The sequence below is a fragment of the Rhamphochromis sp. 'chilingali' genome, assembly GCF_963969265.1.
Source record: "Rhamphochromis sp. 'chilingali' genome assembly, chromosome: 17".
In the NCBI taxonomy this organism is placed as follows: Eukaryota; Metazoa; Chordata; class Actinopteri; order Cichliformes; family Cichlidae; genus Rhamphochromis; species Rhamphochromis sp. 'chilingali'.
This window is the reverse complement of record NC_137944.1, coordinates 27,605,826-27,750,004: the sequence shown is the minus strand read 5'-3', so window position 1 is coordinate 27,750,004 and position 144,179 is coordinate 27,605,826. Positions and strand designations below refer to the sequence as shown.

General features: G+C 41.5%; 3 protein-coding genes and 1 long non-coding RNA gene across 9 annotated transcripts; 3 read left to right on the top strand and 1 right to left on the bottom strand.

Moving 5' to 3' along the window:
- Window positions 1-34,457: 34,457 nt before the first annotated feature.
- LOC308384906 lies at window positions 34,458-37,351 on the top strand. Of its 4 annotated transcripts, none has more exons than XR_013969424.1 (6): window positions 34,458-34,587; window positions 34,992-35,550; window positions 36,055-36,154; window positions 36,439-36,488; window positions 36,854-36,940; window positions 37,051-37,351. It is a non-coding gene; the product is annotated as an uncharacterized lncRNA (long non-coding RNA). The 4 variants fall into 4 exon arrangements; XR_013969425.1 differs by having other exon boundaries at window positions 34,468-35,375; window positions 35,462-35,550; XR_013969427.1 differs by having other exon boundaries at window positions 34,496-34,587; window positions 35,466-35,550.
- Window positions 37,352-39,440: 2,089 nt separating this feature from the next.
- rbm43 (RNA binding motif protein 43) lies at window positions 39,441-45,077 on the top strand. 3 transcript variants are annotated; one of them, XM_080863347.1, is made up of 4 exons: window positions 39,457-39,499; window positions 39,955-40,044; window positions 40,535-40,610; window positions 40,710-45,077. In XM_080863347.1, exons 3-4 carry the CDS (start codon window positions 40,602-40,604, stop codon window positions 41,886-41,888), a joined length of 1,188 nt encoding a protein of 395 aa, XP_080719473.1. In that variant the 5' UTR covers window positions 39,457-39,499; window positions 39,955-40,044; window positions 40,535-40,601; the 3' UTR covers window positions 41,889-45,077. The 3 variants fall into 3 exon arrangements, with proteins under 3 accessions (XP_080719474.1, XP_080719473.1, XP_080719472.1); XM_080863348.1 differs by lacking the exon at window positions 39,955-40,044 and having other exon boundaries at window positions 39,441-39,499; XM_080863346.1 differs by having other exon boundaries at window positions 39,460-40,044.
- Window positions 45,078-47,917: 2,840 nt separating this feature from the next.
- Window positions 47,918-113,341, top strand: myo1g (myosin IG). The gene is made up of 22 exons (XM_080864008.1): window positions 47,918-48,271; window positions 52,582-52,790; window positions 55,308-55,401; window positions 55,557-55,722; window positions 58,197-58,250; window positions 58,438-58,533; window positions 58,717-58,833; window positions 58,938-59,144; window positions 59,301-59,446; window positions 59,549-59,663; window positions 61,250-61,420; window positions 63,444-63,514; window positions 68,857-68,931; window positions 69,101-69,233; window positions 73,023-73,189; window positions 74,591-74,798; window positions 75,309-75,532; window positions 78,318-78,462; window positions 81,971-82,075; window positions 82,724-82,837; window positions 88,758-88,915; window positions 112,113-113,341. The coding sequence occupies exons 1-22, from the start codon at window positions 48,177-48,179 to the stop codon at window positions 112,273-112,275; spliced, it is 3,033 nt and encodes a 1,010-aa protein (XP_080720134.1). The 5' UTR covers window positions 47,918-48,176; the 3' UTR covers window positions 112,276-113,341.
- Window positions 113,342-128,693: 15,352 nt separating this feature from the next.
- LOC308385095 (cyclin-dependent kinase 5 activator 1) lies at window positions 128,694-131,086 on the bottom strand. Its single transcript, XM_080863843.1, has 3 exons — window positions 130,825-131,086; window positions 130,562-130,726; window positions 128,694-129,892 (listed from the first exon to the last, which is right to left on the bottom strand). The coding sequence occupies exon 3, from the start codon at window positions 129,754-129,756 to the stop codon at window positions 128,764-128,766; it is 993 nt and encodes a 330-aa protein (XP_080719969.1). The 5' UTR covers window positions 129,757-129,892; window positions 130,562-130,726; window positions 130,825-131,086; the 3' UTR covers window positions 128,694-128,763.
- Between the last annotated feature and the right edge of the window lie 13,093 nt (window positions 131,087-144,179).

Genomic DNA, 144,179 nt, shown 5'->3' with positions numbered 1-144,179 from the left:
TGCCATTGTTCTGAGTACAACTCGGTGATCTTACCTTTGCCTATAAAACATGAGTGGTCAAAGTAGAAAGATATTTAAATGGATTATGGTTTGTTTGCGAAGCACTTTATTGTTTAACCTTCATGAACTGGGCTGTGATTTTCCTTACGTGTGGAGGTTGGATGTCTGGAAATGGATATTTCCTTCAGATTGTTTAGAGATTCACTTGCAAGTTCAAGGATGAAGGGGAATAAAAATAGCAACAGCTATGTGCGTGAAGACAAGAGGTTAAGGGGTTAGTCATGGTGCTGTCATGCAAAACATTGTTATGCAACTGCTTCACATTTAACCTTCAGTCTTTGTTAAACACTGACAGAGGGCACTGGGTCATACAGGGGTGAAAGAAAGACTTACAGCAAGAATTTATGGATTATTCAGAAAGCTTTATCTTTGTTCCAGAAGGTTGTTATAGCTTATCCACATTTCTCTTTCAGGAGTGTCTGATGCTGAGAAATGCTTTTGTTTCCAAGGGACTCTTCAGATAAGGCAGTTATTTTTCTCATCATTGCCAAGTTGGTCCAGGCATCTTCAGGGACCCATGCTGTTTCTTTGGCCACTAAAGGAGGAATTTTCCATAGCTCCCCTGCAGAGAACAGCTTTTTTCTCATCTTGTTTTATAGACACATGTGGAAGTGGGTCACTGCAGTGCATGTGACAGTGTTTTTATCACGAAAATACTGATGCATCTGTGTAAGAATATTAACCTGCACCTTTTCCCCTTCACACAGGGTCGGATTGCAGAATGACTAAACCCTTTTAAGCTTTTTGTAGGCCAAGATGGTGCACCGGTTCAGCTGTGTGCATCTAATTTGTGTCATTGCCTCCCCGTTCTGACACAAAAGCATAGTATTACATAAACATAGGGACAATGCTGCTGTCATGACTCCCAAAGGAAACTTTTTTTTTCTTGTTGACGTCAAAACTGTAGGCCGATACCCTGTTAGGATGTTTAGAAACACGGTGCCTAATTTAACCCTACATTCCTCCACCCTTTCATTTACAGTGATAATGGCTTGTCAATGCCGTTTAAAAATAGCACTCTGTCATCGCTTTGATGCACTACTCGACAGCCGGGTCGATCGTCTGCCTCGCCCAGCTGGGTTTTATGCAGCTCTGTAGGCAAAGAAAAGCATGTGGGAGAAAGTCCTTAGCGTGCCGTGACTGCATGAATGAACAATACTTACTTAGAAATAAATGTGGAATGTTTCACAAGTGGAAGAAAATCACGTCACGTCACGTCACAGGCCCAATCCTCTTGAACATATACTCAGCCAGTCTAAGTTTAATGCAGGCTTGGCCTGAGCTGAGTGAATGATCGAAGGATATTCTTTCTCATATTGGAATACGGCCCATGTTGGCACCTCCTCTGGAGACGAGGACAATAACGCCAATATCAGATGTTGTGTTTGCAGACATGTAGAACAAAGTGTTCAGAACAAGCTGCTCTGAGGAAGACATTATTATTTATGGATCTGAAAAAAGTTCACCTAAAATGTAGCAAAGACACAAGAGTGAAGTGAAGAATAAGAAGGTTTTAATAAGCAACTTACATCTACTTATACCCAGTGACAGAGAAACTGAATCACATGCATGCGATTAGAGACAAACATTAATCCCGTGTGTCAAATTAACACAAATCTGGTGTTTTTAAGTAAAATAAAAGGCAGGAAATGCTTGAATTGACACAAAACAAACAGTTGCAGGAAAAACTGCTGGTAGACTGTGGAGTGTAAACAAGGTAAAGTGCAGATAGGTTTTATTTCTGTGTTGTTTCAGGTGAGGGTGCACAGTGGTGCAGTGGTTACCATCACCCTCATCTGAAACCTTCTTGCTGTGGTTTGCATGCTCCCCCTGAGTCTCTGTGGGATCTCTCTGGGTACTCTGACTGCTTCTAAAAAATCCAAAGACATGCATGGAGTTAATTGGTGAGTCTAAATTGATTGTAGGTGTGATTGGTTGCCTGTGTCTGTCTACACAACCTCTTGCCCTAAATCAGCTACAACCCTGAAACAGACAGGAGAAGAAGGTAATGTGTAACTCATCATGACTGGTCACAGTCCCTTTTGGATCTACTTTTAATCTGCTTCACAGATCTCTGGACCTCTAATTCTTTTTGAAGGTGCACTGCACTGCTTATTGCTAATTAGTTTTACTGACTGAAGCCTTTTTCTGGTGCATTTATAGAAAACGAACAGCCCTCTATCTCATGTTATAAAACGTTCTTTAAGTTTTATGGATATAGCCCCACTTCTCAACAAGGCACTTTATATTGCAAAGCTAAGGCCCTAAAATGTTATAGAGAAACCAAATGACCAGGACTTGGCAAATGCAGGAAGGAAGCAGTCCCTTTTAAAAGGAAGAAACCTCCAGCAGAGGCAGGATCAGAGAGCAGCAGCCACCATGAAGGTTGAGGAGGAAAAAGAAGAGAAAATAGGGAGACAACACAAAACTCAAACTTTAATAAGAGTTACAGATTTACAGATGTGGTTTGTCAAAATAGTGTAAAGAAGGACAAAGAAGTTTCTGAATGCATTGTGGGAAGTTCACAGAGAGTCATCTAATCCAGCCTCAACTAAAAGGACGTTTTAAGCCTAATCTTAGGAGCAGAAGGACACAAGGATAATAGATCAAAGGCTTTTTTGTGACATGCAAATTAGAAGTTATCAATGCAAGATATACAAACCCTGATTATAATAAATCAATTAAAACACTGGCCATTTTTAGAAGAAACTCTGCTAAGTCTAGATTTAAAGAAGGAGCATTTTTTCATTATGAAATCCTGAAGACTGATGCGTGTTGTGGTGCTGGTTTAAATATCGCTTCATTGCCACTGACTGAGAGTATTTTTCTGTAACATTAATTGACCGTTTTATTTAATCTGATCTCAGGAAGAATGGTTGTTGCTGTGGTAACATCTAATGGGGCTCTAAATAAAGAACAAGGAGTTTTAAATTGAGCTGATGCCGTGATGCATCCCGTAATATCATGCATAATAGCATCCAACATATTAAAGCCTCCTAAATTAGAAAAGCTACTTCCATCTGGGTCAGTAAGCAAGGAAGATGCTCACTTTGGAAAATATACAGATACGTTTCGGCACAGATTGTTTTTCCAGTCACGCTCAGTTGAGTGCGTTGTAATCTCTGGCAGAGTTAACTTAAATTGCTGCCTACTGATGGGGTGCAATCAAAACCACAAACTTTTCCTTACTTAAAACAAAGCCTGGCTCTAAATTTCTGGTCAGACTTAAATGTTTTGCAGCAGGTGCAGAGTGGATGGTGGGCATACAGACTCCATACATGAATATGATGCTTCATTCATTTAAACTTAACTGTACACTGAACATAGCCCTGCCAGGATGACATTAAACTTTACTATGCATGGAGAAAACAATTTAGTTGTGCAGAAACTGTCACTCTACATTTTCCGAACTGAGCTGGTTCCTTCCTTCCTTGCTGACCCAGATGAAAGTAGCCTTTGTAATTCGTCCAGGGAAGGAAGTGGCTTCTACTTGTGGCTCCTCAGAAAGCAGATGGTTCGTTTAACCAGATATCAGATCAAAGACTGCAGCTCAGGCCTCTGCTTTCTCTGCCTGATGCTCTTCACCCTTTGAAGTTTGCTGTGTGCAAGCTCAGTTTGGAATAAGAGGACATCGTTTACCTTTGAAATCTCTCTCTGCATAGCAGCATCTCATATCCTCCTGATTTATCAGTCTGAACCTGCTGCACAGCTTAGCCTGATGCAGCAGGAAGCAGCAGGTTGGAGTGTGTTTATATAAAAGAAAAAGATGAGTTGATAGGCTTGTGTAACCGTTCTACGTCCAAGGAGACTCCAAACATAGCTCAGCTTGTACACGGGCTGCAAATTGACCAGCGATGTGCACAGTGTGAAATGCCACAGTCTGGACGCAGCATGCTACGGGCACCTGTGATACCCCTCTTCAAAGCGTGAGCATATTAAATTATTGCTGCGTCTGTGAGTGCATGTGTTTGCTGGGACAGACGGAGCAGGCAGAGCAGGTCCATGTCAGTGTGAAGAATCTAAATAAAACAAGAGGTGCCAAGAGTTTAAGTTCATGTCCCAGTACTTTATGTTCCAGTTATGAATACACAAACAGGACTATGAAGTTTAGCACCTGTTGTGAGGCATGGTTTTCCCACTGGACACTGGCAGAAAGAGTGAAACTCAAGGTGGCAGTAACATGAAAGGAGAATTACAGTGAAACCTACAGTATAAAGTACACTTACAAAATGATTTGGTGGCTTTAAACTACCACAAAAACTGTGCTGTTAAATATTAAATCCCAGAAACATGGCATGTTTTTGCAGTAATTCCCAGTCAGCCTCACATCACAGTAAGGAAAAAACAGACTTTGCTTCATTTTAAGGGTCCAAAAGCACAAAAGGAGGAATCCAACAGCTTTATAGCAAACAAATTTGAATGTCACTAAGAAGATATTTTTAATAAAAAATGTTCTATTTCAACTGTTTAGGACACTTTACCTCGACCCCATGCCCTGGTAAATCTGGGATCACAACATTCCCATGTCAGTCACTCCTGTCTGCTCCAAATAAAACATGCAAACATGTTTTCCCCCCCATTAGCTTCTGTCTGAATATGCACAGAAGAGCACAGAAATGTATCATATTCTTCATAAGCCACACAGCTTGTGGGATGCTGCTTTCTTTAACATTAACACACATGAACACTGATCGGCCTCTCTAATCACCCTGGTAACCTCAGTCATGGTGGATCATTGGTAGCTAACACTGTTTTCCTGCCATAAAACCACAACGAGCTCACACAGCAGTAAAAGATCAAACACAGCACAACTACTAATGAAATAACAACTTGAAGAAGAGCATTAACCATTCCAGGACTTTGGGGCATTAAAAGGGATCATCAGAAACTCTTTCCTCCTTTTTTATGAGAGCTGAAGTGCTGCTGCAGTTTTAAGAGGTTTCTGGACCATAAACAACACTAAATCACACTTGAGTGTTGCTTTAAGCTTTTTTCGTGTGATGTCTCCTTTTTTCTGCATAGACCTTGAATCAATTTGGTCATCCTTGTCATTCCCATACCCTGGACATGGAGTTTGTGATTCTGATCATCAGAAACTGGAACATCATCCTGATGGTTTGTTCTTACATAACTCTCATGAGCAGGTGACTGTTAATGAGCCTCGTGTGCCCTAAAACGCCCTTTCGCCCATTTTATCACGAGAGCTGGGGTTACTGAGCTAAATCATGGGAACCAGAATCAGATCGCTGCAGCAGACTGCAGGCGTGAACTGTCAGACCCAGCTCTTTGTGTTACAGAGTCATATGACACAAGCCGGGAATGCATTTTTACAACCATCAGCATTCCTGACCTTCATCCCACTTTTTCCCCCTTCATCTGTATTTCCAGACACATTTTATCTGCTTATGATTCTGCTCATGAGGGAAGGCAGCCACATGAGTGGATTTAGGCTAATATGCGATGACAGTTATATAATGCTGCCTTTCTTCTACAGTCACCAGGTTTTAACCTTTATTGGCTTTATTAGCTCTAATGTGTCCCTATCATGGCAACTAATGTGACTGAAAGGAGACTTGCATTAAAGAGTGCATCTCTTGTACATACATGCACGTTGTTGTGTGGAGACCATTCATTTGAAAGGGGAGCTCACATACTTTCACAGACATACAGTTTAAACTATGCTGCGTGCTGTTATTTAAAGATCTGTGAGGTGACTTTTAGACATTGGGTGGAACATTGCTTGGCAAGACCTGCTTTGAGTTGAAGAGAAAACATTCAGACGGTTGACCTTTGAGAGAAGACTTGTGTAACATCATATTATTGTGATGTTCAACAGAATATGACAAGCTCGGGGAACACTACGGCTATTGTGAAGTGTTTAAAGGTTCAGATTTAAATAAAAAGAATTAGAGAAGGACCTCAGAGGGAGAAGCACTGTAGAGAGGGCAGGCAGGTATCAAAATCTGGAGTAGTGGGAGAAAATAGCTGAGACTCGGAGAGAGCACTATTTTACAGCATCAGAGGTTTAGTGCAGCAGATAAAACTACATGGAAATTGCTCACTGGCGGCACGGTGGCCTCACACCAAGAACGTCCTCAGTTCAATTCCACCATCAGGCCAGAACCTTTCAGAAGGCTTCAGAAGAATTTTTTGCTAATGAGGGTGTGGTGTGTAATAATACTGTTTTCAGTCACATGTCCTGGATTATTGTTATTAAGGTTGTTATTTATGTTAGCTCAGGATTTAGAGTGGGTTATCTGCTGTTCAGGAGGCCGGTGGTTGAAAGAGTGCTTTGAGTGTTAGGTGAGAAAAACATTAAATAAATTACAATCTGTTAATCATGGACTAAACTAGAAGAAGGTAAAACACTAACCTAACTAACTTCATAATGTAGATGGATTAGTAACGTGAGTTGACCAGTGTGCACAGTGGTGCATCAATCACCTCACTGGTCCAAAGTCATGCTGGTCAGGTTAACTGGTGTTTTTAGAGTGTCTGTTGGTGTGACAGTAAATAGTTATCTGTCTGTCCTTGTTGCATGTTAATAATTAAATGATGCCAGGGTGTGCCAGCATGAGAGAGCTGAACCAAGAGTAAAGGAGCATTCGTGCACTGATTACATGAAATTTACTGTCAAAGTCACTCGATGAATTTTAAATGTTCAAATCAAATCTGATTTTATGCATCATAGCGAGATAAAAGAAGTAAACCTCCAGAGCACTGTGGAGCTGCAGCTTTTATAACACATATTGCAGGCTGGAATTGTGTCACTGAAATTATTTTTGTTTTATTGGAAACAAAGAAATTCTGGAGATGGAATCAAAACAATAGAAAGTAAGAGAAAAACTGCTGCCATATATTTAGTTGGTGAAATTTAGTCAAAGAAATAAAAAAGAATCCCAAAATGAAAATTCAAGTGGAAAATAACATTTCTGAAATTAATTGCTCCAGAGGAACTTGTATATGTTTGAAAGCTTCATTTACCTGCTGCAATAACTGCCACTAAAGCACGCAGACAATCTAGTGGGGGAGTGCGTGGGAAAACTTTCTTTCGGTTGCATTCCTATTTTCTCAGAAGTCGGATGTTGGAACCCAGCGTGACTCTATTCCAGTAGAAGCAGTCAGAGAAACAGGCTTTGTTTGCTCGATAGCAAGGTAAAACCATTCAGCTACTGCTAGAAATACCTGGAATGCAACCTGATGCATGTTGGATTTTTTTTTTCAATGCTGCCGCAAATTCACAGATACAGCTTGGTCAGTAATCCGTGTATGTTTTTTTTTAAGTGAGTCACAGTTAAACAAGAATGGTATACAATGCATCTTAGTCTTAATCCTTTTTCTTCTTCTCTGGGGTTAATGGCAGTTTGGATCCAGTCAGGTTGAATTTCCATCTCTTGCTGCACTAGCCATTCAGAACCTCATCACTGGTGCAAAAGAATTCCTCAGCAGACAAGAGGTCCTGCAGTTTTCAGAAAAACTAAATCTTATTTTTCTCCCCCCTGCTAAGTCCCCACACCTAAGTGCATTACCTATGCCTATCCTCATCTCTCTTCTTGCCTCATTGTGTTGCCTGCAAGAAAACTAATATGACTCTCTTACATTACACAGATTACAACAGCCATTTTTAACCAAACAAAAAGAAAAGAGGGAGCACAAGAGTCCAAATATAAGTAGCTCTGGATGTCTGCTCGGCCGTAGGGCAAGACCTGGAGCAGCAGAGGCAAAGCAACTCAGGAGGTCGACGGCACAGGAGACAGCTGAGGAGATGGGACCCCTCTGGAGGCTGGCGATGAAGGAGGCACTTTGGCAGCTGGTGTTGGGGAAGCCTCTGGAGGCTTGAGAGGAGGCCGACATAGGCGGCGCATAATATACCTTAGTCTACCTTTTACATCATCGTCCTAAAACTTGTGCCATTCCTTCATTAGTTAACGTTCCACTTCAAATGAAACGCAACATAGTGATTGGTTGATTGTGTACAGACATGCCAACCAGGGAGCTAGTGGAAGCTACACATCTGGGAAGGATGCACAGACATACAAACAGGACAGACATCAGGAAAGGCAGAGAGGTGAAACAGACTGAGAGAAGAACCATAAAACTCGTCTGTTGTCATTACAAAGAAATGCAACTCAAAGAAAAGCACAGCACAGTTTTCCGTGGCTCATCTTACTTTGGTGTGGTTTGGGAGGCAGTGTGTAATGTAAGAAGGCTGTGCAGCTGACAGTGACTCACACCTCCCAATCTGATTAAATTAATACTTTAATGATGTGATCTTTTAACAACTTGCAGCACAGAAATCTGAAAATGTTGCCCTCATTCTCTTCTGTGTTTATGTTCTATAAAACCGTCCACTGGACCAGACTGGACCATGTGGTCATATGTGTGATGCTCCAGCTGTGGATTTCTAATTGTGCTTGTGAGAAATAAATACTGAATAAAGAGATTTATTCATGTGGAGTGTTCTTTGATGTCATTCAGTTTGCTGCCGTATGGTTATTGGAAATGTTATAGCCTGAGATTGCCTTAATGACCTTTACATAAGATGCTTATTCAGCCATGAGACCAAGGTTTAAAACTGCTGTCACATTTAAAAAATGGAGGTGAAAGGAAAGTGGTTTAAAGAAGTAATAATATCTGAATTTGTACATAGTAAGCAGATAAATGTAAGTCAGATATTTTAGGCCTTTTAATTTCAATAATCCAATAAATGTAATCCTGTGTGTGCAGAAGTCTCAGAGAATGAATGTGGACATGCTGTGACATTTAAAGCCACAAACAATAAAAGCAGAGGCATTTATGTGGGAATAGCAGCTTTGTTGGAGATAATTAAAGCAGTAAATCAAATGGGCAACAAATTAAATCTGTCTGCACTTGTTATTTTATGGCTGCTTTCATGTTTCTGTGGTGAGCTTGGAACATCAAGTACGTCTGGCCGATATTCATCTCAACAGCTGGGAGTGGATTATACGTCTTCTGTGTGCGTAATTTGGATTATCTGGCCTCCAGTGCATGATTCTGTGCAATAATCCGGGGAAAAAAATCATTCAAAAATAAAAGCATCTGCGTCTCCTTCCCCCACCACTCTGACCACCACCTCCCACCCTCAGGTTTATAATGTAGTCTGGGTACATGAAGGGGATTGGAGAGAATAGTGTACGAGGAATTTAATACCTTAATCTGTCTTCATGAATGAATGAGTGGATGAATGGGATGAATGGATGAAGTGGGAGGATGGACCCGGAGGTTTATCCTCAGGTCATGTGTGTGTGTGTGTGTCTGTGTGTTCATTTGTCATCATAATAGCATTTAATGTCCTGGGCAGGTACAAGAAAATGGAAAATAGTTTATTAGGTTAGTAATCAGAACCAGATAGATTCAGTAAACTGCATTATGTGATAAAATAAGAGTCTTTATTAATCATGGATGGCAGGGAATTATTGTTGTATGTTTCAAAGTGGCAAGAGCTGGAGTTTAATAGCAAAACATGATAGATCCTAAATGTAGACATCTCTTCTTGAGGTTTTAGAGCAATGTTTTAACATTTGGAAACGTTTGTGTACTAGCTCTGTCAGAATACAACAAACATATACCTGCAGGTAAGTTGGCTGCTGTGAAATGAGGGAATCACATATCTGTGAATAAATAAGTATACCACATGATTCAGCAGCTCGTAGAGCCACCTTTAGTAACAAAAACATGCAGCAATGGTTTTCTATATGACTTTTATCCATGTCTTGCATTGTTGCGGAGGATTTTGGCAAATTCGTCTTTATAACATTGACTTATTTTACTGAAGTTTGCAGGCTTTTGCTTATGCGCAGCTCTGTCACCACAACATTTTAGTCAGGTTGAGGTCTGGACTTTGCCTGGGCCTTAGTAGCACCTTGATTCTTTTCTTTTTCAGTCATACTTCTGTAGTAGTTTTGCTGTTGTGCTTTTCCAATTTTAATGTCATAAACTTTCACATTTAACATGCTAAATGAGGCCTCTAGAGTTTGGGACGTAGCTATTGGTTTGTTTGGTTTTTACTGCCTGATCTTGTAGTGAATTCCCACTCCTGGGAAGACTGTGTTAACATACTCCTGAGTGGACAGACCAGCAAACTTCCCAAACCTCTACTTTTATAAATGTGTCTACATGAGTAGCAGCAGCAGGCTGTTACTTACCTTCTTCATTTCTATGGAAGCAGTAAGCGTCTATTCACACAGCATCCTGTGAAAACTCTTTGTCAGATAAGTATTGACTCTTTATTTAAGTTCCAAACACCTGGACTAAAATTTCAACCCAATCTCACCTACTACCAGCTACAAGTAGTATTTTTGCAACACATAATGCATGTATCATATGAAACTATGATTTCATCTCCTTTTTTCCAGGCATGATCTAAAAGTGCCAAGCTCATCCTTTGAGACGCAGAGGCACCCAGGTACTTAGGAAATGAGTCCCAGGGCTGATAGGATGAAAAAGGGTTTATCCTTTAATGCTGCAGAAAAGGTTTCAAAAGGAATGATACTTCGCACAGCTTGCAGCCACAGATTATGAGTAGGAGCTCCACGATTGATCCACAAGCCTAAAAGCACAGTGCAGCAGAACTTGTAAAAGGTCTCAAAAATAAACCAGTAACTCATCATTTAGTCCCAGCATAAGATGTAGATGGGTCTGTGGTTACAAGTATTATTCAGATGGTCTATGTGCGGCACACATGAGAAGTGAAAACAGTAATCTGATTACTTTTGTCAAGCAACAAGTAAAATAAGGGATTACTATTGCAAAAAAAGTAATTAAATTACTGTTACTTTCCCATAAGCACATGGCATTACTGCGTTTGTAGGAGTGTCTCATGACAATGACGTAAGGGCATGTGACGTTCGTGGAAACAGACGTGTGCAGATTAACAATGGATAATATATATATATATATAATATATATATATAAAACATTATAATATATATATATATATATATATATATATATATATATATATATATATATATATATATATATATTAGGGGTGCAACGATACACAAAATTCATGGTTCGGTTCGGTTCGATACTTTGGTGTCACGATTCGATATTTTTTCGATACAAAAAATGTTCATGCATTTTTAATTTGTCATTTATTAAAATTATAAATATATATTTTAACTCAAAAGTACAGTTTTTGAATTTAACCCTAACCCTTGTGCGTGTTTTTTATTTTGACAGCGAATGCGCACCTGCGGACCACTTATGTGCAGCCCTGGTTATTTAGCTCATCATATTGCAGCCACAGAAATTCTTTTGTCCATGAAACCATAAAGCTGCACTTTCTTTTTGCCTCATAGTCTGATTTGTCATAACTTCTCCGTTTTGTGGTAAGCTTTTCTTTGGCTGTCACTTCTTCACCCTGACCTGTCTTATTTGGCTCAGCAGAACTGAAATGCTTTTACACACTCACTCACATAAGCTCAGCGATTCTCTGCACGATCAACCTCTCACATGTTTAAGCTTGCTGCGGGAGATTTCACTTGTCATGTTTGCATAGTAAGCTAACGATTAATAAGACGATGTCAGAGGAATTGGTGCACAAATTATCATCACTCACAGATCAGTGCTGTCGCTCTCTATACACAGTTCGCACGATTGCAAAGTGAAAGCAAAAAAACAAGCGCAAATTCAAACGCGACTTCAATATGTCACATATTGACAGTGGCTCACCGATGCCAATGACATAATTACCCAGCTACATTTCCGAAAGAATGCAAAAGCATTGACATATATTTTTCCTACAATAGCCCGACGGGCAGGGAAGAGATAGATTTTGGTAGCCCGACTGAAAAAATCGCTAGCTCCGGGACGTCGGCTTGCGATATTGCAAGCCCTGTATCTGATTGAGGAATCACTCATCTTTGGAAAAGAGAGTTTATTACAGAGAAATGTCTCTTTCCAAAATAAAAGCTATACTATCCGCTTCTTCTGGGCTATATTCTCAGCAGCATAAGGAGAATCATGTGCTAACAGCTGTCTAAATGACTCGGCTAAAGTTAGTAGCATGCTTGCTTTTTTTTGTCTGCTTCCACTTGTCTTTGCACTAGGATGATGTCGGTGTAAATGTGCAGTCATATTCGTTGTGTTCCCACTAGTGCTTTCAGGTTAATCTCGTTGAAATTACCTTAACGCCACAACACGGCAAATCTCCGTTAACGAGCTACCGCCGATCACTCCGTGCATGGGGCTAGACGGCCAACACGTTAACGAGCTAACTGCGCTAACACACTAGTTCACACCAATGTAATTGAGCATTGCATGGCACATCCAACATACTGTTTTACTTTAGTCCATGACTCGCTTACCTTCAGGGTCATACGTCACATGAAAACCAAAATAATTCCAAACGCCAGATCTGAATGACGTTCAATTTGCCTGTTGCAAGAAGAGCTTAACTTCTGTCTCGCTAGCTTGCCCTGCGCTCTTCCTTCTGACTATGCTGTCTGTGTTGAGCGCTCAGTGGATCTGCGCTCGACAGTGCAGCCTAGGCGGAGTAGTCGAACACAGATTCACTGAGCGCTCAACACAGACAGCATCGTCAGAAGGAAAATTGATAAAATAAATTACAAATGTTGTATTGTTCGATACATATGCGTACCGAACCGAAAGCACTGTATCGAACGGTTCAATATCGATACGAATATCGTTGCACCCCTAATATATATATATATATATATATATATATATAAAACATTATAATATATATATATATATATATATATATATATATATATATTATAATGTTTTATATATATATATAAAACATTATAATATATATACATATATATATATATATATATAAAACATTATTATATATATATATATATATATATATATATATATATATATATATATATATATATATATATATATATATATATATAAATTATAATGTTTTATATATATAATATATATATAAAAAACATTAGCGTACACTGTGTGGGGAAAAAATGTATTTTTAGAGCAAAAAACCCCCCCAAAACTTCTGAGCAAGCACTTAGCACGCTACCACGGGGATGTGAAATTCACAGATAAACCCCCGGATCCTCCCACTGACGTGACCGCTGCAGCACCCAGTAAACCTCCACCTGCTCCACTCCTGCTTAACAGGTAACAATAGATTTAAGAGTGACAGGACTCTGAGTCTTTTTATTTATTTTCTGCTGTGTTTTACTTGCATCTATTTGAAAGAGTGAGTATAAACACAAAATATGCTGGAAGATGCAGAAAATAGGTTTAAATGTTAAACAAATTTCTTCCAGTCAAAGACTGTTTAAATTTAATTTTTGCTTGATGCAATGCGCAAAAAATTTAAAAGATTAAAGCTCATAAAACAATTTTTAAAAAGAGACTTTTTCATTTGATTACATTTTATCTGATGGGTTATGCATAAAAAGTAGAATTGGCCTGAAAGGTCTATTACCTTATTACCTATTCAGGTTGTGTTTCATGTTTATAAAAAGTAACTAAGTAACTAATAACTATTGAAAATTTGCAAAACTAATTAGTAACTAATTACTGATTACTTATTTTCAAAAGTAATTTTATACTTAGTTACTCCATTATTATGTAATCCAAATGAAACCAAAGTAGTAAAGTATACTTTATGCAACATAAAAACATTTAAAAACAAACAGGACATTAAGAGATGTCTAAGATGCAACACTATGAAGTATAAAATGAGCCACAGTCACATCCAATATTCATTTTAGTTCTAATGCCATTGTATTTTATGTCCACCGATTATTGTGCTCATTATTGTGATGCTTAAGTCTGAAATTAAGCTCAGAAATGAATGCCAAAGTATAAAAACATCACACTGGGGTTTTAGAGAAAATTATAGGCTTTTGATAATGAGACTTTTACTGCAGCTGACCAATAACCAGCCCAGAAGTCACTAAACATTCCTCAGAATTTAACATGTTTTTCTCAGTTAACACATAAAACACAAAACCACAATGCTTCAGAGATGGTGGTGTTTTTAACATAGTTATGGTCTCTTCCAGCACGACAACTTGCACGGTGGTCCTTTAGTTGTTTTCTCCTTTGGGTCCAGCAACACTATGTTTGGGACTCACATTTAGGGTCGTGTTAGGTTTATGTTAGTGAACATCTGAATGAACTCGAAATCTGTCCTGAAATGTCGCTCACTGGCCCATCACCAGATCTCAGAAACAGCTGGAGCAGCAGAGGCACAAACAAGCCGAGGCACAGAGCAAACTTCAGGAGATTAACGCTGCGATTTGTACCAGATGTACTGAGAATTGATGCCGCTGACTTTTAAGCGGATCTTTGTAGCACAAAAACAAGTCGCCGTGCAGAAAAAGAGCTCTCCTGTATGTAGGTTATCTTCAGAGATAGCGCTGTGTTATGTGGAGACTTCGGATCCTGTGAGTGTTTTCCACACATGCGTGACTGTCCCTCGCAGCCCAGACCGTATTTTTATGTCATGAGTGTTTCCCGCAGAGACATCAAAAGTGAGCCGAGTAGTTCCCGGCAGCACTGGGGATGGTTTGGACTTGCCCCCTGCAGATATGTTCTTTCCTTGGCTGCGAATCAAATGTGTCTGGCTAATTATAGCAGCTCACCGCCCAGGATGACTGCAAACATCTGGTGTTGTGTGCATTTTTTTGCCCTGCCATTTTTGACGACTCCTGCTGAATAAAGTTCACTAAGAGGCAACATTTTGTTTTTGTTATTTAATCTGTGCTCTCTGCTGTTTTCTGTTCGTAGCTCCACCATCAGGTCACGCAGCTTATTCTGATGAGAGGAGAAAACACTGCAAGCTGTCAACATTTTAGGGACTGAGGCTTTACTTGATACTGAACAGCTGTAAACAAGCAATTTAAAACTTATTTTTGACCATAATGATGCACTTTTACTGGTTTTAACTTCACATGTGAAAATTTTAAGCTTTTTTCCATTTTAATTTAATTACATAAGCAATTTAACAACATCACTTTGTGCTCCAGGAGATTGTGTCACGTTGTAATGGGAGAGGGAGAATAACATAACAAAATGTGAGCTCTAGCAGATGAAGAAAAAGTACACAAACATCCATCCATTTCAGGGGGGACTGAAAAAACTAAATGACAAGAGAAACACAGCTACCAAAGAAAAACATGAAAAGTAATACAGTAATAATAGTAAACATGAAAGAACAATGATAATTAATAATAATCTTTGTTTTAATAAATTTAGTTATACGGTACAATTCTTAACAAAGTTACAAAGTGCTCCACTCAAATTTCTATTACCTTGGTACAACTGAGTTGTACAGCGCAGTACAGAATGGAGTCATGCCACCAGCTGATTATGAACTATCAAAGATTTATTTAACTTAATGTTAATCATCGTGTGTGTGTAACTCCATATCAGTGGACAAATGTAATAGATATAATGTGCATGCAACAAACAAATTAAGACAGCCCAAATAAAAAGAAAAAAACAGTCAGAATCATGTGTTCTGCATTTCCCTGCAACACAATGAAAACACACACACAGCAAACCAGCATAAAAATCCAAGAAATTAATAGCCTGAAAAACACAAGGTAAATAATAAAAAATAAATATTTTAGGCACTAATCCTCAACAATACAAAGGTTTTAATCTTTCATAACAGAAAAAAATTTAAGGTTTTTAAATTAGATGATTTTCTATCTTTCACTCTTTTTTTTACGTAAACACGTCAAGCTTGTACGTTTTATTATTCTAATGTGAGCATATTGTTCATGGCAGGGGATGTTTTGAACTTTTGGTTCAATAAGCTAACAGTTGACAGTAAAACTGTACTTCAGCAAATCTAAAATCTAAATCTGTGTTTAAGGCTAACTTAAGAACACTAATGTGCCCGTGCTAACATTGCTAACACTAACACAATGTTTGGTTTGTTTGCAGTAAGCTATGTTAGCTTAGCTTGCTATCATGCTAACATTTCCTATTTGGCTGTAAACACAACATGGTCAATGGTAAACAGATTAGTCCTTTTATAGCACTTTTGTTCTCTACACGAGCGCTCAAAGCACTTTACAAAACTTGCCTCATTCACTCATTCACACAAGCACTTTTCTATTCTTTCTATCATACATTCATGTTTCAGTGGATGCATCGGAGAGCACCTTAGGGTTAATGTGGAAACTTAAGCAACTTAAGCAAAGGCTGGACCACTACATGTACTTTAAAGTTTGCCGAGATATTTAAGTCTGATCCAAAGTGACTAATCACCAGCGATTAGTCCAGTGATCTTCAAATTATTTTCCCGGGTCACAAAACTTGAAAATGAAGGACTAATCATGCACATTTGGGGCAATTATCTTGTGCCCACTAATGACCTGAGCCAAATTACAATGAGTCAAACAGCAGATTAAGCCTAAACCTCACAATCAAACACAGCAGTGTATGCAGGCATCATAAGGAGAGAGTTCACTTAGAGTCTCCTGGGAAAATGTGGACAACATAAAGCTTCTTGCTAAAAGATGAAAAGTGCCACAAGTGAAGTAATCAGAGTTTTTCTTTCTTTCTTTCTTTTTCCAGTTCATTTGGGACTAGCAGGGTATCCTGTGGTATCTGGGCTGCAGATACTACACTTAAGAGACAGATGTCTGCTGCCCAGTCTCAATGAGAGAGCCCTAATCACTGAGCCCACTGACATGGAAAACTGCCAACAGATCACAGTGTCTCTGAACCTGCTGGCCTGGGATGGCAGCATTGATCAACAGCAGCCAGCTGATTATATCATGGTGGAAAATTTCAACAGGGTGTACCGAAAGCAGGGGCATCATGGAAATTATTTTGGAAGGGTAAGGGGGTCTGGATATTTCTGGAAAAACAGTCTCTTACTTCACAGTGCATTACTGTAAATATACTGTACGATATAATATCAAATAAACTCTGTACTAATTAGATGTAGCAGGTGCAGGAAGCAGCCCAGCTGGATGCAAGAATTTTTCTTCCTGACCTAAGAACAAAAAGTTACTTTTAGAACTTAAGACCATCGTGACCTGGCTGAGTGGGAACCTATACAGACATACTCCCTTGCAGTTTGGGACGAACACCCTTCAGTTAGTGCAGCAGTATGAAAGGGCTACAACAGCAGAAGACCATACCAGGTGCCACCCTGGTCAGCTAAGAACACAAGCTCACCAAAACTGTACATCATAAGGCTGGAAAAGTGTTGCCTGGTCTGACGATGCTCGCTGTCTGCTGCTATATTCAGATGGTAAGGTCAGAATTTGGCATAGGCAACATGAAAGCATGGATCCATCCTGTCTTGTGTCAGGGTTCCTGGGTCGTTGACCCAGTGATTTCAGTTTGTTCATGTTCAGTTTGGTTCGCCACATTAATGTTCTCACTTCCTGTCTTTTCCCGTGTCAGCTTGTCTCCCGCGTCATTAGTCAGATTATGTTCAGCCCTGTACTCACCTGTTTCCAATCATTGTCATCATTCAACCTGTGTATTTAAGTTCCTCGGTTTCACCAGTTCTCTGTCGTGTCATTGATGTTAATGATGTATGTCTGATGTCGTCGGTATGTCCAGTCAGTCAGTCAGTCCTTTGTTCATTCATTCAGTCAGCCAGCCATTTCCCCCCTCTGTACTGTTTGCTCACTCCTTCGGCAATAAACATCCACCTTCACCTACCTGCCTGTGAGTCCAGCGTTTGGGTCCTCCTTCTCTCATCCACGACACTACCCTTGACAGAATGACACGACCACGCGTTGTGGACCCAGCGGACCCTGAACTTTTCGAGCGGCAGGAGGCAGCGCTCCTTCGCTGGACGGAGGGGCTTCGGGGAAAACAGCGGCTCTTCGCGGAGAGAGAGCACGTCTTCGAGGGGACTCGCCTGGCTCTGGGCGGGCCTCGGAGACGCCACGTTCCCCCACCTGCTGCCTCAGCTGCACCGGAGCATTCGCCGCGGAGAGTGGGCGTCACAGCCCAAGCTTCGGCCGCTCGCTCTCCCGCCGCTTCGCTCCTCGCTCGCCCGCCAGCCTATTCACTCTCCAGCCTTTCCGCCTCGCCACGGCACAGCGGCTACACCTCCCATCTCGGCTCAGCGGAGGCTACCGCGCCAGAGGCTCAGCCGTTTACCCGGCCCGCTTCCTCTTCCCGGGGAAAGCGGCGCACACGCCGCCATAAAACGGACTCTGTTCAGCAACTCCCGGTGGTGAGTTCCAGTGACTGTTTTCCACACCCCTCATCTGATTATCCACTTAAAACACACAACAGACTCTTTTCTGATTCATGGGGAGTTTCCCTCCTTGAGGATGATGTGGACTGGGAAGATCTTTTCTGCTCTGGCTCCCCAAAGACTGTTCAGTCAAAAACTGTAAATAGTGATGGCAGAAAGACCAGAATACAACCCGATAGACCTGTCAGTGTCACTCACCCGGTCGTTATTTCCACTCCTATCAGTCAGCCTACACCCACTCCAGTGCCAGCTCCCAGGAGGAGGGCAGCTGCGACCCAGTCCACCTCCACACCCGCTCCTGTTTCTCGGGTGGGGGTGACTGGTGTCCAGCCACCTTCTGTGCCTGTCCCAGCGCCCAGGCTGAGGGCAGCCAGAACCCAGCCTGACCTCCCTGGAGGCTTGGAAGAGCTAACCGGTCCACCTACTACTTCACCCTTTCATCCACCTCCTGATCCAGCTTTTCACGCCCTCGCAGTATCACTGGTTAGACTAGCTGAACTGTCCCCTGCCCAGGCACCAGCCTTACGAGCCCAAGCCGTAATTTTATCTCCGTCACTAGCTCACTCTTTAGCTCAGCCATTAGCCTCACCGGCCTCTGTTTATCCGTCAGTCTCCTTAGTCCAATCAGTTCCCTCACCTGCTGTCCAGTCTCCTGCTGCCCTCCAGTCAGTTCAGCCACCTGTAGCTCAGTCTCCACCTGTCCTCCAGCCACCTGTAGCTCAGTCTCCACCTGTCCCCCAGTCACCTGTAGCCCAGTCTCCACCTGTCCCCCAGTCACCTGTAGCCCAGTCTCCACCTGTCCCCCAGTCACCTGTAGCCCAGTCTCCACCTGTCCCCCAGTCACCTGTAGCCCAGTCTCCACCTGTCCCCCAGTCACCTGTAGCCCAGCCTCCACCTGTCCCCCAGTCACCTGTAGTCCAGCCTCCACCTGTCCTCCACTCTTCTGTAGTCCAGTCTGCCGCCCAGTGCCCTGTAGTCCAGTCGCCTCCTGTTCCCCAGTCACCTGTCCACCATCCCGTCCAGTCCCCGGACCTGCAGCCACAGCACCCAGAGCCAGCTGTGAGCCTTCCTGCTTCTCAGCCAGGGGTTTCCGCACCCGCTGGCCCGGCCGCTCCTCAGCCAGGGGTTTCCGCACCCGCTGGCCCGGCCGCTCCTCAGCCAGGGGTTTCCGCACCCGCTGGCCCGGCCGCTCCTCAGCCAGGGGTTTCCGCACCCGCTGGCCCGGCCGCTCCTCAGCCAGGGGCCTCCGCGCCTACTGGCCCTGCCTGTCTCCGGCCAGAGGCCTCCGCGCCTGCATCGCCTGGTCAGGCCTCTGCCTCAGCTGCACCCACGCCCGGCCCGGCCTCTGCCTCAGCTGCACCCACGCCCGGCCCGGCCTCTGCCTCAGCTGCACCCACGCCCGGCCCGGCCTCTGCCTCAGCTGCACCCACGCCCGGCCCGGCCTCTGCCTCAGCTGCACCCACGCCCGGCCCGGCCTCTGCCTCAGCTGCACCCACGCCCGGCCCGGCCTCTGCCTCAGCTGCACCCACGCCCGGCCCGGCCTCTGCCTCAGCTGCACCCACGCCCGGCCCGGCCTCTGCCTCAGCTGCACCCACGCCCGGCCCGGCCTCTGCCTCAGCTGCACCCACGCCCGGCCCGGCCTCTGCCTCAGCTGCACCCACGCCCGGCCCGGCCTCTGCCTCAGCTGCACCCACGCCCGGCCCGGCCTCTGCCTCAGCTGCACCCACGCCCGGCCCGGCCTCTGCCTCAGCTGCACCCACGCCCGGCCCGGCCTCAGCCTCAGAGCCTTCGTCCGCTGCAGCCTCAGAGCCTTCGTCCGCTGCAGCCTCAGAGCCTTCGTCCGCTGCAGCCTCAGAGCCTTCGTCCGCTGCAGCCTCAGAGCCTTCGTCCGCTGCAGCCTCAGAGCCTTCGTCCGCTGCAGCCTCAGAGCCTTCGTCCGCTGCAGCCTCAGAGCCTTCGTCCGCTGCAGCCTCAGAGCCTTCGTCCGCTGCAGCCTCAGAGCCTTCGTCCGCTGCAGCCTCAGAGCCTTCGTCCGCTGCAGCCTCAGAGCCTTCGTCCGCTGCAGCCTCAGAGCCTTCGTCCGCTGCAGCCTCAGAGCCTTCGTCCGCTGCAGCCTCAGAGCCTTCGTCCGCTGCAGCCTCAGAGCCTTCGTCCGCTGCAGCCTCAGAGCCTTCGTCCGCTGCAGCCTCAGAGCCTTCGTCCGCTGCAGCCTCAGAGCCTTCGTCCGCTGCAGCCTCAGAGCCTTCGTCCGCTGCAGCCTCAGAGCCTTCGTCCGCTGCAGCCTCAGAGCCTTCGTCCGCTGCAGCCTCAGAGCCTTCGTCCGCTGCAGCCTCAGAGCCTTCGTCCGCTGCAGCCTCAGAGCCTTCGTCCGCTGCAGCCTCAGAGCCTTCGTCCGCTGCAGCCTCAGAGCCTTCGTCCGCTGCAGCCTCAGAGCCTTCGTCCGCTGCAGCCTCAGAGCCTTCGTCCGCTGCAGCCTCAGAGCCTTCGTCCGCTGCAGCCTCAGAGCCTTCGTCCGCTGCAGCCTCAGAGCCTTCGTCCGCTGCAGCCTCAGAGCCTTCGTCCGCTGCAGCCTCAGAGCCTTCGTCCGCTGCAGCCTCAGAGCCTTCGTCCGCTGCAGCCTCAGAGCCTTCGTCCGCTGCAGCCTCAGAGCCTTCGTCCGCTGCAGCCTCAGAGCCTTCGTCCGCTGCAGCCTCAGAGCCTTCAGCCTCAGAGCCTTCAGCCTCAGAGCCTTCAGCCTCAGAGCCTTCAGCCTCAGAGCCTTCAGCCTCAGAGCCTTCAGCCTCAGAGCCTTCAGCCTCAGAGCCTTCAGCCTCAGAGCCTTCAGCCTCAGAGCCTTCAGCCTCAGAGCCTTCAGCCTCAGAGCCTTCAGCCTCAGAGCCTTCAGCCTCGCCTGGCCCAGGAGCTAAACGGCCATTTTCTAGACCGCTGGCTAGGCCTCTGGCCGGGCGCCATCGCCGTCGTGGGCGGCCCACAGACCCTCTTCGCCTGAGTGGCCGCCGTCGCCTTCCGCACGGCCGGCCCCCCGACCGCCTTCGCCTGAGTGGCCGCCGTCGCCTTCCGCACGGCCGGCCCCCCGACCGCCTTCGCCTGAGTGGCCGCCGTCGCCTTCCGCACGGCCGGCCCCCCGAACTGTGCCCACGTCGCCGCCGTTGCTTTCCACGCGGTCGGCCCCCGGACCAGTGCTGTCGCCGTTGCCGTCCGCACGGTCGGCCCCCTGAACTGTCTCGTCTCGGCCACGGGCCGCGTGGACGCCCACCTGAACTGTCTCGTCTCGGCCACGGGCCACGGGGGCGCCCACCTGAACTGTCTCGTCTCGGCCACGGGCCACGGGGGCGCCCACCTGAACTGTCTTGGTGTGGACTCCGTCCCTCCGTCCTGGGCCCCCTCCGCCCGCCCTGTTCTGGTTTTTTTTTTTTTCTTTCTCTTTTGGCCGTCGGGTGCCGGCCTTTGAAGGGGGGGGTACTGTCAGGGTTCCTGGGTCGTTGACCCAGTGATTTCAGTTTGTTCATGTTCAGTTTGGTTCGCCACATTAATGTTCTCACTTCCTGTCTTTTCCCGTGTCAGCTTGTCTCCCGCGTCATTAGTCAGATTATGTTCAGCCCTGTACTCACCTGTTTCCAATCATTGTCATCATTCAACCTGTGTATTTAAGTTCCTCGGTTTCACCAGTTCTCTGTCGTGTCATTGATGTTAATGATGTATGTCTGATGTCGTCGGTATGTCCAGTCAGTCAGTCAGTCCTTTGTTCATTCATTCAGTCAGCCAGCCATTTCCCCCCTCTGTACTGTTTGCTCACTCCTTCGGCAATAAACATCCACCTTCACCTACCTGCCTGTGAGTCCAGCGTTTGGGTCCTCCTTCTCTCATCCACGACACTACCCTTGACATCTTGTATGCACAGTTCAGGCTGCTGCTGGTCTAATGGTCTGAAGGATATTTTCTTGCACACTTTGGGCCCCTCAGTACCAAGTGATGTACCTAAAGAAGTGGCCAGCTAGTGTTTCTGTCTGTGTTACCAAAGACATATTTGTTTTTATGAGCTCCAACCAAACCACAGTTTATGGCCGCAAACAGACTGCTTTTTGTTTGACATGTCGTTACGTGTCAGCCACATCTCCTGATGTATGTTTAAAGGGACATGAGGTCTGTTCATGATTAAAAACGTTAAACCTTTTCATTTTTAAATGGTTTTGTTTTTGTTCCTGGTAAAGTTCTCAGATTCTTGTCGCCAACAGCCCCCCCCCCCTCCCCCACCTCAACCAGTTTTACGTAAAACCAGAGATTTAACCTTATGATGGTGGTTTGAGCTCAAATACAGTAACCCCTAGTTAGTACCGCATCATGATTTTACTGGGTTAAATTGTTTCATAAAGAACACATTGCATAACTGTAAATTAGTTAGGCATGACTCAGATGATTCAGGTGGGTATAGTGAAGTTTATTTCAAGTGTTCTCTGCATGAATGACGCAACAGTTTGCCTTAATTTAGCTAAACCTTGCTCTGTTTTCAGTGTAAAGTGAGGCTCTTGTGTGTAGGTGGTGGGCTCTGTATGAAAACAGGTATCAGTGGGATGGAGGCTGCAAAAGGTCAGGTCCTGAGTACGTGTTGCCATGGCTGCGACTGCCTTAGTTGGCCTTGGTCTCAGAGAGCTTTTGCCCTTTAGTTAAAAGTCAAGAATAACCTCCACGTAAGCTGACAAGGGAGATGAGGGTGATGTTGGGTTTTTACCGGAGGACTGAAGTGATTCATCGTTTAACTGTTAAACTTTAAATTCTGCAGTGAAAGGAACTGTGATAATGAAGGCCGAGATAAGATGATATCCCTCAAGAGCAAATTTACATAAAAGACGTGCCACACAGTAACCTCAGCCTTCAGCATTTCAGTATTAGTTGTTCACAGAGACAAAACTGGTGAATAATCAGATTAAAGATCATGTCGAGGAAAGCTGAATGAACGTGTTTTTATGAACTACAGTAGAAAGATGCTTTACTGTACTGTCAAAGTATTGTACATCAGTGTTGAGCAGTTAGTTTCGTATAGCTTCTTAGGAAGAATTCAAGTTTTAACTATTAGGGGTTATGTCTTCCTTTTATATTTTATTTTCCATTGCTGTAAGAGCTCTGTAACAACGAAATTTCTCATCCGTGGGATAATAAAGGTTTATTCTATTCTATTCTATTCTATTCTATTGAATAAAAACTCAAATTAAACTACTGTAAAAGCTACTTTATTCCTACTTTTTAGAGTCTTGCCATAAACTATCTACACAGCAAAAAAAGTCTAAAACACAGATTAACAACCACCATAAAACACATTAATAAAGCTTGACTGTTTCTATGCCATGGCAATGCCGGCATGATTTAGGCTTAAATTTCAAGTGTTACTCCTGTTTAGCACTGCGCTAGTTTTTTAACATCAGACTAAAAGCCCACAGAAATACAAATTTTTCTGCCATGACCAGTGATACAAGTGCTGGGTCACTGACCATCGTTGCTGGTGTTTGTGGCCTGTGTGACTGTGGCTTTAACACAGTCACACAGGCCACAAACACCAGCAACCACTTGCCAACTGGTTGGGGAGAACAATTTTCCCACATGGTTGTGGATTTAGTCTCTTGGCCTGTGTGAGTGAGGCCATTTTCACGTAATCCTATAGCATTACACATTTATTTATCCAACACTTAAACTTGTGATTATACTTTCCACATCCACTAGGGTTTGCTAGGGACTCCATTGTGCCTGGGTGAAATTTCAGGTGCTGGACAAGTTAACATTGTAACGTAAATTTCTCATTATCAGTTGGTGAATATGGGGTCTGTGTGGCACAGTGGTCAGTTTTCAAAATAAAAGACCCCTTGCAGACTAATTGCCTTCTTGCTCCCTCTGCATGTACTCTGAAGTCGTGCTAAAGATAGAAACAAATGTCAAAGGCATGGACCTGTTTCAGTGGTTAGGTCTGTGCAAGCTGCAAAATTAAGGGACAAATTTAGCCAGCACATGATGCCTGAAATATACTTCAGCTGAATATCGATGTCGTAACTTACAGTCTAACAGAAAACCCTTTTAACCCTACACCAACGTAACCTGAGAAATGTAAATACACATTAGGTCGACAAGACCTAAGCGAGTGATTGGCGTGAAAGGTTGCGTGTGGGGTTAAGAGGAGCTTCTGGTTTTGTTGTAAGTTACGACATTGATTTCCCGTAAGAGTCTAAATCATGCATAAGGCAGGGATTATACATTCCATGCCTGCTAGTCCATTGGGGTCATACGATGAGTGTGACGGGCTACCTCTTTTCTCTGACTATGTCTGTAGTCCTTGATGTTCGCAACAGAGTATAATCAACCCTTACGGCTGCTTGCAGTTTTGGTAATATTGTCTCTAGGAAAACTTTGTCTGAAACTAGGTTCTTTTCGCTTAGTGGTATTTATATCTAAGTTAACAGTAGCCAACGCCTCCTTTTTTATTGTTCTGCTGAATGAGGCAGAAACACAATGTTTCAGTGACTTTGTTGTGGTTTTTACCTCTTTCATTCACGCAAAGCGAGCAGTATCTTGCACCTCATTTACAGTAAAAAGTGGACACATAAGCTTCTGTGAAGTACTCTGGATTTGTTTTTCTTTAGGCAGAGAGGGGAAAACCAAGTACTATAATCTGATAAAGTCACTGAAGCACACAGACATGTGGAGCACTGCTTAAAAACATCCACCCTCCCAAAAATCTAAGTGGATTAAAGCCATCAGAGGGGGAAAAAACCCAAAAACGTGTTTCCATTAGCCTTTGTTAATTGCTTTTCCCAGTAGAACTGCTGTGCAGATAAAAAAAAGGTTCCCACATGTGCACCATTAAAGCCCAAATACGTGGACTCCTGGCAGGAGGCGCAGTGACACTGTGGCTTCTTTTTGAAAACACCCACAGGTAAGCAGAGAAACAGACGACCAATTATGAGCGGCAGCAGAAGATCAGCATGTTCCGGACTTCCTCCCTCTAACCTGGCCTGCTGTCAAGCTGCTTGTGCTTTGCCCCCCGCCTCTGTCTGCCTCCTCACATCTACTTCACAATTACTGCCTGTCTGATGGAGTGCTAGTCACTGCAGCAATCAAATCAGTCTTCAGGTCCGCTCATGAGTCTCTGCTGTGGATCTGCGATGTGTGCCAAGCTGCTGCCGCGTGGGTCAGGGAGGCTTCAAGTACAACCAGCAGTCACTTCCTCTGGCCAGATCATCACAAACAGCACAGTGAAACACAGTGAAAAGAACAACAGACATAGTGAATCCAGTGTCTTTGACCTGCACTCCTTCATATGGCGAACAGGGGGCAGATCCTCTGACAGATGAAAAAGTCCTACAGTGCTCTGCAGTTCACATGATTTATTATTGAAACAATGCATTTCTCTAATACTTTTCAGTGTAAGTTCCCAGTTTAAAGTTTTCTTTAACAGAGCATGATATTCATTTTTAAATTTATGGTCCCATTTACAGCAAAACAGACAATAAAGTAGAAGCTGAAGGTTATGAGTTAGTACCATATGAGCATCCATTTGCCTCTGGAAGATTACTGTGGCTATGTCCACCTTTTACCTCCAGTCTGTGAGTTTGACTCAAGACTAGGAATAGTTTCCTTTTCAGATCTGGCTCCAGATAAGGAAAATACTGAGATTTATTAGGCACCAGTGCTGACAAGGCTCCTATTGAACCCCTCACTGGTTTTATTTGCAAAGGCCAGTGAATGAGAAGAGAAGAAGAAGTGTATTTATTACACAAACGTAGCCAAAGTCCTTCATTACAGCAGCCAAAAGTGACTCAGAATCTATAGCAAAATAGCTTAAATAAATTATCAAATTAAATTACATTTAATTCATTACATTTTATTTAATATGAAAAAACAAGACAGATTCAGTTACTTTCATTTCCCAAAGATTTAAACAGCGAATTGTTCTGCATGTCGGATTTCACATACAGTAGACTTTGTGTCGGATGGTCTTCCTGATACAAAATCTTCCATTTTCCCAGGTTTGAGACCACCACAACATCACGAGGCTGTTGTTTGTGACAAAACAAATCATATAAAAATTATTATATCAGCTGTACTTAATCAAGATGTCACAAAAAGTAATACTTTGGTACCAGATTGATTCCAAAATTGATTCTGAAGGCACTGAAGACACGACACTATAACAATTTGTTGCTTTTAATTATATAATTAAAAAGTTGCTGGTGCTTTTTTTGTGCCAAATTTGGTCATTGTATATTTCAAAAGTAGAGTTACTGACAGTTTTTTGGAAATGTCTCATATAATCACATCACAGAGAGATTCCAATTACATTTTAATGTTGGTTACGGGCTTAAAGAGCCCCAGAACTAAGACTGATGATTTAGTAGAATAATAAAGAAATGCAAACATGACATCTAACAATAGTCAAAAATGTGGGACTAAAGCACTGAAAAAGCAGTAAAAACAAACGGAAAACACTTAAAAACTCCAAAGTTACTCAATCAGGGGCAACGAACATTTTGATCAGCTCCAATTTACAAAAGTGTGCAAAAGAATTTCTCAAGAAGCATGTGGCTGAAATCGAGATGTGGTAATCTGCGAGTGTATCCCCCACTGAAACCCAAAGATGATCAACAGAGTGACAGAAGAGCAGCTCCCTAACAGTTACTGTTAAGACCATAAAAGTAGAAAAGAAAAAAAATTTCCATTTGTGCTTTTCTACTTAGTGAGGCATTTTGGGAAGCAGGTACAATTTGTCCTTCACCAACCCCGTAGCCTGCATTGTTCATTCAGTCTGTGGCCAAACTCAGGCTGCACATAAGCAATGACCATAAATTAAAGTGTTATTAAAGTTGTATAAATAATTTCTCTTTAATAAATAACCAGGGTTTAAGCTTTCCGTGGTAATATTATTGTGTTCTTTTTCTGTTTTAGAGCTCCTTCTGAAAGGAAATTGGATCTGCTTGTTTGCTGTGCAATGTTGATTATTTATGTTTAAACAGAAACACTGGGTTTTTTTTTCAGGTTTGATTGTGTGTTTTTCCATCATCCAGGCCCGAGTGTGAGAACTCAGGATGGATCAGATTAAGTGTGTCGACCGCGTGTGGCTAAAGCCCTGCTGTGACCTGAGGATTTTTCCACACGCTCAGACATATCAGTCACTCTTCTGTCAGCATTGCCCTGCATGTTCACCGCATGTGACAGCACAAGAAACCATAAATGCAGAAACGTGGAAGAAAACAACCGTGGCACTCATTCTAATACCTGATGTGACTCTGGTATTTTTATTGGCTTGTAGTTGCACGGGGCCGTACAGGATTGCTATAAACAGTGACAACAAAACAATCGTCACCTCCCATTGTGAAACATTTCTGAGCAGGCAGTGTTGCTTATCATAAAAATGCTCTTATCACTAATCCTATTGCTTTACCTTGGGGAAATCCTTTTTCATGTGCAATGCGTTCTTGTTTTGAAGTCTTAAGAACAAAACATTTTGATCCACTTGGACTGGAAACACTAATGAGTAACATTTTTTTTCTTTCTCAACACTGCAGGTTGTGAAATGCACCAAAGGCAGCGTGCATAAGCTGAATAATGTTGCTCCAGACTGAATACAATCTCAACACTTTTTTAGATTAAAATAAGAATCATTTAAGCATCCTTCTTGACTTCTAGAAAAGGATACTGACTGCACTTCACTAACTCATGATGCACATTTTCCCAAACCCATGCTGGCAACGAGTATCTGCATAGTCATGAAGTCAGGAGTGTATGTGATGTGATAAGGCTATTAGCGGAGGATCTGGCCTCTTTAAATAACCGGGGTTTAAGCTTTCCATGGTAGTGCCATTGATAGAAAGAGAACCGGGGAAAAAGCTGGCTAGGTGTTGGGAGAGGGCATGGATTAGTGGTGCAGAGGTGGAGATATGGTGCCACACAGGAGGCGGGTGGGTGATGAGAAAAAGCTGACTCAGTGGGACAGCGAGGGAACATCCTGCCTTGAGCACTGTGTGGTGTTAAGAGCCTGACTCACATGCACAGTGAGAATATCGTGCACTGGAAAACTTCTTAGTGTGTGTGATCCAGCTCCTGAATTATAACCACGGGCGTAAATGGACCGGATGCACTCTTCCTTATCCTCCTGGGGTTCATATGTGATGTTTGTCAAATTTCAGTCGAGTTAGACAGAAAATCAGGTGCCGACTTAAACCATTTAACTCTGCTGGGTTTCCATGTTTCTCAACCTAGCGTCTTGGAGGCTTTCACCTCTTTTCAGAGGGGAGGGATCAGGTGGAAAGGATTATGTGTTCACTAAAAAAAAACTCTGCGTCAAACCTCAATTATTCCCAAACCGCAGTCCTGCAAATTACAGCGCTGTTTCATAAGAGTAGCTGGGAGCTCCTGTACAGGGGGAGGAACCAGCTGGAGCCTCAGCTGCACCTCAGCTCTCCTTGTTTTCCATCATTGATGTAGCATGCAGATCAGGCCGAACTGAGAAGGGCCACAAGAATGTGCCCCAACACGAAAACAGAAGCCAGTAAAGATTAAAGTCCGCGGGGTAAAAATGGAGACAGACATTGCAGATTGTTAGATTGGTAAACTTGTTGTAATAGGATTTAAAATGTGCATCAATAACTTATGAGGCTTTTTAGATTTATATGTAAACTTAACATGGTTTTAACATCTGATCAGTTCTGTCACAGCTCTCTCAAATTTATAGCTCTTGTGGTTAAACAATAATCAAAATAGTAGTTATGGGTCAGTTAATCGTTAGCTTCAGCAGTCCCTTCATTGGTCAGCTGACTTACACAAAGGCGTTATTCACATCCCGACCCAATATGGTCTAATGCACATTACATAAGTCTCACTTAAGTCAAACAAATCCTGCAGCTCCCTTTTTGCATACTGCATTTATATAAATATACATAAATGGGTGATGTGAATGCACTTGGCAGCTGGATTTAAAGTAAATTATGTGACCTCAAAGTGATTCTGAGAAAAGGCTCTTAGGGTGGAGTTGTTACGTGTTACTCTCTCAGTTAGTGCTGAGCCTCAGAGCGTCACCTTGAAACAAATCATAGGCGGTGACATCATGTGGAGCAGTATTCGCTGCTGTGCCTGCCAAAAGGCCTTTAGCGGGATTACACTTCAGGTTTGGCAATGAAGTGGTTTCTGTGACGCCAGAAATTTAATTTTGCTATCTAACCTCTCTCCAGCCATTTAACTTGATTAAGACTCACATGGTTCCTGTTTCTTTCTATTCAGTATAATAAAGCTTTTTATTACCCACGACAATTAACTTTGCAAACTTACAGGACATTTTTTGTGGGTGGGTACGCTAAACTCAATTATGCTCAGTATTAATTTTATCTCTTTGTAAGTTTATTGGTGCGGTCCTCCAGAACAGTCCCAGTTTCTCATGTGGCCCCCTGGGAAAATTAATTACCCACCTCTGGTCTAAAGCAACCCACAGTGCTGTAGTGGAAATCTTTTGAGACTGGGTTCACTCATGCAGTAAGGACCAAGGGGCGCCTTTAAGAGTTCACATAACAAAGAAGCCTCAATTGTATGAATGTAATGACTCAGCTTCTGTGTGGAGGCATCGAGGACTATCGGAGCTCCTCTTTTAAGTGAACTGTGCTTGGTCCCTCTGGGAAGTGGCCTCTGTAACCCCTCCAATGAAACAAAATGTTCTACAGCTGCCATAAATAACAATTTAGTGGCGTCATTATAAGATGATAAAGGTATTAATGTCATGCTTTTAAATTGGGGAATACAATACTGCCTGTGTTTTGGAAGTTTTTCTTGTTTATAAGCCTTCTTCACACATGATCTCAGATCATTTTGAGAGAATAAGTTTTTTGTATAGTTGCAACACACAAAGCAGGAAATAATCTGATGCAGATGGCTTCACAATGCTGGGTGTGGTTTAGATACAGGTGCTCCCTGGGTAGAGTGTGTATCCAACCACTGGCGGGTAACACACTATGCTGTTACATGTGCTATCCAACATTACAAAGACTTTGTGTTCAGGATCTAGCAGTGTAAAGACCAGCTAACGTCCACTATGACTTTTTTTGTGCGTTTGCATCCTCACACTCAGCTGAAAAAAACGTTCTTGTAAAGAGCTGCAGTGGAAGTGAAGCGCAGCTGTAGATGTGGTTAAGAGCTCAAAATTTGTTTAATAAAATTATTTTTGACACTTACGTTGAAAACTTTGAAAAACTGAAAAATATGAAAATAAGTCCTTCTTAATTTTTATTCAGTGTACGTTTCCTGGGGGCAGAATTGGAAGTAACACACAAACTTCAAACGGGACATTAGAATAATTTCATGTTAGTATCTTTTTTTTTTTTGCCTGTCCTGTTTGGATCTTTAGCCATCAGAACTGTTGTCTGAAGGCCCAGAAAGATGCCAAGTGGATTTACTTTACCAACTGGATCATCATGGCCTTGCCATATTGGTCCATTTGATTGACCTTTATTATAATTATGTATTTATTTGATTTGATTTTCCAGTTGTTACAGACGGGACAGACATGACTGGGGGATAGGACAGGGAGAAAGAATGAAAGAAAGAGAGGGAGAGAAAGAAAAATAGAGGGGAGACGAGATGGTGAGAAAGGGGGGAAGAGAGAGAAAAAAAGAAAGAAACACAAACAAAACACCTGGATCACCTGTATGGGGATAAGAAAAAACAGATGAGAAAACAAACAAAACAGAGCAACATAATAAATACAACATCATCACAATAAACTAGTTAACAGTAGATACTAAATATTACATGTTATTGTGCAGCACGCAAGATCGACAGCACAAAGTGTGCTCCGAGGTAGCAGCCAAGAAAGGTATAGTTTGTGTCTGTGAAAACCTGTGTGTACACCTGTGTGGATCGGCACGCTTGTATTCAAAAGGTTTCTCCATGTAATGATCTGCTAGGGAGTGTGGGGAGCCATAGCCCCATCCCCCAGGGTATGAAGCAGGTATGGAGGAGATCCAGGCCCCAGACATCCAGAGGCCCCAGAATACGAGGACCCGAGGAGAACCACCAGGAGGACAACCGTGCCACCCTCCTGGGAAGAGCTGAGGAGAGCCCCAAATGTCTTTTCTGTGATTACTTTAAATCATTGGTGAGATGATAATTTGTTTTATCAAACTCAAATCAACTCACTCGCACAAAATTAGTTTAATTTACTGCAATCTCAAGTCGGGTGTCTCAGTACACACACATCCAAAGAACAAACAAAACAACACAGTGTTTGAACAGCGGTGCCATTAGTGGCACCATACTCACTGACTGATACAGACACTAGCTGAAGCCGACTGAAGCTGGGTTTGTGCAGCTGAGCTGTTGCTGCAGCTTTCCTGACTCACATTCAGTGCCAGTATGTCTCCTATTGAACATGTCTGGGATACACTGGGTCAGCATGTTCATCAGACGCAGCCACAACCAATCAACACAGCACAGCTGCCGCCTGCACTCACCCAGAAATTAGTTTTCTTCTGAAGATCTGGGACACTATTGTGTCCTTCTTCCTGGATAAATAAAGCTAAATCATTTTTAATACATTGTTTATATAAAACAGCTAAGACATAATTTAGTTGATTTTCTTTTTCATTTAAATGTTGAAAAAAAAAACTTGGTGGCAACACGCAAGTTTTCGATATTGTTTTGTAAAATCCCAAAGTTCCATGTAAAAGACCTGAGCACATGACACCAGCATGGACTACTTTCCTCTTTTTTATGATCTAATAACTGATATGAAAGGAAAGCTAACATTAGAATATAGAATTTTCTTATTTTTGGTCATTTTTGACTAGAGGCTGAAATAAAATCATCTCAATTTCAACGTCTCTCTGATCGAAACTGTTTAAAGCTGTTTCGGGTAGATCTCCTCATGAAACAAAACACTTTTGGAATTAAAGGCTGAAATAGGATTATTATATATTTGGTTTATTGTTTACAGTTTATGTAGGTTTTAAAAATCTATCAGTTTTTCTTTAAGTCTCAGCATCTTGCCAAAAATATTAACCTGTGTTTTGTCCCTTTTAGGCCTTCATCTGTATGTAGGCCGTGTCAGCTGAGCGAGCGTCACTGCAGGCAAACAAAGCTGAAATTCTTTTCGGACGTCTGCTGATGGTGCAGGCCCGGGCAGACGGTTGCTCGTCTGTAGCTCACATTGTTGTACCGCCATGCAATATGAGTCATCGACCACAAGAGATCTCCTCATGGACGCTCCAGAGCTGCCAACACCCACCACCAACGGCTGTCCACTGGGTTATAAAAGCCCTCCTACGTAGAAATAGTCCATGCTGGTAGATAAAAAGCACTTTTCAAAATGTTTTTCTCTGTGTGTGTGTTATTGTGTCTGTTCATGTAAGAAAAACTAAAAAATATGTGAGGGGAACAGATTGTGTTGTCATTGTAAACTACTGTACACTTGTCTCTCAATAAAAATATTAAAAAAAAAAAAATGTTTTTCTTTTATGGGTAAGATTCTATTCAGTAAAGTATTATGTAACATCCATTAGAGAAACTACTGCTAATTAAAATTTTTATTAGAAGAGCACAACAGCTCAGTCCAAGGAAAATGAAATATTTTTAAAGCACTTTCCTTAAACCTGCATGTATTTGCTTTGGTGTGATCCCACAATGTGGTGATTCTAAAAATAATTAACAGTAGTTTAGTGTTTCTGGCTTGTGAAAAACAGATTTATTAAGCCCAAGATTTTAATATATTATGATTTGCTTAATATGTATTGGTTTTGGTAAATTCTTCTTAAGAATTTTTTTTTTCTCTATTTAACTTCAGTGTTGGTGATGTTTTCCCACAGACTGTACACTAAAATTCCTTTGCGCACTTACCAACCAACAGGAACCTCAGAGATCCAGGCCAACCCAAGCCAATATGCCCCCTTAGGTGAATTCTACTGATATACTTTAATTTACAAACATTCTTACAATTTGGTAATGTAAATCTTAACCACCCATATTGCCATTAAGCTATTGCAGTATAACATCAGTCTAATTATTCCTGTCACAGTACTTTAGTGTTCTGCAGAAATTGTGGTGCCCAGCATTACTAAGGACACTGAAACCATGAAGAGCTTTTGCATCTAGTTTTTAAACATAACCTTATTTGAAAACTGCAAAACAAATGGATATGTGTTAAGGATATTATCTGCTCAAAGTCAACTGTCCCAATGATGATCAGTTCATTGATCCATTTCTGAACAGCAAAGTGACCTGAGCCAAAGGCCATCGTCAAATGACTCTGTGGCGGGGGCGTGGTTTGCTGGCCTGCTGCAGAGGAAGGGTGACACAGTGAGCTCTCTGGGCGGCACAGAGGCGGGGAGGCAACAGGTGTATGGGACTGTGTTTATGAGGGAGATGTCTTTTTGTGTGCCCACAGTGAGCTGGAGCAAATGATGCTGGCAGAGAGACGGAGTGGCTGCGTCCGAGGCGGGTGCCAAAAAAACGCAGATTATTTTCAAAATAAAAAGACACTAAGCATAACCCGTGTGTGTGTGTGTGGGTCCTGTGTCACAGACTACCATCAAAATTACAGTAGTTGCCTATCTGTCTTCAGTGGTCTGCTGCCAACCCTGCCAACCAACTACAGCTTCTTTCCTCACCACCACCACGCTTTTTTCTCTGCTTTAAGAACTGGAATGTATCTTTTGTTTGAGAATGTGATAACTGTAACCCACATAATATCCCTTAGGGATTAATAAAGCATGCTGATTCTGATTCTGATAAGATTGCTTAAAAATTCCTTTTTTCACCTAACAAGTGCAACAATCTGTGTGGAAAGTGTTGTCAATCCTTTATTGTTATTAGGGAGGCTTGCTTACACATAAAGTAAGTACTTCAAAACTGATCATGTATAAATCAGTGGATGAACAAGTTTAACATCCTGAGTAAGTCACTGAAACTGGTAACCAATAGAAAACCCCTATCCTTTAAACAGATTTTAACTTATTTTCATTTATTGTGTCTATTATTATTTTGTCACAGTTTTACATTCTTAACCGTTTAGCTTTATTTATCTATGCGTGTATGTATTTTTCTATGTATTTATGTTTAAAAAATTTACAAAGGGAAAAAAAAATCAAACCAACATTCGGTAGCCATCTTTGGTGTTTTACTGCCCCCTGCTGGGAAACCCCGTGCACATGCTAAACCTACGTCACATCCGCACAGTCTCCAGTTGAATTCAGTGGACGAACATGGCGGTGCGTTTGATTAATCTGCTACCATCCAACCTGAAATATGAAGTGTTTCAGCTTTCGCACACCAAGTTATGACTTTGAAACGGGTAGGTTACGTTACAATTTACTTATTTTTACATTAGTCGCGTTTTAAAGTTTTACACGCCGCGTTTCTTTTTCGTTTCTTCAAACTGGCTGCTTCACACACATGGCAGACTGAGTTTAACAACAGCCGGTGTTTCTTACTTCGGGCCCACAGGCTGAAAACATTTTACGGTGTTGTGAAAATCCTGCAGACCTTTCCAGCGAGGCTCAGCCTGCGGTGGCTCTGTCCTTTCCTGTTGTGTCTGCTAGAGAAATGTGAGGCTGTTTGAGGCCCTGCTGTGACCCATCATGGCAGGGTTATAGGTAAACCTCAGACAAAGTAAAACAGATTTTAAAGTGAGTGATTTTAGTCATTTTGGTTTTCAGTGTATCAAATAGTTGTCTCTGTACATTTGTGTTTATTCAGGTAGCTGGATTCTGCATTAATCCACAGGGGCAGTGCACGAAGGCTGGCCGCTGCCGTTGATGGCATATGGGTAGTGTTGGGAAGGTTACTTTTAAAATGTATTCCATTGCAGAATACAGAATGCATGCCCCAACGTTTCTTGCCAGAGACAGAGAGAGGCGTTGAAAGGCTGCCCCAACGGAACTTATTGTTTTCGGAGGAAAACACGAACACGGAGTACAGTCGAGTCTTAATAGCTTACTTACAACTGGGCTCGTCAGGCTCTCTTCTTGGCTGCAGTGGTTATTATTATATTTACATGCTTCCAGCTCCCGTTTTTCCTTGATGACAACTCGTACCTTTCCACTCGCCTTTTTCTCCCTCCTCGCGCTCACAGACCCATTACAAAGTAAAACAATTTTAAAGTGAGTGATTTTAGTCATTTTGGTTTTCAGTGTATCAAATAGTTGTCTCTGTACATTTGTGTTTATTCAGGTAGCTGGATTCTGCATTAATCCACAGGGGCAGTGCACGAAGGCTGGCCGCTGCCGTCGATGGCATATGGGTCACGAGATGTGACCATGGTAATTTCTTCATCATAATCTTCCCTCTTGTAGTTGGTTTGCAGACCTTTCCAGCGAGGCTCAGCCTGCGGTGGCTCTGTCCTTTCCTGTTGTGTCTGCTAGAGAAATGTGAGGCTGTTTGAGGCCCTGCTGTGACCACTCGCTGCAGGGTTGTAGGTAAACCTCTGACAAAGTGGACAGGTTGTTTTGTTTTGTTTTAAGTGATTTATCAGTTACAAAGCAGGCATTCCTTATTTCTGTGCATTACTAATGTTCACACACAGACGGCGTAAAAGACAAGCAGCTTCAAGGTGTGAAAAGATGTGTTAAACCTTCTGCAAAGAGACTTTTGGTCCTGATGAATCTGAAACCTTCAGTATTTCTAAAAAGTTCAAAAATACTGTCAGAAGTAAAGTTAGGTAACATTTCAGGCAAAATTCCTTGCTGAAGTTTACAGATGCTAATATTTGAAATGGATCTCAAACCACGTAAACCTCACATTTATCTTTCTCTGTGTTTACACAGGCGGCTGGCTTCTTCAGGAATGACTCATAAAGAGTAGCACATGAAGATGGGCAGCTGCCATCTTCAGTTGTAACCGCGTGGACCACGAGTTGCAAATAAGGTAATCTCTCCATCGCCATCTTCCGTCACACATGACGTGAATGTGTAGGTGGTGTGCAGACTTTCCAGCGAGGCTCAGCCTGCAGTGGCTCTGTCCTTTCCTCTTGTGTCTGCTAGAGTAATGTGAGGCTGTTTGAGGCCCTGCTTTGACCGTTCGCTGCAGGGTTGTAGGTAAACCTCCAACATTATTTTACTCTGTTTAAATTGAAGCTGAAGGCTTGTTGTAACACTCGAGCGTTGTATTTTAGCTTCTTTACTGAACCTGTTTTTCTATTTTCTGCACAGGAGAAACCACAGCATGTGTCTGCTGTTGATGTCTCAATAGACGCCAAGTGGTACGTTCACCTGGACATCTCTTAACTGTAATAAGCAGCAGCAGTTCTGGACTAACACAAAGGCTCTTTCATTAAATCCAGAAGTGCGAATTGTTTTAAGGTCCTCTCACAGAGGCCTCACTCATTACCTACCACTAAATCCTGTGTTTACAAAAAGAATTACGTGTTTAACATCAGTAAGATATTTCTGTTAAATGCGCCATGTTTCAGCATTTAGACGTCAGGTGCAAATAAATAAACAAATGTTTATTTAGTGAACTTTTGTGTGTGTACGTTTAGTCCGGCTCAGTCAGGTTGTTGGGTGATGTCTCTGTTTGCACATAAACAGTTCTGTAAATGAAACCTGTGCTTCTCGTCTTTTCTAGCATGGCAGTGCTTCCAGAGAAAAGCTCTCCAGTGCAGATGGTTGTTGTTGCTCAAAGCGCCAGAGATTTAAGAGTCTGGCCTCACAGGTGAGAAAATGAATCCATGAATATCTGACATCTTTTTATTTTTATTTTTTAAAACCATTTTACTAAACTGTCTTTTTTTTTTTTCTTCTTCTTAAATTTGTTCTCTGCAGATTTCATCCAGAGAGCCGGAGAACCAGTTGATCAAGCAAAATAAATAAATATTAAAATATTTTTTATTGCACTGCTTTAGTAATGTACAGGTTGACTGTCATTTGAAGCACTTGTTGGTTAAGTTGACTTGCAGATTTTGTGGTTAAATGTTGAAAGAATCTGTGACACTAAAGAAACTAGAAAAATGTATTTGCACAGAGATAAATCGATTATAATCTGTTCTACGTTTAAACACATGAAAGTGTTCAACCAATTGAAATGAATACTAGAGAAACATTAAAATAAAATCATGAAAATGGATTTTGTTTTATTTATCTTATTCCTTCGAGGAGCCGGAGCAGGTGACGTTGGGAAAAAGTTAAAACTGCTGGCTAAGGCTAAATGTAAATTCAGTAAAATTGTAATTCACATCGTCAGTAATGACACATTAGACCTGGAGTGACATGTTTAGCTGCTTGTTCTCCATAAATTGCTGGCTGTCTGAGTGGTGTCCAAAAAACCGATGTGGGCTTTATAGATAATTGGGAAACTTTCTGGAGGAAACCTGGTCTTGTTAGGAGAGACGGCATCCATCCTACTTTGGATTTTGCTCTGCTCTCATTTCTAGAAATCTGGCCAAATTTATTAACCCTCCAAAACGTGACTATCTAGAGTTGGGACCCGGAAGCAGAGTTGCAGTCTCACACGCCTCTGCAGCTTCTCTGCTCCTGTTATCCCGCCCAAAACCCCATCCCCTTAGAGCTGGGTGGAGAACTCCAGGCCTGAAGGTCCTGTGTCCTGCAGGTTTTAGATCTCACCCTGGGTCAACACACCTGATTCAAATGGTTAGTTCATTACCAGGCCTCGGGAGCACTTCAAGACAGGTTGAGGAGGTAACTTAACTATTTAAATGATCTGTGTTGAATTAAGGACACATTTGAAACCTGTAGGACACCTTGAGACCTGGAGTTCCCCGCTCCTGCTTTGGACAGAAAACCCAAACAGACTAAAAACCAGCAAAAAAAAAAAGGATTTAAACACAAAATATTACAGAGACAGAACAATACAGTAACCAAAACGGCACTAAGATGTAAAACAGTGAAATACGGATTATTAAACAGAGGTCTCTCTTCTCTGCAGAATTTGTTAAATGCACATTTATCTGTCTACTGATTGAATCTGTGATGGGTAACCAGCTTGTCTTCTTCTGGCTGCTCCCTTTAGAGGTGGCCACAGCAGATCTATCATACTGGTGGTGGCCAGAGGGCCCGGTGGCGCCAGTGTCCGGCAGCCTCACCTCTGTCAGTGCGCCCCAGGGCAGCTGTGGCTACAATCTAGCTGCCATCATCAGTGTGTGAATGGGTGAATCACTGAATGTAGTGTGAAGCGCTTTGGGGTCCTTAGGGACTAGAAAAGCGCTATACAAATGCAGGCCAGGCAGGCCAGATCTTTCCTCTGTCACACCAACATGTCCTCCTTCAATACATCTATTAAATCTTCTCTGTGGTCTTCCCTTTCCTCGCCTGCCTGGCAGTTTCATATTCAGCCTCTTTTTGATACCCTCCAGCCATAAATGGCTTGTGGGGTATTGTCAACACCGTGCTGGCCTGGGTGAAGGGACAGTTTGTGAATGCGATAACTGGAGAACGATTGGAGTTGATTTGATACCGTAGGTACATCTATTGAAAATCTTGTAGACTTCAAATCTCAGTTTTCTGATAAAGTCGTGACTGTGTTAACAAGGTGACAGGATTTTGAAACTAATACCAGAGGTGTATCTAGTAGGATGCTGAGGGGTATGATGGAGTATTAGGGACACATTAAGAAAAAAAATATTGAAAAAAGTACTATTTCAAGATAAAAAGTTAAAACGTGGGGATTACAGTTGTTATTTGAAGACAAACTGTCATGGCTGCTGATGCCCTCTGCAAAATGTTTTGTGTAGATGCTTTGTGTAGTGGGATTAGCAGCTGTGGAGGTTTGTCCCAAAACAACTAATTCTGCCTAAATGTTTAATTCTGCATTACATCCACGTGAGGGCGCCATTGCACTACATGTAGGCACTAAAGGTTAAAGACCTGTTTGACTTTAAAGCGTGACCGTGATCTAATTGGGTTTCTCTGTTTATCTAACACTAATAAATTGATATGACAAGTTTAATGGCTTTTAACGGCCTTTACACAGCAGTGAGACATTTTTAGTCTGTGAACGAGGCGGAAATGAACCAACACCTTTTTAAAGTGTAAATAAACCTATTTTAATGTATCCCAAGAGATTTCCATTTAAAACTGGTTTATTTTTAAGCTATAATTTAATTATTGGTGGTAATAAATTATATGTTTTGCATGGTTTTCTGTGTAAAAAGTGTGTGACGGACGTGACGTGTGAGTTTCGATTTCGTCCTGACTTCCACGGGGCTGTGGAGTAAACAAAGCCGGTGTCATGAAGACAGAGAAGTGAGAAGTAACAGTAAGTTGTGGGTCGTCAGATCCTCGGTGTCTGTCTGTTTCTGGTATCTTTACTGAAACTATGATGGAGTAATCTCAAGAATCAGCAGGAGCAGTGTTCGTAAAAAAAAAAAGTTTAGAGGGGTTTAAAAAATGAAGTTTTTGCTTTGCAGTGGCTGCACATCATACCTGCACATCTTTTATTCAGTTTTGCGGGTCAGTAATGCTAATCTGCACATGTTTTGTGTCTATGACTGACCTCAAAGCGCTACTTTCACTTTCGATTAAACTAAGTAAACGCGACAGATCCCGTGCTTTGTCTCTCTGGCACCAGAAAGTAGAAAACAAGTGAGTCTCAAGGGGTTTCCAGCTCCTTCCTGGAGATGCATAAGCAGGGGGGCCTGGTTAGGCGGTTGGGGGTTCCAGGTGTTTCACCAGGTGACAGGACAGCTGAAAAACATCGGTTCATTTCCTCAGACCTAAGCACGGAGGAGGGGAGGTGCTGTAGGTGTGGTGTGCCCCTCTCACCAGCCCGGACAGGCCGTCATCATAGTCCAGGACCAGAGGGTGAGTCCACCTGGAGCTCAGCTGGCCTTAAACAGGGGGTCAGGTGGAGGTGAAGGTGTTTGCTGTGGGTTGGACGTTTCTGTGTGGATAATAATAATTTCAGCCATTCAGGGTGCATTAATCTGTGGTACTTTAGCGCCCTCTGTAGGCATTAGAATGAAATGCAACAACAGTAAAATTGCCTCCGCGCTCCCGTTTTTGTCTTGGACTATGATAGAGTAGCTTTGCATGATTCACAGGTCAAAATAGTCTTTCTTTATCTGATCCTGGGTCCTCATGCAGACCCTCAGTTCATCCTCTGAAACAAGCTGTGCAGTGAATATTGTTGTTTTTACTTCAGTTTTATTTAATTTAGTTTGCAGAGTGGGTTTATTTACCAGCACTAGGTGAGAGGAATAAGGGATTTGATTATATGTTATTACAGTGAATCAGGACACTTTAACGCCCAAGTTGAGGCTATAAAATAATTTTAACATCTTTTTTTTAACAGTTCCTGCTGAGTTTAGCAGACTGATGTGCTGCAGATCGATGATCAACAGTGTCATTTAACCGTGAAAATGTCTGAGGTAACTTGAACATTTACTGTTATTTATGTTCTATTAGGTCAGATTTATCCTTTATGTATTCATGCTGTTGGTCCTTCTCTCCCTCTCCCTTGTCCTCAGATGGATTTCCCAGTGGAGGCAACACTACATTTGAAAGAGTTTCAAGATGAGAGAGAAGTGAAGAATATCCTCAGGTTGCATGGCTTTGAGATGCATGATCTAGGAGAAGGTCAGGTGCGTGTAAAGGGTCATTTTTCTAAGCTCAAAGAGGTAAAGGCTAAATTAGAACAGCTTCCCTTATCACAAACCAAGATGTCGCCATCCTCTTCATCCTCACCAACCCCAGTTGCATCTTCTGGAGCCATTCCCAAAAACTACAGTCACAGAGACAAGCCCCCACACGCTGCTCTATCTTCCCCCACCTCCTCCTCATCATCAGCGCCAGGCCCTTCTCGTAGCCATCCAGCCTCTCATGGGTACGCTGCAGGCTCGTCCCCAGACCAGCGTGGTTCCCTCAGGCACGGAGAGAAGACTTTTGTCATTGATGCAGATGTGTTCAAGTATGCTGACCGGTTCAGGAAAAAAGAAATGGACAGCATCCTGATCAGCCATGATGTGAAAATGAAAGCACAGGATTGTGGTGATATGGTCAACATCACTTTAACGGGGGGGAACTCAAAGATAGCACTGAGTAAAGTGCAGAGCCTTATGGTTTCTCTTAGCAATACACTACGCACACAGGAAGTTCCTCTGCAGGACATGTCTGATGATGGCAAAATGCTTTTAACGAAAATTAAGAAAAAAGGAAACGTCGACGGTTCGGTGCTGGTGTGCGAGATGGGCGACAGGCTTCATCTTATTGGCTCATCTCGCGAGAGCTTCTTGTTAAAGCAGAGGTTGCTGGATGGGCGTGACCAGCACGGACGCACGGGGAGAGCCTCAGCTAAAGGCTCCAGAGGAAGGAGCAGCTCCGCTCCACCGACTAATCGCAAGAGCACAGAAACAGCTGCCAACCCTGATACATCGCCCGGTGGAGCCACAGGTTACTCCCCATCGAAGCACCAGGATGATGAACAGAAAGATGCCACAACTGGGCGGGAAGTTGATGCTTTCCACAGTCGGCCAAGAGTGTGGTCTCTGTCCCGTGAAAATAAAGATGCAAAGAGGGTCAATGGTAACCCGAAAGAGAGAGAAAGTAAACCTCCACCTCAGAAGTCATCCAGGTTAAATAACCTTTTAACATTGAATGAGATAAAGAACAAATTAAAAAAGATAAATAGAAATTTTAAAAAGAAGTGAGAGAGAATCTCTCTTGACACAAAACAGAGCACCGCTGCTCTTCTTGTGTGTGAGTATTTAAAAGGGTCTAAATGCATTTTTTTTTTCTTACTGAGTACCTGTGTGGTGTTACACCACTAATCCTGAAACCAGGGCTCAAGCTTGAAAGGAATATGCGTTTGCCTTTTAAGGAAATGCAACCTGGATCAGTGGTTAGCTTAGCCTAGCATAACGACTGGAGAATGACAATAAACCTGTTTGTTGTTTATTTAATCCAGACAAAACACGTGTTTTGTGGGTAGAATATGTCCTAGCCTGGTGCTGTTTCTGCAAAGAATAATTTGACATTTAAAAAAAACAAAAGATTTAAAATTAATCTACATATTCTGAAAAGAGACAGAAGGTTTTATTTTATTTTTGCAGATGCCACCAGTGTGTCTGACTTGGCTCTGTTAAACTAACAATACTGAAACAGAGCTCATCATTCAAACGTCTAAAAGCATCTGAAACCAGAAGTAATAAAATGTCTGCATAAAGCACGAGACTGTGGACCTCCCCACCACTAAAAAAACACACATCAGTTTCCTGTTTAATAATTACATACAACAACAGAGGAGGTAGAGGTGAGCCCTTCCTTCTTCCCCTTTTCTGAGACTGCTGGTCAATATGTAGTGGATGGAGCCACCCAGTGATTAGTCATTTTAACGAAACAGCTCCATCCTAACTTTTTTGTTATTATCTGAGGAGTTTCAAACCTCACTGTTACTTAAAATTAACTAAATGAATAAATAGTTTGTGTAGTGTTGTGAGCAAACTTTCAAAATGCAAAGAAATGTGAATCAATGTTCTGTTCAAACAAGAAAACAAAAGCTGTTTTCATGTTTAAGGAGCTTAAACCAAAGGACTGTTTCTGTTCATTTTCTGTTGATGATTGAACTGTTTTATTGCTGCTTTTTTTACACTCAGACTTGTTAGATGATGGTGTAATCTGTCAGTCGAAGGTCAGGCCGATGGCCGGGTCAGATCTAGTTATCCTCTGGTGACCCTTGAATGAAGGCGGTCATTTATGCTGTTCAGACTTTGGGAGATTTTCCAGAGGTTCATTTGGATAAAGTCCAGACTGCTTGAATAATGAAGGTTTGTGCCTTAAACCTATCAATGCTGGCAGATACACCACTACCAGTACGCCTATCTTTATAATATCAGCTGTGTAGATGTACCAGTTTATCTCCGTTGTTTACCTTTAACTTTTTTTAATACTTTAAGTGTAAACATTGATTTATTTCTGTTTTGTGGTGCAATTTTCTGATTTTGATTCTGACACAACACTCTTCAAAAGTAGATTTTTTAAACATTTTAAACACTAAAAATAAGCTTTACATAAAAAGGATTACACACTGACATGTGCAGAGGAGGGATAATGGATATACTGGACATGCTTAATATGAAGGGGTAAAAGAGGAAGACCAGGATGTCGTGACGGAGGACATGCAGAGGGTCGGTGTGACAGAGGGGGATGATAAGGACAGGGAGGACAATGAGACTAACTGAAAATACCATGACTCTGTATTTAATAGTTAATGAAACGTTTTTATTGTCAACTCAGTTGACTGACATCTCTTAATCGTTATTTTTGATGGTCGCACCACCATTGTTTAATATTTTCACACATCAGTATTTGCTCTGGATCATAATGGCTCACTGAAATGCAAAGTATGTGAATGTATAAACCAGTGAATAAAAAACAAGCACTGTGCACATTTTAAGGTTACGCGATGTTTATGAAATGTGATGCATCTGTGTTTTTCTTCTGGATCTTTTAGTGACTGTGTGCTCTGTGCTATCACATTTTCCCTGTAACACCAATGGAGTCAGAAAAAGATGAGGGGAAGCCAGAGCAGGAAGTGAAAAAGTCTCTGACGTTGATCTGACCTGAGAGAGGAAGTATTGATGAGGATCTAACAGGCTCACTGTAATAACTGAAAGACCAGCTGAGTGTTTGAGTGGATTTTGCTGCCATTTTGTGGTAATAAATTTAGGATTGGACACTTAAAGGAGACTAGAGGATGTCAAGAGGTAGATGAACGCCCTGCAGTAGGTAGGCGTTTTGTTTTTCGGTCAAAAAGTCCCTTTACACGTCTATTTTCCAGTAAGTGTATGTATCAAGTGTAAATCATAAAGACCACACACTGATGACTATGATTATGATTCAAAGGCTGTTTTTTTTACGTAATAATGAAAACACATTAGTATGGTGAGAAATGTCTCCACGCAGCCTCATGTTGTGGTTTCCCTGTTTTGTTATCGGTCTGTTGCTAGGTTCAGTCACACACTGAACATGAAATCAAATACTGACATATTTTTTATTCATCAAGACAGAAAACTTAAAGATAACCACTTTTACTTCAAGGATTAGAGTAGCCACATTACACCAATCCCATCTCAACCTCGAGTTAGTGCTTTACTGAAGCTTTCAGCTGTTTCATAGACTTCATCAAATGACTTTTGTGGGCATTTTTTATCATAAAGACTCCCCCATTCATGCTGACTTAAAGGTTAAGCAAGTTGATTCTTAGCATTAAATCTGAAAACCACAGACAACAGCTTCAGTGTCTGAAAAGTATAGGAGAACGTGAAAAATGCATTCTTTTTATTGACCACCAGGGGGCGACACTTCTAGATGCAAAAAGATTTCCAGTTGCATAGTCTATGGGAAAACAACCCTCAACTTCCTTAATCTGTGACCACAGTACACTTTTTGGATGAATTTTCTGCTGAATTAATTAGGGAAATTAAGTGAATTATGGTCACTAGTGCTTAAAGAGCTACAGTGTTTTTGGCCTGTTTGTGATGCTGGAAAGCTTACATACAAAGTCACAGGGGCTGTAGATGTTGTTTAAATGCTAAAAATAGTCAGTGCTAGTGTTTTGCTAGGTGGTTGCTATACAGTTATGATTAAAATTTTGTGGATATAAATTACATAGTTATTGCTGAGCTACTGACAAGAAATGAAAAAAAAAAAAAAAAAACAGGTATTTTTTAGCCTGTTGCTAGGTGGTTGCCAGGAAGTGTAATGGTGTCATAATATACAATGCATAATTCAGCACTTGTGGATATAAATTAGATGTTACTGTCATCAAATAAAAATGATATAATGTATTAATTTGTTTCCGGTGCATTAAGACTTTTTAGGTTGTTGCTAAGTGTTCATAGCATGATGTCATCATTATATCTGAAATAGATAAGAACCTTAAGAGGCTAAGATGTACCTGCGCACTGAGTTTGTTAAAGTGCTGAAGGCATAGGAGGAGTTTTTTAAATCCAGTTTGGTGAATTGACTGACTCTTAGTGCTTTTCTACTCTACTTGAGCACTTTATAGAAAGTAAAAGTACTTTATAGACAGAAACAAAGACACAGGTTAGAGATTTTGTGTCATAGCCAGAGTATTAGAGTAAAAAAGAACAATTATCCAGGGCATGGTGACCAATCACAAGTCATTAGCCAGTGAGTGTGTGGATTTACCAACTTGATTCATGGTGTGACTGACTGTGGTCTGACTTCAGGATATGGCATAAAGCTCGCACCCTAAAAACATTTTTCCCAAATATGGTTTCTATCATTTAGAAGTACAAGTAGTTGTTAACACACTGATCAGGGTTCAAAAGTTCCCTTTTCTTGTAAATAGACAGGAAAGTTTAGTTAACCCAGATCATGTGTATAATTCTTCTTGGATAATTGGTTGGGTAAGTGGGGATTGCCAAAATATGTCCATTTCCTAGTGTGCACGTTCTTACTTCCTCTCCTCACATTTTAATCTCTTCCACAAGAGATACAAGCGGAGGAGGCAAGGGAGGACAGGAAATTGAAGTAACAGGCATTTAACAAAATGAGACATCCTTTCCATGATTGTCCTTAAGCACATTTAAAGGACAATATAAAACCAGGCTTCTTCGCCCAGAGGAGTCGCCGCTTGTTGGTCACTGGAAAAAAAATGCAGGTTTAAAAAGCACTTCCACACTATATTAGAGCAAAACGTTTATGGTTTTTCATAAAGAGCAGCTTCTTATCCTTATCACAGACTCCATTTATCAAAGAGACAGTACAGGCATGGATTTGGCTCATCATGGCAAAAACAGTCCAACTGAGTCATGCAGTCACTTGTCTGTGCTTGGAAAGATAAGTGAGAACTGCAGGAGCATGTTGGAAATGCAGATTGAGTTTAGACTCACTGACTCGGTGCTGAGAGGAATCCAGATATAATCATCTGAATGTATAAGTTCATCCAAATGGGCTAAATGGGCTTCAAGGTTTGAGAATAAATACATTTTTAGACATCTGTTCATCAAGTCTTTGGTCTTACTCTATACTTAGACACATTTAGAGGAAGTGATGTTTTTTCGTCATTTTCTACACATCACCATTTTTATCTGAACATGCTCCTAATAAAGGCTGAAGATATAATTAATCAAAGTCAACTGAAAGCCAAATTCATCATTAACCACTGAGAAAAGGTTGAATATACATATATATATAAATGAGACTGCCACGTTTATAAAGCGAAGCTAATGTGGAAGCGTCTGAAATACCTGCATTATTTCTGATCACCAGCAGGGGGCAATGTTTTAGTTTCAAAAGGGAACTCCACTGTATTGATTTCTGTGGAAAATTGACCTAACTGCTCACTTGATTTCAGACCCCAATAAACACTTTCCTGATTAGTTACTGTCCTCAATCTCTACTTTCAAGTCCTATTTAAGAAGAACTGATGCTCTTTTTGTGAATTACAGCCCCATTTAGAGACAAACAGACAATAAAACAGGGAAACGCTTATATGCTGGGAAAGATCTGCCTTTCTAGGCTTCTCAGCCAGATTAACCATTCAACTGAGAAATCTACTTTAAGAAACAAAATTAACTTTGATTTATGTCCCTTGTTTGTTCAGTTTAATTTGTGTGTTTTTGCTACATTTTTTGATGTTTTCTTGTCAGATTGTCAGATAACGGATAAAACACCCAGTGCAGTTGCTCCATGGTGCCAAAGAAGCAGCTTAAAGTATCTTAAATAAAAGATCCAGAATACTAATGCTTGTTTTTGTTATTAGATTTGAAACTGGTGCAGTAATAAGCCCCATGACACTAATGCTTAAAGTTGAGTGAGTGTCAAAGTTATTTTAGCTTGAGGTTCTGACTCTTGAAAAGGCTGTAAAATTAATTAGGTTGCAGTTTTTCACAGAGATTTAACACCTTTTGCAGTTGAGAGAATGAAACGGATCAGGCAATGCAAAGAGTGCCAACCCCACCCCAGTGTACGCACTACAAGAGCCTGAAATTTTCACAGTATGAAGATGAAATTTTGCGTGGCTTAAGTTATTGTAGAAAAAAATTGATGATTCTGAGGGTGTGAGGTGGGAACGTTTCCTAGATTTGAGATCTTGAGTGATCTTGAAGTTAATAGCTGCTTACCGTATGTTGATAGTGGATAAGTCTCGATAATTCTTTTTTTGATTGTCAACCTTTTATCTAAATTTAGCTCTTACTTCATGATCTTTGACTAAAAGCCAAAAATGAGGCAATGTTTAGTCAAAATGGGTTTGGAAATCTGTCTTTGTCAACATTCCTGTAGCTCTGAACTAAATCACCCATACGTACATACTAACATGCTGCTGGAAAACCTTATCTTCACCATCTACAAACTGGAAACTGGTTTGAGAGAAATCTCTGAGGAACATGATGCATTGCTGATGCGGAACTAAGAAAGGAAATGCCACGAGATTAAGACCATTTCTCTACCCCCAAATTAGTAAGGTTAACTGCTCTTGTCTGGCAGCTTCTCAAATGTGAGTTTCTGTTCCTGGAAAGTAAAGATATAAGTAAAAAAAAGCGCACATCTACACACATACACACACAGACACACAAAAAGACAAGGCTGAAAGGCAAGCGCGTTAAGCACTGTTTAGTGACAGCTAAGAAATTTGGACGACTTGTGGCAGGAAGACAGAGCCGGAGGAGGATGCAGAAGCGGTTTGAGCTTTTAAAGATAGCCTCCTCCTATTTATATAGGTCCGTGTGAGGGCACAGGCGAGTGACTGACAGCATGACGTGCTGTAGCATGTTACCACAGCAGTGACTTGACTGAACACAGCCTCAAGACCCAACCAAAGATCACGCCACGCCTACAGCGCACTCTCTACACACTACCGGGTCCCAGAAGTCGAGCATACTTCTCTTTCTTCTTCCTTGAGGTGCTTTCTGTTCCCCCGGGTTTGGTCTGTCTTTTATTTTTTTTGTGTCTAGCGAGTTCAAACAGGGATGGCGGAGCTGGAAGGCCTGGAGTTTGGGAAGTCAGACTTTGTGCTCCTGGACGAGGTCACGATGGAGCAGTTTATGGAAAATCTGAAGCTGAGGTAAGGCCTGAGATACAGTTAGAGAGGAGGAAGGGAGGGGAGGAGGAGGGTGGAAGCAGCTGGATGGTAGAGATGCAGAGGGTTATACTTCACGTGTACCGGATGGTATGTGAAGGAAAACAGCTGGGTTTTACTTTGTTTAGCCAGCTATGAAGGGATAAAAAAAATAAAAGATACATTAAGGTGAATACTGACAGGATTTAACATGTGCAAGTTAAAAAAAAACAAACGGTATAAATTTCATACAACAATACTGATACTAACAGTTTGGCGTGTTGAATTTATAAGCTTGTGGCTAAGAGAGGATGTTACAATAAAACATAAAAGGGGAAAAAAAGACCATGACTCACTTCTACCTCCACGTTCCCGCTCAGCTTCAGTGTAAATGCTTGTGGTTGATCTGTTCACCACCACACCTCGTTCACTGTCAGGGGAAACAAATTACACACATGGCAACAGACCAAACCTAAACAGTTTAATATCCTGATATAACTTTTTTCTGGTTTTGTTTTTATGACCTTTAGCGTGTAAATGCTTTCGGTCCAGACTTTTCTCGCTTCCTCAGAGACCTCTTAGAGGGGCACCGTGTCCTCATTTCAAATTGTGAGAAGTCACACAGCACTTTTTATCCAGGCCGTCGTCATCCTGAAGGATGAGCAGAGGGAGCCAAAACACCAGAATGTCAGACACTGTTAAATGAGACTTAGAGAGAATAATCACACTATATCAGCTGACGTGTGCACAGCTGATGGCTCTAGATGAACATTTTTCACATCACTCTGGCCTAGAGTGTCACCAGAAGCTTGATTAGACTTGTCTGGGGCCAAAGAACAGCTACCAAACTCATAGACAGGTGACAAATTAAAGGAAAAACCTTTAATGGTTATATCTGGTGCCCAAACACCTTATCAGATTCTTCTTCTTTTTTTTTTTCTTTTGATTTTTCAGTGATCTGCAATTTGGGAATGCTACTAAGTACCATCCAGTCAGTCAGAACACTTTTACTGTATGAGCTGACATGAATAACTTGAACGGGGCATGAATTTTAGACACTGAGGTCTGCAATGGTTGCACTCTCTCGGGGGAAAGAAAGTTTGCATTTCTTGGCTGCATTTGGGAGACACTTTATAAATACTTACAGAAACTACACGATTACTGACACCTCTAAATAAAATGTAATATTAATGTAGTTTACTCAATTAATTTGAACTGCTCATTAGTACATAGATTGATGTATTTGACTGCATTCAAATTTTAAAAATAATTAAGGACTAACCCTCATTTACTAATATGTAAAGTAGTTTAACCTATGCTACAGCCATACTAAGGAACATCATGGCTGGGGACTGTGGCACAACCAAAAATAGTGCAATGGTGTGCAGTGAACTTGCAGCCTCGTTGCTTTTTAAATGGTTCTTTGGAAATGAGGACCGGTTTGTGACCACTCGCTGCCAGTTGTTTGAAAGGGACGATCAATTTTAACATAGTTTCAATCCGTCTGTTCCAACACAGATGTGCTACACATAGCTTTTACAGCTACTGCTAATTTCTAACTCTTGTTTGTTGTAGGCAATTCACAAAAAAAAACCCAAACAAAATTTACAACATTCAGTTGCATACATTTCGATACAGTCTGCTATCCGCTTGCAGTTTAATGGGGTCAAGTTCCCAATTACATGCAATCCGTTTGTGATAATACAACAACTGCAACAAATAGTCAAACACTGCAAATATTTTGCTGTCTTTTACAGCTGCTGTCTTCATGCACAGACACAGGATTTAGATCACAATGTCATATGTGCTGGGCAACCTTGTTTTAAAGTAGGTTTACCACTATATAATATATTGTAGGATTATAACCTGAATACAAACACTTTGTAACCAGTTCAGTCAGTCTGAGCTTGTGTGGAGACTTGCTCCCAGCAGGCAATCCAGCCATCACCTTGCAGTTAGAAGTGACCAATCTGGTCACCCAGAGGTTAAGTGTGCAACACCCTGTGCTTGACCCTCTGAGTTGACTTAGGTCTAAGCCACTGGTGAGTTAGACATAACCCCAACCCTGGCCCTAACCAAGAATATCTAATTTTTGCTCTCATTACACTGTTCTGCCAAAGCTTAGCTATCAAGAAACAAATAAAAACTCATTCTAACTGACACAGATTATTATTTTTTTAAACGGTTTAGGGTGGTTTTAGTGTTGGAGTTACCACCCATGATGACTTAAACCTCAAAAGGTAAACCTAATTTTTAGCAGCTGTAACAAACAAATTCTCCAAATTATGAAGAAATCACGTTTTTATCTTATTTTCTTAAATAATTTTAAGAAATTTAAAAGATGCTTGTAGTAGTAGAAACAGGTTTCAGCACTTGTCTTGGAAATGCTTTTGGCCACTTTTGTCAGTTGTTTAAAAACACTATTCTAATTTCCAATGACTGTGATGACAACTAGCATGTAAAAACTGCATAATCATCAAATCTGAATGAAAACTGCTTCAAAACTATGCACAAGATAAAGTTTTTCTTCTTGAGCATTATTATTCTATCAACATCTTTGCCGTTATAAAATTATCCAATAGATTTCAAATTCAGGATTCTCTGATAGAGCCACATCTCCCTCTTGTTTCTCTGGTATAGCTAATTATTGCCTGAATACTCAGGTTGGGAAAACTTAACTATAGACGCTTTCAAACTGACCTTAAATACATAAACCATGCACAGATAGTCCACAAACATAAAAATACAGTGGTTTTTTTGTGTAGTGCAGGAGGACATGCAGAGGGTTTGACAGAAGGGGATGAAAGAACTGTTCCTACTACGGTGACCCCAAGTGGTAACAGCCAAAAGAAGAAGCAGTTTTGGTGTCTGACAGTTAGTAGCATGACTAAAATCAGGAGCACGATCGCAGATTGGAGCAGATAAAATGAAATAGATGCAATAAACTACTCATCCATCTATTTTTAATCGCTGAACCCGTTCAGGGCCTGGAGCGCATCTCTGTTGTCACAGTGCCAGAGGCAGGTGTAATGTTATGTTAACAGTCAATCGCAGGACCGATGCAGAGAGACAGATAATGTTTCACACTCCCATTCACACCACTGATCAGGGAGTGGTTAACACTATGGCCTCATTGCAAAAAGATTCCTTGTTTCCTATCTGCTGGCTGGCTTTTCTCTGAAGAGTTTGTGCATTCTTCCTGTGTTGTTGTGAGTTCTGCCCAGGTACTTAAGCTACTTCTCACATACCAAAAAATAGTTGTTTATTGGTGATTCTAAACTGGCTCTATGGGTGAACAATAAACTAACAAATTACACAACGGTTATAATAAAAGCACGTGCGCAAGTTTTATTATGTTGATGGTCTTTAGGTTAAAGTTTTAGACAATTATGCAAGTGGTCTGAACTTACTTTCATATCCTGGTGGAGCCTGAAACTTAGCCTGATGCAAAGAGCCAGCACAAGCACATTAAATGGAAAACACCATGAAATAAACAGGAATCATTCTTTAAGACAGATTCCAACCTCTGAGTTGAGACACAGCATTTCTGCCACATGTTGAGCAAACACAACACCTACCATCTACAAAGCTACACATGCAACACGACTGTTAGGTCTTATTCATTCTAGCAACCTGTTTATCCTCTGTGGCATGTAGTCTTAACCCCTCCCAGCTCAACAAACCCAGTCAGATTACCCAAGGCTTGGTGACGCCCTTCGAGCCGCAAGTTTCATTTCCTGCTTTCAGCATGCAGACACTTGTGTCACTTCCTGTCAGCTGTGACATAGTGGTGCGTGATCTTCATTTTCATGTGCATTGTGAAAAAATTAATGGCAAATGCAGCTAACTTGCACCTGCATACCTGTTAACAAAAGAGTGAATAAACGACATAATTCTATCTGACATACAGTCCAGACTGGACCACTACAGTCAAAAGGAAATTGGTAGTTAAATCTACAGTAACTGGAGAAGCAGATACAGATAGAAAATATATGACACTGGCTGAGTCAGAAAAAGTATTGAAGAAAGGGGGCTGGGGTAGAGGCGGGTTGCACAGTGGCTTATTCATGCACAAAGGAGCTTAATACATGCATTTGATTTGCTAACTTGCTGTGTAGAAGGGTATAAGTAGATATGAGCTAGCACTAAGATCAGCTGATCTGTGGTTGATCTTGACTCTATGGCTGAATGCTATGTTTTGTGACTTCTTTTAATCTCAAATGTGCACAGCAGGTCTGCAGGTACTGCATTTGGAAAATCTATATCACAAATCTTTAATAACAGCAGGTGTATGTGATTGCCTTTTGTCTTGTCAGGTTTGAGAAGGGCCGAATCTACACCTACATCGGAGAAGTGGTCGTCTCCGTTAACCCATACAGGCAGATGGACATTTACGGCAAAGATAACATTGAAGCATACCGAGGCCGCGAGCTGTATGAAAACCCTCCTCACCTGTATGCAGTGTCTGATGCTGCCTATAAAGCCATGAAGAGACGGGCCAAAGACACCTGCATTGTCATATCAGGTCAGACTAACCTCACTGCTGTTTACTTTCAATAACCTCATAATAAGCTTGTAATGTCTGACTGGTGGGATTTCTGTTCAATGATGAAACCTTCTTTGGTTTCTCTGATTTTATGTTTATTAAATATTTGGAACAATCCGATGAGGAATTAGATCATTTTAACAACTTCAAAGCTACTTAAAGGGAAATTATAGAGAAAACTAAACTTTAGTCAAAATATGAACCCTCTTAAGTATGACTCTGCTTTTCTTCGTTTGTGCCTTGACAAAAATATGGAATTAAAAATGTAAAATTGATTTAGGTGCACCTTGCTAGCACCAGGGTGAACCCCGTTTTGCCTTCAGAACAGACTTAATTTTTCATGACATGGATTCATCAAGGTGCTGGCAGTATTCTTCTAAAACTTTGGTCCATGTTCACATGACATCATCACACAGTTGCTGCAGATCTGTCTGCTGCACATGATGTCATTCACCCATTGCACCACATCTCAAAGGTGATCAAGTGACTGTGGAGCAAATTAGAGTACAGTGAACTCACTTTCATGTCTATAGTAGACATGAAGAGTGAAGTATTGGAATGTGATTAACTGATTAGATACGTTAATGAATAGTTGAACAAATGCGGCTAACAAAGTGGCTAGTGAGTGTAAGTTATCAGGTTGCTATAACTGTTTAGGATTTTTCTATTGTAAAAGTAAATCTTCAACCTAATATGAAAACATTGCACTTAGCACTTAATATCATTGTTAATTCAACAGTTAACATGATAATATGGTGAACATTTAGGTTAAAGCACCATGCTAACATTTAAAACGCAAAGCTAACTAGCTTGTATAGGTTCTCGGTCATTCAGGTCATGGTAGTCTCAGGATCTACACTACCAAAGAAAGCGACTGGACTTCTTTAAGTGTTGTGAAGGCCTTTCAACCCACTTAAAGAAGTCCAGTCGCTTTCTTTATTTTTTTCCAAGGTCCTTAGTTAGCTAGCATGATGCTAATCCCAAAGTTAACTGTTATGTTGGGACATTGAGGTTAATGCTAGAGACAAAAGTTATTTAATTAATTAGGAAAATAATTAACAGTAAGGAAGCACCGATGCTGTACTTGTAACTATACCAAATAAGGTGGCTATACCAGTAGCAGTATTAATTAGTAAACTGGTTTTCTATCATTACCTGAACAGGCAGCTTGCCTAAATCTGGATTTAAAAATACATTTTTTTGCGTCCCTCTACTAAAAATCAGCAGTGACCTTTGACTGAATTGTAATCACAGTGTTCCTGGAGTTAATTCATACACTGTTTTCAGGCTTTAGAAAAACAAGTCCTATAATGGGAGACTTTTATCACTGTTAATCACAGATCAGATCAGGATGGTAGTATTAGTATAGTTAAAACCTATACAGGTTTTTACTATAGGGATACAGAATTGAGATACAGTCAAAACCAGTGACTGTAAAATCAATTTAGGGTTAAACAGGTGACAGCATGGGACAGCGTGGTTTTACTTATATGAAGGTAAAAAAAAATTACGCTGTGGTATTTTCACATACACAAATCAGCCCTGTGTTTGGTGTTGGGTTTCCACTTTCTGCAGTTTTAATACTCAGCTAGGTATTTTTGGGAATTTAATTTATGCTTCTTTTTTGGTCAAAACCAAGATGTCATCAGGTGATGAGTCACACCATAACTTAGGTGTTTGGCTTACGTTTGATTTTTTAAGTTTATTTCTGAGTGCTTTTTGAGTCGTTTTCACCTCATTGATCAAACTGTTTTATCATTGTGTAAATATATGTGTATTCAGATACATGCCTGTTCTGTGTATGCAAGCTTTTTTTGTATATATGTATTTTGTTGGCTGTTTTAAGAGGGGCATTTTTTCAACCTTTTCCCATAAATCGTGGCTCAAGAGTTAGGAGTTCGCCTTGTAATCGGAAGGTTGCCGGTTCGAGCCCCGGCTCGGACAGTCTCGGTCGTTGTGTCCTTGGGCAAGACACTTCACCCGTTGCCTACTGGTGGTAGTCAGAGGGCCCGGTGGCGCCAGTGTCCGGCAGCCTCGCCTCTGTCAGTGCGCCCCAGGGTGGCTGTGGTTACAATGTAGCTTGCCATCACCAGTGTGCGAATGTGTGTGTGAATGGGTGGATGACTGGATATGTAAAGCGCTTTCGGGTCCTTAGGGACTAGTAAAGCGCTATATAAATACAGGCCATTTACCATAAATAAAGTATACTGTATTTTACTACTTATTTCTTTCACTCTGTAGGCAGGGAGGATGTGAGACTTATTTTATGCAGACAGGAATAGATATAGGACTATGAAGGTTGTCAAACAATATGATCTGCTAGATAGTGATTATTACTGCGTTGACCAAATGTCTGTATCCTCATTCATTAGATGGCATGCTGCTTAAATACATCCTTTTGTCAGTGAGATGCCATTTTTTCACATCATGTAAATATTCTGATATTATATTCACTTCCATGCTCAAAAAGGTTGTGAAACATTTTTTGTGTTGTAGGTGAAAGTGGGGCCGGAAAAACAGAAGCCAGTAAATACATCATGCAGTACATTGCAGCAATCACAAACCCAAGCCAGAGGGCAGAGGTCGAGAGGTGAGCCCTCACATGATCATTAGGTTCATAAGTTTTATTTTAATGTGATGTTGCCATAAATAACTTGTCATTCTTCTATTCCTCTGACTGCGCTTTACCTCCCTCATGGCTGATTCTGTAAATCCATCATTGGTTACCACAACGTGATCAATCAGTGTGAAGAACGTGCTGCTAAAGTCCAACTGTGTGCTGGAGGCCTTTGGGAACGCCAAGACAAATCGCAACGACAACTCCAGCCGCTTCGGCAAGTACATGGACATCAACTTCAACTTCAACGGCGATCCCACCGGAGGACACATCAACAACTACCTGCTGGAGAAGGTGAGATGATGAAAGGGTTTAAACTGCAGAGAGAGGGCCTTCACAGCGAGCCGCTGCTGAAAAGTACCAAAAAGTTCTTCTCATTTAGCTTTTAAATTACATCTTTCCTGCTGAACATGAATGTTTCATGAGGTGATAACAAAGAGGTGTGAGGGAACATCCATGAATAGATGTGTCTGTGAAGCCTCTATCCTCCTGCTGCTGCGCGTTAATGAATTGCTCACCTGGGGGTACTTGATGCTGCTGTATTTATCCGCTCTGTTAAAAAACCGTCTGACACTCAGATCCAGTTTAAATGATGGTGCCATGATTTATTCTCAGAGGGCAGAAATAACCACGCTGTCTCGAAGCAGCAAAAAAAAATCCAGAGATGAAAAACTGAAACAGCTAGAAATACAGAAGGTGGAGATTTGGACTTTTTCCTCCAAAACTAGGTGGTCTGGTCTTATTTGCATGGTGCACTGGGGTTGTTGCTGTCTAAAAAACAAAAAGCAAAAACAGTTTTTCCTGGAAAAATGAATTTTTGACACCACAACAGAGACAAAAGAAAACCATCAGCACTGTGAAAATTCTTTTCTTCCACACTACTTTTGCTGTTTAACTCATTTACTAAAGCATAATAGTTTATTAGGACGATACATAAGCAACTGCTTATATTTTTACTGTATGTGGACTGTACATGTGTAGCCTTCCAGTAAAAGCTCAAATGGTGTTCGGAAAAGCCATGAAAGTCCTTCTTGGAGGTAAATCTTTTCACCAGTGTTTCAGAAACATCCAGGGAAATATTAGTCTTTGATATCTAAAAATGACAGCTGACTAGCATAACATGTGATGCTATGTTCACACTGAGGCCTATCCCAGATGTGACAGGGTGAGAGGCGGAGTAAACCCTGGACAGGTGTGGGGCCAGTGTGTCACAAGGCTAACATATAGAGACATACAAACATTTGCACGTATATTCTCATTTATGGGTAATTTAGCATTACCAACTAACTAATTAACTAATGACTTTTAACTGTGGGAGGAAACCAGAGTACTCAGAGAGAACCCACTGCAAACTCAGCCAAACTGTGGATTTGGATTTGAGCCCAGGCTGCAGTGCTAACCACTGTGCCGGGCTGTCAATCCAGACTTAAATAAGTAGGAAAGCTATGATTATAAGGCTTGATACAGAATTTTCTTGACATTTATGTACTTGACAGGTTAAACCACAGTAAGTAGCAATAGCATCTACGTAGTGTGAGTTTGGTTTTCCTGTGGTTTGAAGTCTCATGTGAACCTGTGCACTTCATGAGTCCAGTCAGCTAACCACTCCACTCCAACTAGACTGCATCATGTCATCTCAACTGGAACAAATTAAGTTGTTGAATTTCACGCAGATCCTACACGATTTAATTACGTTCACCATATAAACATGAAATTATTTTGTTTAAAATTACAAGTTAGAATTGTGTAAATGTAACAACCACCAAGTTTAATTTTTCTGAGTGATTAGTGTTGTTTTCACGTTTCCCTTTTGGACTGACCCACTTGATTCAGCGTCCAAAGCTTTCTTTTTTTTGTCTCAAAAACTTAAACCAATGAGCTCTGACCTTTGGGGAATTGTATGTAGTATGTAGTAAAGGTATAATGGTATTTTTAAATTTTAAATTTTAAGGTTAGAAGTTGAGTTTGTCAGATAAATATTTCATTTAATGTCAGTGAACAAAAGAGAAGAAATTCTAACAAACAGACACAGATAGGCATTTATTGTCAGCTTTGCATTCAAAGTGACCAAATATATTTAGGATACATTTACTCTAATATTCAGTTAGTCTGAGAACATATATGAACATATATGGATGTTTGTGTTCTCAGTCATCCAGGTGATGGTGATCTGAGCTTGGAAAGAAAGTCTGGTTGCTTTTCTTTCCAAGCTCCTTAGAAAACATGTATGGATGTATATTCCAGCTAACGCTAATTGTCTGAGGTTTGCAGATATATGGCAGTCACACAGGTCGTGTAATACAGTAGCAGAAAACTAATAGGATGTAGAGTGGTAGTTGTTAAATCATAGTAAGAAGGTTCCAGGTTTCAAATTCTTTTGGGGTTCTCTCTGTGTGCTCTTGCTTAATTAGGGAGTCTAACCTTGTTATAGGCTATTGAGCTGTCCAGGCCGTCTGCCTGCCTCTCACCTGATGACACCCGGGATAGCCCCACATGTGACCCTGAATTAAAGAAAGAGTTGGATGGAGTAGTCTTAAGGTTTTTTCCTCCTCTAAGGAATAAGTAAAGTAATGCATTATTTTTCATTATGCGACAGAATAATGTGTAACACATTTTGAGGAATGACCCTAACATTGGTTACAGAAACTGCACCTAACTGAAAGTAACTTTTGAAAAAGCTTCGTCATCACAGAGTAATCGTATAACACTGTAAGAGTACCTTAGGTAGCATTTTTTATTTGCTACCATAATCTGTTTTCCTGTTCAAGTCCAGGGTGGTGCACCAGCAAGGAGGTGAGAGGAACTTCCACTCGTTCTATCAGGTAAACTGCAGTCTGCACTTCTGCTGTAAAACAGTTATCGCAGTTATCACATGAACACATTCACTCCGCAGCTATAACCAGGCTGTGCAATGTAACCTCCACAAATAAATGTCACCTGCCCAGTGATGCCTGCACAGCTGTACAGTCACAATGGTGCTGAGCTGGTATATTTGCTGTGTTTTCATAGCTGCTGCGTGGAGGCTCTGATGAAATGCTGCAGTCGTTTCACCTGCAGAATGATCCTGCTGTTTACGTTTATACCAAAGAGGGAGCGGAAACTGTTGTGAGTATATCATCTTGAGAGTTTTAGTTTAAGAGTGAATAAAAGTTTGAATAACTGATATAAATTAAACTGTCTGAATTTTAAAATGAATCTTTTTTTAAATTTTTTGCATAATTTGGAAAAATATTCCCAGCAGCCCATTTGTTTTATTTTGCATTTTTATTTGATCTCTTCGCTTTCCAGACCTCCAACAATGATCGCTCAAGCCACAAAGCCGTGTTGAGCGCACTGGAAGTTATTGGCTTCTCAAAAGAAGAGATCACCTCAGTTTATCAGATCCTCGCCACCATTCTGCTTTTGGTATTTTAGAGCTCGGATTAATGACTTTTCTTGACATACATGCAAAACATAAATTGGTCAATATACTTGAAGCATCCAATGATATAGAATGGTGTCTTTTTCAGGGCAATATGCAATTTGAGAGCGATGGTGAGAGCGTTAATATTGTGGGACAAGAAGTTGTGAACCACATCTCAGAACTGACGGCCACAGACCCGGAGAGCGTCAATAAGAGCCTCCTGTACCGCACGGTGGCCACTGGAGGAGGCGAGGTCATTGAGAAGGGGCACACAGAGCAGGACGCCTGCTTTGGACGGGATGCTTTTGCCAAGGTGCCAGAAACAGGCCCAAAATAGCTCAACAGTAAAGCTAAATGGTGTTACGGCTACTGAGGATGAATATAGATGTTTACAACATACAGTAACGTGTTTTCCTTTTATCATAGTCACAGTTGTGACCTTTTTTAAGCTCTGCCTTCTCTCCTACAGGCTCTCTATGAAAGGCTTTTCGGCTGGATCGTCAGCCGCATCAACAGCATCATTGAGGTGAAAGACTACGACCCAGTGCTGCATGGGAAAAACACTGTAATTGGTGTGCTGGATATCTATGGCTTTGAGATCTTTGACAACAACAGGTGGGTGTCACAACAGTGTTTTGACATCCGCCCTCTTTTCTTGTGAATACTAGTCATTGTTGATGTTGTTGCTCAAGTGTTTGTTCCGCTGTTTTCGGCCAGCTTTGAGCAGTTCTGCATCAATTATTGCAACGAGAAGCTGCAGCAGCTTTTTATCGAGCTGATCCTCAGACAGGAACAAGACGAATATCAGAGAGAAGGCATCACCTGGCAACATGTGAGGAAAACACACAAACACAAGCACTTGCACAACAACAGCTGCGTCCATATTTGTTCTTACTCAAAGTGGGCCTGTCATTGTTTCTCTTGTATTATATATCCGGTTCCAGTGGTGGATGCTCATATGAAATATGACAAAATTTCAAATAATAAGGTCAAAAGGTCAGCTTTCAGACCACTTGATATGCTCTGAGCCAGACAGATTTCTCCCGCCTTGTCTCTGTGATTCAAATATGGAGATGTCTTTATATGGTCATCTTAAACAGATCTTGCATTGAAGCCTCACACACCTGCTGTTTAAACCTTCTGTTTGAGAGAGGCAGCCAATCAGAGGAAAGCTGGATTTCAGACAGGGGATGAAGTGGGCATCAAAACCCAGTATGAGATAAATAGCCATAATTTTACAGTGAACTATGCAAAACTACCCATCAACTCTGACTTTGAAGTGTAATGTTGTGTCTATGTGTATCTAAAGGTCAGGCTGAGAGATTAAAAGTGTATTTTGGATTCAACATCAACTTCAGTGGTTCCTATCCCATCTCAAATTTGTGTTTTAATTATGCTTTAACTTTTACATAACCCATGTAGCATTGCTGTCCCCCAAACCCAGAACAGCCCCTCACTGTTTGGTCAGTTCAAATGAGGGACTGATCTGAATGGGAAACTGAGGACACTGGACTTGTCAGTGAGAATTTTTTTTTTTGCAAATTAGCATACCCTGCATAATTCTCAGTTCTGACTTTAATGAGGTCCATAAATTACAAATTAACTTCATGTTTTATTTATGATTTATCCACTGAAGTCTTCATCAAAGTGTTTACTGAGGACACAGACAAAGTGAGCCAAGGACCTTTTCCCCCTATGCAAGAAGTCTTTCTGCAGCCAGATGAGTCGCCCCCTGCTGGATTCTCTTAAAACTAATGCAGGTTAAAGAAGCTTGTCCAATGGCTTCACCTTTCACTTCCAGAAGCTACAGCTATCCTTCATAATGTTGATCCAAAAAGGAAACTCTTAAATCACTGATTTTCAAATTGAAAATCTTCTAATCGAGTGTTGGATTTAAAGTCTCGTGAAAAGACACGAGTTTTGTGTGAGCTTAAAACCCTGACCTGTCTGCTCACTAGTGGACACCTGGTTGCTTAGGTAACCCTCTCATGTCATTTAAACACTTTCTTATGTCAATAAGCATCTTTCACTCCCATTTGTAGTGTCTTCAATCACTCACCTCAAAGTTGAGAAAAGTTACCATTTAGCTTTGCATTGCTGACTCTTATGTTGCCTATTGTTGCCACATGTTGTTGGATTCTGATTACGACATCACTGCTAGTCTCTTGTTGTGTTAACTCTCATTACTTGTAGTTTATTTTAAAATCAGATATACAACAATCTGTGAATCTGTTTGTATGGGGGTGTCATTGCAAAATCAAGAAACTGACCGAAACCACACACTCGCTGTATGTGGACACATCTGTCACAAAAGCTCATAAACAGAACAAAATTCTCGTGCAGTAACAAGAGCAACCACTTCATTCACAAACCAATCTGTTCTTTCTTTGAACTGACAGTCGTGCTCTTTATGCGCAGATCGAATACTTCAACAACCAGATCATTGTCGACCTGGTGGAGCAGGCCCACAAAGGCATCATCTCCATTCTGGATGAGGCTTGCCTCACTGTTGGAAAAGTCACTGACACAGTCTGCTTGGACAGCATGGACACCAAACTGGCACAGCACCCCCACTACACCTCCCGCAAGGTCAGAACTAATTACTACATCTCCTCATGTGATGTAACATTTACACTACGATTCCCTTACTAGACCCGAAGGTTAGAAAATAACCTTATACTCTCTAACAGTAGCACACAATTAAAAGGGCACTCAAAGAGCACATCCTCTGCCAAAGCCAGTGCATTATTTTGCAAGTTTAGGAGAAATTTGCTTCATACTTGGAAAGATGCTTTCATAATGACTGGGTTTCATTAGCACTTCTGCCAGTGCACAATAACAAAAGTATTTGTTTTTGTGAATTATAACATGAGGTTATCAAGCTTCTCAACAAAAGCAGAAGATCTTTAAATGTTTTTAACACAAAGTGGTTTAAAAACAGGATCTCGAACTTTCAGAATTAACTGGGAAGGAAGTGGTTTTATTTTCAACATGTTCTCATCAGACTTACAGTAAACCTAAAAGGCAAAAGAAGGAAGAAATCTGATCATTTGCCAAAATGGAAATGCTAATATTTGCCTTTTGTAGGTTAGAAGCACCGAAGTAAAGCAGTGGAAATGCTACAACCTAAAATAAATTGAGTTTTGCTCATTTTGGGGAAGGGTGGATTGTAAACACGTAAAAACAAAACCAGTAAAGCCAGTGAAGCAATTTATTGGATAAAGGTTGAGACAAATCCACACTAGTCAGAATCAATAAATGAGATGAAATCTTCTTTCAGGCAGATATTAGTAAATGGAAGGCAGTGCTGAGCCTTGAAAGACTTGAAATGTCCATTTACGTGGACGTATAATTTAACCAGTCACAATATTTAATGGAATTGTTGAGCAACAGTTCTTTAGACTGTCTGAAGGTCCTTCATATGTTTTACTTTGGACATTGGCTGCTTTTTCACTCATTTCCAGTCCAGTCCTTTTACCTGACCATTTGTTTTACTGTTTGTTAAGCTACTGACACTGACTTATACATCATTCAAGGATAAAAGGCACCTAACTCAAGGGTAAGGGGTCAACGGTCTTCAATTGGTATTGTCTTTACACAGACAACTTAGCAAAGAACCAATTTTAAAATATATCTGTGGGTGCTTATTAGCAGCCTGGTGCAAAAACAGTCTATTTGCATTTCTTTATTGCATATATGAAAAATACCAAAGATGACAGTTTGACAGGCATAAAATATATTTTTGTACCAAGAGATTGATTCCCAAAGAACTATTGTTTGAAAAGTTATCATGCATAACTCAGCATGGTGTGCACTCTGTCATTAAGAAACTGAGGAAAACTAACAAGTGGAGATAAAGAGGAAGTGACAGTCCTAAAATCAAATGAACAGTATCTGAAAGTCCTGTCAGGAAATCAGACATAAAAACAGCAAAGACCTGACACAGAACCTAAGAGATGCATCTGGCCCTTCAGTTCAATCATCCACTGTTCACTGAAGCCTCATCAGAAATAGAAGGGTGGCGCTCAAGATGGCACTCTTAAGGAAGGGAAACGGGGAGAAAAGGCTGAGGTATGCCAAATTACATCAGAGCTGGAGTGAAAATCAGTGTTAGCAGGTGTTACGGAGTGATGAGACCGGATTTGAAATTTCTGGTCCAAATTTTTATCACTGTGTACAGAGAGGGTCAACGGCCATCTGTAAAACGCGATTTAAGCTGTGTCAGGGTTTGGGGCAGGGCTTTTTCTTAAATACTGTGTTTGTATTCATGTCTGCATGTTTCAGTAAATCAATGATCTTGTCTCTCATTGTTCAAAATGTGAAGAAATGAGAGGCGGTTTGAGAATTTTGCACAATACAATTTTTTTTTAAAATTTAAATATAGAGGAGAATAAAAACACCCATAGTTACCTAAGAGAACAGGTGCAGTTTTGAGGTTTTACCACTAGAGAGCAGAGTTTCTCCAACATTTTTCCTTTTAGGTTTGCTCCAGATATGAGATGCTTTATGAAGTGCAGGATCTCCAAAACTCCTCGTAAAGTTGAGTCTGAAGATGTCTGTAATTGAGTTAAATAGATCATATTTCACTCACATTGTCCTCTCTTGTTTCCAGCTCAGCCCCACTGACAAAAGCATGGACTTTCAGAAACACTTCCGTATTCGCCACTATGCCGGAGACGTCACGTGAGTCGCTACATTTTGCACTGTTTGTTGTCATGTTTTTCAGTCCAAGGATTCTCTGTGGAGAAAAAATAATGACAGGCTGCTGTGCTTGAGTTCATGAGTGTAAGCCATAAAATCCTATTAAAGGAGGTCAGCTCATGGCAATGACATCATTTGGGCTCCAGCGGTCCAGAGTGACAGCTTTACTGAGCAGAATATGTAGTAAATTCCCATGTTAACCAAAATCTGTGCAATCCTGGAAAGATGTTGTCACTTTTCATATCCACTTAATGTATAATTGTATGGACAGTGGATGTTTCCACAGATGACAGCAGGGTTCAGAAGTCACATATACATATGTGAGTAGGACACTACTCTGCACATAAACAGGGCAATGTAGTGGCATAGAGAGGACACGCACACATCTGCTTACAAGAGCTGGAAAGACATGATTTTCAACAGGATCAGTGGATATTCATGTCCAAAAGCTTCCAAACCGCTAATATTTTATATGTCAAATTTTAAATCACGTATAATTTAAAATATATGTTTTACAACACATAGAATAAATTCCATCTATTCATTTTCTTGACCACATATGTAGTTTGAAGTCACCGGAGTGCTGAAGTCTGTTCCAGCTGTCGTGTGGAGACAGAGGCGGGGTAGAGATCATCAGTCTATCACAGGGCTAATACAGAGAGACAGACAACCGTTCATTACTGATATCGTCTTTGTTGTAGTGACAAAGGTTGTTTTAGTTCACTAAAACTAAACAAAAAATCAAAACCACATGTGAAAAATAAGATATTTTAATGAATGTTAATAAAAGGTAAGTAGAGATAGTAAAGATTTTTAAAAAGCGCGTTTTGTTTTAGTGACATTTTTGAATATAGACAGGATTGTGAGACAGTTTTGCTTATGTTTATTGAGACTGGAGGGTAAACATGACTATGAGTCAAGTGTTTGTAAGTTATGTTCTGAAAACTTGCTTATATCAGCCTTTATCACTATAGCAAAAACACTCTGAACGTAACACTGAAGCAGAAAAAAGCAGTTAAAACTGTCTGGGCTCTCCCAGGAAGAAGTTCTACTCCTCCACCTTGAAAGGAGGCAGGTATGGTGATTCAGATATATGACTAGGATGCCTTTTAGATGCCTCCTATGCGAGACATTTTGGGCAAGTCCAACTAGGAGATGGCCTTCTGGAAGACCCGGGACACTGGGGAAATAACGTTAATAATGTCAGGCTTTGAATGTCACGCTGGATGAGGTGGCCTTTAATAAGGAGGTCTGGGTATCTACACATGCCCCTGCAACCGTGACCCTGTAGTAAATGCACAGATAAATTATACTTGTAAAAGTAGGCTAAATCTAAAAATTAAAAACTTTTAAAAAAAGAGCTATAGTTACCCTGGCAGCGGCTTACAAAAGTGTACTTTACTAAAGTCAAACAGGAGGCGTTCTGAGCTGCTAGAAAACAATTTATAGGACAGATGACATCATAAATCACATGTATGGCTATAAAACTGATATATGCATATTGAGCTTTTTAGCTTTTAGCCTGCTCCGAAAGTTGAATTTATTTTTCATTGATGTTAGTGGTTGCTTGGTTTATGACACACAGACTAAAGAAGAAACACTTTTCTCAGCTTCCTTCTCCATCACTGCTCCATTTCCTTATCGGGATTTAAACACTGCAGCGGCCAGATGAGGCCCCTGGCCAGCAGTCAGCCACCGTGGCTTTGGATCCCCACAGCTCACGTGTACTGCCCTCAATCTAGAGAGGGAAGGACATTAATATGTCAAGGGAACACGCAAGTGGAGGAGGATGAGGAGAGATGGAGCCAACTGATGAGACAATTTCGTCTCTGTGTGATACAGCAGCAGTAATCAAAGACTACTGAAGGAGGTTTATTGAGGTTCTGTGACTCTGGGAAATCCAGGCTAACAGGATGTCAAACACACACAGAAACACAGGACAATTTCATGCATCAGCTCAGGATCGCTCTCACCCACAGTTAGCAATGGTGTTTCTATTCCCCTGAAATGCATAAAAGAAAAGGTTCTTGTAGTAGTGATGTAGTATATGAGACAAAATGTTATTATTACTGATGCAGTAATGTCCAAGTAGCTGTTCATTTTATTATTTTTTATATTAATTAGGATTGTAACTAACAAGACTCTTTTAAGAATTACTCTATTAATTTTAATTATTTCACAAATTTATGCTTTTTTTAAATGCAAACCCAAAAGAAAAAGTTTGAGACCACTTAATCAAAAATATTGTGACAGTTGGTTGATCAACATGAGTGTTAGTCAAGAACTTTTTGAAGTTCTTTTCATTGCCTGCGGGTGCTTTTTAAATGAAGATTTTGCTTACAAAGAAACATCTTACAACATGCTAACGGACTGACCGCTCACTCCCTTTCAGCTGCATCTAGCTCTCTATGTCGAGTGGTTCGTTGATCTGATTGGATGAAATTAGCCAGTTAGACAGTGATAAACAGATAGTACAGAAGTACCAGGCAACTAGGCCAACTTCACTAACCTGCCAAATGTTCCACGTATTTAGTTTTTCATCCTTGTTTATGTCTAAAGCTAAAGCAGTGCTGTATGTTTTTGATTTTATACAAATACTTCAGTCAGAACACAGTTTTGTGTAAAATTCAACTGTCTAACTCCCTGTTAACTTCTAACGCTCATAAAACCTCCTTTTCTTCTGGACATTAGGGTTAGGGCTAGACGATGGAAAGATAAGCAGATTAATTTTGATCGCCAGACCACTGCGCTGTCAGAGAAAAAACACACACGTAAGCTGAGTCAGAGAGGGTTAAATTATTGAATGTTACGTTTGTTTAATTGTTTAGTCATGAGCATCCTAGAAAAACCATGTCGTCAGGGTCCTGCCAGCGGTAATATGACGGGCTGGATAAGAGCGTGTGTCACAGACCTGCAGTAAGTCATGACAGATGGCTGTCCCTGTCACTACGTGTCCCCATCATCCGCCCCCTGATCACCTCAGGGCCACGACGGGGTCTCTCCAGCTGAGCTGTCACCTCTCGTATATTGCTTCCTGGTGGCACCATCCCCTGTCCCATCCCATCCCGTCTCAGTCTTTCCTTACTCTAGCTAAATATACCCTCTTCCTCACCACCCGCTGGCCCCCCCTTTCTCCACTCTCACCAAACCACCAGTATCAGAAGCTTTGACCTACTTTGTTCTCTCCTCCTTTTCTCATCCTGTTTCCTCTTCTCCTGCTTCTGTTCTGCAACACTCACCTAGCTCTCATTGCTATCCGCGCTTTTAAATCCCTGCAGAATTTCAGCCTGCACATGCAGCACTTTCAGGAAAGATATACAGTTTCATATATTCCTACTCTACAGCTTTATATTGCAGGCATCTCACATCTTTGTCACCTGACTCTCCCCATATGTGCTGCCTTTCACCTTGTGCCACTCAGCGGTCTCCTTGCATCAGCCTTGACCTTCATACTTTAATATACATTCCTCTAAATCATTGTCGTGTCTCTGGAGACCAGCTGCCTTTGTCTTTGCCTGTCCTCTCCTGTCTGCTCTGTCGCAACAGCTTTCCTATGCTTGTAAATAAGTGCTTTGGCTTCTTGTTGTGGGTCCTGAACCCTCACTTTTTTTTTTTACACTGTCTTACTTCAGCGAGCCTCCAAGAAATCTGATCAGGTTATACTGACTTCTGAGAGCCAAGGAGACACATCTGTCATAGGCACTGATAAGTTGTTAACGAATCCTTGACCATTTCCCCTTTGACTTCTATAGGCCTGGAAGTCTCTTTGGAGCCACAGGTATCGCCCCCTGGTGGCCATTAAAATACAGATTTAAGGCACTTCCACGTTGGCATCCCTTCTAAGATCTGGAGGCTATGTCCAACTTTTACACTGTCTATTATGGAAATCTGTGACATGTTGGCCTTGAACTTAGGATGCTAGAGTATGCAGTGAAATAATTCTGTCCAGCATCAGCCTTTCCAGACTCCAAATATGGACGTTTTTGCCCTCATATGCCCCCCAAGAAACAGTGCAAATGAGACCAGACACTGGCTAATTTGCTCTGGCATTGGACTGAATATGAAGGGAAGCTAATTTAACATAAACAAGAGTATTCTGAAGCCATTGGGGAGGCCTTTATTGAAAGTAAAATTCATGTTGAATACTTTATTATTGTTAATAATTGGATAAAAATGCAGATGTTTCAGGGTTTTTTGGCTTCTAAATGGACTGGTGCTTATATAACGCTTTCATTCACTCACATTTGTGCTTTTCTATATAACATTCACACTCCAGTGAACACATCAGAGTGCAACTCAGGGTTCAGTGTCTTGTACAAGGATACTTTGGCATGGCAGGGATTGAACCACCAACCTTCCAATTAGTAGATGACCTGCCTCTGCCTTCAGAGCTACAGCCACCTCAAGTGGGGAAAGACAGAGAACGTTTGAGAACCAGTGGTTTAGCAGTTGAAGGTAAAACAAGTCCTGCAGTAATCAGGAAGTTGGTGACTGGGTCCCAGCTTGTGATAGTCAGCATACATATGTGTCCTTTAGTGAGACACTGAACCCAAAAGTGCCCCAAACGTGTCATTGTTGTGAGTATGTTAATATGGATTATAGTCCAAAGTCCTGTAACTGGGTGATAACAGTAGAAAACCCCTATATATATAATGTAGTTTAAAAAAAATGTAATTTTAGGGGAATATTTGTATACATTTTTGTTTTGCTGCTTTTACTGGTTTTAAAGCTTCTCATTTACAGGATATGTGCACAGTCCAATAAAAGGAATGCATTCTTTAAAGTCAGAAATGCATCCACACTGTGCATCGTATTGTTACACTGTGAATACGAGGGAGAGGTTTTTATGAGGCAATGCTTACACTACAGCAGGCTCATCCCCCGGAGCTGGACAGCTTATGTAACTGTGCCTTACAATGTGCCCGTGACCTCCCACTGATGCCTCATCAAAACCAACTGAGCAGTTTGTGGAGGGAAAAAAAAAAGGCAGACAGATTAGTTTGTAGACAGTTCATTTTATCTAAACGCGAGCCATGAGGAGAATTTGACCATGTACTTAATTTGTAAATTGACTAAGCAGCATGACTCTTGCTCTAATCCTTTGCCGGAGGTCTGTGAGTCATTAGTAGCAGAGAGTGCAGTTAATGATAGCGACCCTTTGAGTGGCAGACACTTACTCTTTAAACTCTATTGCTATTTTAGTCTGACTTTTGTGTAACTTTAGCATCTTGATTGTTATTGTTCACTCCAAATACTCATCAATGGGGCCGCCCTCTCATTACTAAATAATTACTCTCATATCACCCTCTCTACACCTGTTGCAGATATTCCGTCGAGGGCTTTTTGGACAAGAACAAGGACCTGCTTTTCCAAGACTTCAAGCGCCTTATGTACAACAGGTGCATCACTGACAGTTTTTCCCAGCATCATAATGCTCTTGACAGTTCATTAACTGGGTCATGTGTATATATGAGTTTCTTCTTCCCTCAGTCTGCACATCCCTCCTCTGCTAGCCTAGTTAATGGTGTCCTTTCTTTACTCTTTACCCCGCTTTCTTGCTTCTCATAGTGCCAATCCAGTCCTAAAAGAGATGTGGCCAGATGGACATCTGAGCATCACAGAGGTCACCAAGCGGCCTTTGACTGCTGCCACCCTGTTCAAGAACTCCATTGTGGCTTTGGTTGATAAACTGGCGTGCAAGGTTAGTAGTTTCTGCTTATGATCGACTTCCTCGTTTCTTCTCTTAACCCCAGTGGGAGGCTGTGGATGTATTTTCAGCTAATTAATGCACGTTTGATGTCCACACAGTCAAAGAGTAGTAAATGAAGAAGCATTAAAGTTGAGAAAACTGATTTCTAAACTAGTTTGTAAATATGTTAATCCATAATACTGTTGCTTTATGTCGGTGTTAAGATAATTATTTTAATCGCTACCACTCCGTCTACTTAGAGAGCTGCCATGAGACAGTACATGATTGATGTTAAATGGCTAAAATAATAACAGCGTTTTGCAAAAGTGTGTTGATTGGATGGTTAAGACTTTATAACGGTACCTTTTCCTACCTTGTGCTACCTTGATAGCATGTGATTGTGTAAGATAACTGCTAATAAATGTTAGTAGTTTGGTGTGAAGCCAAAATGGTAAATGGTCTAAAATGACTTGTGGCATCCATTACGGTTACAGTAAAGTATTTGCTTTTATACTGAAAATATAATGAAACTTTTAGGTTGTAGCACCAGTCAGTTCATTCAAGCCAGAATTTGACTTAGTTGGATTTCCCCATTTATTGGAAATGTACTGAGTCATTCTAAAGGGCTCGCTGAATTTGTGTGTGGTATTGTAGTAAGATGCCATCAGTTAGTGAAATGTCTTTCCTCTTAGATATCCCACAATATCTGTGGTGTTTAGGAACTACAAGAGCTCAGTCACAATGTAGCATAGCTCTTAAAAGTCCCGTAGACCTCCTCTGGCATTAACATCAGCACAAAAACTGTGCACTGGGAGCTTCATGGTATAGTTTCCATGGCCAGCTCTTGTAGGTTTAATGTGTAGGTGACCCAGTACTTTTGAACACATATACTGTAGGTGGATGTCTCACCAGATGATATTTCAAATAGTTCTCTTTTTTATAGTGCAGCCATCTACTTATTAATGTAGTCTTGTTAGCTTTAGATGAGTTTAATTGTTTTTTCTCAATTATTAGAACTACCAAAATGTCACTTTATTAAAAGGCACAAACCAGTTAAGGGGGATTTGTTCAGTTTAGATTTAGCTTTAACTAAAACAAAGTGGTCATATCACCAGCTGCATATCTCATTTTATTTAGCTTAGCTGTGTAGTTAGATATCTATGGAAGCCCGTTTCCGCCACTAAAAAAAAAAAAAAAGCTAGTATCCATAACTCGAAATTTCGAGTTATTTTCTCGAAATTTCGAGAAATATAACTCGAAATTTCGAGTTACTTTTCTCAAAATTTCGAGTTAGCTCTGCCAATCAAAAATATACGTGAATGAGGTCGCTTTCTTGTTACACGGAAGCATATGGCGCAGGACCGCGCACTCAAAAACGGATCCCAACAAATTAAAGTATGTTTGCTGATAGTAACACCATGTGATTCAGCTAATAACACAGGGATTTCATCATTTGTGAAGCCAGGCTGAAAACACTCAGCAATCTGTGCATTCACGACTGGATGTAATACCGGTAGCTTAGCTGTAGCATTTGTAGCTGAGGGCTTCAGCTTCCGGGTAACATGGAAATGACGTCATTCATGTAGATTACTGATTGGCAGCGCTAACTCGAAATTTCGAGTTGCTTTTCTCAAAATTTTGAGTTAATATGTCGAAATTTCGAGAAAATAACTCGAAATTTCGAGAAAATAACTCGAAATTTTGAGTTATGGATCCTTTTTTTTTTTTTTTTAGTGGCGGAAACGGGCTTCCATAGATACCCAATTAGTGAGTTAGTGAGAAATTTAGTTTTTGGCTCAAACCTTGGTTAAATTACCAAAATAAAATCTCACTAAAAAAGATAGCATAAAAATGATTCTCGTAATATTGTTCAGTTTAGTTTAGCTTCAGCTAAAGCTAATGTAGGTAGCTAATCACAAGCTTGCATTTAATTAGCCTTTTCTTGCTTTATTTAGCTTAGCTACCTAGTTTCTACCCAGTTACCGAGTTTCTATAAGCTTGCTAACTTTAGAAATAGGCAAAATGCCTTTTCCTCAAATCATTAGATAAGTTACTAAGATATAATTTAATTAAAAGTAAGAAAGGATATATTTGAATCAATCATTTTAGCTTTAGCTAAGCTACATGCCAGTCTTATCAGGTAAAATTTCATATGCCTTTCTTTCATTATTTAGCATTACTGTCTAGGTAGTTACCCTATTACACAGTTGCTCTAAGCTTGTTAGCTTTAGAGGATTTTAGTAGACTTCTTTCTTCCATCATGATTGGATTTAGCTACTTCCTGATTTAGCTTTGTGGAATGACTGTCTGATTAGCTTTACAGTCAGCCTATAATTCTATGGTTTGTGTTTTTTATATGCTGTTTTCATAAACACATAACACATTTGTTTATATAGGTTACAGATTTTAATCTAGCAAAAAACATATGAAAGATTGAGTCCAGTGGAGCATTTATTTTGGTTTTGCTTCTGTGCTTTGATTTTGTAGAACATGAATTGAAGTCAAATCAATTACTCTGGAAACCTACAGATTTGTTTATATTTCTGTGTCAGAGTTTGTGTTTAGTGCCAGCGTAGATCATCTCCCCAGTTTACTCTGCTGTCTGTACTGATGCTCTGCACCAGTTATAGGCGGTTCTGGTCCCTGTAAGTCTGCATGACTCACAGACTATTCTGAGACTCCCAATGTGTTTGTGTGATGTCTCCTTTGGATAGTGCATAATAAACATCGGAAGAGGAAGAAGAGGTGTAGCATTTACATGTATACATCGCAGTCTGTTCCTTGTGGTGTCAGGGAGTAGCAGTGTTTCTAAGTTGTCCTGATCCTATCTGTCTTTTTGTGGCGTTTAGAGGGTGCTGAGGAGGAGAAGGAGATGGAGGTGGTACATAAAGTATGCACCTCACCTCGCCTGGCCTCATCTCACTGACTGAAGTCTGACATTTCTTGCTGTTATTTTTGGATGGCCTGCTTCCGGGCTGCTGTAGCATCTTGTCATGATGTGGCTGAGGTGAAATGAAAGTAAACTCCCATGCCTGAAGGGTTTTTTTTGCTGTAGGTCACGTTGAAAGAGCAGACAGTTTTCTTCAGCAGCAGTACTGAAGCACCTGTGCTCAGGCTTCCCACTTCATTTCCTCTCAGCCTTCATTTTCTGACATTTTCTCAAACTGCTGCCGAGCTGAGTCGAAACTCCAGGCAAAGCCTGCACAGGGATCAGTGTTTGGTGTCAGAAAGTGCTTCGCCTTATTTGTCTTTAATGGACAGAGCGGTTAAATCAGTGAAAACACAACAGCCAGTTCTTTGACAGGATGTAGTGCATCCCCGCTATAACTGTCAAGGTTCAGGCATCCAGCCATGACCCTGCTTCATCTAAAGTGCAGCTCGGCGTGCTGCTAGCGAGTAGCTGCGCGGGGCTGGGCTGTTGTGAGGCTCAGCTGCTCACTGTGGCGTTTGTTGAAACATTCTGCAAGTCTGATTAAGGTCACTGAACTCAGTTTGCCAGTTTTGCAGCTTGGCTGTGGTGCAGCTCATTGACAGTTTACAAGCTGAGTTCAGTTTATTTACTCGCACAGTGATGACCGCAGCGGTGACGCGAACACTGAGAAAAATCAAAGACCTGTTCAAGTTTGTGCAGGTGATAAAACAAGAGTGTTATGAAAAAATACATTCAGAGTATCAGTCTAAATGCAGTGTTGCTGTGTCACCAGTGATGTAACACTTTATTGAAAATGCAAACAGGCTTGTTGAAATACAGCCAAAGAAAGCTCACACCATGCCAGCTGAACAACTTGTTCTATTTTGCAGGAGCCATACTATGTGCGATGTATAAAGCCCAACGAAATGAAGTCACCGGTGTTGTTTGATGACGCCCGCTGCCAGCACCAGGTGGCCTACCTTGGCCTGCTGGAGAACGTGAGGGTACGCAGGGCGGGCTTTGCCTACAGGCAGCTCTATGCTCGCTTCCTGCAGAGGTAAGACAACGTGATTACGGTCTAATGAAGTGGTCTCTTCAGCAGCGGAGTGTAACACCATGAGTAAAAAGTTAAAAAAAAGTAACTTTTCTTACCCAAAATGTACTTTGATCTGAAACCTTAAAAAGACGGCACACATTTATGTAAATAATACTACTCAAGAGATTTAGACTATTTGACAATTGGTGCCTGTTTTAACAAAACCTAACACGACTAAAAAGACCTAAAGTTAACATTTAAGGTGTGTCAAAAAGTTGGCTAAAAGAAAAAACACATTACCAACATTACCAGCCTGGTTCGTGCATGATATGTTTTGTATTTTTTGAAGTCGCTACGTGTTGGACAAGTCATTATAATGACCATAATTTAATTAGTATGACCTGAAACTAGAAAATGAGTCATTAGCCATCAGGACAGTGTTTAGAGGTCCCATCACAAGAAAGTGGAGGGCAGACTTCCACAGGACTGGAAGTTTTTTTTGGGAGCTAGAGGGATCGCCCCCTGCTGGTAATTAAAAAGAAAAAGTTTATGGCTTCAGTTGTCAGACTATGTTCAGCATTTATACTGTGGTTGCTTTCCCTTCAGGGTTGTCTTCTTGTGTAATTCTGCACCACTGCAAGCACCCTAGCTATTTTAGGATTAAAGTCCTGTTCTGACCATCTGCTGAATCTCCTCCACAGTTTCAAAATAGCAAACCTTCAAGTTGAATTCCATTTTTGGATTTTTGGGAAGAGGAGGAAGTAGCAGTGAGCCCGATCTGGAGATTGGAAAGCTCAAGTGTGATTGTGTTACTCATAAACTCCTGAGTTTTTCTTTAACGGCCTGTCAGCAGGTGCACAATGGCACGATAGCAAATGTCAAAGTTAAAGTTACAAAATTGTCTGGGAGCAGGAAAGTGCTACATTAGAATAAGGTCTCAGCAGATGTGGCAGAAGCATGGCCATGTAAGTAATTAAATACAGATTTTAAAATTTTTTAATGAGAGCCAATGAAAGGAAGAAAAACATGGACAATGTCAGAATGTTATTTTGGTGTGGTCACAATGTTTTCTCCAATTTTAATCAAAGCTACACTTGACTCTAATACCATAAATTAAGATATCTGCCCTCCGATGCCTCTGGATATCACAGAAGGCATCTGGATAAAGTCTGACCCTCGTTGAGAGTTCATGGTGCACAAAAATGTGCAAATGTCAAAATCACAGTGACGATGAAAATTCTCTCGGTTATGCTTCTGATATTGATCCCTCAATCTGACACTTGGAAACTGCTTGGAAACTCACGTTCTCAGGTAGCAGAGTTAGTGATGTTCACTGACATCAACTGTCTCTACCCAAGTTTGAGGTCAGACTGCAAACACTTATGTGATCATCGTCTCTGATTCTTGCTGAATGTTGTTCAGGTATAAAATGACGTGCGAGTACACCTGGCCAAACCACCTGATGGCGTCAGACAGGGAAGCTGTGGAGGCCATCGTCATCCAGCACGGTTTCCAGGACGACGTTGCGTACGGCCAAACAAAGCTGTTTGTGAGAACGCCGCGGTCTCTCTTCACACTGGAGCAGGAGAGAAACCACCTCATCCCCATCCTGGTGACTTTCCTGCAAAAGGTGAGGCATGCAAGTGTCACCATGCTTCACAGCTGGTTTAATGTTTAATTTTAAAGATCCATTGATGTGATAGTTTGACATCTAATTCAGCATCAGGAACAGTTCAGATGGTGTGTTGAAGTTAATAACATGCAGTGTTTTTTCCACCAGGCTTCAAGGTATCAGAATAGAAACTGCAGTTTGTCTCAGGCTCATGAATATGTGGCTCTTGGTTATGTTTGACTGAAATTCATCTGCCAGCTTGAATCCTAATTTCCTGTAACAATAATTGGGATAATTAATGCGATCCAGAGCGCAGCTGCATTAAAGTCAATTACTTCGCTTGCTCAATGAAATACCCTTCTCTTTTCTCTTTCCTCTGACCTACTTTATAACTGCAGAGAAATCTGGAACTCTAACTGGAGGAAAAGTTTGTCTTAAGTGCTGTGGGATGCAGAGGCAATAATTTTTCTCTTGTTTTGTCTCTTTCACACGCCCCTTTGTTGTTGTTTTTTTTAACCTGACCCACAGGTGTGGCGCGGGACTCTAGCTCGTGCAAGGTGCCGGCGGATGAGGGCCATCTATGCCATCATGGGCTGCTATAAGCGCTACAAGGTCAAGGCACACTTCTGGGAGGTGGAGCGGAGGTTTGCTAATGTGCGAACTATGGCCGACTATGGGAAGAGCTTGGAGTGGCCGACGCCGCCTGCAGCACTGTCGCAGTTTCACAGCATCACAGTCATGCTGCATCGCAGGTCAGAGCACATAAAAATATGCAACTCTGTGTGGTCTGTGAAATACTAAGGATATTTTACATTACATAGACTGACATATTATGCTGTGTCATTATATATTTAATAAAAGCTCAGCCAAAAGAAGCAGTGTCCATCCTTACTGCATCCATGGGAACCCTACCAACATGATGCACAGTCACACAGTTTTAAACTTGGGTGTTATCAAATCGTTGTCTCTGGGGATTGACTTGATTTTGGAGCCAAGCTGAAGTGGCAGTTTTAGGAAACGCCGCTTTGGGGATTTTCATGTTGGCTTCATTGTTCATCCCCAGAGGTTGCTGCTTAGATGTGAAACACTTTAGAGACTTTATTACAGATGAAACAAAAGAGATGTAACTTTCGAATTAGTGGATTAGTTTTAGAGGTTAGTAAAGTATTAACGTTTAAAGATATTGAGAAACAGCCCTTCTACTTGTTTACAGCCTTTTTGTTAAGCTAAGCGAAGTGGCTGCTGGCTAAAGCCTGAATTCACAGATGCGAGAGTGATTCATCTGTCTGTTCTTTGCCGTTCTTTTGATCCACTTCAGACTTGGTGGATCTTTTCTGGGGTTTGAGGAAGAACAGCCCCAAGTTTGAAGTTGTTTGGATAAGTGGTTCAATATTTTAGCTGGAATTTATTCTCTGTTAGCAGTGTTTCCCATAAAGTGACTGCTGCCCGCCCGACTGCACATAGAGTTATACATATTCAAGCCTCTTAACCCTAGGTTTAACTATCTGAACTAAGTGCCAAACCCTAACCTAATCCTAATTCTATCCATTAGGGTTAAAGTCTTACTCCTTCTTCTTCATCCTTACCTCTTTATCCTCACTTCGTCTCCCCCACCACTCTCTCCACCTCTTCTCTACCCTGCCTGCTTTCTTCCTCCATCTCTTTCATCTTCATTTTGTAAAGTGTGCAAAAATCTGGTTTCTTTTTTAGATTAGATTAGATTAGATTAGATATTAATCCCTCGGGTGGGTTCCTCTGGGAAATTCGATTTCCAAAAAAGCACAGCACCGACAGAAGTTACAGAGTTACAGAATATATATATATATACACACACACACATATATATATATATATATATATATATATATATATATATATATATATATATATATATATATATATATGTGTGTGTGTGTGTGTATATATATATATATATATATATATATACACACACATATATATATATATATATATACACACACACACACACACACACACACACACACACACACACACACACACACACATATATATATAAATACAGAGACAATATAAATAAAATATACGAAGGGGATAAATAGAATAAATAGGAATAAAAAATAAAATACAAGTGAATTGCACATTTCAAGTATTGAGTCTATTGCACCGTTGACTATTTACAAAAGTATTGCACAAAAGGTATTGCACAGTGAGGTGAAGAGGCACTACAGCTTAGTTGTTCCCCCCTCCTTTGTCCTCCTGTTTCCCCTCCCTCTCCCCTCCAGAGAGGAGTTAAACAGTCTGATGGCGTGTGGGACAAAGGAGTTTTTAAGTCTGTTAGTTCTTGTCTTTGGGAGAAGCAACCTGTCACTGAACAGACTCTTCTGGTTGTTAATGGCCGTGTGCAGAGGATGTCTGGCATTGTCCATAATGTCCATCAGTTTCTTTAATGTCCTTTTCTCTGCCACTGTCACCAGAGTGTCCAGCTTCATGCCGACCACAGAGCTAGCCCTCCTGATCAGTTTCTCCAGCCTGGATGAGTCCTTCTTTGCTGTGCTGCTCCCCCAGCACACCACAGCATAGAAAAGTACTCCAGCAACCACCGACTGGTAAAACATCCTCAGGAGCTTCCTGCAGATGTTAAAAGACCTCAGCCTCCTGAGGAAGTACAGTCGGCTTTGGGCTTTTTTATACAGGTGCTCTGTGTTGCATGACCAGTCCAGTTTATTGTCCACCCACAGCCCGAGGTACTTGTACTTGTTGACCACCTCCACCTCCTCCCCCTCTATCTGAACCGGCAGTGGACCTGCTCTAGACCTCCCGAAGTCCACAACCAGTTCCTTAGTCTTTGAGGTGTTGAGTTGCAGGTGGTTTGTGTGACTCCATGCGACAAAGTTCCTCACCAGACTTCTGTACTCCTCTTCCTGATCATCCCAGATACACCCCATGATGGCTGTGTCGTCTGCAAACTTCTGAATGTGGCATAATTCAGAGTTGTAGCAGAAGTCAGAGGTGTACAGGGTGAAGAGAAGAGGGGACAGCACAGTTCCCTGTGGTGCTCCTGTGCTGCTGACCACAGTGTCAGACGTGATGTCCTTCAGCCTGACGTACTGTGGTCTGTCGGTGAGGTAGTCGGAGATCCAAGCCACCAGGCAGGGGTCCACCTCCATCCTGTTCAGTTTTTCTTGAAGCATACAGGGCCGGATGGTATTAAAGGCACTGGAAAAGTCAAGAAACAGGATCCTGACCGTGCCTTTTCCCCCATCCAGGTGTGAGTGGGCTCTGTGTAGGAGGTACAGGATGGCATCCTGTACCATCCTGTACATTTAAGCACATGTGTTGAAATCAACTCATCTCTTAAGGTCACTAAATTCTCAGTAGCTGCAGAATAAGTCGAGTCAGTGTTTGGCTGTGTGATTGAGTGAGTTTTGGATCACTGATTTTTATCCTTTATCTGACTCTAACTTAAAGCTGTTCCTCCAACTTTTCTTTCTTTGGGCCTTTGAAGTAATATCCACCCTCATGGCATGCTGTCTTGTTCTCATCCCTCGGTGTCAGGTGGTGGGCGAGGCAGATCGTGAAAAACATCCCGCCGTCTGACATGCTGGAAGTTCGGGCCAAAGTGGCAGCTATGACGGCTCTGAGCGGAGAGAGAAAAGACTGGGGAGTCAGCCGAGCCTGGGAGAGGGACTACCTGGCAAATGTAAGAATCACAGTAGTAACAAGATAAATCCTGGGTACCTTTGTTGTTTCTCAGCACATCGTGTTCGAATAGGTTGTAAAATTATTTGTTTTGGGATTTATTTTGACCTCTGGAAGACACTTGATTTATTTTACCTTTATTTAAGCAAGAAAATTGGACACTTGAGATATGAAATCTTTCACAAATTTGTGAGTATCCACCTTAATATGCAAAGATGAGGCAACACACGCACACACACATACATGCACGCCACACTTTTTGGTGAATAGATGCTGGGATGTGTGATCAGCAAAGATGGATGGATAGGTCACTAGGAGATTGGTGCTCCTAAAGTTTGCTTAAAAGATGCTGACTTTTCTGCAGTCTCACCATTTACTGTCTGAAGATGAACAGTCTCTGTTTCCAGTTTACATCACACTTTTCATAGTTTCAATACAGTTTGGCAAATAGCTAGTGAGCAAAACAATAATAAAACAACTTTCTTTAAGTGTAAAGAAGTACATTATATATATATATATATATATATATATATATATATATATATATATATATATATATATATATATATATATATCAGTGATTCATTAAAAAAAGTCACATGTTTGAGATGTCATTAGAAAAATAATGCCACTCTTATATGTGCATTAAGTTTTACAGATAACAAAGCAAAAGTAAATAACTTTCACTTGTAGACCACCAGAAATCTGGAGTAGGGCTCATCCAGATTTTGTCATCCACCTTTCTGTGACGTCACTGTGACACACAGACAAAATGGAAGCTTGTATGTGCATTTGATGACCTTTTGTCTGACAGCATAGTACAAAGAAAAACAAAGAAAATCCAACAGGGAACTATATCTGCAAGAAAGGAAAACATGTGAGCAAAATAAAAATGTATTGGCAACATTTTCAGAGAGAAAACACCAACAAAACACATTAAACCTGAGGGTTGTTGTACACACAGGCTACTTAGAAGAAGTGAGTACAGCTGTGGAGAATACCTGGGTGCAAGCAATCAGTGAAACACAATTATGGGAGGCAAAACTGAATAATAAGCACACAAGACAAACTAGCTCTTGAACATGAGAACACCTAACACAGATTTATACTTAAGACACGAGAAACACACGCGAGGCAGAATAAACTGAAACAGTGAATAAAAGCAAACTATAACCACCAAATAAACTAGATGGCAAAACTAAAACTAAGAAACCAGCCATTATGTCTGCGATTATTGTGATTCAGACAGCACACCTAAATCTCAGCTAGAAAAGCAGAACTACTTTTGAAATCACCTGAAATGATATTGCAATGCATTTTATTGAAAAGCTGGAGTTGACTTTTCTGCCGTTTTTACACTTTCCACTCCAGATTTAAAAAACAAACAAACCCAAAAAAACAGTAGAAATAAGTCTCAGTGGCTTCCCTGGAAAGGCAGAACATGATTTCAAAATTAAAAAAAAAAAAAAAACTTGTTTCTTTATATATATTTTAACATATCAATGTTAAAATAGTGACATAGATTCTCAAACACTGCTGAACTAATAAAAACATTAAAGCATTTTGTAGTTTTATAGTTTTCCGCTTGTTTTTTCTGCCTCTAACTTTCAAAACGGAAGAATTTCTTAAGCAGTTGTCATTTCACATGACTCCCATTTAGTTAGTTCAGCTGGATATTTTGCAGCCCACTGGCAGGAAATTTTCACACAAATTCATCACAGTAATGAAAAAAGACTTGAACAATCAGCTGTGTATAGGATCATCTTTTGTTGTGAATGTATACTGTGCATGTGATGTGCCTTGGGCTGTGACCAAAAGAGGGCTGTTCATGTGAACACAGCCCTTTATTGATGAATACTACAGTTGCTTCATTTACCAGCTAATATGAGGTTGTTTTCTGACTTTAAAGATGCCTTCGGGGAGCGTGAGCGTGACTGCCGCAGAGTCCTGAGACATTCCCTTTGCTAGTTTGTCAGCTGGCCCCTGACTTGCTGGCCTCCTTCAGGGATCTAAGTTCATGTGATTGCATTTAATTCCACAGTGACCTGTAGATTAGTGCATGCATCGTGGCATTCAGTCAGGCTGAATCCTTACTGTGATTGTAAGTTCACCGAGTTCAGGGGGTTCATGTCCAGTCTTAAGCTTCAACAAAGGAAAATTTTCAGGTAATCAACACTAAGACCTGGAAAAAGTGCCTGAACCTGCCCCATTTCATATTACTTAAATGAACATATTTAGACAGTGATTTTCCCATTCAGCAAAAATGGTGGCTACATTCATCTTTTATATATAGTCAGAGATGTTGAATCTTAGCTGTTGGTAGTAATTTGGAATCACACTAGCATATCAGTTCACTCAGTAGCACTCAGATTTACCTCTGGAACCAGAGAAGCTGGTACAAGTTTAAAAACTAAGAGGTTTTTTGGATACTTACCGTTTCCAAATAACACCAAACGATAAGCCATAATATAAGAGTAAACCAGTATGCATCCCTGTGAAAAATATATCCTCTGTCTTCTGACATGTTTTGATTACAGCATCAGACAACAGAGAGAAGTGTCACCTTGCCTCCATCACCTTATGAAACACCTTCACACCAATCAACAGGCAGTCATGGAGCCTCTTGGTTGGCATCCGGTGCTCTTTTGAAGTAGGCCTAGTTTCTCTCAGAGGGGATATTTGGTTTCCAAGTGGCTCTTTAGGCTTTCTTGGCGTCATGTTAGCACACATTCAGATTAAGGGACGTTGACATCTCCAGGCAAATGAAGCCATTAGGCAGTTCAACTTTCCTCTATGCTCCCTACTGATTTTTTTTCTCTTTTCTTTAGTTGGCGAATAGGCTGGACTGGTAGTTAGTTGTGGTTTGATTCACACAAGAAAGTGAGCTGTTTTCCCCTTTGTATTCTCCCTGCTGTCAGTCAGAGCCTTTGATGTGTCATGCTGTCATAATACTCCTCAAACAGACTGAGGTTCACTTTGATAGAAGAGATTTTTTAAGGGAAACGAGTGTGCAGAAAGTACTGATACAGAGACTGAATTTATTTATATAGTTTGTCTGCAGTTATTTACTGCAAAATGAATGTACGATGGTCACACCTGGATTTCTTCAGTGCACACAGTCTGGGAACCACAGCTTTAAACCGTGTACTGTATATATTAAAGCATGTAAAATAGATTGTAGGAGAAATGTTTAAAAAATGACCGTGATAGCTGCACTTTATAGGAGGAAGACTATAACAGAGTGTTAGATTTGCCACCAAATGTATTTCTCATCAGCTTTGGTCCCTCTGAAACGGCACGTCAGGCTCCGTGTCTGGTAACAGCAGCCAGGGGCCTTGAGCTTTGATCTGCTGCTTATGGAATTAAAGCGATAAAAAGGCTTAAAAGAGGCTGGGAGAGGTCACCTGGAGTTTTGTGACTAACAGCGAAGTGCATTCCTATTCCATCTGTACTGAAGATCGTCGCCTCAACCGACCTCCTGAAATAATACTGGTCTTTCATTTCTGCAGGCCCGAGACTGCCCTCAGACCAGCGCCAGCTTCATCCGAATTTCCAAGGAGCTGAAGAACAAAGACGAGTACAGTCAGGTCCTCTTCTCGAGCTTCTGTAGGAAGGTACAGTATGTGAGGAAAGAACACAGGGAAATGGAAATGTCTGTTTTGTAGCCACAAGGAGTTTCTTTCTTCTGCTGCTTCCTTTTAGCTTTGGGATGTTTTTCTGGTTCGATGTGTTTCCCATTCCACCCCCTCATGCTTCCTCTCTTTTGTAACAGCTCATCTTTCAATATTTCATGTTCAAACCAGTGAACACAGCCTTCTCAGGAAGTAATCTGAGGATCAATCATAAAAAGGAACTGAACTATGAATTCAGTCCTCAAGTTCCCTTAACCTGAATGAAGCGCTGCTTATTATTTTACCTCATGCTGAACCTCTTATCGTCTCCCTGAGGATAATAATGGCCATACTTTCCATATCAGGGACTGAACATTGAGGGCTTCGCCTAAGTTATGAGTAGAGCTTAGTTATATTTGAAGTTACGTAGCCTTTGATACAGTGAACTGAAGCAACCCCCGACTCACAGACCCACCACAGTCTTTTTTATGTTTTCTTGTGCGTTGCTTCTTTGCTGCTTTACAAGGAAAACCTGTTTTTGAAATGAAATAACCCAAAAGATCCTGCAAGAGGCATGAAGGGCTCTTCACAGAAAATAGAAAATGAACAAACATGCTGAAGCTTTTTCTTTCCCCTGTTCTGCTCTCTCAGGTGAACAGGTTCAACAAGAGCACAGACCGAGGCCTGCTCATCACAGACAAGTACATCTACAAATTAGAGCCAAAGAAACAGTATAAGGTTCTGAAGAAGCTTCCTTTAGACTCAGTAAGTACTCACGTGGGAGAGCATACACTCTGAATGCAAGCTCACACACAGACTCATTTGCTAGCTTCCCTTCTAAATCCCTTCTCTTATCTTCACTCCTGCTGTCTTTATCCAATATTTCCAGCATTGCAAATGTATCCTGTTGGGATCTGAGCATATGTTACTCATTTCCACAGCCTGATTACATTATAACTCTCACCCTTAAACCCCAGACTGATTAAACATAGTGTCCCCAACAATGCTCATAGTTGCAGGCATTGACTTTTTACCATAAGACCATATGATGATTTTACAGTTTTTAATACAATAATAAATACTTTCATTTTTCATTAATTGCTTCAGTCAGTACTAAATTCACTTTACTGTCCTTATACTTATTTTGTGCTTTCATGTGGTCTCAGAGTGACTGAATGTCTGCTCAACTCTTTTGGTGCAGAATTTGCAGAGTTATTCATCATAATACATTTCTGATAAATAGTACAAACACATATATTGCATATAATGTTTGTGGCTGAGAATTAATTGTAACTGGACGGCTCATTGCTGCACTGGTTTGAATCCACAGGCCATCATGTTCTCTCCCTTCTCTCTCGTTACTTCCTCCTGTAGTCCAAAGACATGCACGTTAGGGCAAGGGTCTCCAACTCCAGGCCTCAAGGTTCGGTGTCCTGCAGGTTTTAGACATTACCCTCGGTCAACACACCTGAATCAAATGATTAGTTCATTACCAGGCCTCTGGAGAACTTCAAGACATGTTGAGGAGGTAATTTAACCATTTAAATCAAATGTGTTGAAAGACACATCTAAAACCTGCAGGATACCAGCCCTTGAGGCTGAGAGTTGGACGCTCCTGTGTTAGGGTAATTGGGGATTGTAATTTGCCACAGGTGTCAAGGCCTCGTGGCCTGTGACAGATCACTCCAGCACCCTTGCAGATGTGAACTAGATAAACAGTTTTTAAAATGGATTGATGGATTGTAACTGTGGCCTTCCAGCTGGAGGAGCCTTGACTAGACAGAACATTTTGATATTAGCATGAAAATGACCAAGATTTCACATTATTATGTAAAGGCACATAAAAAGTAGATTCCCAAGTCAGGAACTGTAACCATCCAAATATCACTTAAGTGGAACATTACAGCATACATGAAAGCACTGAAGAAACATTATTGTACTTGTGTTCAGCAAGTCAGTAAAATGCGCGGCAATAAATAAGTCCAGAAATCATGCCGCCCATAAGCAAGTACAAATCAGAAGGCTGATGTCAAAATGAGGACAGAAAGCAAGGGAGACACAACTACTGCAAAAACATGCTTTTTCAGCCAAGCTCACTGGACCCAGGTGTAGCTCATGCCGTTAGTTAGTCTCCTGTTAGCTCCTGAAGAACAAAGCACAGAACAAAACCAAGACAAATCACAGAGGTTTATAAAAGGTTTTGTCCTTAAAGTGTGGTACAAATACAAAAATAACAGCTGTTATGAATGTGGTCAGACTTTTTGTGCTTTATTCTGGCTGCTCTTTATTTCTTACTCTGTCCCCTCAGTTGTGTACACGCACAAACACAAACACACACACACCTACTCATCTTCCGTCCTGTTTGACCCAGGTCACAGCCATCCATCAACAAGTACAAGAGCAATAAGAGGACTCACACTGAGAGAACACTGTCTTCCTTTGGGTCTCAGGGCTGATGACCTTTAAGAATTGTGAGGTTGTTGATCAGTCAGTCAGTGTTTGTGTGCGTGTTTGTGTGTGTACGTTAGGTTTTGTTGTCAACATGTGACGCCGTGGTCATGCTTGGGAGGCAGCTGCCAAGCTTAGCTTTAGATTTTCTGCCATATGGGGCAAACCTCAGCTGAGAAACTGGATCAGGAATCTCAAAGGGCTGCTGGCTCTGCAGGGCAAGAGGCTGAAGTTCTCTTGAAATAACAGAAATCATAATTTTCTTCTACAGCTTGATGCATGAACCTTGGTGTTGGGAAAACATACAGAAAGTGAAGGGTTGACTAAAGAATTGAACATGTGGAACACTGGGTCTCTTTTTATATCTAAAAAAAAAAGGGGGGGGGGTGGTATTGTTTCAGGTAGAGGCATTTAGCCTCTATGGTACTGTGATGGTGCATTTAATGCTAGAAAAACCTTCTTGGACATTTGGCATTTACCTCTGTCTCGGGTAAAAGTATGTTTTTATCACCACACAGACTTAAGGCGTCTTAAAGCAGGGCTGTAAGCATGCAGTCAAGATTGGAGGAGACCAACTCTAGAACTGTTGACCAAGCAGCTTAATGTCTTTGCTCTCTCATACATATTACATATATTTAAGAGAATTAAATGTATGTAATTGTCTTTACAGTGTCTGCATCTTTAAATGCATGGCGCTTCCACCATGTGATCAGCTGATTAGTGACTTAATGAGCAGTTTAACTGTTGTACCTAATAAAGTGGCTGTGTGTGTTTTGTAATAGCTAGTAGCACACCTTCTTTTTTGGCCAGAAAAACTTCTTAAACTGAACTAAAAAATTGAGATGTATGTAATAGTTTGTCTAGTTTATGATATTTCCATCCCATTTTTTACCCAGTTCCTCACTGAGGAATCTGAGATTAAGATGGATTCCAACAAAAGTTGGAGATTGCCAAGTGCCATCAGACTTTGAGGTGACTCAGGTACTGAATGCAAAATAGCTTTCACTGAGAACACCTTCGTGAGATGTAATGAGTCAGCACAGCTGGACGTCCAGCAGTGATAGAAGAGAGGTGGAGAGAGAGAGCGCTTGCATGCCAGAGGGTTAAAAACTATCATTATGCAGCAGCGGAGCGGCTAAAGATAACTGGTGCCATTAGACTCTGGTGCTCAGAATGAGGAATATGAGTCTTATCCAGGTCAGAAACTCAGAATACAGCATTAAAGAAGCAGTGCATCTCTGACTCTCACCCAGGTCACAGCTGAGGTCAAAACCTGAAGCAAAACACGAGCTCTGTACCTCTGACTGGTCAAATTCAGAAAACCTGACTTTAACTGGCGCTTATGTTTACTCAGTCTTCAAAAAATGTTGACAAAATTAAAAACTAAGCATTCACTTTGCATAAACATATTGTAAGCTTAAATAGTTACTGTTAAAACATTTAGTCATTTAAATAACTGATAGAAAGTTAATGGACGTTTCTCACACTGGAGTATTTCCAGTCATTAAACTTTTGATTTGTTTATAAGATAAACTATGTGAAAAATGCTCCTTTTATTTAGAACAGTCAAATGTTCAAAGTAGAAATCAAAGTGAAATTAAAAGACTGCTAGGAAGGAATACTAAAAACAATAGGAACACTGGAAAACTTTACACAACAACACAATCTCACAGCAACAGAGGAGATGGCGAGTTTATATACTGCAGGTGAGCTATTGGCAAATAGTGAACAAGTGGGATTAATCAAGGTGGAGCAGACGATGACCAATGAGGGGGGACAAGGAAAAGGAAGAAATAAAAATGAAAGGAATACACAAGGAGCAGTGATTTCAAAATAAAACAGGAAAGAGCGTGATCTTTGAGGTATAGAAGTCTCCCATAGATACTAATTTACAATTTATTGGGGGACATGTCTTGCTTTTTTGTATTATCTCTCTTTTGAGTCAGTCTTGATTGAATTTAGGTTCGATTTATCTACCATGAAGTCTTCTCATAGGTCAGGGACCTCAAACTCATTTTATACTGCAGGCCACACGCAGCCCGCTTTGATTTTCTGTGGGCTGAACCCGTAAAACTCCAATTTCTGTTGGTGTAAAAAGTTTAACTACAGATTTAATCAAGGAGATAAGACAAAAAAAGTGCAATATTCAACATTATTTCTCAGTTTTCCTACATGGTAAAGAAATGCTGCTGTTGTAAATGAAAGAAATCAGTCAGCATGAGTCTTTGAGCTTCAATTGTAAGGAGAAATGTGTAAAATGACAGATATCTATCATTTTATTACTTGTGAATGAGGGAAATTTTTATGGGAAGGAAAAGCTGTAAAACTAGCAAAGAAAGACTTAAAAGTTCAAAATTCCTGCCCTCCTTCACATTTTCCAAAGCCATCCAGCAGGCTGGATTGGGGTCTTTGCCAGGTCAATTCTGGCCCACAGGCCTTATGTTTGACACCCCTAGATTATGTTCCAGTTTAAACCTTAATCATAAGAATAAAGCAGATAATCAAGGCAAAGTATAAAAACTTAAAACAGCCCCTAATGTCTAATGCAGGGCAGTTGCATTTCTTAAATTTGTGACGTTTATATTGTAATTATAAATTGGATATTTTTAGATTTTTTTTGTTGGGTTGACAGAGTGAGCACCTAAAAGATATGGTCTTGTACTGTGCAGCCAAAGTTTGTTTGTCTATTTAGTGAAACTTTAAAGACTGAAGTAAACGATTAACTGAAAAGATCATAAATGAGCCTCATATCAAATCCATCTTGTGTTATTTTAGAGCTGTAATTTAAGCACTGCCACTGCAAACAGAAGAGCTGCAGATACAATAGAACAAAGTAAAGTAATGTAATTTATAAAATATGTTTGGAACACAGTAAAAAGTATCACGCTGCTAGATCAGCTGTGCAGCTTCCCCTTCACTGAAGGGCAGGTTTAACCAGCGTTTGTCGGTGCTGGGACATCCTGCACATTGTCGTCCCTGCTGGATTAACCTGTATGGCTGGAGGCCGTAAGAGGCTTAGTCCACTCTGTCCTTCCATTTGCTTTCTAAAAACCCATGACACTTTCTCTGTTTGCATGTCTCCTCTGGTTTTGTCTTTGACCTATATGGGTCTCTCATAGTCCTTCTTTCATTTGCACCCTGCCGCCTTCCTCTCCCTCCGTTGCGGTAAATCAGTACATTAATTCCAACTGGGTCACAGCTCATGACTTCCCCTTCACTGCACCCACACACGTGCACCTCCAGCTTACATATTCTGAGCAGAAATAATCCGCTGGCTTCATTTATGGCATTGAATTTTTTTGATCCAAGATATGCTGCGCTGTACTGTATTAAACTCACAGGTTTTGTACATTGATGTGATAATCCCTGACAATTTTATACAAATGAATCCCCAATGCTGCAATCTGTGTCGATGAATATTAAAGGTCACTCAGCCTATAGGCAGGTCATGCATGAGGCTTTAGAGGAAGGAGAATTCTCACCTTTGGTCTTTTGCTAAAATAAAAATAGCATTGCAGCGTTTATGAAATACTCCTTTGGAGGTAAAGGGTATGGAGTTCCAATGCCGCCATAATCAGAAAAAATAACAAGCAATTTATCAGTGAAAGCACCAAAATTATTAAAATCTATGTATTCATTTATTAATAAGACCCTCACTAAAGACTATTTATCTGTCAGTGTATCACACCATGCAGCAGACTGTGACAGCACTGAGCAGCTCCTTCAGTGGGAGACTGCGGCACCCACGGTGTGGGACGGAGAGATTTCGCAGGTCTTTCCTCCCCACTGCTGTCAGACTCCATAATAAAGACTTTAACTGATCAAGCACACACATCCATACATATGCAATAATACTAAGTGCAATAATCCTTTCTGTCATCATTGTATTTTTACTCAGTTGTATATAGTATTTGTATTTGTATTCTATTTTTATCTTATTGTATATTTATTTTATTTTATTCTACTGTATATAGTATTTTATTTTATTCTATTCTGTACAGTTGTGTACTGTATTTATTCTTATTGTATTCTAATTTTTGCCTCATAACTTTTGCACTGTCCACTTCCTGCTGTGACAAAACAAATTTCCCACGTGTGGGACTAATAAAGCTTATCTTATCTTATCTTATCTTATCTTATCTTATCTTATCTTATATTACATGAAAAAGTCATACAAAGCATGAGCTCAAGCTTGGATCTGGCTGAGATCTTTCTTTAACGTGTTCTTTCTCCGCAGTTTACCGGAGTGAGCGTGACCACCGGGGTCGACCAGATGGTGGCGTTACACACGTCCTCCCAGGATGACGTCCTGCTGTGCCTGCAGCGAGGCGAGTTGTGCCCCAACCAGGACAGAGTGGGTGAACTGGTGGGAGCGATTGTGGACCACTTCACACGGTCAGTTACAGAGATTTTTTTTTTCTTTGTCTTTTATCCCGCACTCATTTATACTTATGTTGTCAGCCTGTAATGCACATTACCTTCAGGGTAAAAGTACTCAATACTAGCCTGCAGATAATTGCAATGCAAGTATTTGCTCCTAAAGATGACTGAAATGATAATAAACGGCCAAGTGCTGTGGCCTCGGTCATGGTATCTTAAAATGGATTATTCAGTTTGAAATCTGATTCTTTGTTCTCTACAGCTATGTGCGATTACATTACCTTACATCAACATATACTTATTTAACATCTGTGGGGGATTTTCTCCCGGAGCAATGGTTCCTAACCTGACTGTGGGTTATCCTATGAACAGGCACAAGTCAAACAACTTCTGGCAGAAAATAATTTCAGCCAGAATTTCTAGTATAAATATGCTGTTATAATAATGATGATACATTACAGTTGATACAATGATGATAATGAGGTAAGTGTATGTACAAGTAATCCCTGTCAGCAAAAAACTGCTTCAAATGCTCTGGTTCAGTTTTTTTTTTTTTTTATTCTCTTGGCTCTTTATGATGTCACTGAGAGCAGATATCAAGTTATGGTCATCGTACATACATCTCTGACTCTCAGCCCCTCCCACCCGCTGTTTTAACTTTCTATTTGCAAGGGGCAGCCAATCAGCCAAAAAGTTGGATAAAAGGAGAGGCATTGAAACAACTTGTTTTAGACAGTAGATAAACTCAGGGGCTACAACAAGACCAACAACAACAACCCTGCATAAGATAAATAAGCATTATACTGAACTTCTGAATCATGCAAAGTAGGGCTGTACAATTTTGCATAAAATGAGAATCACGATTTTTTTGCTTAGAATTGAGATCACGATTCTCTCACGATTTTCTTTTCCAATATAAATATCTTTGGTCAGGTGATAAGTGATAGCCTCCGTAATTTCTTTGTGCCTGCGGGAGTTCGACGGGTATAGGGAAGCGCTGTATAAGGTTCCCGTTATTGATGTATGGGTGGTTGATCGGGACGGATTTTCTCCTGACACTTTCTTGGCCTTTACAGCTTCGTCATCTCTCACGTGCTCTCCGTTGTTTTTTCCCTGCCAGCTGACTTCTGTATCACGTGGTATAAGCCTCCGCCCTTGTCATTTGTTGAGCAGGAAGAGTGAGCGCTTGTTTTCATGCAGCTTAAGTCCCGGAACAAAATGCAGTACAATTGTAATTTTTTTTTTTTTTAAATCGTTGTCATTTCGAAATGAGATCGCACATAAGTATGAATTGAGATCGCAATTTTCTAACGATTAATTGTGCAGCCCTAATACAAAGCATCTTTAGTAGAATCAAGGGATAAAAATATGGAGCTTGAAATGAGCATAATGGGTTTACTTTAAGAAATTATAAACTCACAAGGGTAAAATATAGCCTTTGGGCCAGACATAGCAAACAGGAAAACAACACCCATGAATCAGCCAGTCGATCAGAGGCAGCACCATGCACAGGAATCTGAAGACCAATGATTGCAGGAAGTCTGTACCGCTGTTTAACTCAATTTCAGAGCAATCTGTTTCATCAGTGATCTATGCAGTGGTATATTTCAGACAACTGGCAAGATGTTAAATATAACCTGGTTTCGATTGAGTTATCCAATGTCTGGCTCTTTGCTTACTTTATTGAAGTCAGTATGGCTCTCTAGGGAGAAATGCTGCCTGCCCCTGCACTAACTGAAGGGGTTCATGGCTCAAAAGAGATGCCACAACACTGCTGCCTTTCAGGAAACGTTTATTTCTACAAAAGAAAATTTACTTGCAAGTGTTGAACACAAATAAGAGAGGCAGGCAGCAACTCCCAACTCATCTAATAATAAGTGAAACTTCAAAAAGCATCTGAGGAATACCGATGCTGATGGAGGAGAGGCGAGGCTCAGCAGGTGTGCCTCCGCAGACAATCAGCACTAGAAGTGAAGCAGAGAAGAGAGCAGGTTAATGAGGATGCAAGAAAACACTAACCAGATGGCGGATGTGTCGGCCCACTGGGGCATGCGTAACAGGGTGCACAGAGTGGTCATCATTCTCAAAGAGATCATCCGCAAATTCAGAAACAAATTTGTTTTCTCATGCTGATAATTCACATCTTTGACATAGGTTTTAATTAGAATAAAACATTCTTCATAAAACTTTTAATGAATTAATCAGCGAGATGAGCCGGCGAAGTGATTGTTCAAAATGAAAACCTGCCGCTTTCCAGGCCTCGGTGTCACATGAAGAAACGACACGGCTTTAGCCCCATTGTTGCCCGCCAAACGTCTCGGTTACAACGAACTCTATTAACGCTGCATAAAAATTACGTAAATCATATCCTTGGCATTTATCACTGTCATAGTTGTCGCTGTCTGTGTCCTGCTCTGAATAACTACCGTGAAATGAATCAGTCACGCTGACATTTATCACATTTATCACTCGGATTCCGATTTTTCGTTGCTGTTTATAAACCTGATTCACATCCACCCGCATTCATCTCTGCCAGACTCCATTTGAATGGCACGGCCCACGAGTTTTCACACACAGCAGACTGTTTTGGTTGTGCGCGCGTGGGCGGGTGTGTGTTTAAGTGCGGCCGTGTTGTCGTAAGTACTGCCCTCGGAGTCCTCACCCAGTCTGCAGCGATCGATCTCCTGCAAATCCTGCCAGCTTCATGCTGAGAGAATTTTACAAAAATAAAGACATAAACAGTGGAGCTCATATCTGAATTCGTTTCCCTTTTTGTAAAATTCATCACAGACTTTGCATTCTTATAGGTACGACTTATGAAGTTGTGATGTGATTTCTGGAATCACTGAGTGCAGATGAAGTGTAGACTGAGCCATCAGCTGACTCACATCAACATGTTTTTTATTTCTTCTGTCCTGTCCGTCGTTTTGTTTTTGCTCTCAGCTCAGAATCCGGCGAGACAGCAGTCGCTCCAGGGTGCATGTGTTTCTGTGTGCTCCCACTTTTATGAGTCTCTCTGTGTGTATGTTCAGCTTCCTGATCCCAGATCCCCGGTGAGGCTTTTGTGGATTTTACGAGTCTTAGACTTTTGGTCTGGGTTTTTTCAGGGGGGGGTGTATGGGTATCTATATCACCAGGGTCCCTGCGGCAGCTGCGTGGCTCTGTGTCGGGGTGCGGCAGGCGTCTCAGGGGGAGTCTGTTTCAGCTCTCCGCCTGTTATTGTGCCACCATCTGCGGTGAATGGAAGGGGGCGCGACCTCAGCTAGGCTACTCATCAAAAGGAGACTCATGAGACAAAGTCAGGGGTGAGATGTGCAAGTGTGCGAGCATGTGCGAGAGGGGGGTGAGGATGACAACACACAGACACACTCCTCTTGTGCTTCCTTCTGTCAGGAAATGGGATGCCAGACTCTGAGAGTCACGCGCACGTCATTTTAGTTTTTATGTTTGGTGGGGAGAACGGTCAGAGGAGGAAACAGTCAATGGAGTGATTGTGACTCCTGCTGCTTTTCCTCGTCTCTTCAGAGTAAGTGAGTAGATCTGTGAGGCTGCCGGTGTTCACAGCTGAGAGAGTTTGCAGTGACACAGTGAGTTGTACAAAACTGGGTCAGAAAAGTCAGCGTTAAAGGCGCAAGGTAAAATCTGACTTCAAAGCCGCTCTGTGTTGTCGGTGAGGATGGCAAAGACAAGCTGTCTGGTTTGCTGTCATGTCACATCCGATTCTCATTCCCTCAGAGGACTGCGCTCTTTCACTCTCTCCTTTCCTGTACATAACCCCATCCTCTCATCCCTGATTCTCTCCTGCTTTCTCTTCCTGTCACCTGGGTCAGAGCTGTCAGTGTGAATGAGCTGTTTGTGTGTGTGTGTTGAGTGTGTCTGTTTACTAAGAGAGAAATACTGTGTATGTGTGTGTTTCTATGTGTTTTTTATTCAGGGGGTTGGACCATCTGCTGGGACAGCTGGGGGAGTATGAGTGAGCTAAAGGCAGGATTTAGGGTATGATCTGCTCCTGCCTCAAAAGATTTAGGAGGATTTTTACTTAAAAGGCAATTTGGGGGTTTATAATCTTATTGATCACGGCCACAGACTCCTTGCAGAATAAATAGAAGTTTGTACAAAATGTGCAGTTTGTTAACATCCTTCATGCAACTTTTCACATATTAGATGCTTTAAATTGACAGTTTTGAACTGACTTTAACAGAACCAATTGTAAAACTCTCAGTCTGTGGATTGATTTCGATATGAAGGATATAAAATACAAAAATACAACTCTGGCTCACTTAGCCCAGAAGTTGAGTTTATTGTTCCTCTTATAGAGGAACATTGTTTATTGTCTGTATATATTAAATATATCAATACTTATTTTATGTAAGATAAAATGAACTTTAATCGCTCGATCAAACTGGTTTGGTCCAAAACCCACCCTGACATCATGTACAACTTATTAACTATAGTCTTGAGCTACCACTCATTCCTTTATATTTTGGTGGGAAATAGGTAGGTGAGTGGGGTGGCTTCTTGACAGCCATTCTTCCACTGAGACCATTACTAATGAGACTTCAAACAGCAGATGGAATAACTGAAGGGCCAGATTCATCTCTCAGGTACTACGTCAGGTTTTTGCTGGCTGACTTTCAGATACTTTTTTTGTTTTTTAGTGCTGCCATTTCTTCTTTTGTCCTCCACATGTCTACATTTCTAATTACGATTTGTTGAGCTATGCCAAGTTTTTGGCTAAAAGCTCTTTGGGGATGACCTTGTTTGTGTAAAAATACAATTTTACACCTGTCAAACTGTGTTACCTTTGGCATTCTTTTAGACTGAGCTAAAGACATGGTGAGATGCGTTTTTGCAACAAGTTCCTCGTAATAAAGTGTCTAAAATTGGTTCAGTGATAAGTTGTGTGTTATGTGTAGAAACAACAATGGTTTATCCCTTGAGTTAGGTGCCTTTTGTATCCTTAAATAACACACAGGTCAGTGTTGAGTAAAATTCGAAAAATCACACACCACTAAACAAAAATGTCTCAAAAAGCATATTGGTCATTTTTTCCCCGCACACCAGGTACAGCGGAATTGGCTCAGTTTGTCCCCGGTATACGTTTTTTGCTTTCTTCTGACCACTACTCATGCTAGGGCCTTCATCTGGGTCGGGATTTTCTCCAGGACCCAGGTCAGATTGGCTACTTTTTCTTTTCATCTCACACTTCTTCGTCTTCTTCGGTTTTACTGGCAGTTGGCAACCCATTTAATTAGAGCAGGTAGCTGTACTGCCCTCTAGTGGAAGAGAATATAATTGTTCTGCCCATTACGCTGGTCGCTTAGAGTACTAATCAGGTGGAACCACGGCACACCTGATCATTTCTAACGACACATTGGTTGAGAAACACTGTCATAAAGGACATACACAAGATTTTTACTTTATTGCAGAAAGCTGACTGCCTGACTGGTTTTGGTTGCATTGCTGGATTGTGTATAGAAGACTGTATTGTACTGTGTTGTGTTGTGTTGTATATAAGGCTTTTATTAAAGTTGTATCTTTTTATTTTTTAGTTGTTTAGTGTTTCTGTGCATCATCTGTACATATGGTTTTTGACAATAATGCTAACTTTAACTTTGACCGATATACTCAGCTTTACTATCTCTCTGGGTCAGAGGTTCTTCATTGCTAGCTTTGCATTAGCCTGTTTAAGTGGATGCTGTGTGCAGCAGTACAGCATCAATAGATCGATACCTGCCCTGAGCTTAGTATGCACTTGACTGTCACATTTAAAGAAAGTTATTTTTATTCCTCTACTCCTTAAAATTTACTCTGTTTTCCTTCTTTCCTTCCACAGGAGTCAGATTATTGTAGCACGAGTGTGCAGGAAATGACCACGTTTCTTTTCTTTAATGACATATTTGTTTTCGTAACGTTGGTCTAATTACTGGATTTAGTTTGGTAAGATGTTATATTCCAGATATTACTCAACAATCTAAGATCACCCGTTTATTTTCTGATGCGGTTGAACAACATGTCAGTTCAGCTCCAAATTGCTGCGTTGCTTCATGTCGCCTGTAGCTTTTTGTTTTCAGGTTACTCATCAATCCCATCTTGTGAAACAGATACTGTTTTCATATTTAACACTAACACTCGCTGGAACTCAAGGATGAACTGGTGAACGTCACAGTGACCACATGACTGCCCCATTCTTGATAAATGATTTGTCTAGAAGACTTGAAGGGGATTTAACTTCATGTTGCACAACGTCTTGAACTAAAAGATGAGTTTACTCCACCTTACTCTGCGTACTCAAAGCCCAGTTACAAGCCTCATTCACCCAATTACACACAAACAATGCAAGTCCTTTTTTCTAAACTTAAGCACCTTGCCTAATATTCATGTGCACACTCACACCGACCTCCAACTTTCCAATTGTTATATCACTCTAACCTCCTTATTGGTAGGTTACAGTCTGGAGGTTAGAGGTCTCTGTGATCTAGCAGACTATAAATGTCTATGTTAATGTTTTACCATATAATAATGAAATGATGGCATTTTACATTAAAAAGGTCAAAGGTCAACTTCACATTGACTTTCCATATTTCTGGTGTTTATATAGCACAGTAACTCAGGAACAGAAGGGAGATTTTTTTATCATATTTAATATATATAGATGCTCAATTTATTGCACTAATCTTTATAGCCCACCTTAATTTAAAGTCTTCACTACCTATGTAATGAAAGTCTTAAACTTTGTAACTGTAAGTAAACCTATGCTTGAATGATTTGTGGAGTCCACAAAGTGTTAAGATCTAGTTTCCTCACTTGCACTCTCCTCCTCTAACTCTTATTTGTTTTCATTTCCTCAGTCTGCTCCTTCCAGACTCTTCTCCAGCATTTTCTCCACTCGTCTCCACATCAGCAGTTTCATTTATGAATATGGAAAGACCTGGAACGATGTTGCATTAATAGCAATCTTCTGGGTCACCCATCCCTTTACAGCTTAGCAAGAATAATGTGCAAGTTCATTAACCCTAAAGTATATGTGAGAGGACTTGTGATTAGGCGTTAATGCCCAGATCAAAGAGAATCACATAGACACACATGCTCACCTGCTAATGATGGACTCGAGGACTTGTTTGACCTCGCTGGACATCAACAGTTTGCCAGTTATTCTAGGTGTGAGAGAAATCAGCCCTCTCATTTCTAAATTCAGTTTTTAGGTCGTGAAAGGCGTCATCCAAGTCCTGAAATAGCCTCCCCTGTTTCTCTGCCTCCCCTTTTTTTTTCTCCCTCAGTGGCTGTCCTCAATGTGCTCGTCTCACAGTCGGTCCTGCTGGCTGGAGCAACAGGAGCTGCATCTTGTGCTCCAACTCTCCTCGGTCATCTCGTCCCCTCTTTTATGTTTTTGTCCCTAATTTTTTTGTCTCTTAAGATTTTTCCAAACCTGCAGCTTCTGATCAGGTTCTTGTTTTGACTTGTTATTGGAGTTTTGATCAAATGCAAAGTAACTGCAGGAGCAGCTTTTAACCCAGACGGGTGTAAATAATGTATATAAACTCTGACCTATTTCCTTCTCAGTTCCCACAGAGCTGGCAGGTCATGTGCTTCACTGATTTTCTTCATTTAGCCACAAAATCCAGCCTCAGTCGCACTGCTATTTAAAGTTGGTCAAAACGCCTTGTTGACATGTGCAGTGTGTGGTTGACTTCCACCAGCGCAAGTGTGAATGATTCATCCCATGTGCACAAAATCACATGGCACAGCCACACACATTATAGTTCAGCAGCTATAGAAAGAACTGGCATACATTATCCAGGATATTCTTGGTCCCTCTTTTGGGCTTTGACCAGATGCTCGTTTTGAGAGATCAGACACACGGTCTAAATCAGGGGTGTCATTTTAGATTGTTTGCAAGTTCACATAACGAATAACACATATTGTTCCTTTTTTTAATGTAAACAACATTAAGGTCATGGTTCTCAGCTGGAGAAGTGTGGAGTGCTCACTCCAGTTTGCAGATTAGCTGCTTTCAGGCACAGGAGCGCCATTATCTCAGGGTCTTGTTCACAAGTGAGGGGAGTGGGAGGTTCATTCTCCCCTCGACTGTTAATGCTGCCAATTGGTGCAGCTTTGGCAGTGATGCCGCTACCACACTGAACTGTTGTGGTGGAGAGTGAGCTGGTCATGAAAGCGAAGCTGTTGATTTGCATTCATACCATCACCTGTGGTCATAAGCTGTGGGTAGCGACTGAAAGAATAAAATCAAAAGTGCAGAAATGAGTTTCCTCTGGAAGGTGTATGGGCACTCCCTTAGAGATAGGCTGAGGAATATGGTCATTTAAGGCCAGGGGACTCAAAGTAGATCTGCTACTCCTCCACACTGAACAGTCCCAGTCCAACTGGGAATAGATTCCAGGGCAGACTCGCGACACACTGAAGAGATTACATGTCTTGGCAGGCTTGGCAATTTCTCAGCGTTCCCCCACAAGAGCTGGAAAAGGTAGCAAGGAAGTGGGACATCTGGGCTTCTCTCTCTGTTAATTATGCTACACCCGCAACCTGGCTAAGCTGCAGAAAATGGATGTTTAAGCACAAAAATGTTCACTTTTAATAATAAATGTAAAAGTTATTATGATAAGTCTGAGTTGTCTTTAGGGAAAATAAGTGTAATTTACAAGTTTAATTTCATATATATATATATATATATATATATATATATATATATATATATATATATATATATAAATAATTGGTTTTAACCTTTGTTTTCACAACAATAGACACTATATTTGGTAGTGTTCATATGATTGCGTTCAGCATCTGGATAAACTTATTTAAAAAATCAACAGAAAAGACTGAGAGCCAGTTAAATCACTGACTACAGGCAGTGTGTGCGGCGCATGACAGACTTACAACAACAACAAATTTGTTGTTTATTTGGACTCTCCAGTTTGACAGACTGTATGCGATGAGACTTCAGATGAAACACGTGACTGTAATGTCTTTGAAAAAGCTTCATTTATCCATTTTAGAGAGTGACTCACAAAAGGCCAATTCAAAGAGCATTAATGTTACAGGAAGTTGGTAATACAATATCTCTCCTTCTCCCTTGCCCTTCTGGATGGCACTTCAGCCACTGGCAAACCGTGTAGGAAAACCATGTGACTTTCATTACAGGCAGGCATAGTCACGCATTTGGTATCACATTATGTTCAGGAAATCATTTAGCTGTAATCATCCACACATTATTGTGTTTCTGCTAAATTGCTGCTTAGTATAGACTTAAGAGGATACCTGTAGCAGGGTTCACATTCAGGGCACAGCTCAGAATATGGGTTACAACATCACCATAAACCTTTTGTTTTTACTCTGTTGTTACCTTGTGCATGGGGTAATGAAGTTGAACTCAAACGCAGCTTCAAACTCGTATTTAAAATGTAAAGGCGTTGTCTGAACCTGCCTTAAATTACAGGGTGACCAGTGAGTTAGACCTGAGGAACAACAAGGAATTAGGACTGTAAAATGTCTGGGTTATGTGGTGAAAAACAAGATTAAAATCTACTAACTGTCCAGTTTAAACGGCTTGTTTAGACCCCAATGATCTCATCCAGATGCTCCTCCGGAATGACTCCATTCCTTGCCTTTTTAAATGCTTGTCCGACACTCTTTAGAGGAAACTCATTTCTGCACTTGTGTCCATGGCCCTTTTGTAATGACCTTGTGTAAGTGTATACCTTTGCTTCACACTCAGCACTCTCTTCACCACAACAGCTTCTTCATCCTTGCAGACGCTGCACCAATCCATCCTATCCTCACTCACAAACAACAACCTTAGAACTTGAGATTCTTGAACTCCTCCACTTGGGGCAAGAGCTGTTTCCCAAACTCGAGTGGACATTTAACCTTTCTCCTACAGAGATCCATGGCGTCAAGGGTGTGTCCACACAAGAGCAATTCGCTGGTCGCCTGTCACTTTGTAGCTAGAAGTCAGTAGCTGGCAGACATTCCAGGCTCAAGTTGCCTAGGTAACCTTCTCATATAATTACCATGCTGAAATGTTTCAGTCAGTGGCATCGTTTATTCTCACTGGTAGTTGCTGATAGTTCAATCGCTTGCCTTGAACTTGAGAAAAGTTTAACCCAGAACTTGGCAACTTAAGATCACCAGCAGTAGTTTTACCCATTCATACTTGAAGTCACTGAATGTCGCAGAGTTTCTGCTGTTTCCCGTTGTCACATCACTGCTAGTCGTTTCAGTGTGGATGCGCTTTTTGACTTGGAGGTGCTAATTTTCCTTCTTGCTACTTCACACTGAGCTGCAAACTGCTCTAGCCTGAGCTACTGTAGATGGTAATGTTCAATGAAGCCAGAGGGACAATGTGAAGACTTAGGCCTGTTTTTCACCACTTTGACTGCACCAAGAAATTCTGTCAAAAAAATGGCTACCATGGTGAAGCCCAGCAGGAACGAGTCTGACTTAGTGTCAGCAAGACCAAACAGACTCACTACAGGTATACCAAATGGACCGAATACCCTTTAACAACAGGCCCAGTACAGCAAACTCCTTAAAATAATGATGTCACAGAACTTTATGGCAAAGTTTCTAAATTCTCGTATTTGAGTTTACTACCTGATGGTGTTCACACAGTGCAGTTAGAGTGCATATTGTGTATTTGCACTACTGGTTCTGTCAGGTATTTCTTCCTAACACAGCCGTTCTGGTACTATGTGCTTTCAAAGTTTTTCTTTGGCTCCCCTCTTGTGTTTTAGTATTTTGTACTTTTGCACGTGTCCCCTGTGTTTCTGTGCCTGTTTCTTATTTATTTCTTGGTTTGCTTCTCTGCTAGTTTGAAGTCTTTGTTTTTCGCCCCCTTTTTAATTGGCTGTCTCTCCCTGATTTGTTTCTTTTGTTCTTTATTTCCCTTTCCGCTCCATGTGTATATATAACCTTCTCTTCCCTGACTCCTTTGCTGTCAGGACATCTGTTTGTTTCTGTTTGTTTGCCTACCTGAGTTTGCAGCCCATGTTCTCTGACTTCTTGTCTCTCCTGTGCTCCTCTCGTGTTCCTGTTTTCCTGTTTTGGTTTTGGTCTATTTTTCTGAAAAGACAGTTCAGTTTTCCCTCTTGGAATATTAATATTCTGTTTCAACTTTTATTATTAAGGTAGAAGTTTACTGTTCTTTTCCAGTATTTTTATTAAAGAGTAACTTTAAAGAGATACGTCTAATGAAATCATATAGATGAGAGAGTGGAAAATAACTCACTCACTCACTGGTATAACTTGCAAATATATTAACCATATTTTTTTAAAGTCTGAGAAAGAAAATGAGGGAAAACATTATTCGCCCCCCTTTAAAGCTTGCTTTTTGCTGCTTTACTCCTGTCTGATTTGTGTCCTGCATATTTATCCGCATGCTGGGCACAGTGTGTTTGCAAATGTGTCCATGTGCACTGTTTGTATTCACTTTTGTGCTTCTCATGAAAACATCTTGTTCCTTCCTTGTTCCTCTTCTCTCTCTTGTCACCCCCATCAACTGTGCATCCCTAACACTTGTTCTGCCAGAGGTCTCTACATGTTAAAAGTGAATTCTTCCTCCCCTCTGTTGCCGAGTCTGCTCGTTGAGGTTTTCTTTGAAACCGTTGGCTCTTTATGATGATGAAGAGATGGCTGTTGTTGTGAGCCAGTGTTATATAAATCAAACTGTATTGGATTGAATTAAATTGAAAGCGGCATGAATGCAGATGAAGGAGATGCTACAGTACAGCCGTGAGATGTTTTCGAAACATCAAGTGTGCTGTGAAAGATTTAGACAAAGTGAATACTACATCATGCTTTCCTAATGAGCGCCTTCTCACACATTTACATCAAAGACAACATCAGCGGAGGAGCAGGTTTATGAAGACGTTGGCTCCTGTTCGTTTAACTTTTAAAGCCTCCTGGGTGCACTCAGACTGAGCCACTGACCTTGAAACTGCATCAAAAGGCCTCTTTGTGGATTCAAACGGCACACGTGCTGCCTCCAAATCCTCCTCCGAGTGCAACAAATGGATTCCTCACAATCATTTTCATTCTTCACTACAATGTTGCTTTAGTGCCAACTACTAAACCGTAATAAATGAAATGTTTTTAACAAAGCACATGATTGGCTGTTTGTTTTATCGTCGCTCAGCTGAAGATATCTGCACCAGTACGGGTTCAGTAGCAGGCATGACTAAGAGTTGCCTATCCAGTGACAAATGTTCCTGCTGCATAAAAACCCCTGATAAAGTTCGACCGCCTTATCGATAATCAATTTGAGGAGACGCTGGGCTCTTGCTTTGTGCGCTCCGTCATTGACTCTCTCTTAAACGGATTTGCTCTTATCTCAGAAACATGTCTGTTGTCCCGAGAATTAATCAGGACCAGGAAAATTATTTAAGTGCCTTTCACTCAGTGATTCAAGCCATGTGCATGAGCCAGTTTTAAGTCTGCAGAGTGTTGGCGTCGCATCTTAAATCATATTTTATCCATTCGGAGAAGTCGCTCTGTATGCATCAACTCTGCTGTTCTTACAGTATGAATCACTTTTTTTTCCCAGAATGCCCCCCTGCTGAGGCTCACCATGCAGGGTGCAGCCAGTTAAGATAGGCCCACTGTTAGCGATGATGCTGATGGTTATCATAATGGATGGGTGGTGATGATCAACGCTATGACGCTAAAGCGAACCCTGCAGGATGGTCAGCTCCCCGCCTGCCCATACCCGAAGACTTGAGTGGCCTCAGCCCCCGTTGTCCCCGCTGTGGGGGCTGCAGATGATGCTGTTGCCCCAGCGATGGTTGCCAGGCAGCTGGGGAAGTGCTAATTAAGACTGCAAGGGGAAAACTGGAGGATTGTGAGGACAGAGTGTCAAATTCTGAGAAGAAGATGGATGGGATAGAAGATTGCAAAGAGGGGGAGACAGCAAACAGGGTCATGTTAAGTAATGACAAATAATTAATCGTAACCGACTGATGTTATGTAATGTGTGTGTGATCTATACAAAAAATGTAGCGTTGAAGGGAATGCCTGTTATCTGAGTAGCTTCAGGAAGTTTACTGCTCCAAACTAAGAAGTGGTTTAGCTGTGCATCTTGTTTTTACACTTTTTTGTTTTACAGACTATTGGCATCTTGCACCAAAACAAGTCAGTCCCCATAGTGTAAGGCTCTGTGGGTTATGTTATATTTCAGAGGTTAGGTTTCTGGTTAGTATTGTATATGTCAGTTCCTGTTTAGTGTCTTTACTTGCGTATTGACTGCGTGTGAGCTTGTGTTTGTAGTGTGATGTCTTTAGGTGTCTTTGGGTAGTTTTTTGTTCTGTGTATGGCTACAGTCCAAAAACAGGTGACATGATGATGTCTGTGTGCATCTAGCCACAAAAATAAACTACAAGTCCATTGACCACGCGTGTGTGCTGGATCTCCTCCAACTCATTGACGTGTTGACGATTGTCCATTTTGTATGAACATTTTAGCAGGCTGGGCAGGGTGTGAACAAACCATTGGGTTACTTTGCCTTTTCAGTGCAGGCCATCCAGCAGTATGCATTCGCTGTGCACAAAATGAGCATGTTTCTGGTCACCCTTTTGAACTGAGCCTTCTGGCTGGGACTGTGGGTTCGGCCAATCAAAATTGCTGTTTGGCTCTGTAACATTAAAATCTGCTCGGCTTGAATCCAAAGTTACAGAAGCAAAACTTGAGATTTGTGGTGAAATTGTGAGTTGCGTACAGAGGTCAAAACAGTACTTAAGTGCTCTTGAGCTGAATAAAAAGCCTGAGAGGCTGAAATTCAAATTTGCTATGGTTTTTCCTTTTTATGGGTAGCATTGCAGGTTATTTTGATCACCCTGCTTACACGATGTGTTTCCCTCTGTTTCTTTGTGCTAAGCTAAACATTTTCAGATGTACTAAACTCACAACAATATGAGACCAGTTTTAACATCATGAACCAAATACACGGTTTTATAAATGGCAAACTTCTCCTTTAATCCCGTTTCCAATCACAACCGAGTGTTCATACTGTATTCAGTTGTGCAGCTTCAACTGGATACAAAGTGAATGGGAAAGAAACAATTAAATGCAAATATGTCCAGGGTGGCAAGAAGTGTTGTGAAAATGCTTCTGCGTGATCTAAAATTTTTCCCACTTGCATGAAAATTTTATTTGTGAATCTTTTTCATAAAAACACACAGACCAAAGGAAAAGGAGAGTGGGAGAGGAAGTAACCAAGAGACTTTAAGTTCAGTCAGATTAGCTGAACATAGACAGACTACATCTTGTGTAGCCCATAAATAGTTCACAGTCTGCGAACTAAAGCATCTCATCTTGGTCGTCCAACATGCCTTCATCAGTTTTGTCTCCTCTTTGGACCTGGAGTTCCTTTAGAGCATGCTCAGATTTTGCTCTGCTCGGTCAGTCTGTGCACACCTGTGTAGTTCAAGAACCAGTTTTTCCTAAACCCGAGGATTCAGATAAAGAAATTGCCAGAGAAGAAGAAAAAGAGGAAACCTTTCTGATCTTTTGCACAGTGCAAAAAGTTCTCATTAACAGTGTCTGATGGAAGGTGCCGTTACATGACTTCAGGTGTCAAGCTGTTGTTTCTTTTGCAGGTTTCTGCCTGTTCTTTCACACACCCAAGTGTTATCTGCAGGCTATGTGTGTTCATGTGTGTTTATGTGCGGTGGAAGCGGAAAGTGAAAGTTATGGCTGCACAAGAGAATTTGTGTGTTTTGACAGTCTGATGTTGTCTAGGGTCTGTGGGATCATTAGGAGCAGACGTTGTCGCTCTCTCTGCTTGTTATCTAATCTGACAGGCCTCTGATACAAGCTCTTTACTTCAGAGAATTAGCAACAACCAACAGACGCTGCATTTCCTCCTTTATTGTGTACTTTTTGGGGTTTCTTTAAGCAAAATACTATGTTTTGTTGTTGCAGCTCGACAGTTTGAGACTTCTTGAGTTAATTAAGATTTTACATAAACTGCACAGTGTAAGATTAGTCGTGGTGACGAGGGACAGATGGGCAGATGACAGATTGGGAGAGGATAAATTAAAAATCCTCACAGGGGTCATAGTATATGGAAGGTGGTGCACAGTCACATAGGGGCAAAGGCACAAGTGGCTTTTTTGAATACTTGAATTTACCTTTAAAAACTGCACAACCTGACTTTACAGTTGTCACAGGTCTGACACTTCCACAGTTCATCACTCCTTCTGGTTCCCACCTGGAGACAGCTTGCACAGTTTGCCTGTGGTGGCTCTTTGTCCAACGTCTGTGACATTCAGAAGTTGCCTCACAACAAACATTCGAGAAAACCAAAAAACAACAACACTAAATACAAATCCTAAAAATCACAGTATCACTGTCGTAACATACGATAACATACGTTGAAATGGAGACTCAGCGATGGTGTATCTTGCTGCCACATCGTTTTTAATTGGTCATTTGATTCGACTCTAGAGGGCTAAACCACTTACACTTAAAACTGTATAAATATCTATGGCAAAGTTCATGAGCTCAATCATTAATTTCAGGTCACACTGAAACACTGAACATTATTTTTAAGTTATGGTCCCCATTAGACTTAAAGTATGGTAAACCTTTTAAGATCATTGGCTAAGGATCAGTTAGTCACAAGTCATTAGCCAGTGAGCATGCAGCCACCATCAGATCTCGCCTTACACGTCATGTCTAGTTTCATTTGTGACTGCATCCATCTTTTAGGGTCACAGCTAGTCACCATGATACCATCGCAGCACAGCAACATTGATGGCATCTGTTATGTTTTGCATCACCTCAGATGGAGGTGTTGACTTCTTTTGTATAGACATAAATTTAGCTGTCAGTACCCACACTGCCACCTTAAAGGCACAACAGAAAAAGTGAATCCACATGGTGTGGAAGGTGCTTTAGTTTAATGTAAGGCTAAAAAAAACAGTCCATCTACTATAAACTCTCAAGCACATGGTGTCTGTGAAAATTCTCAGTCATCCAGGTCAACGTAGTCTAAGGAGCTTGGAAAGAAAAGCGTCTGGACTTCTTTGAGTTGCTTGAAGACGTTTCACCTCTCATCCGAAAATTGGATTGGGAAACTCCCACTGGGTTTAAATCTGGGACTCTCCACCATTTGACCCTTAGAACTGAAGAAGCTTCTCGGATGAGAGGTGAAACGTCTTCAAGCAACTCAAAGAAGTCCAGACGCTTTTCTTTCCAAGCTCCTTAGACTCTCAAGCACATGGTTTCTAGTCAGCATGTGAATTGAAATCAAAGCTTTCTAAAAATGCAAATCACACTTATGATTTAATGTTTTAGGAAGTTATTTAACATAAAGCTGTTTGATGAACTTCAGATCTACTCGTCTTATGCGAATAAAAAATAGCTGTTGTTAGTGGTGAAGTTTGGGGGATGTCCTGAATCAGATGCTTCCATTCAGCTGATTATCTTATTAAGCAGGCTGATTTGCATCCACCCACAGCTGTAACTATAAGTCGTGGTGGCGCAGCTACGATAAGTTTGTTTGATAGTATTAGTTACAGTTTATTTGGCCATAATAAAATAGCTGATATTCATCCACCGTAGACATGTGCTCTTTTTCCCAGTCATAGTTCTGTCAATGCGTGTATAGACTGAGGTCTTCTCTCCAGTCTGTTTTAGTGAAACTAACAGTTGATATATGTATTCATCAGCTCCAAGTCTTGATGGCAGAGCGGTGCAGACACACAGGCTCATAAACATAAATGCAGGTGATGTTTTAATCATACTGTGCATATCCCATACAAGTGTGTCATGCTTCTGTCTCCTTGGGACAGATAATCTTTTTATTGTTCAGCAGTTACATTTTAATTATCAGTCATGATTTAATCGTGGTTGCTGTGTCACCGCTTGTCCCTTGGAGGCACTGATCCCCATTTTCTGTTTAAAGTGAAGAGAAGCTTCTGATAATATTATAAAATATTCAGTTTACTGAGCAGTGTCCTCCAGCAGGACAAACTGTTTCTAAAGAAAACTGTGTAAAAAGACATTAGAAGCATCTTTTATCTGTGTTGGCACATTACTCCCTCTGAGCTATGCTGCATGGGAGTGTTGTTGTTGATCTGATTTTCCTACAGTGGCACACACAGCATCAGAAGCCCTGTGTTTCAGCAGGCTCACTGGCTATTCCACACCACACATGCAGCTCAACTGTAAATGAAATGGCCTGTAAGTCTCCATAATGGAGACACCAGAGGCATGTACTCACATCGGATTATCAGCATCCAGCATCATATTGGGGATGACAGGGAGAAATCCTAGAAAAAGCTGAAGAGGGGGAGGAGGAGGCAGAAAAAAGGGGAGATGAGATGAGGAGTGGAGGGTCCAAGGGCTCCTCCAGGAGCTGCTCGTCCCAGTTCTGTCTGCACCGTCGTCTCCATGAATTATTTGACTGCAGCATGAGGACGTTTTTGCAGACAGGAGCCTGTGGACCATGTTTATATACCACATCCCACTGCTCCCGTACAGACTGTCTCCTAATATGTGTCACTGATTTTATGATTTCCATGGAGGACATTTTGAACTCAATACCAAAGGGGAGATGTTCATAAAATAAGCTATCACAATGACAACTACGATGGGTAGTTTGCAGAGGGGAATCTTTACATCTTTGTTTGAAAATATGTGAAAAAATTGTATATATAAAAAAAGATGGATGGAAAATTATTATTATTATTGAACAGCTTTTCACTCCTCCTGTCATAGGCAGTGAGAGCAGCACGTGTAACCCTGCTAACGCTTTCCAATCACGGTGACTGTTTTAGCCACACAGCGTTCACAACAACCTGAGGTGTGAGTCTTCTTCATGAGAGGAAAGAACAAAAGACGACTGGTTCTGTTCATTACCAGCTGCATATTTTTTTATTTGTAGACTGTGATAGAGAAGCTTGTCCACAGCTCAAAGTTAAAAGAATCTTTATTTACTTTATTCTAAGCCTTGGTGCAGCACCTCAGTTTATCAGAGACAAGCTGCTTTAGCTTCTCTCTGTATGAACATTTGGAAAACATTGGTTGGAGACGGTGGCCCAAACAAAATTACTGCGACCTTGTTCAGTGAGCTTGCAGTCTTGTTGAAGAAGGCGACCAGATGTGACCTGTCCTCAAAGTGAGTTTGGTGCACTGATAAAATGGCAATAAGACTGAGTCACACTAACATCAACACATTACATGCAATGGGGTGTGTCATAATATGTCTTAACCGTCCAATCATAAACAGAAATGTCTTTAATCTTGTTATCATATAGAAATATAACCCAAATAGTCTGCAACCAGTTGAATCACCTAAAGAGACGCAGCACAGACAAGTGTTTCTTATTGGTGCAGTATGACTCAGATTGATAGCATCGTGTTGGTATTCCCTGGGTTTATAAATAAGATTTGAAAACCTTTCTCAGTCTTTCGGAGAGTGATTACAGCCAGTCTGATTCAGGGCACGATTGTTTGGAGACCGGTTGTCTTCCACCAGTTGACCTGTGCAGTCACTTTACAACCAACTGGTCACTGCAGCAGCTTGCAATCAGTTTCCCTAAGCAAAAAAAAACTTAATGCAGTCATCAGGCAACCTGCCGCTTTAGCCTAGTAGCAAGGAGGTTGTCATCCTACTGACAGAGCTATAATTTAACTATCCTCTGACTAACTGCCCCTCCTGCAGGTAAAGATGCTCACAGATGATTACATTAAAGACATCAGCTCTTATTGACATCATACAGAGCCAAGAATAGAAAAAAACTGAAACTTAGCAATCATTTTTTTTATAAACATGCTGGCCTCTTTTAGCCATGTTTAAATTGAACAGCCTTTTTAGACCTTATATATAACAGAAGATAAGAAAAAAAGCCAATCCCAACAGGTTCACTTTTATGTCAAGGTCGACCTGCATTTCTGGGCCTTCTTTTTATTTTCTGCACAGTACAGACAGAGAATGCTAACATCTAATATTGAAGGTTTTCAAAGAGAATAAAAGAATCAAACCTTCACCCAAGTAAACTCAGGCCACAAGAGCTCCTCAAACCACTTAACTGTCTCTGTCTTGGGGGGGGGGGGGGTTGGCATTTTGTTGCTCATTAATAGATGTGAGACAAGATTGGAAACATCTGAAATCAATATTCATGCGACCTTACACAAGAAAACGAATCAAATCAAATTAAAGCCACCATGTTGTTTATTTTCCGCTACATTTAATACAGCTCCCCTCTCACTCTCACTCTCGCTCACTGCTGCTCTCATAAATCAGGGCTGATAGGAGAGCATCTGTGATTTTGTGGTGATATTTTCAAACATGCCAGAAACTTCCGAGCGAATGAGGATGCATTTCTGGCTACTGGGCAACAGGTTTGTGCAAGAATTTGGCCAGAATCTGGATTGTTTGTCTGAGCAGTTTGTCTGTTTTAAAAAAACAACTGTTAAATAGTTGTAGTCTGAATTACTCAAAACTACAAAATTATTGTGAGAAGCTTTAATATATTAAAAAAACTATCCAGCAGTCCATAACTGCAAAAAACAATACATCAAAACAAACTAATCATTCATAAGGGTGTTGTCTAAAGGGTGGGTGTAGGTAAATGAAACAGTTTGGTTAGGGCAGGGTCATGGTCGTGGTAATTGTTGGTTAAAGGCCACAGGCTGGACACCACAGTGTCAGACATTGACGGTTTGGTTGTACACCGATCCATCCACCCCAAACTGCTTCCTGGGAGGTTTGGCTGTAATGTAACAACATGCTTTGTGCAGCTTTAAAGCATCATTTAAGTTGGAAAAAAATGGAAATGTGTTGAGAAATTGTGCACTCGGTCAGTGACTTCTATCTGTCCCAGTCCGCAGTTACTTCTTTAATCCTCTTGTGCACCTTGAGAGAATGTCTTCCCTGCTATGTACGTTATCTAAAACATGTTATGTAGACTTAAAGATGGCTAATCTGTTCTTTTTTTTAATGAATTTGCAAAGTGAGGTCCTCCAATGACCTCCTAGTTAAAGGTGGTTCCCCATCTAGTGCTTGTGAACATTAAATGTTTGCACAAGCAACATCTGGGCCGATTTCTATTGGTGGAGGACAGTCTGGTTATTGTGGACAATCTCAGCCTTAAAACAAAATTCTCTTGCTGCAGCAGAAAAATTCACAGGCCTCTGCAGCCTGTCATCCACTGTCCTCAGGCGCAGCCAGAGGCTTTTCTCAATGTGCGCTGCCGGAGTTGGGTTTCACTTCTGGTAGTGCTACGATGAGGTCAGCATTGTGCACAAATTAAAAAAGCTCTCTGGAGGTCAGTGGGTTTTTGTGTCAGATTTATCATAGTCCAGCAGGGCTGGACAGCTGGTTTGGGGGTTCAGCCAGGCAGGGTTGGCTTGGCTGAGAAAAAAACAGCAGGGCCACACCTGTTGGGGTGATTCATGATGAATACCATCACAGCTCTGGAAAATTGCAGTGACTGAGGTCAAACTCTTTTAGAAAGAGCACAGCAAATAATGCATCTGCAACTTTAAAAATAGAGATCTCAGTTTCCGTCAGAAAATTCAAGAAATATGTCCCCACTGCTTGACTTGAAGCATATTTTTAAGCAATTTGATTACCTGATCCAAATATGAGGTTTTCCACCGGATAATCTTTTTGTTTTATTCAGAATGCGGCTGCATTTCTCTGTAATTGTCTGTTATGGTTTATTACATTAAGCTATCACACCTCTGATAGCTCAATGTGTTTAATGAGTTTTGTTTAGTTATAAAAGAGTGACCGTGCTTCATTTTCTCTTATAAATGTTATAATATAAGCGGCTAATACAGGAAATTAAGCCCTTTTACCTTCAAAGCAAAAGTTTCACTTTTTTAACATTTTGGCTACAGCACTAAGACATATGTTGTCCATTGCAATTTTTTTTCTAGTTCAACTAGAAGTTAGCAAATGTGTTTGCAGACAACCCGCTGTCTTCCATGCAAACCATGAAGAACCTTGACAATCTGCTAGACATTAAAGTACAGGGAAAAGGAGGTTTTTGGTGAAGCACTCTTATTATTTGGCCTAGTGACAACCAGCAACCACTCACCAACCCATCAGGGAGTACACACATGCACGCAATGCGCCTCTGACATCACATGAGAAACCTGAATACCATCAGCTAGGCTAAACAAAAACTTCATGATTAGTTTATAACAAATGAATTAGAAAATTAATTTGCTGAACTAGCTTATTTGCTAGCTGAACTAGCTTATTTGCTAGCTGAACTAGCTTTTTTGCTAGTTCAGCAAATCAATTCATTTGCTAAACTAGCAAATAAGCTAGTCTAATCATGTTGGTTAGCTATAGTAAAAACTTGACAACCAGTTCCATGAAAATGAAAGTTAAATATATTTAATGCTAATCATCATCTTTAAATGTTCAATACAGACTTGTCTTTGCTTTGAAACAATTCAAACACATGAGGTAAAACTGAAAGTTCCAGCAAATACCACTTCCAGAAAAAAAACATTTTTCTTGCTTGTCAAAGACAAACTTGAGTATTCATGAACCTGAGCCTAATTGGAGCCAAAAATATTTGTCCAAACAATGTTGGATCAGGACATTGCAATATATGCAATCTAGTGCCAGGGGGCAAAGCCTCAAATTATATTTAATATGCAGGATAATTTTTTTATTGTACTTTTAACCGACTTTATGGGAGGTCCCCAGAGTTTGGTGAAGGGTTAAAACACAATGCACACACAAAAACCTAGCACACTTATAATCCAGTTCACCCTATTCCTATCTCTATTCCACTAATGTACATAGCATTATATATTTATATAACACTATAATAAACTGCATATTTAAACTCTAAGATTTCAGGTGTTTCTCCTCAGATTTGCACCAACGATTGCCAGCACTGTTGCATAACAATAATTATGCAATCTTCCCAAAAATGGGACTTTATCCTTTATGATTTCCAGCCAAATTTTTGAAGACGACCATGCAGTCTGGGGAGAAGATGACACAAACACTTTGAAACAACACATTCGTCTGTCTTGCCAAACTAACCTCAAGCTTGCCAAGTTGGCTTATCTTTACAAGCCAGCCTTTATCATCAGTCACATTACCAATATTCAGAGGCATCCACAAATAGTCATTATGTAAATATTGCCTTTCATCTCTTTTTTAAAGCCATTAACTTGAATTGAAACCGAGAGTGTTTGCTGATTGGAGAAGGAGAGAATACATTCGCAAGAGAAACATTCTTACAAGCAGGAGTCTGAGCCTTAAACTCCCCTGGGCCTCTGACTATGACGTAGGTGGATTCAGTGTTAGAGTCTTTATAAGCATGCTGCACAGATCCAGCCATGTGCTGGGCCAGCTTGTGTTTGGTGGAGCAGCGGGGTCAAGGCAGCCACGCTGAGGCTGCGGGATCCCCAGGGGTCGAGGAGGAAGCAGCGACTTCACAGTGGATCATCTTCAGCTGACTGTGCAGCAGCCGAGCGAGCCCGGGCACACTTTCATGCCCCAGCTGTCAGCAGAGGGGCTGGATACTGCTTTGATCAGGAGAACTCAGCAAACAGCCAGGTGTTAGGTGATCAATAACAAATATTTTGTGGTGATGCTTCAGTTTTGGGTTTTTTTCTTTTTTTTACTTTGTGACTTGCTCTGGAAATGTTGTAGTCTTGTTGCGGTAGACATTCAAAACACACTTCTAAGAGGAGCAGACTGCAATTTTGGTATCCCAAGATTTTGGATTAGCAGCAATTAATGCAATGTTCCTAAAACCCACACACCAGTGGGCAGGTTTGGGACTCTTGAATCTTAGCTTGTGTAGACCTGTATTTTAATGTCTGGGTAAAAATGAAATAAAGATCAAAGTTAGTTTTATATCTGTGCATCTGGGAATTCAGTCAAAAAAGGCTTAACAAAAAGTCTGTCTCCAAGTGAATCAAAAGCAGCTTCATACTTTCATCTAATATCCAAGATAATATATAAGTGGCAATAAAAGTGATTTCTACAGCCCGTATATGGACATGGATGGATGTGGACATGTTTTAAACCTCCTTGTAATTTTCCCACTGAGCAATTGTGTCTGAACATCTTCTGCTATTTAACTGACCAGATCAATATTCCAGCAGTTTAATGAGTGATCCTGGTCCCTGTAACCATGATAACCATCAGCTAATCACGTATCAGTTCTGGCAAAGTTATTGAAACCCAAATGTTTGCATTGTTGTCTTCCAGGGTGAAAAAAGTCCAGTTTCCTGTGAAGGTTTGCCGTTCAGGTTTGGAGATTCACATGCGAGGCAAGCCCAAGAACATCTCGGTGGAGACCAAAGCCGGTCAAACCATCGCTGATTTCAAGAAGAGTAAAGACGGTTTCATCCTGCTGGTGCCCGCTAACTAACAGTCCCCCAGTCAAACCATTAACAGCTACACCTCATCGACATCTAAGGAGAAAATATCAGCCACAGACATCCCAGCTGGACTTTAGCAAGAATTTCTTTTAATACATATAAACAATTTTGCAGTATATGAGGATTTTAAAGTAGTAATCTGAGCATTTTTTCTGGGAGAATCTGCTTTCTTCAGCACGCAGAGGAAACTGAAAGCTGAAATACTTTTATATTCATTTATAACACATTTATATGTATCGTACTGTTTATGCTTTTTTGTATTTTTATGAAATATAAAGATGTTTTTTTAAGATATGATTGAAAAAACAGAAACAAAAAGCACTTTTTATGATGATAAATATGGACATGTTTTTGTGTTGTAACACACCGCTGCCTGCAGACTGAGATAATTATGTCAGAAGTAATAAAAGGGGAAAGAAAAAAGACAGTGGGGGAAAATTCATTATTCAATGTTTACTTAAGTTCTCTGTATGTTAGTGTTTCTCTCATGTTTTTCCACATGAACAGAGTGAATGTCGACTTTACGCAGTATTTAAAACCCATTAAAATGTTCAGCCTTAAGTGGCTTTAAGGTTTCCCTGCAACATAATGAATCAGTAAAGACGCTTCTATCCGTCCTCTGAGTGGCAGCTATGAGCCCGCGTCCACAGAAAACTGGACCCCGTGACGCAGGAGCTGCTTCCTCTCTCATCCCCTTTCCTGATAGTTAGACTGATAAACACAAACCAGCACTGGAGAGGTCATTTAAATGATTTCTGAGGAATGAAACTGAACATTCCTTGTTTATTTATTGTGCTATCTGGTTGTCCAGATATGTTTCTTTTATTGTGAACAAACTCACAATGAAACCTGCTTTTATACAAACGTCTTCTATTGGAGTCTTTTACAGAACTTTAAATAAAAGTACGGCATTAAATAAAGTGTAAATTTGTCGTCTCAGGAGAAGCCGCACTAAACTGAAGCCCAGCTTGTTTATCATGGTTAAAGCTAACCAATCATAGAAAACAAGAAACGTGTGATTAAATTGAACCTTGTGTGTTTCTACAGTGCCGTTGAAAATCGTGCTACCTTTGCATTGTTCACGTTTTGAGCTTTGTAGAAACAATAATTGTGACAATAAATGTTTTTTTACATTAATAATCATGAGTGTTTTCCAGGTCTAACTAACAGCAGCTGCAGATAAATTTGAGCTCTTTTGTGTAATTCTTCCCAGAATATTTACAATTGAAGAACAGATAAACCATTTGGTATGAACCAGATTTACGGACATGCTTAAAGAAAATGATCCTTTAATAGTAAAGATTGCTGCATAATTGTCATTATTAGTCCTTTAGTTTGTTGTCTCAATGTTTGATGCAAACTGTCCCGTGGAAGGAACTGATACTTACATAATACAAGTGGTAAAAAAATAAAGCCAGGACTATAAACTACAGTTCCTCTGGTGGCCACTCAAGACTAACTCCAAATATGAGTTAATCCCCACAGACTCCCATGTTACAGCAGGAATAAACATGTTTACAGCCTGCTACAAACATGGTTTCAGTCTCTGTAGCTGATTTACATGCTTATAACAACTGAACAGGGTTTGTTGTTGTTTAGTCCCGGAGGGCTTTTTACATAACCGATCATTTTAAACTCAATTAAGGCGAACAGTCTGTGACTGAACCAGACCTATCCACCTTGTTTGAGATATTTTAGATGTATTATCAGCCAAAAAAATGTTGTGTGGCTTACTGTACTAACAAATGACCCAAGAAGTCTCTGCTTCAGTTTCACATTCTGGTGATTTTTAAACTACCAGTCAACACACAATTTATACCTGCAACCAATGCTAATTAAATTTGATGTTGGTTGATAACTTAACATTCTACCTTTCTGACTCAAATGAAAATCAGCCAGTGGTGCTGATACCAATACAAATACTTTTAACCTGTAAAGGCAGCTTGTGTTACATGATTTATAAATGAATCATCATCAGTTAGCAATTTCTTTTTGTGCCAGCCTCTAAAGCACTTTGGCTCAGCCACTGTTGCTTAAATGTGCTACAGGCTATAAATACAATTCACATGACAGTCAGCACAAAAAGGTTTGCACATTTTTCACAGATTATAACTGATGTATGTTTTTTAATTTTCCAAAGAAAAAAATGTTTAACACAGTTCAGTACGCTTCATACTAAGAGGGTAGAAACAAAGCATCCTATCAGTCCTAGCGCTAGCATCGATCAAATACCACTACCAGTGTTGGTATCGATATAGATGTTTAGATCAGTCTGCCCATCTCTAGGAGGCAGGTGAGGCCACAGGTGGTGGCGACTGGACTGATGGAGGTCTCAGTTTCTTTTCATAGTGAAGGAACAGACGAGCGGAGAAGGGAGAGACAGAGGTCTGGACTGACTGTGTCTTTGTCTGTGCAACTGATAAGTAAAGTGAAAACCAGTAAGCACAACCATCGCATGTGTTGGGTCCTTGAACAGATGCATCCCGGGTGTACTCTTAGGAGAGATGTTACAAGCATATCCCAGCAGGAGTTGCCCCGGGGAAGACCCAGAGCATGCTGGAGGGATTATATCTCTCAGCTGGCTTGGGAATGCCTTGGTATCCCCTTCAGATGAGCTAGACGAGGTGGGGGGAGAGGAAGATCTGGGTTTCTCTGCTTTGACTGCTGCCCTCCTGCATGGATGGATGCACAAACATAACAGTGTCCCTCTTTTATACATGCCCACTATAGAGTGGATTTAAAACAGCCTTGGACTTTTTTATTCCTTTATTATTCCTTATTCTCAATGCAACTGCAGATTCGGGTGTGTTATGCTAGTAGCAGCTAATGTAGCCTTTAGCCGAGATTAGCAGCAGGTTTCCAAAGAAGGACAAGCAGACTTTAATGTGGAAAATTAGATTTAGTGTTTTATTGCAAAAGCTTCATTTCAAACACAACAAAACTTCCACTTTCTTTTAGTGAGGTTTTAAATACGGTTACTGCTCCACTTGTAGTTTTTTCCCCCTCTGAGCAAATATGTGCGTGTCTCTGTTCACAGTCTGAGATCTTAATTCTCTGATGTGCTGCCAGTTTTTATCTGTCTCCACGGTGACCTGTTAGTGCGACTCGGTGATGTCCTGCCCTCGCCGTGACTCCTGCTCTTTGACGCACACCCTGCTGTGATTCCCCAAATCTCAGTGCTACATAATACTCTGAGAGTACAGATGTGTGTGTGTGTATTTTTCATGAGTAGGATCTGCATAATGTGGAAGGAGAAAATATTGTAGCTCTGTAAGTTACACCAAAGTCACCAAAATCGTCCGTGATGCTGGACCAGGATGTTCACACCTTCTGAATACTGGGTGGAAGTTGGAAAAAGCATGTCTTTCCTCTGATTTAAATCCGTGTTTAAGCTTCTGAGTTCTTTATAAAATAAATGACAATGATTTGTTGCCCACATCATTGTCTCAGAAGCTCAGAAAAGCAATGTAACTGCTTTCAGGGTACGCAACATATAAAGATAACAGCCAGTAGCCGATGATGAGATTTACGCCACTGGGACCCAAGCAGACTCGCAGACATCAAATAAGCTCAAGAGACGGGGAGTATTTTGAATAGTTTGAACTGGACCGTTTCCTGTCCAGTCCTGTGTGGCACATGTGAGTGAGGACACCTGTGGGAAACATCCCAGCCTAATTCTGTTCAAACTGTTTGGACCTCATGTGTGGAAAGAGCCTTTCAAACTTGTTTCCAAAAACGTTAACAGATCACACTGCTCAGCTATCACTAAGCGAAAAATAAATAATGCACTGTTAAAGTGTATTTAGGGAACACTGCAAATTAAACAGCTAGTGAATGTGAAACATCAAAAAGTCGAAAGCTTGCTTGTTTTTTTTCTCTTCACTTCAAAGTGGTGCTGGGACTACAAGGCTGTCTTGACATCCTGTCTCAGGAGGTTTGATGCCAATTCACACCTTTATTCTTGCAACTGTAATGACTCTCGCATGACTGCAACGTGACATTAACGTGTGAACGATCCAGAGGAAGTTTAAAACACATAATCTTCCTCTGGGAAATGGGAGCTACAGGTATGTGAGAAGTTCTAAAGAATAAAACAGCTAAATAAAGCGACTAATAACTCAGGCCTTGTAAAGATAAAATATCTGGTGGTGTCATAAAATGCTGTATAGTGTTTAGGGGTTTGAAAAGTATTAAAGCCAGACATATATAACAGAGAGAGAAGTTCATGGGGCATGGAAACAATAAAGATGGAAGAGGCATATCTTCTAGAGGGCAAAAACCTGCTTTTTAAAACTGATTTAAATTAGTTTTTGTCTGGTAATTTTATACATGCAGTTTTTACTTCCCTGTGACGAGTGAAATTAAAGTTAATTTAGATGATGCTTCAAGGAACTGACAAAAAAAATGCCATGTTCCTACCTGACTGAAGACTTTGTTACACTGGGGGAATTGGATTGTTTTTCATGCCTCGCTGCTATCTGAAGCAACACACCTTCAAGACGGTGCAACTTTTTGTGTAGTTTTATTACGAGGTGGTTTTGCTCAGTGCCCATTTCTCAGTGGAATAAATAAAAACAAATCAAATAAATATTGTACAAAACACAAGGCATGATTTTCACTTTCATGTGCCATAATACAGATTACATGAAAAGTAGTGAAAGAATCATTTAGGTTGTTAAATAAAAGTCATTATCCTACGTAAGAAAAGTTTAGCATCAAAATATGCTTAAAATGCCCAAAGTAAAAGTAAGTATTATACTACATTACTTCACTGGATCATTATTATTTATTTATTAATGTGTTTAGCACTTCAATGAGTGATGAGTGAGTCTTTTTGGTTTCTTCTCTGAACCTCTTGTGAACTTTTGACCCTCAGGTTTTATTAACTAGGTGACCGAAGTCAGCAGCTTCTTCTTTCGCGTCTCGTTATATTGAGATCTCAATAATCAAAGAAAAATTAAAGTAAGCATGCAGCAGAAATCACGGCCGTCGGCACACCTCAGCCCTCTGCCCTCATGCTGCTATTTTCACAGCAAATTGCATTTAGTAGCAAAACAAAGTTAATTGTAAATCTAATTTCGACTTTGAGTCTCAGGAAATGAGAGAATCCCAAGGTCTCTACAGCTGCAGAGGGAAGATCAGGCAACTGACCGAGATTTGTTTACCAAGATGCCACGAGCAGCGCCTCAGCGTGAGCCTCAGACTCATGCGTGTTACTGTGAAAGCTCTGTGTTTCGGCGCCAAACGAAGGCCTCCAGAGTTTCTGTGTTAATCTGCTGTCGCTCCCGTGGATGAAAACCACAGCTCTTCTCCCAGTTACAGCTCCACCAATCACTCGCTGGAGGTGGCTGTATGTTAGAAAACAGAGATTATATGCTGCATTTGTTTGTGTGTAATCCTTTAATCATTCATGTAAAAGCAGTGATTTATCAATTACGTGTTAGAGCAGCATTTGAAGCCTCTCCATCTCCGATGATTAAGTGTGTTTCGCGTGCGTCTTCGATCCATGCAAACACGTTTTCAGAACAGATGAACAATTAATTATCAGATCATATTTTTGCCTCACCAAATCAACATCTTTTTCACAAAAGCAGAGTTGAAATTCATAGTGCTTCCCCTGCTTTTTGATGGGTTTAGCTTAATGGCATCTTTTCCATTAGCACAAATGCAACAGTTATTTTCTCAATTGTTTCCCCATCACAGTCACAGCTGCTGCTGCCAAGCTTTTCTTCGGCATCATTTTTGCAGTCATTTTCCTTTCTGACAGCTCCAATCACATCTCTCCTCGCTGTGAATAAAACCCAATCTCGCTGGCACAAACGCAATACTGCAATCAGCCATGTGGTTAGAATGTAGATCGACGCTAACAGCGTTTCATCTGATGCTTGCTTTGGATTATCATGAAGTTTCTAGGTTTCTTACAGCAACAGTGTGCAAACAGGATTCTTCTACGTCTAATCTAATTTATCAGGGGTGGCAATTGTTGATGCAATCACTTAAACCGCCGTGCAATTCCATTACAAAAAGACTGGCACCTGGTCCGTCTCTCTTTAGAGCTTAGCAGCCCTGCAGTGAGGATTTGGTAATGAGTTGGAGAGGATTTACCAGTGGGAATATAACGTGTCCCAGAGCTTCTGTGTTTTTTCCCCTTAAATCCTCTCAGTGCAGAGCAGCCACTGGTTTGGTGAGCCCTGCAGGTTTTCCAGCATCCCTCCGTCAGAGGAGGTCACATGCTGCAGATTACAGTAACATGAGGGGGGAGATTGGTTTTTACTTTGGCTCGCTCTGAGCCAGCATGCCATCAGCCCAAATGCTTACTAATCAGGAAACGTTTGATAAACCACAGCGACCAAACACAGGGAAAAAGAGTCACATTTTATGTTGTTTGGGTAGCTTGCAAAGGTTCAATATGAAGAAAATCTTCTTCTTAAACTGTTGCTTTTTTTTCTTACACTGACTTTCTTGAATGGTGCATCGATAGTGAAGAAGCAGGTGTTCGTGTTGAACATCACCAGACAGGGTCATGTCTGCAGTGCAAAGCTTTATTTTTAGTACTCTTTGTATTGAGACTGACATGTCTCAAACTGAAAAATACGTGGTCAAAGCAGACAAAGCAACTTTAAGTGGTGTGCTTGTTGATAATACGCAGTATAAAGGCAGTTCACATACTGTATATAAAATACGGACATGGCAACCATGATGTCACCCTCTGGTTTCGAAGGTGCCGTGTTTGGATAAAAGTGGAATCCAAAGTAACAGACTAGAATTTTACTGGATAAGCGCTTCATCCCGCTCTGGGACATAAGGAGAGAAGGTGCATCAAACTGGCTCCAAGTAAGGTCTAGCCTCAGAATTTTACCAGAGGACAAACGTTATATTTAACAGAAGTGATGTACATACTTTTTGGACACATACTACCACACAGTCAGTCTTATTTGTCATCTAATCCAGTTAAAAAATATTCTAGAAGTCACCAACAGTGCAAATACGATGGAATTTGTTGCACAAAGTCGCAATAATTTTGGCTCTGACTGCTGTTGTGACTGTAGCATTAATGACTAACCTCGTCTTGTGGATGGGGTCATTGCAGATGTTCTCTTGGTTGCACCATGGACCTTGCACTGAAAGCAGTTTAGCCATTCTAGGTCTGCTAATGTGTTTATATTAGCTTAACCGTAGCGCTATAGCATGCCACACGGTGATTTTACATCAACTAGCTCCGCTTTGCTAACCTCCAAATGTCACTGCTATTTCCTTTTCCATCTTCATTCATCCAAAGTAATAGCAGCGCTGTTCTGGGGGGTTGTTTTGTTTATTTAAGTCAGAACACTTACTGCCAATTTCTATTCCTGCCTCTAAACCTCATATATCCTATTTTTTTATGGATGTCTGGACTTCAAACTTTATTGCAACACCTAGAAGAACAGCCACTCTGATCATTTTAATGGACACAAAAGAATTTCCATTCTACAGTAGGAATCCAGTGGGATTTGAGATTACAGTTATTTCCCATGATTGAGGAATTCCCAGTGAGAGCGGATCACAGGCTTGCATTGATTAAGTTAGGGTGGCTGTGGCTCAGAAGGTACAGGGAAAGGTCGGTGGAATGATTCTCTAACTACTCCAGTTTACATGTCGACGTATCCTTGGGCAAGATAATGAACCTCAAGTCGCCTGTGATTGCATCCTTAGACGAGGCAGTTAGGTATACAAAAAAGTATATGAATGTGTGTGTAATTGGGTGAATGAGGCTTTGAGTAAAAAGCACTTTGAGTGCCCACTCAAAGCAAGCTGCCTTATATACGGATAGCTACTCTAAAGCTAACAGTCAAGGGCAAAAGATGTCCCTCGGTAGTTCATGGTATGTGCAGAAGGCTTGGAAATAAAGGATGTTCTGTTCTCGTACTGCAATCTAGTGCCAGTTAGTCCTAGTCCTACATGTGCACCAGAACTGTTTCATGTCATTTTGTCCATTTGACCATTAGCAGGAAATAATGAGTCGGTTGGCTTATTTAAACACTAAACAAACAGCCTCCCCATTCAGTATTAATTAGTGTTGACGCCAGTGCTGTTTATAAGTGGTAAATTGGTAATTACACTATGACGTGAACACGGCATTGAGCGTTGAAAATGACCCCTGTGTCTAACATTAGTGTAGAGTAGACATAACTGATATAGCCGCCACAGAGGATATGCTTGTTCTTGTAAACAGGGTTTTATTATTATGACCACCACACACTAATGTGACCTAATTACCCAGTAATATGCTCCTTGCCCTTGCTTGCCAATAGCTGAATATGCTGAATATACAGTTTGGAAAGCAACTGTTTTGCTCTTCGTATTAACACCTGAACATGTTTTCTTTTTTAAATATGTACTTAAAGCAGGGACTGAGGCAGAAAAGTGCAGCACAGCTCGGACAGATAATGTCTTTGGAGACCATCTATGGGAAGAATGGCAGCAGGGTTTTGGTGCATGTTGGTTCCCAGAGGACCGATAAAAGTCAGTGAACAGCAGCCGAGGCTTTGAAAAGCCCCAGGGAGCTCAGAGGCTCTATAGAAGAGTGACACCGGGAGGCAGAGAGCTGGTGATTTGTGTCCTCCGAGGACAGGAGAAAGCTGGAAAGGACTCGGTCAGGCCGCGGCAGCCATCTGCAGCGAATCCTCTCCATCTCGTCTCATCTGTCTTCTTCCTTTTTTTCTTATTAAAGCACCCCAGGCCTCACCTCCCTCACCTCTTTGCCCTATGAGGGGTCCCCCGTGCCGGCCACTGACCACCGCTGTGTAGTTTTCCCCGACTGCCCTCTCACCCTCGCATTGTGAAGAGATAATAAATGACATTTAAATAATCATTTTCTAGTATCATCGACAGGGTGACATAGTGCCGCGCCAAGTAAGCTTCTTTCACCGAAAACTCATTTCTCAGTCATAGTTAGATGGAGAACAGCTGTTACATGACAAAAGCTAAATATATGCATTTAAAAGGAAAACCCATGTGTTTGTTAAGAAGCACTTAACCATTTCTAGCTTTGGTAAAAAGTAAGAACGTGGATTAAACACGCCATAACGGTGCCACTCTCATTTAGCCACCTGTTAGCAAACGTCTCCTCTGGGACATTTAAAAGCTTTAAAGTAAAAAAATGTAGGGTTTTATTTTCATGGCAGACGTTTGGACTCACTGTAAAAGGAATAGCAAAGGAAAGACCTCAGTCACAAAGGCTTAGAGTCTGGTCTGCAACTCCTTGGTTACCACCCGTTGCTATGGAGAAATGTGTGTTCTACCAACAGGTTGGGGAGTGGTTTCCGGCAGTTGCTAGGTGAAATTAGTCACAAGGTTACGGTGCTGTGCCAGAAACCTCTCCAGTCGCTACCCGATTGCCTGTAGTTTGCATGAGAGATGCCAGCTTGTCTAATCAGTCACACAGTGAGGAGATCAAAGAAAAGGCCATTACACCGAGCGTTTGACATAAACTAGTGTTATTTCACTATTTTCATATCATTGTATGTTCAGTACCAGTGCGTGTTTTGAGCTATGGGTGTATTGTTGCCAAATGCTGTGGTCTGACTGGTCAGATCTATTTATTCGGATCTGAAAAATTGGTTTGAAAAAATAACTAAATAAACTCATCCAAGGAAATTACTTGGTCGGTGTGGAGGGTTGCATTTAGGATTGGTGAGTCTGAAAAATGTTTTATTGCACAAAATAATCACACGGACGCTTCCAGTGTGTAAAGGCCTTAAAAGCTGCATTTCTTTTTTGCATAAATTTCTATTATATTTTTAACCTTCTTGGCTTTTATTTGGGACCAAAGAAGCATCATAGCCACGTGAATTAACTATCAATAATAAAATGACAGTGTGACAGTTTACAAGTTTCAAAGAAAGTGCAGTGACTAGTGTGAAGACTCAAGTGGTTTCTCATGCCTGTCATCTTTAGCTTGTAGCAGCAGACTACAGAACACCACCCGAGGTCAGCAGTCTTACAGCCTCAGGGAAGAAGGTCTTCCTCAGTCTGGGGGTCCTGCTTTGATGCTCCACGGCCTCCTGCCTGAGGGAAGTGAAACAAACAGTGTGTGTGCTGGGTGAGTAAGGTCTTTCAAGATGCAGAAGACACTTTTCCTGCATCTGCTGGAGTTGATGGTGGTGGTGTTGGACCGATCGTCAGCAAAGACTTATTTTCTGCCATGCCACACAGTGATGCAGAAGCAGAGGAATCCTTCACCACACATCTGTAGAATACGTTAAAGACTGAGCTCCCATGTCCAGCGAGCCTCAGAGAACAACACGAGTCTTACCGTTTCTGATCTTAATCGCACTGTTTTAAGTTTCACTATCACTTGGTAGTCTTCGCTGCAAACTCCAGGCGATGGAAGCATTCTTCGAGCAACCAAAACAATCACACAGGGGTTTTTGGTGCAGCAACCATCACCAAGAAACAACAATCCGCTCACCAGCTATTGAGGGAACGTGCATTTTTCCCTATTGACCTGCGACTGCCAAAGGTTTGGCAACTAAACTCTTAGCCTGTGTGACTGAGGCCTAGAACAGGCTAACGATGGCTCAGTTAAATGTTAGAAAGCAAAACAGTCTAAAACTTCAGCTCAATTTATTACTGAGCCAGCCATTAAAACGCCTTTAATGGCTTCTGCTAGGGTATCTGATTCAATATTACCTTTAACAATAACATTGAGCGGACGATGCCTATGATTGTTTTTTCCCTCAGTGCTGTGATTTTGTGCCAGTTCGAATATGTTGGAGCTATTGGAGAATATTCTACATATAAAGTTCATGTATGCGGTTCATTTATGTAACTATTATTATTAGCTAGTAACAGTGCACCAATTCGAAGGTGTCCTTTTCTTTTAAAGTAATGTAAACGTAACAAGAAATAAATGTTGTAGTTTCTGAATCAAAATTTTAAGAAAAATTTTTAGAAAAATGCAAAGTTGTGGGAAGAGAAGCAGCTAAGATGTAGAGATATCGGTGTGTGTGTGTGTGTGTGTGTGTGTGTGTGTGTGTGTGTGTGTGTGTGTGTGCGTGCATATGTGCATGTGTGTGTGTGCATACGTGCGTGTGTGTGTGTGTGTGTGTGAAGGCAGCCCGAGGCAGACGCTCTGCTGACCACAGCTACTAAATCAGCAACACAAAACCTGCTTTCCTCTCTGCGTTTCTCATTTTAAACTCATGTACGCTTGCAGAACAAAGCCGTCTCAGCTCTGCAGCACCAACTTTGTTCTTTCATGTCGTATAAAAATCTTCTCATCGCACTCGGAGGAGAGCAGAGGCAGCTTCACATCACAGCAATTCCACCTGTGGTAACAGAGGAAAGGGTGGCAACTGAGTGCAGAGAAATGCTCAGATGGAGCCCAGCCCTCACTGACAGGAAGCCAAAAGGCCATCTGCAGCGCAGCGCCATTGTGTGTCTGTGCATTAAGTTTTTTTCTTATGTCCCACATGAATTTACAGCCAGCCTTAAGTTAGCTGGATTGAATGCAGAGAATATATCATCATGTGCTGTGTGGAGGACAAAGGCAGTTTATTTAAGTGGAAAATGGGAAGCAGCAGGTTTGGATTTCAGCTCAATACTTTATTAAATAATCAATATAGTAAACATCATCATCGTCATCATCATGAAAAAGGAAATAAACAACAAAAAAAAGAAAAAAAAATGAAACAGTCACATTTGTTTTTCTTCAAGTTTTCCCCATCAACAGTATTTTCACTTTTAGAGAGACGCACACTTGAGTGGCTTTACAAAAGTCGCTCGAGGTGCTGCTTCATCTCGGTGCGACAGTTATAAAAGATGTCTGAGGAAAGTAACCATGGAAACTCAGGAGCAGCAGCAGCGGTGGAGGAGGAAATGGACTGGACAGTTACATATTTATCTCTGGACTAACATCTGTCCACTCCTGGCACAGGAAAAGACGCAGAAATAAAGTGAAGTTGTGGTGAAATTTTAACGTGTTGTTTTGCATCAGAGAGGACGCAGGCCGAGCCGGAGCCGCCTGCGACGACTGCTGCACGCACAATGGACGCCTTTGTGTCACCAGCTGGTGCATCGATGAGAAAAGCCTCTAACTCGATCAGTTCTTTACGAATTTAGCAACAAGACAGGGGCGAGCTCGGGTTTTAAAAAAGACTCCAGATGACCACATCTAACTTAGCGAAGTGACAAATGAAGCCTGGTGTGAGAGTGAGTCACGTGACACGCTTTGATCTTTCAGGACTTTCGAAAAACGAGCTTTTCTGTTTCGTTAAATGTCTCTAGTGTTTCTGAACATGAGCAGACCATAATGTTGATCGTTACACCTGCAGCCATGAGAGACTTTAATACTGACGACATCGTGTTTCCTGTAACCAATGAGATCCAGTTTTAAATTACCATAGAAATTCATTTAAAACATCACACAAATCCAACAAAAGCAGAAGTAAAAAAAAAAGAAAGAAAAATATCTAAACTACCTGGCTGGCATGCATGCTACTACACAGCAACACTATTTGTTTTTGTTCATTTTTTCATTCTTAACAGCTCTTTTTGTTACACATCCTCGTATTTACATCATCAGTCTAAGGCGTGCCATTGAAATGACACACCAACCTACAGCAGCACTGAAATAACACAGCTCACAGAGCTGTGGCAGCTTAAAGGATAAGCAGTGATGTACTTTCCAGATTTCTTAGTGTCAACAGATCAAATAATTATTGATACGCAGCAGCTTAAACACAAACACATGCTGCTTAATTTAATGAACATAGGCACTGTAGTTTTTCTAACTCGAACCCTGCAGCTGTAAATTCCCCAACTAATTTCCTCCTGTGTCATTGATGTTTCCTATAAACTAAAGTGCCCACCCCTTTTTCATAAAATAAAAGTATACATCCACGTCCCGTCTTCAGTCAGAACCAGCTTGCAGACAAGTCTGAAAGCGTAAAAACCCAGTCTGATGCTTGTTGACAGTAAGAAAAATAAAGAACAATACCAGACTTATCTTTTAAGTCTTTTGTAACATTGTTCACAAACAGCCAAAGCCTCCTGCAAAGAGCCACCTGAAATATTCTGCAACTCTCAGTTGCCAAAGTCCCAGACGGAGGTCCCATCTACAGAGCGAGGTCCAAACTGCACTGTTTTATCACGGTTAAATCACAGGCATCGTGTGTCCGCCGTCAGTCAGAAGCAAGAATCCGCTCGGGACGCATATCGGGGGGTTTTGATTGGATAAAACAGAATTACAGTTCCAGCTAAAAAGCGAGTTAGTTAAGGAACAGCTATACAGTCCAGCTGCCGACTGATTGGACAGATGTGCTGAAAAAAGGGGCGGGGGAGGTGTTGCCTTTTTGTTTAGGGTCAAATTCTAACGATCAGGCTGATATAATCGTGGTTCTGTGCTGTGTCTGTGCTGCTACAGAGAGTGAAGAATAGGCCACGTGTAAGAAAAAGGCCTTTTTCATTAAAAGAAAAGGGTCGCGATGTGCTCCTCTACTCCTCATTTCTTGCTGATGTCAATGAGATGATTTAATTATCACCCAGGTCTGCACGAGCTGCATGGTGGAAGCAGATGTTGCCCTTAACTTTGACCTGCATGCACACGCAAACACAAACCAAGCCGGTGCCAACAAACTGGCCCATTCTGCCCTTCCTCGTCCTGACAATGGCTGGCGGGTGCGGGGTGTCAAATCTAATGAAACAGGCAGGGAACAACAGCTGAGTGTGTGTAGGGAGGGGAGAGGCAGGAGGGGGTGAGTTAAGACACAAGTGTCCTTGTTAGAGACGAAACCAGGCCGCAGAGAGAGCTGCGCTGACCTACAAGTCCAAAATGGCTGCTGGTCAACGCTGTAGAGAAAGCGATGTTTCACTACTCGACTCTCCGAGCGTGACTCACCACAGTCGCTCCTCTCAGGCTGGCGTGAGCTCATGCGAGACCCCTCAGGAGAGCAGGGAGGCTCAACTCCAGTAAGCTTGGATGAGCTGGAGTAGGCGGTGGGGCAGCCTTCACTTTGTCAGAGCTGGGCTTGAAGGCTTCACTCGAGGGGAATTGTTTGCTTATTTCTCCATGTTTTCATCCTGGGTTCCCTCTATCTGTTTGATTGGGCTGCAGGATTAGAAGATGCTCGTGTATCGTACGACCTTGTGGCCGAGAATATAGCGAAGCATCACACCAAAGTGATTGCCACGTGGAGAAGGGAGGTGGAGCACCAAAACCTCCAGATGCCCTGCTACAATAAGATTAAGGCATTTCCACTTCACACAATAAGAAATTTTTATGTTTTAAACAGCTTCTTGGTTCAAATTCATCATAAACCCCCTCAAGAACCCAAAATAAGGGTCACAGGAAAGACTCTGAAGGATCTTGAAGTGATTAAAAGAGGAGGAGAACAAAAAGATATCTTTTTTTCCACAAACATTTACCTTCTTTATGTAAATGACTTACATTTTTCTTTTAAAAACACGTTTTACAATTAGACATACGCATCAGCGATGAGTCACAGACACACATATAATTTTTAAAGGAGCATAAGCCCAAAATAAGTTGGGAAGCCTCTTCATTTTTCTCCCCCAAACCCTTTAAATATGTGAGTTTATCAACCTTGATTAAAAAATCTAAAAGAATCCATACGTCTAGCGTTTTTCTGAAAATTTGAACATTTGGGCTTTAATCGAGCTTTTATTGTGCTGTCAGCATTACAAGACGTAGCTCTAGTTCACGGCGGCCATGAAGTCAAGCTCAGCCGCAATCTTGGCAGATTGGCTGATTTTAACGCAAGCCCAGATCAGCTGATTGCTCAGCCGTTACCCTTCTACAGAGCCAACTTTCTATCTCATATAGGGCAAGTCACTTTGCAACCCACTTCCACCCCAGCTCGTCCTTCCATGCTGTGTCTGACTTAATAAATATCACGTCTGCTGCCGCTGATGCCTGCTCTGTTCTCAGCTGGGTCTTGCAGCTGCTCTCCCTTCCTCTGGCTTCCCCTGCATGCATGTGAAAGAAGAGAGAGCTCCCAGAAAAAAAATAAAAAGCCACCAAATATAAATGACTGTAGAACCAAATCTTCTTATGACTACAGTGGTTCAAATGCAGTTGATAAGCCCTTAAAATCTAAAAACAATGAACTTGGAGCTCATCTGTGACCCATCACTGACATGCACAGTAAAACACACGAGGACCAGGGATTAAAGCCACTGAAGCACAAATGCCAATGGCTTCATTCAAGGGAATAGTCGAGCGGAGGGAGGAACATGAGAGAAATGAACTCCCAGTTCCTGAGAGCCTGTTGATGGCAGATGAGGATGCGCAGGTGAGGGATGAGAAAGTGGGACAAATTCAGAAGCAGCAATAACAAACGCCTTTCGTCTGTCATTTCTGCCTGGATGGCCTCTGGAAAGATTTGCTGCCTCCACCTCGGACCCCAAGCTGCACACGTGTGCCACACATTCACGCAGCACGGAGAATAAAGCACACACAGCAAAGTATTTTAATGTGTGTGTGTCTATAGTCCTGCCCAGTCCTGCCTGGGCTGGATTAGCCACTGAAGGTCTGCAGGGCTGCCGACCGGACAAGAAGGGGGAGAGGTTGACGTAGGGGAGGGGCAGCAGTAATCGGCTAATCTCATTAATACCACGGCTGTGGGTGCCCTGTCAACAAGATGCAGGGAACAAAGGATGGGGTAAACAGCTGATGACCTTGGCTGCCGTCCAGCGCACGATGCCTGCGCGCACAGCCATGCATGCGCTCGCACCAAACATGCCCACGGTAAACGCATGTTCGGCTTCCTCCTCAGGGTTAAATGAGACTTTAACACACGGAAGAGCCGCTGGCAGGTTTGAGTGAGTGAAGGGAAAAACAAACAGCAAGTGTTCCCTCAAAAGGCTCCACAAAAACACACTGCCTGTTCGTTTTGTTTTACTGAGCAAACATGGACGTCTCAGCTGTTCCCATCAGTCTGAACCGCGGGCACTTGAGACGGCGGAGGATGTCAAGATGTTGCTTTGTATTATCCATGAAATTTTCATGTGGACTATGTTGTCTGAGCCCTATTTTCTCTTCTGTCACTATTGGGAAAAAAAACGTGCTTTGCGTAAGGTGATGGCATCTCCTTGCCTTGTGCATACAGATTGATAATGTTAAGGTGAGGCTGTGCAGATACAGAGGAGTAGCTGGGACGACTGGGACCAGACACGGAAGGGAGCAGGTGGACCAAATGGTTAAAGTAAACTCACAAACAGCTGTAAGCCCCACTCAACCAGTTATCTGTGGACGGATGGGACAATGGCAACAAGCACAAATGCAATGATTCAATACTTCTGTGTAATTCTTTTAAGATAGGCCTTCATAGAAGAAAAAGGGGTGGAGCAATCTGCATGACAATTATGTGTGTGTGTGTGTGTGTGTGTGTGTGTGTGTGTGTGTGTGTGTGTGTGTGTGTGTGTGTGTACGAGTGCATGAGTGTACACAAAGGCATGTGGTCAGCGAGGATGGGTGCTCACCGATCAAGCACCCGGCTATAATCCTGAGGGCCGCAGCCTCCTTCGCTCTTGAGTTCAGCAAATACTTGTGTGAAAAAGTGCGGGTCTGCATTGATGCGCAGCATCTTGGAGCTTGTGGCGTCGATGATGGCGAGGCAGCGGTCCCAGAAGGCCTCCTTGCCCGCCTCTACCAGGAAGGGCTTAAGAGGGTATGAGATCTCATTGCCCATGTAGGAGTAGGACAGGTAGAGGCAGGTGAGCAGGATGGCCTGCAGCTCGTGCTCCGACGCCACTAGATCACCATCCACTACGTCTCGGCACAGCATGTAGACGAAGACCACGTTGGCCGGAGTAACGAAGGCCTGGTCCTGCCAGCCCTGCAGCAGCAGCGAGCGGTCCACAGCCCGCAGCCAGAGCACCGGATCGGCCGGAGACAGGTGCTTCAGGCGGTAGCAGCGACAGCACAGGAACTCCCCCAAACAGCGGAGGAGCTCGCTGGTGGAGGCCTGGACGATGACGCGCTTCGGAGACGAGGTCACCGTGCCCTGGGGGACTTTTTTCACAGAGGAAAGCTGCTGGGATTTGGTGTAGCCATATCCATGTCCCTGACCCATCCCCAGTCCGTAGCCGAGCCCCAGACCCAGACCGGCTGGGCCCTCGTAGCTGGACAGGTTGGCACATGACAGCGACTTCTTCACATTCTCACGGTTGAGGTGCAGCACGGGATCCTTCTGGTAGATGTTAATGTTGTTGTTGTTATTCAGAGGATCCCCGAGGGCCACCGGGCCACCAGAGCCTTTCTTCGAGTTGCCCTTCTTCTTTGTAGAGGCCACAAGTCTCTTCCATGTGAGTGCTGGGAGGAAGATGGACTGGCCCCTCTTTAGCCCGCGGTCTTTTTGGCTGTTGAGGGAGCGGCTGCTGAGGCTCGGGTAGTGGCTGAGAGAGCCGGGACGGTTGTCATAGTAGCCTGATTTGCGAGAGCTGGGTGATAATGATAGTACGGTGCCCATGGTGAGTCAGTCAGTGCTTCACAGATTATACTGCCTCACTGGTGATGAGGAGGAAGTTTTTCCGTTTCTTTTATTCTAAATATCCAGGAGGTGTGATCTCATGAAGAGGTGAGTAGTGCAGGCATGTCAGAGAGTGCTGAATGACAGAGACAAAAAAAGGAAAGAGTTTAATCTAAAGTAGAACGAACGTAAACAAAGCCAACTAATCCCACAAACACATCATCTACTGCCAAATGACCCGGTGGCTGACTGTAACCTCTTTAAACTCATCTTGTGCAGCCAAAAAAGGACTCAACTGTGCATTGAATTTCAGAGGAGATCCCAAAAGCGCCTCCAACATCCTGGAAATGTTGGGTAAACATCATGAATTTTTGCAGTAATTAAACCATTTTGGGATAAAAATTCACTGAGACTAAACATCTCTGGGGAGCTAATTGAAACTGCTGGTGCAACGCTTATTTAACGTTTAACATATTTAGTCAATGTGGATTAACACCATTTGTTTCAACCCTTAAGGGCAAAAAGCTCACAGGATAAACTGGTCTATAAGGGGTTAACCACCAGTCTAATTTAATCTCCCTCCAGATTCCTGGATTTTAAACTATTAAAGGGATTCCTCTCTTAATCAGCAAATGCTTGAACCAACATGGTGAATATATAGCACAGTGAGCACAGAATGCACTTCAGGCTGTTTACAGAGCTACATCTGGCTATTCCTTGCTTTAAACCTTCTCTTTGGTTCAAAGAGATGAAAAATGTGACAGCAGAACCAGAAATGTACATGACTGTCCTCAGAGCAGCTCACCTGCGTTTACGCGCAGTCCAGGTACGAGATGATTGCCCGCTTGTGCGTTCCTGCCGCAGTCCGCGACGGTGCAAAGATGAAGACATAGGCTATAGGAGCGCAACACATGCACTGATTCTGCAGCTGCAGAAAATAACCAAGGACCAGAGCGAGCGGGACTGTGATCTGAGTGCAGAATGAGAGGCAGAAAGTCACTCTCGCAGAAGCTTTGACCTACTATTCAAAGATGCCAAGTGTGGTGCAGGTGTCATCCTCTGCTGCACCTCAAAAGAAGGCGAATGTGAAGCGTGACTGCATTCCGATTAATTGTCTGTAATTTGCTTTTCCACGAGAAAAACCCAAACTTTCACAGAGTCGGAGTCCTTTCAATGCATTCCATCTCCTCAGCAGAGCTGTGCGTAAAGTCTCCTCTGTCTGACTTCTCCCGGTCCCGGGGTCGGACTGAAGGCGGTGCTGGAGTGTCCGCACACTGCGAGCTTCAGTCACCTAATGACCAAACGTCGGTCGCGGTGGCCAGACCTCTAAGAGGACTCTCACACATTAGAGACAGAGCAGCCAGTGAGCTCACGGAGCGGCTCGGCACACACCGCCCCCCTCCGACACAGACTCCTCCTAACAGCGCTCGACGGCCGCGCGCGCGCGCGCGCGCGCGCACACACACACACGCACACACACACACACACACACACACACATTCACAGATTAGGGAAAGGCAGCTCTATCTCATCTGGCCAGGGGCACAGCTAAATTGCAGAGAAACAGCAGCACAGTAAGGCAAGTGCTACTTTATTGGTCTATGTGGCAGTGCAGGAGCAGCTGTAGTATTATTTGTTTGTAAAGCAACATTTGCACAAATGTTGTTGCCAACTCTGCGCAAAGCAGCACTTCACCTGCTGAATGATGGGATTGTCTAATAAACGCTCTCAGCTACATAAACCGCAAATGGTGCAGAATGCATTCGGGCCAATAAAGGTGTAATGACTTGAATGAAGTTGTATAATAGTCTCCCAGAAGCCTGGAGAAAAGTGTCAAGTACAGGAGGAAGAGGGGGCCTAAAATTATCGGTTGGTGTTGATTTATAGGAACATTAAGGCAAAATCGTTAGATTAAATGTCCTCCTCACAGATATATGAAACTGCACACGAAGCACATCCCTGAAGCCTTTGCTCCTGTTTACTATTTTTATTGTATTTTTCTGCCTTGTTTCTGCTGCAGTGCGATTCCTGCTGGTCATGATAATCTTTTTCGTGACATTCCTCAGATGAATAACCCTTTGGACACAAATCAAATCACAGAGAAAATGAAATATCAGACGATGATGATGAAATGACAGTGAGTAACCTATACCTGCGAGGGTTTACTGTGGGTTACAGTGAGTAAGCCTCCCTCACGTGGAGGCAGGTCTGCTGGTATTATGCAACCGTCTTCATGTGTCCATCCTGTATTACGGGTCATTTGTCAGCCTGAGCTGTTGCTCATAAGAGGATCAGATATATTGTTTGGAAGGAAGGATGATAAAATATCTTCTGTTCTTCTACTGTTTGGATCTATGTGTGAGGAAACGAAGTCACGTGCAGAATAACTTGTACAGTTTTTGTCTATCTTTGTCATGAAGCCACGTGCAGTGAAACCAAATGGGTTTTTTTTTAGTGCTTGCGAGTATTAAACTAGAACAAAGATATAATTTACTAAAGCTTTAGAAATCTTGAATAAGTATTGTTTTTAGATTTTGTAAAATCCCATTGAGTCTTATTACCAACTTCCTAATAGTTACAACTGCAGAACTAATGCCTTATTAACTTGTTTTACTGCTTCCTTTTATAACTTTGTATCTTTAAATAAAATAACAGTTCTATAAAAACTTAGCATTCATAATGCATTGACCACTGAATACAACAAAATATACCTGCAACCTGAAAATGTGTTTAATTTTGTCTTTAAAAAGATTTCCTGTTGCAAAGTGCTTCCACGCATTTGTTTACCTCACTCTTTAATTTTCCATGCCAGGGACTCAGAGGCTTTCCCTGGCACTTTGGCATCAATGGAGAGCTCAGGACTTTCTGGGAAAACAGGATAAATTTAGACTGTATCTCAAGGATTCCTCAGAGATGAAGGATTGCAGGAAACCAGAGTTTTAAACAAGTAATAATAGGCCAAAGAGATAAGGAGGGTGCAGAGGACGGGAAGCAGGCAGAAGATAAACAAGCAGTTGATGAGTGAAGACAAGACAGAGGTGAAGTCTTTGAAGTTTAGAAACACTGGTAGATGTTACTGTTAGAATGTGACCGCATATTTGCAGAGAGGTGATTCTTTTCCTGGTGTGGTTTAGGTTTTTTGTCCCCTTAGATTAAATTCTATTTCTTGCGAGCCACGTCTGTGTGTCCCCCACACTGACCTGTGTGTGAAATTAGGATTCAAACATAAATGGGTATACATCAAACCAACAAACACTCTTTGATAAACTCCCCATCAGAAAACTGTTTTTTGGCAGTTGTGGGAAATCACAATTCAGTTGTTGCTTTTGTTTGACTGATATTTTTTAAAGATTTATATAACATGTGTGTGTAAGCTTCACTGTAAATGTCTTGGACCTGATGTTTATGAAAAGGATGTGAGATTGCAATTCCCGGAAGATGTCAGCTCATATGAAAAAGAAGAAAGTGCGCTTTACCTCTACCAGCTTTGTGATTTTCACAATCACACAAAATACAGTAAACCATTTTCTAATGGGGGAGTTTATCAAATAGCCTTTGGTGGACTTTGATTTTATTACTCTTCACCTTCCATGGTGAAGCGTAATAAAACAGATCAGTGACAATGGAGGAAATCTGGAGCTTCAACTGGAAAACAAAATGGACAATTCTGACTTCTTTGGCTTTACTACGGCACATCCCACTTACTTATCTTTGCGCACGGGATAATGAAAGTTTGAAACGAAGCAGGAGCTGGCAGCAATGTGCTCAATGAAAGGCCCTACATCAAGGAGTGATTCGTTCACAGAAGTAAGTGCATGCTTGGAAACGCTTTGGCTGAAATGGGCAAACTGGCAGGTGTTACAAAAGATGGCTGTTCAAATCTGTCAGGAAGAAATGTTGCTATTAAGTGGAATGAACCCAAAAGTGGTATTTTCATATTTCGTATTTTCACAGGCAGGTGCTGTGTGAGTCAGTGCCAAAAATTAACCATGTTGCTCTTGTTGTAACTAAAATAGTTAACTTCATCAGGAAAAGATCGCTGAATCACAGTTTGAAGTTTTAGAGGAGCATGGTGACATAGGCTACCACACAGCTGTCAGGTGGCTCCGCCTGGGCAAAGTGCTAAAAGAGTTTGGGACCTGAGAGCAAAAATCTGAGAGCTTCATAAGAAAAAAGGGGAAAGACATTCGACATCTCAGATGCAGAACGGAGGGCTTTCATTTGTTGTTAATAATGTAACTGTCCTTCACAAATCCACCTCAGACACTGAAGCTGACTTTAATTCACGTGTTCAAACCCACAGCAGACTAGTCTTATCTCACTGAACAAGAAAACACAGGATAAAAACTGCAGATGAACAAGCAGAGTAACATCAGGTTCCTTTTATATTCTGACTAACCTGCTTCCATGAAGAAAGTTAATCAGAGTGTAAAATGCTCTCTGCTTAGGTCCACAAATAAACACATCAGATAAATTTAGCTGCCGACCACTCTATCATCCAATTAAAGCTGTGAATAGCTACAATCCTGCGCACGGTAAAAAGATTTAGCCCTGACACAGAGGTTTGTAACTCTCACCAAGTTCAAACAAATATTGAACTGAAATATTGAATCTTTTAATACATTCAATAATTTATCTTGTTATAAGGCCAGTGAATGTTTGCTTGGCGATGAGAATCAAATCAAATCATATGTTTGTACACCAAATACGGCCTGTATCATCCACTGTCCATAATCGCAGTGAATGGAAAAGGACGTCATGAGTGCACAGATGGGGAGTTTTAACATATGAGGAGTTCAATCTTTTCAAGGACGGCTACATCAGCTTCTCAGAGAGGAGAGTAAAGCGGCAAAATTAGATCACCTTGATGTCTTCAAATCTGTCAAACAGACTCTTCATTCCTTCCCTCCGGTGGTAAAATCCCCCAGCTCAGCATCTCTGAAGGACAAAAATCCCCCAGAGACAGTCAGGTCAACAGCACATCGCTTCATTTAATGAAAGCAGATCTCAGCTTTTCCTCCACTAGTGTTTTAAGTTCCAGTGTTTAGGTGCCCCAACTAGAAGATAAGACACATGGTAGTTAAATTTCTAAGAGGTTAATTAGATCTTTTTCCAAAGAATGAATATAAAAGAACTGAATAATGGTGAAAGGGATAACCACAACAAAGGACCTCTCAAAAGTTCTTTTGGTTGAAACCACTCACCTGATTGATCATGAATCACTTTTGAACCTTGCAGAGTGTGTCTAAAAGCTTGTTTGGCAGCTTCTCTAACAAGCTGTCACAAAAACAGCCCTCCACTGTATTTATTACTGACTCATCCTCCAGAAGAGTGAAGGCTTAATAAGATAAAACTCCCCGACTGTGCACTCGCAACATCTCTTCATGGGTACAGCAAATGTTCACTGACGCATGAAGGATTTTGTGTTTGAAAACAAGATTTAAAAACAAAATCCTGACCCACTCGGCCCATCAAATAAAGAACAAATGCTTTATAAGAACCAAACTAAATCAACTACATACACGTATTAAAGGAATAGTGCAACATTTTGGGAAGAAGCTTAATTTGATATTCCTGGGAGCTCACTCTGATTACTGAGCCCACTCTCATATCAAAACTAGTTAGCTCAGCTTAAAGACTGGAAACATGTGAACATGTACATGTAAAGTTAAGCATCATTTTTCAACACGCAATGGCATTTTGAATATTTAAACCAACATTGTGATCATTTTCTGTGAATTAAACCTTTTACCCAACAGTCTCGTGGCCTCCCTGAGTATACGCTGTTCTAAAGACATTAGCTCTTACAGGACTAGTTTCCTGGAAAATTCAATACAGTTTAAAATATGAGTTTTCCTTATTGTTGTCTCTGAAAAGCCTTTCCTGATTACCGTCTGTCTTAGTGAAGCCTTCTGCCCAGATACAGAGGATAAAGATTGAAGATCAAAGTGTCGAGTTGAGTCCCCGTGCATAATAAATCTGAATTTAATCATGGACAAATTTGGCACATTGTTTGAGAGCATGACTCACCACTATTGTCACAACAGCAGCAAGACTCTGTGACACCACAAAAGGAGAGCGCTGATGGGAAATGAAAAAAAAAGAAGAAGAAAAATACAGAAATGGAAGAAAAATCAACTACACGCACCAAGATTCACACATATTTCAACAAATTTCATACAGCGTGGCTCTCTGATGTAGCTCCATGCCAGAATTCAGAGTGTATGAGAGGGGAAGATGCTCTGCACAGTTTTTCATATTCGAGGTTATGTGTGTGTGGATTATTCAAATGGTGTCATATCACATGCTTAAAACCCAAATAACAGACGGAGGGAATAGTTTGAGTAAGCAGAAGCTGTCGTCTTCTGGCATAAAGCCATCTTTGTTTTCGCCTCTGTTTAGGTTTTATGTCAGAGTGAGCCAGCTGATTGGCTGCTCGAGCTGTATAGGGGAGATCTCCTCATTCAACAGACACACATGCACTCTCTCTGTCTCTCTCTCTCTCTCTCACACACACACACACACACACACACACGCACACACACAAACATTGTCTATATCTTTGTTTAATTTCCCGGAGGTTCACTCTCACCTCAGACCAGGTCTTCATACTCTGGTTATGATTATGTGAACTTTTTTGGTCCCCCAAAAAAGGAGGCAGGTTCCCACAATGTGACTGTGTAAAACTGATTTTTGTACCCACAACATGATTAGCACGCACACACTTACACACACACACACACTGCTATTCCTTCTCCATCCTCATTTGCTCTGCTGTTCTTCCCTCCAACAGCTGCAGGACTCTCAGCATCTCCTGCACAGCTGACCCGGATCTACTGACAGCAATGAATAGAGCTGTTGTTGTCCACTGGTGACTCCTCCCCACCCGCTCCCTCTTTTGTATCCCTACACAAACAGACATACACACACAAGCACACGTGCACAACATCACTTTACAGCAGCAGGAATCACAAGCACAGACTTGTGGTGTCATCCTAATCCCCATTTATGGCGTTTTACTTTGTTGAACCCTCAGATTAAAGGTGGATGAAAGGCTCGTAGCTGCATCTTAGCTTTTGCCTAAAAATCTTTGAACTGTTCCCAAAGTTCCCTTGTTTTGAGCTGCTTTTCCACAGGTCTGTCATTTTTTGTTGTTTGACCTAGATCCATTATGCAATTGTGATTTGTACTGTCATGTCCCACATTTTGCAGCAGGAGAGGAAGGCGGGTGCAGTCAACAAATCGTTTCCTGTCAGTTTTCTCTCTCGCTCTCTCTCTTTTTCTTTTTTTTTTCTGCAGCAAGGCTTCAGTTACAAAGAAGCCCACAAGCTGTATTTTGTTCTGCTCACATCAAAACACACAGTGGATCCATCTCGTCTGTCTGTCACACACCCACTGATCTTATTTTATTTATTTAATTTCTTTAAAAGACTTACAGGAAGGCTGTGAAATGAAGCCTTCCTGATTTCTTTTCCTTGTTTGTAGCAGCAGAGCTCCCTGAGTTGTTTCATCTAAGTGTTTCTTGGTATAATTATGGCTCGCTGGTGCTTTTTGTCATTCATTTGCGTTGAATACTTTATAACGTAATGGCTTGTCTGCGTGCTACAGACCCAACTGGCATTCTTTCAGGCCATTTGAGTTCAGTCAGTTTGTGCAGCAGCAGTAGCAGCAGCACCAGCAGGGGCAGGGGCACTTCAGGTTGGAAAGGATCCCACCCTGCGCTCTTTAAGGGATAAAAACAAAGCCAGCCGCATCAAAACAAAACAAATCAAAATGAGAGCAAGTAAAGGGATGCAGACATGAGGGAAATGAGGGCAGGGACTTCACAGAAAGGGAGTGGGTGAAAGGCGTAAAAAGGAGGACACAGACAGAAGGGAACAGCGGCAGGAGAGAGATGGATGGAGAGGATAAAGGAGGGCGAGAGTGAGAGGAGACAATAACGGGGGCTGCAGAACGAGGGCACAGACGGTCAGAGAGGGACGGTAAGCTCAGCTGTGGCTGCTGCCGAAGTCAGACTGGTTCACCTGATGACACATCTGTCGGTCTGACTCACCCAGACTCTGTAATCTCTCTCTTAGAGACCTGCAGGAAGCAGCAGACAACACACTGGGAAAACACAACACACACCGCAGATGGATTACATGATGTTTCAGGCCAGTTTTCAGGCCTATATTAAACAGCAGATATCCATTTGTGTTGTCGTGAAGGAAAAACAATAAAATAGGTTTTTGTTTGTGATTTGAACTCTTTTAACTCAAAGCTGAAATGCTCAAATTCAGTCAAAGGTCAAACAGATAAGTCGATTATCTGAAGATCAGAGATTCCTGAGTGAATTCTCTAACAAAATAACTCTCCTTATCCTTATCTCCAGGCTGCAATGATTCAAAACTTTAAACAGGAGGTTAAATAACAGCAATAAAATAAGGAGTTTCTCACACTGAGGCTTTTCTGAAAGCTCTTAAGTGCACCTCTAACCACATTTCATGCAACAGAAAGGAAGCACAAAAATGTGGCATCCTGTTTAAATAACAGTCAGACAAGGTGACTCTGGAAGAACAACCTGCAGATTGGAAAGAGCTAAGAAATTACATAAAAACACAGACTTATAAAATATGCAGGGGCTCTGATTAAAGCAAATATATTAAGAAAATGTTCAAATTAGCCCCGCTTTGACCAATTATGTAATTAATATGATGGATACACCTTTCAGCAGGAGTAGCAATAATGGATGCAGTATTTTTCTTCTGCATTTAATAATTAGAAAACACTTTAAATTAAGTGTTTTACATTTGTGTGTGTGTGTGTGTGTGTGTGTGTGTGTGTGTGTGTGTGTGTGTGTGTGTGTGTGTGTGTGTGTGTGTGTGTGTGTGTGTGTGTGTGTGTGTTTTACATTGCATGCCACACTGATGCAAATCGTGTTTCAATGACTTCCCTGTCACAATGGGGCAGAAATTCAGTTTGAACATTCACAATCAGAAATACTTTATTAATCCCGAAGGAAATTACATCACATTTGAAACTTCACCGAATGGAAAATATACGTTGTTTTAGCCTTCAAAGGTATGTGTGTGTGCCTCACAGAGCCTCAAAATTCTGTGTCAACACATATGTAAAGGAGTTCAAGGCTTCCTGCTTCTGTTTGAATGAATAAAAAGGCTTTTACAGCCTTTATACAGACTAACCATACTGTGGATCCATGTGGTGATGCTGCCATCTAGTGGGTAAAAATGGTTGTGCAACGCTGTAGCACGAAAGCTGGTTTACTTTTCCACTTCAACCCTTTAAAGCCAAGAGTGTCATTGTTGATGAGTTTTTGAGGGTTTTTGAGACTTCTTCATCATTAGTTATTTGTCTTCTTAAGCTCATGAAAGTTACAGAATTTATAATGTGATCACGAAACAATAAAATAAAAAAGTTCAACATGTAGATGGTAAAATCTGAATATCTTATATAGCTTTCATGTAAACCAGTCAGACTGTATATAAATAATACTCATGTATATATAGTCCTATACAGGTTTCATTTGTATAACAACAACACAACTGTTACCTCAGGGTGTTTTTAGGTAAAGGCCCTAAAATGTTAGAGAGAAAGACCCCAACAATCGAACGACCTCCTGTGGGAACACTTGGCGAAGGTGGGAAAGAAGAACCCCTTTTAAACAGAAAGACTCAGGCTCAGGCAAAAGAGAGGAGAAAAAGGCCAAAGCACAAGCCAAGGGAGAGAGATGACATTTAATGACATGCAATAGAGGGGAGATAAAGGTCTGAACCTGAAGTTTTAGGAAAGGAAAAGGTTCATGGCAATATCAAAACTAGAGAAGGTGTCTGTCTCCTGAACTCAAACTGGGAACCGGTTCCACAAGTTCTTTGAACTTTGACCTTTAAGCTGCACGGAGGGAGTTTCATGACTGAACTGAGAGGATGAATTTTGGAGGAGCCCGCTGAGCAAAAGAGAAATAAAAATGGAGAGCCAGGTGCTGGTGGGCGTGGCCTGCTAGCCTGCTGACAAGCTAACAGACCAACAACAGATATTCGGAAAACTTTCATCTCTCAAGTGAAACAAAATAAAAATGATGGAAGAAGTCGAAGACCTGCTCTCTAAAGATTTCAACCACCTGTTCAGCGGGATGAAGAGAGGACAGTGAAACGCACAGGTGAAACATCTTTGAGTGTTTGCTGGTGTTTACAGCAGTTGGAGTCAGTCACTATTTGTGTGTTCACCATTTTTATTATCAGCAGGTTATTTCTGCTGCGCTGAAACCTGTTTGTGTTTGATTTATATTGAATATTAAGCATGATTTTAAGTGACCCGATGGGTGTGCTAAACATAGCCAGTCTTTATTAGCCTTAACTCGAGAAAACTTAAAACCAATTTGGAGATGATGGGCATCAACTTTCTCTCATAAACATTTCGTGTCGGAAAGTAATTATCGGTTTAAACTGTTGTTACTTGTTGACCTACAGTGTAATATGTCAAATATGTGTCTTATGAATTATATCAAGACATTTTGAACCAAAAATATTTTGAATCTGTCATAAAGGATTGGATTAGACGGGTCATGTGACTCTTCTGCGCTTAAAGGATCGCGAAAGTGCTGCTGCTCCAATCAGCGGCGTTATCAGATGATGCTAAAAACGTGATTATAAATGTGTACAGGAGACACAAATACAGCAGTAACATCCATCATTGTTGCAGATAAAGATGTAAAATAAACATTTGAATTCATGTTAATTATTTTATTGTTGAATTTCCAGTCGGTGCTGTTAATTTCTAAGGTGATGGCTGCACGTAAAAATCAAATGTCACTGTCCCACAGCCTAACGACTTTCCTTTGCTCACTTTGTGCTGAGTATATTTTATTTCCTGTGATCTTTGTGTAACGAGAGCACTGCACAAGCGGCTTTAAATCGTGCAGGGAGCTGAAATGTTTTTGCTTCTGCGGTTGTTTCAAATATTCTTTCCCAGTAGAGGGCAGTAGATCCATGTGCATGGATGATGATGATGATTATTCCCTTGCACGCCAGCCTTAACTTCTCAGTGTATTGTTTGTGATTTTAAATCACTGACTGCCAGTTTAGTCTGGACCTAACCTGTTTAGGCAGAATACAACAGTAGTGACGCTCCATCAGTGTGACTGTTGCAAATGAAGTGTGGGCTGGCTTTTACTGACTGCGCTGCCTTTTTCAACACTGGCGGAGCTGCTTCATGCATTGCTGTTGGGATCCCGGAGCAAAAAGAGGTTTCAGGGTTTTACAGAGGGTAGATCCATCCATCCATCCATTTTCTGTTTATTCAGGTTGCATAGGGTAGCAATTAAGGAAGAGATGCCTGGAATTTCAGCCATCTAAACCAGCTCTTCTGAGGGGATAGAGAGGCCTCCCCGATCCAGCTGAAAGACAAAATTTCTCCAGTGTGTCCCGAGTCTGCTCTGAGGTCTGCTCACAGTTTGACGTGTCCAAAACACCTCACAGGTGACCAGGGGAATCCCTGATCAGATGCCGAGACCATCTCAAATGGCTCAGTTTGATGTTGAGGAGCTACTTCATGAATCATGGTGGAGGGGCTCTGTGAGCATGTGATCCCAGTGTAGTTGGGAAGCCCCTGGTCCTGGATGTGGAATCATACTAACACCCGCAAGGAAGATAATAACTAGGAACACCAAACTTGTCAAGATCAGAGATACTAGGTCTCCATGTTGGAGCGAAGCCCGAGGCAGGGTTGGAGGCCTTGGCTGTTTCATATCCGCCTGTCCAAACAAATGCACTACAGTAAAAAACAAACACATTTATTTCAGTCATCTATCATTGTTGTGTAGTTTTTTCTTCCAGCCTGTCATGTACATTGTTTAATAATTTCCTGATAAATGAACCAGTATCAGATAAAGAGACAAAAGCCGAAACAATTAGTGAATTTATCACTGGATTAAGAAGACAGTCAAGCTGTGAAGTTTTTTTTTATAGAGAAATACTTTACATTCTGTGACTTCATGCTTGTCGCTGTGATTATTTGCTCTTTTTCTTAGCAGCCTCTGATATTAAACTGAAGTATTTTGTTGCCTGTGAATAGTAGCTGAATATTTCAGTGTATTTGGTCCAACTTAGGACTTAACTGGAGTTAACTTAGGTCTTGACTAGCAGCTGTTCTTCATCATAAGTGTGACCTTGTGATTCTGCTTGATATTTTCTACCAGCCTGAGGACTTTACCGTGGCAGACAGAGGAAACAGGAGGCCCATGTGGCAAGCGACTTGGCCGGCTCGAGGGGCCTGCACTGTTGCCACAGAGAGAAAATTGGGGGGCAAACAGACAACTTTGGTCTCACACCTTGAACGTCCAGAGACAAAGAGCGATTCAGTTCTTAACAGTCCATCCCAAAAAAATTACAGACTGAAACCGTTTATGACTTTTATTTCCTCTAGTTGGACCAAAAACAGTCTTTTAGTCATCTTGGCTTGATTTGAAATAAACAGTAAGAGATTTGGAGCTTTTAGAAACGCTGTAAAAGAAAAGGAAATGCTGAATTTATAACACAGGACAAAGTGAGAGCTTCATAAGGAAAGTTACTGCAAATAAGTCATAGTTTTATTTCTTTAATGTTGTTTTTAGACTCACTGAAGGCCAAAATCCTGTCTGAAATTGAGATTTGATTAATTGCCCAGCTTCAGCCTGCTACAATGTTATTTAAAAAAACAAACAAACTGGAAATGAACTCAAAGAAGTAAAAAATGGTTAAATGAACAGATGTTATGACAGAAATCCATTTTACCTGTTCATTTTCCTCACCCGCTCATGTCCAATAATATTTGCAGGTTAAATAATTCATTGTATACAATGAATTCTATAAACAAGGTTAAATCTTTGCTTCCATCCTCTTCTTGTACATATGCTGATCTGCTGTTGTGTCTGATCCACCACACAAATAATAATTATAGTGACCGGGCAGTAGTGCATCAATCAAGTCAAACGTATTGACTGCTACACACTTAATATTTGCCACATCTCTCATTATCAAGCATTTTGCACAGTGATCTGCTTTTTGCAGCTTGAGGTGACTGTGTTTGTGTGCACAGTCATTGTTCCATCCATCAGATATCACCACTTCTATTATTGAAGGTGCTCTACAAGAGATGAGACCACAGATCCATTATTTCAAGGCATCAGGATCAAAACTGCCTAAATCATTAATTAATTTGTAAATAAATAAAGACAGAGGAAATAAAACCAGACATATCAATTTATGGTATATTTTATTAGTGCCCAAGTTATTATTTTCTTTAAGTAGGATGTTCAGTGGTTTTTCTGACTTTCGTTTTCTCTTACAAAGTACTTCTAAAGAAACAAAACAGCTCAGATAGCTTAACATTTTTGTGCTACATGTTCCTGTACGCTGTTTAACCACAGCTAAAGTTTCTACACATCCTCTCTGCTGGCGTCCTGTATGTTTGTGTGTCTGTCTGCCTGTCTGTCTGTCTTTGACCATGAGGCCTTTGGGGTCAAACTTGTTAACCTCTCCATTGAAGATCGCATCATCAGCGGGGATTTTGGTGCAGTTCACTACACCTCCAGGGGCACAAACAGACACCCTGATCCCACAGGCAGAACGTAGCTTTCATCGCCAAGCAAACATTTCTTCCGTCAGCGGATCAGGCCTCTCACCCTCATCCCCCATTAGCTCGACGTGTTTCACTCCATTACTCGTTTTTAATGCTGTAGATACAGAGCGAGGAGATGCAGTAGAGCTGACGGCAGCGTGGAAAATAGATTTGTCTTGTGAAAGACGAGATCCACATGCTCGCAAACTCATCAGCGGCTTTGAAAGAGACATTCACGGTGGCGCCTTGAGCGTGAAAATTAGCTGTTTATTTGGGGTGTGATGGGATTTATGGGACCTGAAAGTGAAGTCTTTAAGCTCCCTTTTGGGGATTTTGGGACAACTTGTTTGTTGTTGTAGAGCAGCTTGTGGTGTTAACCCACGACCCCGCTGCCCTCTGACCCCCAGCACAACAGCTCTATCCACGCGTCAGGGAGAAGGGCTTTCACAGCGGAAACATCCAGAACACGGGCAAGTCTCGCAGGGAGGGAGGTCAATTAGAGTCAGGATCAAAAACACCGCACAAGAGGACAGCTAATAATCTGACTGCAGGAAATATGCGAATAGATGCCACAAGCAGTTTGGAGGTTTCTGTGGAGCAAGTGAGTGGATTAAACGACTGATTAAAATGGGAGGCAGAGCCTTTCCTTCAGAACTGGCTCCCAGTTTGGATTTGAGAAACGGACACCCTCTCTGCTTCTACGATTGGACTCAAACGTTTATGGAAAAGTAAAGCTTAAAGTTAGGGCTAGTTCAGGTGACTCCATACCACCCCATCATTAAGCTGCTACAGGCTCCGACCGAGTCTTCTTTTCACTCCCCACATATTTA

Bases quoted from the DNA above. Each gene is read 5' to 3' on its own strand.
- myo1g (XM_080864008.1), top strand. From the start codon at position 48,177: ATGGCGGAGCTGGAAGGCCTGGAGTTTGGGAAGTCAGACTTTGTGCTC. The intron at 61,421-63,443 runs GTCAGAACTAAT...TCTTGTTTCCAG, and splicing joins CCCACTACACCTCCCGCAAG to CTCAGCCCCACTGACAAAAG. The intron at 73,190-74,590 runs GTAAGACAACGT...AATGTTGTTCAG, and splicing joins TATGCTCGCTTCCTGCAGAG to GTATAAAATGACGTGCGAGT.
- LOC308385095 (XM_080863843.1), bottom strand. From the start codon at position 129,756: ATGGGCACCGTACTATCATTATCACCCAGCTCTCGCAAATCAGGCTAC.